The sequence below is a fragment of the Orcinus orca genome, chromosome 4 (assembly GCF_937001465.1).
Source record: "Orcinus orca chromosome 4, mOrcOrc1.1, whole genome shotgun sequence".
Classification (NCBI taxonomy): domain Eukaryota; kingdom Metazoa; phylum Chordata; class Mammalia; order Artiodactyla; family Delphinidae; genus Orcinus; species Orcinus orca.
The window spans coordinates 105,345,168-105,489,346 of record NC_064562.1 but is presented as its reverse complement, the minus strand read 5'-3'; the positions used below and the strand labels follow the sequence as shown (position 1 = coordinate 105,489,346).

Here is a 144,179-nt window from a genome sequence, read left to right as displayed (position 1 = left end):
GAGTGGGACACAGCTGGAATATATCAGACTCTATTTGTGAACTACTAGAGAGTCAAATCACTTAATTTCTTCTAGCCTCAGATTTCTCACCTGCAAAATTCCTAATGCTCACCTCTTTTTTTGAAATTTCATTGGATAAGTGTTGGAGAGCTTTTTCTTATGTTTTGTACTTCTTTGGATCTGAGGTGATTTCCTCAACTTTTTCTTCCAGATTATTAATTTGGATGTTAGCTTTGTTCATTCTATTATTCAGTCCCTCTATGGAATATTTAATTATGGCGATCATATTTTTAAGTTTTAGGAACACATTCTTATTCTTTGATTGCCTAATTTCCAGGAAGTCAATTTGATTTTTTGGATATAGTCACCCTCGAATCTTTTTAAGAATGCTAGTTAAAAAAATTAAGTCTTTTTTTTCTTTTTCTTTCTTTTTATATCAATTTGAAATCTTTGGATTATTTGTTTATTTGGATCCATATCTTTTATGCTATCTGTTTTTGTCAAATGGCTGGTGATCCTTGAATACCCGTTTATGTTTTTGAATGAAAGAATATGTTGATAGTAGTAACTGAGTTAGGCTTCCTTTGAAGTTAAGTAACTCTGTTGAACTGAAACAGTGCTGACCCTATAAGAAGTAGGGTTCTGTGTAAGTGGGTGGGGCCTGTTGACAGGCTTCTCATAACGGACTATGTGTATGAAGGAAGGGAGCCAAGATTTAGATCTCAATAATTGCCAGATAATGGGGTCTTTAAGAAGGAATGTTTTGTTTGCTTTTTATTTATTAATTTTTTAAACAACCTTTGAGAGACTACCACTTGTGTAGTTTAAAAAAAATTATTTATTTATTTATACTTATTTTTTCCAACATTTTACTTAGCATTTCTTTCTTTCTTATTTAAAAAAATTTGTTTTGTTTTGTTTTGTTTTTGTTTTTGTTTTTTTTTTTTGAGGTACATGGGCCTCTCACTGTTGTGGCCTCTCCTGTTGCGGAACACAGGCTCTGGACGCGCAGGCTCAACGGCCATGGCTCATGGGCCCAGCCGCTCCACGGCATATGGGATCTTCCCGGACCGGGGCACGAACCCGTGTCCCCTGCATCAGCAGGTGGACTCTCAACCACTGTGCCACCAGGGAAGCCCTTTTAAAATTTTTATTGGAGTTTAGTTGCTTTACAATATTGTGTTAGTTTCTACTGCACAGTAAAGTGAATCAGCAGTATGTATATACATATCCCCTCTCTTTTGGATTTCCTTCGCACTTAGGTCACCACAGAGCACTGAGTAGAGTTCCCTGTGCTATACAGTAGGTTCTCATTAGTTACCCATTTTATACCTAGTATCAATAGTGAGTGTATATATGTTAATCCCAATCTCCCAATTCGTGCCTGGTCTTAGTTGTGGCACGAGGGATCTTAGTTGTGGCATGTGGATTCTTAGTTGCAGCATGTGGGCTTCTCAGTTGTGGCATGCGGACTCTTTAGTTGTGGCATGTGAACTCTTAGTTGTGGCATGCATGTGGGATCTAGTTGCCCGACCAGGGATCGAACTCAGGCCCTCTGCATTGGGAACATGGAGTCTTATCCACTGGACCACCAGGGAAGTCCCTTGCTTTTTAAAAGTGTTTTTGTTAAGTCTATTTCTTTTTCTTCAGTTTAATTGAGATATAATTGACATATAGCACCTTATAAGTTTAAAGTGTATAGCATAATGACTTGACATATATATTGTCAGTTGATTACCACAATAAGCTTAGTTAACATCCATTATCTCCTTTAGATACAAAAAGAAAAAAAACAGTTTTTTACTTTTGATGCAAAATGTTAGGATCTACTCTGTCAGCAACTTTCAAATATAGCATGCAACAGCTTTCGCTGTAGTCATCATGTTTAATATTGCATCCTCAGTACTTATTTATCTTATAAACTAAAAGTTTAAACCTTCTGACCACCTTCATTCAATTCCCCCTCCCCCCACCTCCCATCTCTGGAAGGGACAAATCTGATGTCTTTTTCTACGAATTCGGTTTTTCTGTTTTCTTAGATTCCATATGTAAGTGAGATCATACAGTATTTGTCTTTCTCTGTCTGTTTGCTTTTGACTTTTGTTTCCCATCTACACTACCCTTCAAGTTCACGTTTAGTTCTAGAGCTTATTCTACTTTTCTTTACTGTCTCAGTGCCCTTGATAGCAAGGGCTATCTTGTCCCGTCACATCTCTCACTTTTATTAATCATTTCTTGGAACTTCCACCTGGGGTGAAGGCAGCACTAACTGCTCTGTTTATCGGGGAGAGGAACCAGTCAGGCCAATAGTACATTAGATAATCCTTTAATTAATTACTGTGATGACTGCTCTGAGCCTGCTGTGCTCTCTGCAGTGGCTGACCTGCAGATTCTCTAGGGCAACCCCTCTGAATCCTTACCAGCCGTCTTCAGTGTGTGAGTATATGTTGCAAATCCTTTGCTTTAGTTTCTCAGGCAATTCAGCCCTAGTTTCTTTCCATTTGCCAGAAATACTTTAGTCAATGTGATATTCTTTGGGGGCTTTTTTGTTTTCAGCTCTGTTGTGGAACTTATTTTTAAAAAAATTTTTACTGTCATTTCAATGGGGTTGTGAGAGGGAGAGGAATTAAGTATGTCCACTGTACTCTCCATCTTGAACTGGAAGTGCTTATTAATATGTGTTTATAAGTGCCTTATAAACCATGCAGTTTTATTCAAAGTTAACAAGTGAATTTCCCTGTCTTCTTCTTACCCTTATCCTCCTCTATCACTAACACATCCAACCTCTGGAAATTTTCTAGTCCTATGCTTTTTAGAAAGAGGATGAGATAACATGGAATTGATGGCATATTAGACAATGTAACGAGAGAAAGTGAAATATTGAGACAGGGTGAGGAAAGCCATAGCGGAGGAGGGGTACTATGACCAAGAAAGGCCATATGTCGAGGTGCCTGCCTCTGGGGTCAGCTGCTCTAAGCCATTTGCACTTTTCATCATTTCTTACCTCCCTTTATCCTGGACACACAGATTCTCCATGTACCAAGTTTCCGGGTACCTCCACTGGCTTCGTGGGCAGTGCTGAAATGTATCTGCTGCCATCACTGTTGGTACCTGTGGATTATTTATTGATAACAGTCTGCCTGCTTGTGTATTCTTTTCTATAGGCCAAGTTCTAGGTACAGAATGGATACTTATCACATATGTTTAGGAAAAATATTTTTATTTGTACTATGGATGTATTAAAAAATAAGTGTAGAATATTTAAAATATACAAACAAGAAAAAAAAAAAGCAAAATAAAAAATCAGCCAGAGAGGTATTTTCAGATTTTGAGTATGTACTTTTTCTATACATTCACAGACTTTCATGCACTTCTGTTCATCCTAATAGGTACGTTCTGTAAATGGTTTTGGTTCCTGTTATACCCTTACAAATATCCTGATAGGCTATAACACATCTGCCTCTTTTCTCCTCTTCTGGTGCCCTTTCTTCCTTCTCTATCTTTCTGTACACATGGATGTTACATAGAAAGCTAAATGTGAGTAAATATATGTATCTTTGAAAAATAAGAGATAATTTGCTGCATTTCAAACATTTGTTTGGAGTAGCGTTCTATATATTGTCCTACAAATCTGTACATAAATTATTTTGTCACCACTAAATTCATCAGTTAGGATGGAACATTTGTTTATTTGGATGAATGTGTGCCAACATTGTACTGAAAAAAAGGCATTATTTATGCTGTTCCTTCCTGGGCCTGCCCATCTGGTAGGGGTTGCTTTCCAGGTAAATTCACTGGTGCAAAGCTTAAGTGATTCTTCAATAATTATTAGGTCATCACACAGTGTCCCAGACAGTATGGGACTCATGCTAGACCCTTCTTCTTAATCTCTCCTTTATTTAATCAATTATTTTTTGTTCTGTCTCCTCTATACCTCTTGGTTACACCCCTCTTCCCCATTACTACTTCCTTTCTTTTAGTTCCAGAACTCACCGCCTCTTAAATTCTCCTTCCCTCCCCTCCCCTCTCCTCCAATCTCTTTGGCACACTGCTCCAGCATGGTCTTTTAAAATTCCGACCACACCATTCCATTTCTTGAGAGATAGCATGAGCTCTGAAATCAAACAGACTAGGTTTGAACCCCGACTCCACTGCTTACCAGTTGTGTGACCTTGGGAGATAGCTAAGCTTTGCATACCTTTTTTCATCATTTGTAAAATGGGAACAGTAAGGGTGTCTATCTCAGGGTTGTTGTAAATATTAAATGTGTTTATGAACATCGAATGCTTAGAACATTTGTACTGGGCACACTGTGTTCAATAAATTTTAACAATTATTTAAAATTTTTTATTATCCTCTTACCTTCTACAGAATTATTTCTGAACATCCTGCATGGCATAAAAAAAACCTTTTGTAATTTTACCTCTGACTACTTCCCCAGTTTTATCCCTTGTTTCTTCTTCATTTGTATCTTATTCTTTGACCAAAATGAAGCACAAGTAATTCTTTAAATGTGCCATGACCTTCATGTACTGTTGCACGCACTGTTCCCTCTGCTTGAGTGCATACCTGACTGCTGGCATGAGCAGAGACCAACAGAGGACACCGATCCAGGCTTCCTAACTTTCAGGCTGGATCTCTTCCTACTGCAGCATACTGCCTCTTTCATCATCATCCTTTATGCTACTCTTCTAAGTGTGTTATGTAAGCACGGTAGAGATAGTAAGGGGCTGGAAGTGGGGTGTGGCAAAGGAAACCCCCCAAAGAAGTTTTTAATACCTATGAACAATCTATTCTCTTATTAACTATTTGGAACAACATGGATAATACGTCTTTTACCTGGGGGCATTTGGTCATAGCTCCATGCTTTTAAGGATGACTAATATCATGAGAGGTATTGATATGGATTGATATGGTATTAAGATGGATATTATAGGGCTTCCCTGGTGGCGCAGTGTTTGAGAGTCCGCCTGCCGATGCAGGGGACACGGGTTCGTGCCCCGGTCCGGGAGGATCCCGCATGCCGCGGAGTGGCTGGGCCCGTGAGCCATGGCCGCTGAGCCTGTGCGTCTGGATGACTGTGCTCTGCAACTGGAGAGGCCACAGCAGTGAAAGGCCCGCATATCGCAAAAAAAAAAAAAAAAAAAGTTTTAAAAAAGATGGATATTATAGCTAAGTGTTTGTATTTCAGATGGCAAGGGAGCAGCTGGGCCCCTGTTATTTTCCTTCGATTCTGCTATGTGGGCCTCTGCCTTGAGGTGCCCTAAACCAGCTGAGCAGTTCTGTATTGGCTTTGGATCTTTCTCAAGGTGCCTGCTCTTCCTTTCATTAGTGTGGATAAGCAGAGTTTGATTGTAAGGTATGCCCGGGCCAAAAAAAGGGCTTTTAAAATTGTCTGCTGTTTTATATTATCCAGGCCACTGATCCCCCTTCCTTACCATGGATAATTGAGAATGGACCAAGCTGAAGAGTGCCAAGCAGAACCAACTGACAAAATAAATGAGATTTTAAAAATCCTTTATGTTTTGATAATAGAAAAAAAAAAAACCAAGCTAGATATTCTTCTTTTTTAATCTAAAAGAGCCTATTTTATATTTTGTAACAGTAAATATATTTGGTTTAAAATTGATTCAAAATAGGAGAGTATTTCCTAGGATGCACTAGTTTAAAATGTATACTGACCACAGCATGTACTTAATGGAGGTAGGGGAAAAATTGAAAATATAGGCAAGAGGTTGGACAGTTCTAGATTCAATGTCAAATTCTCTTATAACCATGTTTATGTTTCAACTAGGTAGCAAGGAGTGGGTGGGAGTTACTTCAAATTCTGAAAATCTCTCTCTTGAAAGTGGAGGCTATAATTCTTTGACCCTAGTGAGCAATAACCATGTGGAGAAGGGCATTTCTTGAATGTTTGTGTAAGATTAACAGGATTCTGATTTCTGGAAATATATAATCTCACCTCCTTCTCATTTTCATCCTTTCCTTTTTCCCAGTGCATCCCTGCATACAGGGAGAAATGCATCTACATGTTACTTGACTGGGAATTTAGAGGACATGTTCTCAAAGGAACAATGTTGTAAATAGGGATTGGTGTCACTGAATGACTTTCAGGTGTACAATGAGATAAATAGGTTTGGGGAGTTGGCCTGGGAATTTGGAACATAATGTAAGAGGCAATGGTGAGTTTCTGGGCAGGTGACTCATAAACAAGGTTTTTGAAACATTATCCATTTTTATGTTGGGAATTGCCTAGCTAAGGCTTAAAGTCTCCCACAGCTCCCGTGAATAATCATTTAAATACAGGCTTTGAGACTTGGGGAAAAGAGTGCATTATTTAAAGACAATAATCTTCCTTTGGAGTCATTGTAGTCCTTCATACAGACGCATACTTGGGGATCTTTGAAAGAGCAACATTTTCTCTTGATGGTCCATTCCTTCATATATCTTATAAATTATCATCCAGGTCTAGGTGGCAGGCGCAGGTTAAGGATGCATGACAGCCACTCTGCACCAGAGTGTACTAAGGCTAAGAGACTAAGGCTCTTTCGAAAGGTGAAATATTACAAAGTGGCTTTGGCCATTGCTTATTGTGCTTGTGTGAAGAACAAGACATGGGGATGGAGATGGTAAGGGCTCTAGTGTATCCTCTGGTTCTTTGTAGTGCCAAGAACTTGGCAAACGTAGGCACATAATACTTTCTTGTTGCCCAGTTGATTTGATGAAGGGAAAATGGAAGAGTTCTCAGCATAGAAACTATATAGCTGGGCCAAACATCCTCCAGGGTCATCTCAATACACTCTCTGTGGCTCAAAGAAAGACCAGGTACAACTATACTAAACCTATGATACAGTTGGCTTGTTGTTAGATGATGACTTTTCTCTTGTTAGAGATTTCTTTTCTCCAAGAAATAATTGGAGAGAAATTATGCAAGAACATTCAGAAAAGTTCTGTCTCCATGTTGTACCTGGAGACCTGGGTCCCCTGGCATGAATTAGTAATTAAAGTTAAATTGAATAGATATTTATTTGAATTATTACTATGTAGTTCTTCCCAATTAGATATTTGTTTACTGTGGGTACTAGAGTCTGGAGGTGTAAAAGGTAAATAGAATGATCATTTGAATCCAACATTCTAGTGAGATCGAGCATCATATAAATGACTATGATATCATGTGACAACTCTAGCAGTAGAAGAAACAAAATGATGTTGGAGCATAGGTGGGAAGAGTGGGGATTCAAGAATAAAACTGGGGAAGATGGTATGCCATCTAAATTGAGCTTTTAAGGGAAAGTTTGTTTTGTTTTTCAGGGAAAGACATAAGGAAGGGCATATTAGCAGAGAAAACATTTTGAGTCAAGGATCAGAAGTATGAATGCTTATGTTATATTTGGGGAATAATATAGTCACATTTAGCAAAGTAGGTAAGGGGTTTAGAATTCTAATACTTTAGAATGTATTAGAATCACCTGGAGTTCTTGTTACCGTGTAGCTTTGGGGGCCTAGTACCAGGTTATATAATAGTGGTATTTACAGATGGGGCCCAGGAATTTACAGTTTTTAGTGAGTTCTCTGTGTGATAATGTTGTTCATGGCTCATGCCTTGAGAAATTCTGCCACAGGCTCTGTTTTCTGATAACAGGGTGAATGGTAGGACCTGAAGCCAGAGAGGTAGATAGGTCCATGTCTTGATGCACATAAAGTACCAGGCTAAGGAGTTGATGTTAGGATCATGTGCTCTAGGTTCTTGGGACCTACAAAATATTCTTAGGCACAGGGAGTATTATGATCAAGTCTGTATATTAGAAGAGTTTTGACTGCAGTGTGGAGGATGAACTGAAGGAAGGAGGCGTGGAATCAAAGGAACAGTTGTTAGGCTATTGCAATAGATGAGGTAGATGATGATGAAGTCCTGAATTTGGATGGAGGGGACAGAATGGAGAAAAAGCAGAAAGAGACATCACTGAGGGACAACCAAAAGCATACGTTCATAAGTACAATGTAGGGCATGAAGGAAGTAGGAGGAAGACTAAAGTGACTCTTGTGATAACAGAGTAGGTAACTTTCTGGCTGATGATGCTGTGAATAGAAATAAAATACACTGGAGAAGGAGCAGGTTTGGAATTTGTCTGGAAGATATATAATAGGTTCAATTTGGATTTGAGAGTCCCTTAGTGTATTTAAAGGGAAATGCCTGGGAAGTCACTGGAGATTCATACTTCCATTTCAGATTCGATTTGCTCTTAGTTATCAGTGTGTAGCTGATAGTTCAAATCATAAAGGAAGAGAATTCTTGAAATAGGGTTATAGAGGGAAACAGAAAAGGAGCAGATTGCAAAGTCTGGATTATGTGCTGTAGAAGAATTTAAAAGACTCAGAAGAGCCCATAAGAATGTGACATTCTTCCAGAATATGAGGATGACTAGAGAGAACTTGAGGAAACTTCCAGTCCAGTGGTGTTAAAACATTTTTTTAATGCAGCAGAACTCGGTTTTCAAGGAAACTCTAGCTCAGGACTTTAATAAAGCAGATACAGATGGAGCATCTCTGGTCGAAGAGAAGAGTGGGAGAACATGTGCCTATCCACCCAGTGTTCCCTTCTTTACTGCTTCTTCCCCTCCTGTCAACTCCTGACTCCTCTCCAGGGAACATGGTTTTTAAAACATAGGTGTGCATCCTTTATTTTATAGAGGCTGGATGATGGATTACATGATCAATGTCATGAAACTCATTAGTGACTGAGGGGGAACACAATGTGATAAAACCCACAAGAAACACAGCAACAAAAGGGAACCAGCCCAGTGGTGAAGACAGTACATTGTTTCAAGGAATGGGGGGTTAACATTCTGAGTTATAATATTATGGGAAGGAGTTGCAGAGGTGGTAGATTTTAAGAGGCTAAGAAAACATTGAGGGGACTTCCCTGGTGGCACAGTGGTTAAGAATCCGCCTGTCAATGCAGGGGACACGGGTTCAAGCCCTGGTCCGGGAAGATCCCACATGCCTTGGAGCAACTAAGCCCATGTGCCACAACTACTGAGCCTGCGGTCTAGAGCCCACGAGCCACAACCACTGAGCCCGCGTGCCACAACTGCTGAAGCCTGCATGCCTAGAGCCCGTGCTCCACAAGAGAAACCCCTGCTAGCCTCAACTAGAGAAAGCCCGTGCGCGGCAACGAAGACCCAATGCAGCCACAAATAAATAAATAAGTAAATATATTTTTTAAAAAAAGAAAGCATTCAGGGATTCAGTTTCTTTAGCTCTGCCCATTTAAGAGTCAGAGCTAAAGGTTTGTGCTGGGTTGGAGAAAGTTAGAAAGTGGGTCTTTCCAACTTCTACAAAACTGAGGAAGTTATCATAGACATTGCATTGCACTTATAGCCCAGACCCCATCCAAATTCCAGTAGAAGTGAAACTTTAATGATGGGATGAGAAGTGAAGGGCAGTAGTAGCTTTCCTTTCATGGAGGAGGGTCTTTGGGAGGACAACCTAGTTGGGGGGCGAAATCTTGATAACTTGCCTTAAAGTTCCATTTGCAAGGCAAGTATGCTTTTCTTATTAGAATGCATGTTTATTTAAGAAGACTCTTTTGGAAGGTTGCTGATGGAACACCCCTTTATACTGCCAACTGGCATATAGTAGAAACTATTTGTAGCAACTACAATCATTCTTTCACATGAAAACTCTAGAATACTCTGTATTCAGGGAGTTGTTTTGCAGTATCAGCTGAAATCTGCCAAGACTGAAGACTGACCCAGTGTTTCCTGGGGGACCTTGAGGAAAGTCAATTTGTTTATGAGTCAAAGGAAGCTCAAATTATTCTAAATGACACTTGCTGCTATCGGAAATTTCTGTTCTGGAATTAGCAAGCTGCTGCAAGTTCCAAGCTGCAGTCTTTTCTTAGAAAGACGCTTATGGGATATAAATCCTTGTAAGTGCATTTTATTGTACCAATTGTTTTGTTTAGAAAAAGCCTATTAGTTTGTTATTTAAAGCGGTCTATTTAATACTGTTAATAAATTCTAAAATTGGAGACTGAGTATTGTTATTTTGGATGTTTTTATAGTTCTGATTGTCTAAGCTACTTGGCCTTGGCTCATTTGCTTGGCCTTTGTTTGTTTTAATGGCTTGGGAAAAATTCCCCACTACACAGAGTTGATATAGTGGCGCTACATATATGTGGTACAAATATGGAAAATATTTGAATATGTTAACTAACAGTATTTGAATGATTGGATCAGGTCTGTGTAACCAAAGTGAAGCAGACTAACTGAAAATTTTAGAGGAATCAGAAAGTTCAAGTAAAAATACAATTTCTTACAAAAAAAGTTTAACTTATTACATTTATTATTTTGAGTATAATTATAACTGTGTAATAACTATCCAGAAAAAGGACTAGAAGATTGTACTGCAAAATAGTAATACAGAGAAGTGATATAATGTGCTAGTTACTGGCACCAGTGCTTCTACACTTCACTGGCTTAGGAAAAACAAGCATTCAAATTAGACTTTCACAAGCAATGTAGTCTTGTTTTTGTTACTTAACCTTTTAAGACTTACTTCCCTCAGGTGAGTAATATCTACCTTTTGGAGGTTATCGGGAAGAGTACATGAAATAATTCAGGCAATCTCTTAACACAGGGCCTGACTTTTTTTTTTTCTTTTTTTTTTTTTTTTTGCGGTACGCGGGCCTCTAGCTGTTGTGGCCTCTCCTGTTGCGGAGCACAGGCTCCGGACACGCAGGCTCAGTGACCTTGGCTCACGGGCCCAGCCGCTCCGCGGCATGTGGGATCTTCCCGGACCGGGGCACGAACCCGTGTCCCCTGCATCGGCAGGCGGACTCTCAACCACTGCGCCACCAGGGAAGCCCAGGGCCTGACATTTTTTAAAGAACTCATTAAATGTTAGTCCTTATCATCATTGTTAGTCCTTATCATCATTCATCACCATCACCATCACCATCAGATGATGTGTTAGTCTGGGTCCTCCAAGAAGCAGATGCCAGGATGGTATCGAACATGCAAGAAATTTATTAGGGGAAACACCCATGAGAGAAACTGGAGTGGGAGCCAGGAGAGGCTGGGATGCAGGTCTGATGAGTGAAGGAGTAAGGGAAGGAAGAAAGAAGTTTGAGTGAAGCATTTAGACGTAAGTGAAGTTCAAAGAAATTTCACCAGGTCTTTGGGGAGTCCTTGATGCAAAGTCTCCTGTCAGAAGAGTCCCACATCTTCCAGGTCCAGGATTGTCATAACCTTGCCATGCTCATCATTGGCAGGGACCAACCCTGGGAAGTGGGCCTCAGTGCCAACTCCAGCACACGTGATGGATTTCAGGGCTCAGTAGCTGGGGCCCTCAGTCAATTACACTCCTTGGAGTTGCGGGTTTTCAAAACGTGCTATTATGGCAGTCACAGTTTTGAGTGATTTAAACAGTCTTCCCATTTTGGGGGTATTTTATTAATATTTTATATTTAACCTGCATTACTGTAACATTTGGTAGAAGAGGTAAAATAAAGAATTTAAAATATTTCCTTTTGCTTGGGTAACCTGAACTCTTTTAGACTTGCCCAAATCTCACAGTAATTCCAAGCTTTGACTTTGCTTGAATATTTTGGTACAGTTATGTTATTACTTCACCTGGATCTTTCCATGAAAAGTTTTATTTTTCTGCTTCAACTTTAATTTCTATTTAGAAAACTGATTTGATTAAAGAGTGAAAGTTGAAGTGTTTGTAACAGGATTCAATTAAAATAGGTCATTCTTGGGGCTCTGAAAATGGTAACTGGCCTTGAGCAAATTGGAAGAAAAGTTGTAAAATTCAATTGGATGCGTCACAACATTTAACATCTTTAAGGAGGACGTTTTGCCTAATAGATTCAATTTAGAAATATTTAGTGTAGGTCATCAGCTTAAGCACCTAAAAAAAATGTGTTTGTGTTTTTCTCCCTTTAGTTATAGCTAGACTCAGGACACCTGGACTCTATTAAATAAACAATTTGTGATGGGACCTTGAAGAAAGTCAATTAGTTTCTGTGACTTTACCGGTAGGTTAAAAAGGAGATTGTAATATTGGTGAATAATGTGCTTAGAGATGTTTGCCTAAAAGATGCTTTGTCATTGTAAAGTATTATTGAATATTTATGGTCTACCAGACTGAGCCAAATGGCCCAGAGGAAAAAGCAGTCAGATTTATGTAAACCTTGTTCAGTGTCCCAGATACTCCAGGATGAGTGCTCTATATATGAATGAATAAATAAATGGTATAAACATTATTTTAAATTTTGAAAGTACATCAGTAGTATCTGGGGTGTTAGTCAGTGTGCCTGACCTGTGACATTGAATGAAATGTCTTCCTCCAGGTAACTATTTCAATTTCATAACTATTTTTAAAGCCAGAGGAATTGATGCAAGTAACGTTTTCTCAGAATTTTGTGTCTGCAAATAAAGGTAAATTATATCTTTACCTAAAACCTACAAGCAACGATTGTCTCTCACCCACAGAGTTGCTCTGAGAATTCACAGACTGAAATTGCATATCTTATACTTCTTTTCTTTCCTTTCTTTTAAAAAGGGTTTGACTCACTGTCTGCACAGTATTGTCACTTTATTGTGATAAATCTGAGCCTTAAAGAAAAAAAAAAATTAGCCGTAAACACTGCCCAGGGACTTAATGGATCTTACTGAGCCACGCAATGCAGATGTATTGGGACATAAATAGGTAATAGGAGATAAGAGGCACAGAAGCAATTTATTTGGATTGGGTCACTGCTTAATCCAAATGGGTTCAGCACAGGAATTCATGAAACGTGGCAGTGGGCCAAGAGGAACTTGCTGTGACATTTCAGACTCCCCTACCTCTTTTAATTAACCATTTCCAGTATAACAAAACTTAGATTACGTAAAGATTCAGTAAGACCCGTCAGTACCAAGTGTTGACCTGTCTGTGGGGGATGGATGGTTCTGCTCGCCTAAGGCAACGGACTATGACTCAATTTTGCCTCAAGTTGGGCTTTTAATTTCTATGATACATTGATTCTGAACCGCAGTTTTCTAAAAGACAAAAACCACAGCAGAGTTCCCTTATGACACAGCCTGTCATTAAATGCACTTGGAAATATTGCATGGATCTAAATATACGTTTGCAAGTTTAATGAGATATTTGAAAACATAAAAATCACATAGAAAGAGCTTGCTATCATGGGAATGACGGGAATAACAGCAATAGCAATAATAATGTGCCTTTTTAAAACAAATACTGCTTGCCACCATGCCAGACATTTAACACGTTTCCTATATAATCTTTCCCTTTTAACAAATAAGGACAGAGTACAGCCCCAGCGGGCTTGGCCCCAGGCCGGGAGACCAGAGACCCGAGACCCGGCTTGAGCCAGGAACAAGCCATGCTGGTAGGAAAGAAGACCGCAACTCCTCAGGCAGCTGGACCCCATCTTGAGAGGATACACCTGTGACCTGAGGCTTCCTGCCAAAACTACTAGCCAAGACCGGGGTCTGGAGGAGGAAGTGGTTCTGGAGCTGCTGGGGCTGTGGACGTTCCTCAGCAAGGCTCGGCTTTGCCCCCTTAACTCCTTGACCTTGCTGAGGAAGAAGAGATGACCAGTTCCCAGGAACCTGTTACATTCAAGGATGTGGCCGTGGACTTCACCAAGGAGGAGTGGGGGCAGCTGGACCCCGCACAAAGGGCCCTGTACAAAGAGGTGATGCTGGAGATCTATGGCAACCTGGTCTTAGTGGGAAAGAAACTTTATGACTGTGCCGAGTGTGGCAAGAGCTTCCGTCAGAGCACAGACCTTCACATCCACCAGAGAGTCCACACGAGAAAGAAACCTTTTGTGTGCGATACATGCGGCAAAGGCTTCAGTTATAACACGAATCTTTGCGTGCATCAGAGGGTCCACACAGGAGAGAAACCTTTTAAGTGCGAGGAGTGTGGCAAGGGCTTCCATCAGAGCCCCAACCTTCGCATCCACTGGAGAGTCCACACTGGAGCAAAACCGTACAGATGTGAGGAGTGTTGTGAGAGCTCCAGACAGAACGTAGACCTCCAAGAGCATCAGAGGGTCCACACAAGAGAAACCATTTCAATGTGAAACCCTTAAAGTACAAGCTTCCGTGCTCATCAGAAAGTCCACACAGGAGAGAAACCTGTAGTTGTGAGGAGTGTGGGAAGGATTTCGATCACAGTGAATCTTCACATTCTCCAGAGAATGAAACTGCAAACGTGATGGGTGTGTGATAAGGGTTTCTTCAGTTAGAGCTTAGATCTTCGAGTTTATCTAAGAATTAATACAGGAGAAAACCCATTTATATGTGCTAAGTGTAGTAAGGGCTTTGGAAAGAGCACTAACCTTGAGTTCCATAAGTCCCCACAGGAGAGCAATGTTACAAATGTGCAAGTGTGGTAAAGGGTTTCTTTAGAACACAGAGCTTCTCTGCAGAGCGTCTATGCAGGGGAGAAACCATTGCTTTCAGTGTCTGTGGTTGGGGCTTCCGTTACAGCACAAACCTTCATGCACATCAGAGTCCATGCGCGGTAGAGACCCTGTGCGTGTGAGAAGCGAGTCAGGCCTTCACATCCATCTGACTCCACGTGGGAGAAAACCATGCAGGTGTAGGTGTGTGCATATCTCCCCCTTCCCCGGAGAGCCTGTTTCTACCACGATTCTGGCAGCTCCAAGAGAGGGCAGCTGCGTGTGCTTTGCTCGCCGTTGTGTCCCCAGCTCCTAGCACAGTGCCTGGCAGGAGTAGCCACCTAGTAAATACTTGTTGAATGAGAATCCATGTGGGAGAGAACCCCTGTTTGTGTGATAGTGGGGTAAGGACTTCAAGGTCAACATGTTGAAGCCTTTTTAGAAAGTGTGTTCACAGTCAGATCATGGGTTTTGTCATGAGTTAATCCCTGCAGGAGAGAAATCCTGTGAGCCTGATGATTATACTAATGGACTTAGAGATAAATGATCAAATTATTAAATCGGTGTAGTAAATTTAAAAATACATGTCTTCAGAATCCACATCCCCAAAACTGTATCAGCTGTGAAAATACTTTAGTCAAAACTCATACATTAAAATGTGTATCTAGTCGGGAAAAAAAAATCCTGTGTATACCCTAATGAAGTTATGTGTCAGGCTCTGGACTGACCACCTCTGCATAAGGTGGACTCCACCAGAATCTGGTAGCAGTAGCTCTTCTTTTGTTTTATATTTCATCTCAAAGAGGTTTATGTTAGACATAACCAAAGAGTTATCCAGGGCCAAGGATTAACAAGGTCTTCCTTTTGGGAGAGACGCCCCTTACCTGGCAAAGTGCCCTTCTAGGCTGGAAGCCTCCTGACTGAGTATCTCCCTGCCCATCATATCATCAGGCTGCTGGGAGCTTTGCACCATGGATTGTAGAAATTCCCAGGTGAGGCATCTTCAGGGTAAGTGTCTATAGAAGAGAGAGCTTAATAAAAAGGGGGCTGGGTCAGGGTTTACAGAGGGGAGTTAGAGGAGAGGAAAGCAAGTCTGAAGTGGTAGGGAATGGTTAGAAGAAAAAGGAAAAGAACAGTGCTTGGGAGGTAGTTGGGGGGGTTCATGGGGGTGGGAAGCCCCAAGGCTTCTCCTAAGTCTCCAGCAAGTGTCTCGACCTGCAATACAGGGCTCTCCTTGGAGATCTATGCTAACCAGAGTGTGGTCTGTAGTGGGTAGAGATGGACCCCAGTGGCATCAGGGCCAGTTGGGGCCAGAGGTGGAAGAGCTGCTGTGAGGGGCCTTGGAAGGCAACTCTATGCCCCATCATTTCCCCACGTGGCCCAAGTCAGGCGGGACCATTATCCCTCCAATAGAAGGAAGGATCATATATGCAGGCAATAATAAGCTTGACCCCCTTCAGGAGGCATAAATTAACTAGAGAACAGCCTGGGGGTCTGGCAATGAAAAGGGAAGACCTGGACCAGTGGAGGTTATGAAAAGGTCAGTGACCCAGTGTCATCTCTAAATCTGGGTAGGGAACAGAGAAAGTTGGTCAACATTTCCACTGAGTCCTTCACCTAAGAGCAATGTGTTTTTCTGCATCCCTGCTAAACAGCCAAATATTTGGGGGTTAGAAAGGCTTTGGGGCTCTTTAGGAGGACTGCCAGTTGAGCTGTCCAGGGACCACTGGCCTAAGTTGGGAAAGGGGATGGTATCCCTGAGGACTGTGATGGCACCCAAATACCACTGAATGCAGGTATTAATAAAATTCTCGCAACACTGAGGTTTTATATTAGTTTCTTTTCCTTCTTCCTCCTTCTTTTTCCTCTCTGTCTCTTCCCTTTTATTTTCTTTCTCTGTGTTTTTAGATTTAAAAAATATTTTAAGTACAAAATATTTCAGACATACAGAAAAGTTCAGAAAATGTAACAGCTATTTTCTCAACTGAGATTAAGTAGATGTTAAATTTTTTGCCATAAGAGCTTCAGGTTTTTGTTTTTTTTTTTTTGGTATGGAAAAAAAATGCAACAGATACAACTAAAGCCTCATGCTCTATTCTCTCAACTCTGCTCAGAGGTAACCATTATGCTTTAGTTACTATGTGTTGTTCCTCTGTATGTTTTTGGTTTTTTTATTACCTGTATGTCCATGGTATCTTAAATTTTTACATAGGTAACATCATCTTGTATGTTATCTTTCTGCAATTTGCTTGATTCACCAAACATTACAGTTTTGATATTTTTTTATGCTGATGTTTTAGAACAAAGTCATGGATTTTAACTTCTATCATGTTCTAAGCTATCAGACAGGTATTCTTTTCAATAGATTATTTGTATATCCCTGTGCCAGTAACACATTTTTGAGTAATCTAGCTTTATAGTAACTGTCCTAGCTATTTAAAACCCTTTATTCTTTCATATAAATTGTAGGATCAGCTTGCTAAAATTTTTGAAAAAATCTGTTGGATTGGGATTTTGGGAGTTTTGTTTCTTTTTCTCTCATTTCGTTCTTTCCATTGGATTATGTTCTCTTTATTCTCCCTTTATTTTCCTCTACAAGATTAGTATTTACATTTTATCTCCTTTTGTTTTATGTTAACTTGCATAACTGTTAAATTAAGCCCCTCCTTAACAAGATAGAACAGAACACTAACTCTACTCCTCCTCTCATGTTACATGTTATTGTTGTATCAATACATGGTTTTAATTTCATCATGTTTTTAACACACCCCAGATTTATCACTATTATTATATGTTGTAAATAGCCAACACAAGTTTGGATTAACTGAGACATTTACCAGTTTCCTACCACTGGTTCTTGCATTTCCTCCTTCCTTCTGAGTTCCATTTCCTCAGCCTCCCAGAGCAGTTGCAGCTTGTATCGTGGTTAAAAGCACCAACTCTGCAGTCAGCCTCCTGGGTTTGATATCTGGCTCTGTAGATCTCTAGCTCTGTGACCCTGGGCAGAGTACTTAATTTCTCTGTGCTTCAATTTCTCCATCTGTAAAAGAGAGATGATAGTATTATTTGCTTCATGGGGTTGTTATTAGGATCAAATGAATTAATATTTGTAGAATGATTAAAATAGTGCCAGGCACATACTAAGCCTTATAAAAGTATTTCTTATGTAAATAAAATAAATGAATCCTTCAGTAGTTTTTCAGCCAAAAAAAAAAAATAAGGACAGAGATTCAAAGAAGTTAAGTTGTCCAGGGTGAACTAGTATGTAGGAGTTCTAGAATTTTTTTTTTAATTAGAGACAAAAAAATAAACCCACATTCCTGCTTAGGCAGATTGTAAGGAATTCTTGCCCATTAACTTGTGGGTTTGACATTCTATAGGTACTAATATCTGGATATGACCCACCTCTCTTCAGGTCTAGCTCTCTAAGTCTACCTATCCCCAGCTCTTCTCTCTTCTCCTGGGAAATGGGAACTAAGAAAGAAAGCCCAGAGTTGTGCCTCATTATCTGAAGCATTGTATGATTCATAAATATTTGCTGATATGGTCAAAAAAAGATGCAGCTGACTCTGAAGTTTGTGATTTTTTTACTCGTTACAAAAGGATGCCAAGAGAGACCTTCAAGATGGTGGAGGAGTAAGACGTGGAGATCACCTTCCTCCCCACAAATACATCAGAAATACATCTACATGTGGAACAGGAATGCGAAGTTTCTTCAATATACGCAAATCAATCACTGTGATACACCATTTTAACATATTGAAGGAGAAAAACCATATGATCATCTCAATAGATGCAGAAAAAGCTTTTGACAAAATTCAACACCCATTTATGATAAAAACCCTCCAGAAAGTAGGCATAGAGGGAATTTACCTCAACATAATAAAGGCCATATATGACAAACCCACAGCCAACATTGTTCTCAATGGTGAAAAACAGAAACCATTTCCTCTAAGATCAGGAACAAGACAAGGTTGTCACTCTCACCACTATTATTCAACATAGTTTTGGAAGTTTTAGCCATAGCAATGAAAGAACAAGAAATAAAAGGAATCCAAATTGGAAAAGAAGAAGTCAAGCTGTCATTGTTTGTAGATGACGTGATACTATACAAGGGATATCCTAAAGATGCTACCAGAAAAGTACTCAAGCTAATCAATGAATTTGGTAAAGTACTGAGATACAGAATTAATGCACAGAAATCTCTTGCATTCCTATACACTAATGATGAAAAATCTGAAACAGAAATTAAGGAAACAATCCCATTTACCATTGCAACAAAAAGAATAAAATACCAAGGAATAAACCTACCTAAGGAGACAAAAGTCGTGTATGCAGAAAACTATAAGACACTGGTGAAAGAAATTAAAGATGATACAAACAGATGGAGAGATATACCATGTTCTTCAATTGGAAGAATCAACATTGTGAAAATGATTATACTACCTGAAGCAATCTACAGATTCATTGCAATCCTGATCAAACTACCAATGGCGTTTTTCACAGAACTAGAACAAAAAATTTCATAATTTGTATGGAAGCACAAAAGACCCCAAATAGCCAAAGCAATCTTGAGAAAGAAAAACGGAGCTGGAGGAATCAGGCTTCCTGACTTCAGACTATACTAGAAAGCTACAGTAATCAAGACAGTATGTTACTGGCACCAAAACAGAGGTATAGGTCAATGGAGCAGGATAGAAAACCCAGAGATAAACCCACACACATATGGTGACCTTATTTTTGATAAAGGAGGCAAGAATATACAATGGAGAAAAGGCAGCCTCTTCAATAAGTGGTGCTGGGAAAACTAGACAGCTACATGTAAAAGAATGAAATTAGATCACTCCCTAACACCATACACAAATATAAACTCAAAATGGATTAAGGACCTAAATGTAAGACCAGACACTATAAAACTCTTAGAGGTAAACATAGGCAGAACACTCTGTGACATAAATCACAGCAAGATCCTTTTTGACCCACCTCCTAGAGAAATGGAAATAAAAACAAAAGTAAACAAATGGGACCTAATGAATCTTAAAAGCTTTTGTGCAGCAAAGGAAACTATAAACAAAACGAAAAGACAACCATCAGATTGGGAGAAAATATTTGCAAATGAATCAACTGACAAAGGATTAATCTCCAAAATTTACAAGCAGCTCATGCAGCTCAATATCAAAAAAACAAACAGCCCAATCAAAAAATGGGCAGAAGACCTAAATAGACATTTCTCCATAGAAGATATATAGATTGCCAACAAACACAAGAAAGGATGCTCAACATCACTAATTATTAGATAAATGCAAATCAAAACTACAATGGGGTATCACCTCACACTGGTCAGAATGGCCATCATCAAAAAATCTACAAACAATAAATGCTGGAGAGGGTGTGGAGAAAAGGGAACCCTCTTGCACTGTTGGTGGGAATGTAAATTGATACAGTCACTATGGAGAACAGTATGGAGGTTCTTTAAAAACCTAAATATAGAACTACCATATGATCCAGCCATCCCTCTATTGGGCATATACCCTGAGGAAACCATAATTCAAAAAGAGTCATGTACCACAATGTTCACTGCAGCACTATTTACAATAGCCAGGACACTGAAGCAACCTAAGTGTCCATCGACAGATGAATGGATAAAGAAGATGTGGCACATATATAGAATGGAATATTACTCCACCATAAAAAGAAGCGAAACTGAGTTATTTGCAGTGAGGTGGGTGGACCTAGAGTCTGTCATACAGAGTGAAGTAAGTCAGAAAGAGAAAAACAAATACCGTATGCTAATATATATATATATGGAATCTAAAAAAAAAAAGCTTCTGAAGAAGCTAGGGCAGGACAGGAGTAAAGACGCAGACATAGAGAATGGACTTGAGGACATGTGGAGTGGGAAGGGTAAGCTGGGACGAAGTGAGAGAGTGGCATTGACATATATACACTACCAAATGTAAAATAGATAGCTAGTGGGAAGCAGCCGCATAGCACAGGGAGATCAGCTCTGTGCTTTGTGACCACCTAGAGGGGTGGGATAGGGAGGGTGGGAGGGAGGGAGACGCCAGAGGGAAGAGAGATGGGGATATGTGTGTATGTATAGCTGATTCACTTTGTTGTAAAGCAGAAACTAACACACCATTGTAAAGCAATTATACTCCAATAAAATTTAAAAAAGAAAAAGAATATATATATATTTATATATATGTATAACCAAATCATTTTGCTGTATACCTGAAACTTACACAACATCATAAATCAACTATATTTCAATAAAAATTAAAAAAAAAGATGCCATTAGCCCATTTTCATGAGTGCCAGGTTTAAATAGGTATTTAATAGCATATATCAAAATGGAATTAATTAAAATAAGACATTTGAATTTAACTGACATAATTGATTTACTAGGCCTAATTCTCGGAATATATTTAGGGAGCCCATTATTTTGCTTAGTTATGTTGGGCAATGAAAATCTGTAATTTGTGTTTGATAAGAAAATAATGAAAATCAAATGAGTGTTTATAAAATTCTTGGGTTGATTTGTTTCTAGAATTAGGCCAGAATTCCAGGAGTTGGGGTATTTTGCTTATCACATGATGCTGCTGGGAAATAACAGATAAAGGCATGGTGCTCTTTGTAATTTTCATGCATCAGAGGCAGGTAAGAGTTAAAGGGTTTATTTAAGTCTTGCAAAGGGTGTTTCTTCTGGGCAACAGCAGTTGGAATGTAGGGCACTTTTTGCATTTTAAGCACTGTTTGATCCCTTGTCCCATAGTTATGTAATAAGAGAACTTTATTATTATTATTTTTGAAAGGGAAACAGAAAAAAGCCCGGTGGAAAAAAATGCTTGACTCTAGGGGAAGAGCTTTCATAGTGCATTTTGTCCAGGAGCCATTGCCCCCTGCCCCAAAGTTCTGGAACAGGATGAATGTCCTTCTTACAGTACTGAGAGGCTAGATGATGCTGAAATACATCTCCGGAAAAGAGAACCAGCCCTGTAGTCATCAAGGAGGGCAGGGAGTCAAGGTGGGTTCCTAAAAGGACTATTTACTTTGAGATCTCTTCTTAGGAGAGAGTGTAGCCTGGAGTCATAGGTACAAATACTGTTTATCAACAACAACAATGAAACACTGCCCCCCAGCAAGTCAGTTTTAAATGCCTCAACTCCCATAAACATCCAAGAAATTTTCTCAACAATACTGCCAAAGAGGAAGACCCAGGTTTATTATCATCCTCATTTTGCAGATAAGGAAACTGAGGCACAGAAAGGTTGAGTGAATTCTCTAAGGTCACAAAGGTAGCGAGGTGTAGAGATAAATTAACATAAAGAAAATATGAATGGAGAGACCATTGAGCGTAGTCAGAGCACAGTCTTGGATCAGTTACACCAGCTTACAATTTTAGTTTCACTACTTACCAGCTCTGTGATCTTCTTAAACTCAAGGAAACCTCAGATTCTTCATGGCTAAAAGGGGTAGAATCAGAAGGCAGAAAGCATGTGATGGGGTTCAGGACAAGTTCTCGCTCTCCCAAAACATGGCACTTTGGAAACTGAAGGAGTTTGAGAAAGTGGCAGAAACAGGAAGGTCTCTCTGATCCTCAGCCCCTGAAACAGGTCATAAAACATTCATGTGAGAGGTGTTCTCCCTATACCTGGAGGAAAGGCGCATTCTTATCTCAGAAGACAGGGACATTGAGAAGAATCTGAATAAGCAGGCCTTGCTAAGTTTCCCCCAAGTTAGCACATACTCCTTGACCTATCATATTCCTCCACAACTGTCTACTCTTCATCAAACCCAGCATAAAAGTACTCAGGTTTAACTATTTTGTCTGGTCTTCATTTCCTTGCGAAGTCTCCCATGTCATGTAAAACTTATATCACATAAAGTTTGCATGCTTTTCTCTTGTTAATCTGTCTTTGTCAGTTTAATTTTCAGGCCCAGCCAGGGACCCTTAGAGGGTCAAGGAAAATTTTTTACCCTACACATGTAAAGTGCTTAGCAAAGTGCCTACCCCCTGCTGAGGGCTTAATACATAATAGCTATTATCATCATCATGATGCTTTTTCCAGTATACCATTCCGTCCTCCCAAATGGGGCTCAGATTAGCATAGTGACAATCAGAGGCTGAAGCCAGCCTAAATGAATGCAATGCTCTGATGGATGAAAAGAAGAGGAGAGGTTTTCTTTCAAAGGCGAGAAAAGTGTCTTTCAGTAGATGGAGGAATTCTGTGCATAAATGCCTGAATGCAAAGAGACTTAACTGAAAGATAAAAGAATAATTGCAGTAGAATAGTAGAGGCAAAAGTAGTTAAGACAAAAAGGACAAGTGTTAAACAGGACTACAGTAAATGAAGAGGGAGTCAGGAGTCTTTGTAGCTGAAGACATTATGATTATCAGAAAACAAAAAACACAAGTACAGGGTTGGAGTCCAGAAAGTCAAGTCCCAGAACCAGGATTAAATTTCCTCTCACTATTTATTCCTAGAAGAATTTATCACTTCCCTGAATTATTAAGTCAGTAATTAACTTATAATCATGTTCTGTTATACATTATATTTGTACAGTCCACGAGTACAACACTCAGGGCACGCTCATAAAAGTAACTTCCTAATTTTCCCCACTGTACCTTTACATTTACCTAGTGGGGGTAGTTCTTCCCTTCTCTTTAGAAGAAAACACAGGTAGGCTCTGTTTGTCTGGTGGCCTTAAGTCTTATTGTGTACTGGATATATTCTTTTTTAAATTGAAGTATAGTTAATTTACAGTGTTGTGTTAGTTTCTGGTGTACAGTGAAGTGATTCAGTTCTACATATATATACATACTTTCTTTTTCATATTCTTTTCCATTACAGTTTACTACAAGATATTGAATATAGTTCCCTGTGCTCTACAGCAGGACCTTGTTGCTTATCTATTGTACTGGATATTTTCTATGTGTCCATTGGGATCCACTCTCCACCTTTCCCTGCTCTTGGCCCTGGGAGAAGACCTATATGGATGGCATTGTCCTTTGGCTTCAGTTTGGACTTGATCATCAGGAAGCATTAGCAGGAGATGGTAGAGTCTGGGTAGGAGGAGGGAGAAGACAAAGTATTTATTCTTCCTGTCCCCCCATCTACTGGATTGCAGTGGGTTGGCTCTGCTAAAGAACTCCTCTCCTGCCAGGCAGCCCTCAGCAAGCCACTACTCTCTGCAGGCTTTGGAAGCCCCTTCTGCCCCAGCACCTTCTGTGGTGCTGTTGACTTCCTGCTGCTGCAGGCCTGGAGGTTCTGCGCCATCCTTGTTGCTTTCCTCAGACCCTGCTCACACCATAGTAAAATGTCGCTGTATAAAACTCTCCTCAATTACCCAGTTTGAGTGCCATCTGTTTCCTGCTGGGACCCCGGCTGATACATATGGCCACTTCAGTTGCAACACATAGTCTCATTTTGGTATTTAGAATAATTAATCTATGAAATAGTTAAAACTCCAAATCGGATTTAAGGTTAAGTTCCTTTCTTAGCTCTATTGGAGGAGGGGGTGTGTTCATCTTCATTTTTTCCCTGCTTCTCTGATTTCCGATTGTTCATCAAAGCTTCTGACCTAGTTAAACCTGGTTGACCTGGTTAAAGGCAAGGTAATGAAAAGGAAAGTTCTTAGGTTGGCTTCACAACATCCGATTTTGACAGATATTTCGATGATTCTTTTTCTCGTGGACACATCTGTGGCTTCCAGAGACCTCCCCAGTATCTGAGTACTGGGCAGTATCTGAGTACCACAAATGCATATCTCCCCCAGCCCATCACTTTCTCTATTCAGCCTCAGCTCCCATCTGTTGAGGAAAAGTCTGTTCTATAGAAGCATTTAGCTGCATTAAAGATGTTTGTTTTCAGGTTTTTTCCGTTTCTTAAGATAATTTTAATAACACATTTTTCCTCAAAAACCATTCTGCTTTATTTTCTGTTTACTCCAAGATTTAGTTAGAATTTTAAATAAAATCCAAGTGGATAGATTGGCTTATTCTTTGGTTGTTAAAAATCTTCCTCCCTTCCTCCCTTCCTTCCTTCTTTTCTTCTTTTTTGTTTAATTGTCAGAGAATGTAGCCTGCATGAGTTCTAATATTTGTGAATACTTCAAGCGTGTTTGAAAATAATTTTCTATTGCTGATTACCAATCTTTGTTTCTCTCATTCATGTGTGTGTTTCATATGTATATATACACACACATACATATTTACCTATATGTGTAAAGTCATACATAGACTTCTGTCCATAAGAGAATAAGCTTATAAACTATATTAACCAAATTCTTTCTTTCTTTATCAATTTCTGAGAGAATTTCTCACTGTCTTAATTAAGTTTTCAATATATCCCAGCATTTGTAGCAGATTTTTTCTTGTATATTTCAAAACTCTGTTGTTAGATGCACAAAAGTTCATGATTACTCTATAGTTTTGGTGGGCTATAAGCTTTATTAATATGAGCTTATTATTCTTTGTTTTATTTGATGCTTTTTCCTTGTATTCATTTTTATATCATATTAATATTACTAAATCTACTTTATTTTTATCAGTACTTACGTGTAAATATTTTTTTCATCTTAATCTTTACCTTTGGTGAAACAGGACTGTTTAATGGATTTATAATTTTTATGATTACCAATATGGTTCAACTTTTTTCTACCATTTTATTATTTTATATCTTCTAATGTGATAGTTTCCTTTTGCTTTGTGCTCCCTCTCTTCTGTCCGTTTCCCCTTCTCATTGTATGTTTCTTTACTCTTTTTCCCATCTCCTGCAGTGTTTTCCAGTGGAGGTGCCACTGGCAGTTGTTCTGGCCATTCCTTGGTGTGTGTGGCTGTTCTGTACTTAGCAGGACCTCTTATTGGCCCTGTCACTAAATAGCAGCAGCATCCCAGTCACTGGCACAGTCAAAAGCACACGTGCATGTTTCCACATGCCTCCTTCCATGGCATGCCCTCCTACCTGCAAACAGGTGCTGACTAGTTTGGGACCTAGGTCTACCATTTTCCTTCTCTTTATTATCTTTATTTTTCTAACTTAACTTTTAGTTTTATCTTAGTAACATACGTGCATCGTTTAAAAACTCAGTACTGTGAGAGTTATAATACCCAACAACAATATGTCACTCCTCTCTGCTTCTTATTTATTTTCCTCAAAGCCAATGCTTTTGAGTCTTTTCACTTTTACTAGGATTTACTTTATGTTTCTAAAGAGCATGCCTATACAGCTATTATTTGATGTTCTAGTTGAAAATATAACATTGACTTCCTATTATGTCAGATTAGATTTTTTTTTAGGCCTGCTTACAGTATCTGCTCACAAAGCAAACTTTCTCTTCTCCATTTTCTAATGTGAGTATTTGGGAATTAAACAAATTTTGTTTAAATTATCATTTAGTTTTTGCATCACAGTTTTATGTAAATATTGTGTGCAAGTGAGCCTAACATCCTATGACTTTCTTTTCTTGTATGGTTTTTATTTTGGCCTGAGAGTCAATACTTTGTTGTTGTTGGCTTCCTGTTCTGTGATTCTTTCACTAATTCACCCCCACACTGTCTGCCAGAAATGTAAATTACTTCTTGACATGTTCAAGCGTATCACATACTTCATCCGTTTCTTTTGTTTTTATTTTCTTGGAGACATCCTTCTGGAACCCTCCATCCTCCTGTGTTGTGATAGTGAAATGCGTTTCTACTTGGTATGGTGGTTTTTCTTATCACTTTTGGGGCCCTCATCCCTTCTGAATTAGCTTTAGGCACAGGGCACTGTTTCTAGATCAGGGAATCTTTGCTCTCCACAACCTCAAAGTTTCACATAGAATAGTTACGTCTAATATTCTTAATGAATGTTAGTTGTAAAAATATATAAATGTTTTCATTTGAAAATACATCAGGTCACAATTTTTGAATGGCAATTACTTGAATTTTTAACTGTCTCCTCTTTTTAAAAAAAATTATTTTCAGCTGCGTTGGGTCTTTGCTGCTGCGCACAGGCGTTCTGTAGTTGTGGCGAGCGGGGGCTACTCTTCGTTGCCGTGCGTGGGCTTCTCATTGTGGTGGCTTCTCTTGTTGTGGAGCACAGGCTCTATGAGCGCGGACTTCAGTAGTTGTGGCACGTGGGCTCAGTAGTTGTGGCTTGCAGGCTCTGGAGCACTGGCCCAGTAGTTGTGGCTCACGGGCTTAGTTGCTCTGCGGCATGTGGCATCTTCCCGGACCAGGGCTAGAACCCATGTCCCCTGCACTGACAGGTGGATTCTTAACCACTGTGCCACCAGGGAAGTCCTATATTTCCTCTTTCAAGTAAAGAATTTGCAATCACTTACAAACACGGAGACAGCTTTTCCACATTTCTGTGAAGCAATGACATAGCAAACATCAATATTCCTATTTTATGTTAAGCATGCCACACAAAAAGCATTTTCCTAAGCACACACTGTTCCCATATGCCATTCTTGCTACTGGAGAAACAAAAATAAGTGAGTGACACCTGGACCCTGCCTTGACAGAGCTCAAAGTGCAAAGGAGGCAAAAGATGTTTTTAATGTTGACTCGACACCATGTGTTATTTGTCCAGTGTGTACCCGGGGGAGGGTGTGATCGTGAAGAGTTAGAGAATGCTCTTGAGAAGAGGTTGTAAAGTAATGTCATTTTGGGGTTTTGAAGGAAAAGTATATACACACACACACACACGTCAGACACTTATTTAGTTTTTGCTTGACGTGATTTCCTTTGTGCAGAGGACTGAGGTCTGTATAGATCTATGTCCTCACAAACGGCATTGTCATGGAAAAAGTGAAAGTGACATGACACCATTTGTAATGACGGCTTCTAAACCAGGTAGCCGAGGACCCCGCAGACCCAATCATGCAGGTCCAGACACTGAATCTTCGTCACAGGCAAGTTTGCAAATATGAGTTACAGTGCTTCCTACATGTGTACTCTGGCCTCAAGAGCTGGCCACAGAAAGAAGAAAAAAGAGCAAATGGTCACTTTTTGTGTAAATTTTTAGTTAGTATTTATTGCATTTAGTCTAGAAGACTAGAAAACTAACACTTGCTGGACACATACTATCTGCCACACGCCCTGTAGACACTTTGGCTTTGGCTCAGTTGATCTTTATGAGAACCCTACAAAGTGGATATTATCCTCTCACTTCATATACAGAGAAGACAAGTAGAGATGGAGCTGAAACTCCTCTATGCCAGCTTTAGAGCCTGTGCTCTTTCCATAATCCTTTGCAGCCTTGGAAGTTTTTGATATTTTGATTTGTAGGTAATGTCAATAGTTTACATTTTTTTGTGGGAATCCTTTCTATGTCCTCATATGGTAAGAATTTCAGAGACAATTTTATTTTCTTCCAAATTACTAAAAAAGCAAAATACAGGAATTTGTCATTTTTGCCAAAAATATTGCAACAACCTGCTAACTGGTCTTTGGGCTTCTAGTGCCTTCTTTCTGCAATTCACCCCCACCATTGCCACCGAATTACACGTTTGCTTTTCCCTTATCAGAGCCACTGTTATAACTCCTACTCATCTTTCAGCACCTGCCTTAAAATGTTTTCTCGTGGGCAAGTCTACCTGCCTCCCAATGACGGAAGTAACTCGTGAGTGCTTGCTTCTTGGTTCTCCCGTAGTGCTTTTACATGATTTTAATATAGCTCTTATCTTAATATAGTCTAAGACTTTATTTGTCTGATATCAACTAGACTGTGAGATCCTCAAAGGAAGGTAGATATTGCAGTTATTATTTGGGAAATGTGTAGAGGTGGAACGAAACATTAATTCACAAAGAAAGATTTCATTTTGTCTAAGACTCACCTAAGTTGTAAGTAATGAAGGAGTTTAAACTGTTGATGTCAGTAAGGGTAGGACTGGGGTATCATGTTTTGATAGTCACAGTTATTAGCTATATGATATTGGAAAGTTACTCAATCTTTATACTTTTGTTCTTATTAGTAATAGTAGTACATCTTCTAAGGGTTGTCATGGGGGAAGAATGAGATGACCGAGATAAGTTTTTGATATAGGAGTGATAGAAAGCCAAGGCTCAGTAAATGGCCCTTATTATGAACAATGAAATGTATTATAAGATTTGTTTGTTCAAAAAACAATAGCAGGCTTTGTGCAGTGGTAGTATCGTAGCCAATGATGTTTATCCGAGGCACGATTATTGCTAATTGAAAACTTTTCCCAAAAAACAATAGCAAAAAACATTTATAATTTCTGTGTAGAGAATCAAAAATAAAACTGATATCCACATACTCACCATATTTCTAGGACCCCCTCTTCAGTACTTTCTCCTACCCCTTTTCCCAGAGGTACCCACTAAGATGAGTTTTGCATTTATTCATTCCTTGCTTTTCTTTATGATTTTATCATGGGAGACTATATAGCTGAACAATTTCTTGTTTAGCTTTACATGTTTTGGACATTGTATAAATGGAAATACATTGTGTGTATTTTTTGCTTCCCTCTCAATATTATATTTGGGAAATTTATGCATGGTGATACAGATGTGGTTCATTCATTCTTACCCCTGTATAGTCTTTCATTGTATGACTATTCCATAGTTTATTCATTCATTCATTGATTTGTTGTCCTGACAAAGGAAATTTGGGCTGTTTCCAGTGATGGTTTTTGTTGCTGCTTTGCAGTCATGGTTATATATGTCTCCTGGTCTACATTTGTAGAAACAGGATATATGGTGGTATGTGAATTATGGGGTTTTGATATATGTGCTTCTTCAACTCTACTAGGTATTTCTGTATTGTTCTCCTACCAGCATTGTATAAACATTCTTGCTTTGCAACAATCTCTCTAATGCTTGATATTGCCCAACTTTTAAATTTGTGCCAACTGTGTGGTTGTAGAATAGTATCTCATTGTGGTTTTCATTTGCATTTCCCTGTTTTTTAATGATCTCCTATGTGTTTTTAAATGTTTACTAGCCATGTGTTTCTCATTCTGTGAAGGAACTATTCACATCTTTTGTCCATTTTTTTATAATCTTATTGGTCTTTTTAATTGAACTATCCAAATACAAATGTGGATCTGTCTGTCTTTGCAGTTCAATCAGTATTTGCTTCATGTATTCTGAATCTCTGTTATTAGGTGAATAAACATTTAGGACTGTAAATCTCCTGAATATATTGACCCCTTTTAATATTATTAAATGGCTTTCCTTATACCTGGTAATATTCTTGCTCTGAAATCTACCCTGGTATTAATATAGCTACTCCAGTTTTCTTTGATTAGTGTTAGCATGGTATATCTTTTTAATCCTGTCACTTTTAACCTTCTTTTGTCTTTATATTTAAAGTGGGTTTCTTATAGGCAGTATATAGCTGAGTCTGGTGTTTTAACCGATCTCATAATCTCTGCCTTTCAATTGGGTTGTTTAGATTCATTCATCTTCAGTGATATTATTTATATGGTTAGGTTTAAATCTACCATCTTGCTATTTGTTATCTATTTGTTTCATCTGTCTTTATTCTCTTTCCCCTCTTTTTATCTTTTTCAGATTAATTTTTATAATTCCATTATATATTCTTTTGGCTTTTAGCTATGACTCTTTTAATAATTTTTTAGCTATAAGTCTTGTTTGTTTTCTAATGCATGCATTAACTAGATATCACAATGTTTTACTATTGTTTGTGATTTAGTTTTTGCTGTTGACCACTATTATGCCTTCTTTACTTTTTAATTAATTAATTTTTTATTATTTTAGCCCTAGCATTTTTTTACATTTTATTTATTTATTTATTTTAACATCTTTATTGGAGTATAATTGCTTTACAATGTTGTGTTAGCTTCTGCTGTATAACAAAGTGAATCACCTATACGTATACATATATCCCCATGTCCCCTCCCTCTTGCGTCTCCCTCCCACCCTCCCTATTCCACCCCTCTAGGTGGTCACAAAGCACTGAGCTGATCTCCCTGTGCTATGCAGCTGCTTCCCACTAGCTATCTATTTCACATTTGGTAGTGTATATATGTCAGTGCTACTCTCTCACTTCGTCCCAGCTTACCTTTCCCCCTCCCCGTGTCCTCAAGTCCATTCTCTATGTCTGTGTCTTTATTCCTGTCCTGCCCCTAGGTTCATCAGAACCATTTCTTTTTTTTTTTTTAGATTTCATATACGTGTGTTAGCATGCCCTAGCATTTAAGAAAAAAATTTTTTTGGCTTTGTCACACAGCACGCGGGATCTTAGTTCCTGGACCAGGGATTGAATACATGCCCCTTGCAGTGGAAGTGTGAAGTCTTAACCACTGGACCACCAGGGAAGTCCCTATTATGCCATCTTTGCTTTTAAGTAATTCTGATGTTCCTTTTCAGATTTTTGAACGAAAAAGCTAATGTTCTTTAGTTATTGAATTGTAACATTATTGGTCAGAGATTGCCGTCTGTATTTCTCCAGCTTTTTGAAATTTATGGCGACTTTATTTATGGACCAATTTGTGCTCAGCTTTCATGATGTTTTTGTTTGAATGAAAACAATGTATATTTTTCAATTGTAGCATTCATTATTGTGCAATGTCATATATATCAATTAGGTCAAGTTTGTTAATAAATGCTATACTTATTCTCTCTTGTTTCAGCTGCTGAGAGAGGTTTTAGTATCAAGGTTATTCTAACCATGTGAAATGAGTTGAGGAATTCTTTCTTTCTTATTTTTTGGAATAATTCATGAAAGAGTAGAGTTTATTGGTTTTGTTCTTTAAATGTTTGCTAGAACTTTGGTTGATTAAAACCCAAGGTGGAGTTTTGGGTTATGGAGGTGGATTTGTCAACTTTACATTTCAGTTGTGTCAATTTTGCTTCACATGTTTTGAAACCAGATTCTTAGATGCATACATATTTAAAACAGCATTGTTACTATGTGGTGACCCACCTTATCTCTAGTGCTTTTTTTTCCCTCCTTGAAGTCCTTTGCTTTTTTGGGGGGTGGATATCTTTCTCTATATTTTGACTTTCAATGTTTTTATATTCTTATGTCTTAGGTGTGTTGGTTAACAGTATATCACTGAATTTAAAAAATATATATAGTCTGACAATCTCTGTCTTCTATCTGGAAAGTATAGCCCATTGACATATTGTTATAAGTGATCATATATCTTGTCATACCATCTTATTTTATGCTTTTATTTTTCTTATTTCTTTGTTTACTTTTTATTGTTTTCCTGCCCTCTTTTAAATGTATTTAGTTTTCCTCATTTAGCATAATGGTTAAGAGCATGGGCTCTGGAATTCAACTGCCTGAGTTAGAATCTCAGCTTTAGTACAAACTGATCTAGGCAAATTAATTTAACCTCTTCATTTCTCAGTTTCCTTACCCAAAAATGGGGATAATAATTGCAGTTACTCATAATATTGTTGCAAAGCATCAATATAAAATGCTTAGAACAGAGCCTGGCACAGACTTGCTATATATGTGTTGGACTTGTCTTTAAAAAGAAATTACATTTTTTTCTTTAAGTGCTTACCCTAGAAATTTTAACCTGAGTATAAAATATAACAAAGTAAAATGTTAATCAATATCGTTAGTCCCCTTCTACACAGTATATGAATCTGAGAACACTTTAACTCTGATTTCTTACCTTGGTGCTTTTATATATATTTTTTTGGGGGGGGGGCCCAGCATTTTAGTTCTATCTAGTTATTCTTTTTAATTCTCACAAAACAGACATTTTATTATTGTTTTATACTTTAATAGCTTGTTTAGATTATCCACATATTTAATGTCTATTTTCTATGCCATCTTTTCTAATGTTTAATATAATTTCTTAAGTTCATCTTCATGCTAACTAAAGTTAATATAGCAAAATAATTTAAAGAGTCAAAACAAGACTTTCAGAAACCATCAATCCCTTGTTCTCTTCCATGTTCCTCTCTCTAGAGGAAATCCCTTTTAATTCTTTTGGTTAATCCTTTTGGCATTGACTTCTATATCTTAAATATCATGCTTATATTACTAGTTTTCGAGTTTTTTTTTTCCTGTTGTAGGCATAATCTATTGACTTCTCCCTGTGAAAGATGAAGATTTACCCATTTGTCCACTTCTTCTCCCTCTCCCTTCCCACTTTCACCACCCCCATGCACAATTAGAATGGGAATAATTGCTAAGTTGTTACAAAGTTTCAGTTTTGCACAATGAAAAGAGTTCTGGAGATAGATGGTGATGATCGCCCAACAATGTGAATGCTGTTAATGCCACATAACTGTACCCTTAAACATGGTTGAGGTGGTAAGCTTTGTGTGATGTGTATTTTACCCCAATTAGAAATATTCTTGTCAGCTAGAGGGTATACTGAAATGTGTGTAGATTAAATGAAGAAGCGTGGGTGGGATAAAGATGAAACAAGGTTGGCAAAAGTTGGAAACTGCTGAAGCTGAACCAGGGGTACATGGGGCTTCACTGTACTGTTGTGCATGTTGACAATTCTCTAGTAAATTTTTAAAATTTGAAAAAAATCAAACTAAATATTCTAGTAGCATAATATTCTTGAAGAAATATTTCCCATAGCTATGGGAAATAGGCTGGTGTCCCACGGACTGGTTACTCCTTGGGTTTGCTGCACAGCTACATCATTCCACAGACTTCTTCTGCTAGATTCCTCATTTCCTGGATCCTGGATCTTTCTCTTTCTTGTTTTACATCATTGTTTTGGAGAAATTTATCCTCCAGTAATATCCAATGAGAGGAAAAAGTTTTCCCAGTATCCTGTGAGAGCTCGTATGTCTGCTAAAATCTTTTTCCATTCTCACACTTAAGTAATGGTTTGAGAGCTGAGTTGTGGTTACAAATATCGAGGAGTAATTTCTCTCCCACAGGCTGGCTGCTTTGTTGTCTCTTTCTTAGGCAGAGCTTGTTGTTTATTCTGGCACTGTATGTGAAGTCCTTGCACCATCAGACTTATGTGAGCATCTTACCACAGGCTTCCCATTTTGGTGAGCTTTAGACTTTGTCTCTTTTCTCCCTTGTCCCACAGGCCATTAAAATGCAAGCTCACATCATCTGGGCTTCTCAGATGCTCTCAGGACAAAAGCCTATATCGCTACTCACTTATGCTTCTGAATTACCTCTCACTTTGATTTTGGGTTCCCTAACATCCTGCCAGATCGATGGCACATTTAACAATACATTTCCCATATTCCATCCGGCAATCGTAGTTGTTTGAAGGATAGCTCAGGGTATGTAGTCTGCCTGGAAACGGTAGTCTTGTTCCTCATAAAGAACAATGAACTTTTAATATGTGGACATAATTACATCTTGAGAAGATCCCTAATGAGCAAATGAGTTATTAATATCATTCATTCAGGAAAATTTACATTCAAGTACTAATGAGTACTGGCCACTACATACATTTTTTATTTTTTTAAAGGCCACTGTATATTTTTAAATCAAAATTTCACTTATAATGGTTACTTTGCAATTCATATTCTAGTTCTCATAGAAACAATGTTGTTTACATATGCTTCATCTAGTATACATCTAGAATGTATACTACTACAACTCTACATAAGTACGTTTTCCTGCTGAATGACATTTACCTCTTGAAATTGTCAAAACTTGTTTTAAGCACTTCAGATGGACTGTTTTCCAAAATGTGTAGGTCATGTTAATGCATTTCTTAGGCTTCATAAATTGAGTAGCACGGGCATCAGTTGACTCTTCCTTCATTAGTCAGTCATTATTACTAAAAGCAGTGTGGTCCAATGGAAGGATTTGGACTTCAACATCAGACAGATCCGGAGACACATCTTGGTTCTACGTCTTACTAAGAGTGTGATCTTAGGCAAGTCACAATCAGTGATGTGGCGAAGCCAGCTTGTACTAGCTCACCAGTGCCTACTGTTAAGTTTTCAGCAATTTTATGAGCTGATTCTTAAACACAGCCAGCATTAAAAATTCAATTACATAAACTTATAAGTAAATAATTTATATTAAAAAGGGGTAATAAATACTCAAAATCCTTACTTCCTCAATATTTTACTACGTTTATTATTAGCTATGACCTTGAAGCTGTTTAGATCTCTTGTATCTGTGTAGAGGAAATACTATATAATGATGTGCCACTGCTCATCTTTTTGCAACTCTGCCTTCAGTGCTGTCACATTGGTTGCTTGAAATTGGGCATGTGTAAGTATTTATACCACAGATATTGGCAAGTGCTACAAGTCAATATTTGATGTATTGTTTTGTTGGTTGTCTGGACCTAAGAAAGTTACAGAAAAAATATTAATAATACAGAGTAAATGATTGTGTGTCATGTCTGTAACTGTTACATTGTGAGTAGGACAAAAGATTTAAGGAAACAGTCTTCCGCTGTTTGAAAACTATTATCCAATTCAGCAAAGAAGCTGCTCATGTCACTAATGAACAAGGGAAATTCTGGTACATCTTTGTTATTTTCCTTTCATTGTGCTTGTTAATTTAAGCAAAGATATCAGTCAACAATCTGATACAGGACTACTCACACTTGTCAGATTGTACGTTGCAGTTTGGCTCCCGATATAAGAGTTTGGCAAAAATCTAAACAAGCATAATATGAGAATCAATTGGCTATAAGGAATTTCCAGTAAAGAGCATTGCATATTATTGCTTGGAAATGGTGTATTACACATCCTTTATATCAGTAAGATTTATAATAAACATATATACATATAGGTACATACATTTTTAACATATAGCCACTTGTTAATATTTACCAATACACTATGCGTAAACTCTCTGAGATTAAGCTTCTTCATTTATTGTAAATCTATTAACCCAAACTATAAGCACCATGCTTGGCCAAAATTGCATTTTAATATTCATACCTATTTCATTCTAAGATTGAACACCAGTATTCTTTTTCTTCCTCCCTCTAAACCTTATATACAGACATAACTTGAGAGCCATTGGGATGTATAAAACTTTTTGCCTCTATTTGACATGGCTCCAGAGTACAATTTATTTATTTATTTATTTATTTATTTGAGGTACACGGGCCTCTCACTGCTGTGGCCGCTCCCGTTGCAGAGCACAGGCTCCAGACGCGTAGGCTCCGCGGCCATGGCTCACGGGCCCAGGCGCTCCACGGCATGTGGGATCCTCCCTGACCAGGGCACGAACCCGCGTCCCCTGCATCGGCAGGCGGACTCTCAACCACTGCACCACCAGGGAAGCCCCCAGAGTACAATTTTTAATATTCATGATTTCTTTGTATAGATCTTTAGTACCCTACCTTGATATCAACTGTCGTTTTTGCTTTTGTCAGAGCTCCTTCTTTTAGCAGCCTCTCCTGTCTCCTCATGGTTCTCTCCCATAAATTATAGCCCAGGTTGTCTTTTTGTTGGTCTGGAGACTACATCTAATCCTATTAGAATCGTGCAAAAAATATGAGTAAGTAAATGCTAAATGAGGATCTAACAAACTTTTCTATAATTGCTTTAGTCTATTTCCTCTAGCTGTGACTTCCTTTCTTACATGAAAGTCATTATGAACTATTTTAGGTATATAAAAAGGATTGTGGATAATGTAATCAACAGCCTCTCATATACCTGTTAGCCAGCTTAAGGAGTGAAACATAAGAGATGCAAAGGGCCCTCAGGCTCCTCCTTGTTTCCGTTTCCCTCCATTTTCTACCCAAAGGCAGCCACCAGCCTGAATTGATCATCCCCAGGCATGCTGTTGTATGTTTACCTCATAGGTATATGTTCAGAAAATCCATGATTTGTTTTACATATTTTGCATAAAACATGATAAAAGTACTGCATATATCCTTTTTAAAATTAATAACCTTTATATTTTAGAGCAATTTTAGATTTATAGAAAAATTGAGCAGAAAGTACAGAGTTCTCATGTATCCCATTCCTCCAATTTCCCCTAGCGTTAACATCTAGCATTAGTGTGGGACGTTGGTTACAAATGATGGGCGAATATTGATACATTAGTATTAAATAAAGTTGATAGTTTATGGGTTTTGACAAATGTATAATGGCATGTATCCACTATTACAGTATCATACAGAATACAGTCCACCCATGAACAAGTCAGGGATAGGGGAGCAGACCCACAGCACAGTGGAAAATCCATATACAGTTTTAGTAGTTTCACTTCCTTAAAAATCTCCTGTGCTCCCCGTATTCATTCCTGTATACATTCTTTTGAATCTTGATTTGTTGTTGTTGTTGTTTAATATTATAGTTTTGAGGATGTCTTAGTCCATTTGGACTGATCTAACAAAATACCATAAACTAGGGGCTTTATAAGCAACAAACATTTATTCTTCACAGTTCTGGATGCTGGATGTTGGGGATTAGGGTGCCAGCATGGCCGGGTGAGGGCCCTCTTCCACATCACAGACTTCTTGTATCCTCACGGGGCAGAAGGAGCTAGGGAACATGGTGGGGTCTCCTTTTAGGAGCACTAATCTCATTCAGGAGGGCTCCACTCTCATGACTTAAGCACCTCCCAAAGGCCGCACTTCCTAATACCATCACATCGGGTGTTAGGATTTCAGCCTCTGGATTTGAGGGGACACAGACATTCAGACCAGAGAAGAGGGGTATCCATGCTCTGATTCATTCACTTTAATAGCTGATTAGTGTTTCCTCTCTATGCATATACCCCAAATTAATGATCTGTTCTACTGTTGATAGGAAATAGGTTGTTTCCAGGATTTTGTTATTACAGAAAACTCTGCCTCAATAATCTCATATAATCTCTTTGTGAAAATACATGAGCTTTCCTCTAACGTATGCCCTTAGAAGTAGAATTAGGGAGTCATGAGATTTTTAACATTACCCCTTTAAACCATAAAATGGATTCTAACTACCATTTTAAACAAAATTTCTATGTGAATAGGGATTTCAAATCTAATGTAATTTTTTACCTTCTGTCCCTTTAATATGTGACACTCTCTCTTACCTCTGGGCTTATTCTGACCCTGGCTCCACTTTTTTAAAATTTTCCCCCCACTCCCACCTCTGAGAAATTCACCTTGATGAGTCAACATTTCCTTTAGATTTCAGCCTAGAAGCCATTTCTCTAAGAGACTTCGGACTCCTGCCCACATCTGGATAAACGCCCCTCCCTGGCTTTCATGCAACGGTCCTTCCGTTAGCTGTTTTATAACTGCGTGTAAGTTCTCCAAGGACCCGAAGCACAGCAGAGTTCACCATGATAGCCACTGTGCTTAGCACAGAGCCTGACACATTGCATTTGCTGAATTAAGGGAGGTATGAAGGAATGAATGTAGGATACCAATATCATCCCAACAATGGCAAAAACTAACCTCCTCTCCACAATAGTTGCCTAGACCATCTCAGGCTCCATGGTCAGATGACAGGAGGATAGGGTTCAGGTGTCAGGGGTCAAAGATAAGGTCCCGAGACTGCTTTGTGCACAACAAGGACAAGGCATGTCAGTCATGGCCAGGAGAAATGTTCACAAGGAGGACATGTTTTCAATTCAGACACTCATAAGCTGAGCCCTGCCTCTGTCTACCAGCTGGGAGATCTTCAGATAATGAACCGTGAAAGCCTGCTATGCCACAGCATTATGCAACAATTTTTCATTTGCCACCAGTCAGCTTCAGGGATCAAGGACAGCTGAACACATAACCCACTCATGCATGTTATTTTAAAGGCATATTTTAAAGTTACCAATATGATACATTGAGTTAATGAGGGATGTTCTTTGGGTGACAAATATTTACATTCCACATATGCCTCTTGATGTCAAGAGTGTAACTGTTTCATTTTCTTCTTTTTCTCAGGAGGCTGGGATACAGATGGAAAAGGCCCTTGTGTCTGGGACACATTCACCCATCAGGGAAGAGACAGAGTTTTCAAGAACCAGACTGGCGATGTAGCTTGTGGCAGCTACACTCTGTGGGAGGAAGATTTGAAATGTATCAAACAGCTTGGATTGACTCATTACTGCTTCTCTCTTTCCTGGTCACGTCTGTTACCTGATGGGACGACAGGTTTCATCAACCAGAAAGGCAAGTGTTTCTTAAAAACAGAAGGTTGCAGCTTTAATTCAAGGTTATTGCTACAGCCTGGCATAATTAATCCGGGATGCTATTCTGCAGTGTTGCTTTGAAATTGCAAGTTTTTAGAGTGATTATAGGATAAATTTTTTGAAATGGGTTTGCATTAGCTTTCTCAGGACTATTATGGCTTCCCTCAACTGGAGATCTTTGTTGGGAGGGGTGGAAATAGATGGGCAGGAAGGGGGTTGGAATAAGTGTTTTATTTATGCAAGAGGTTATTTGACTGTTGACCTGAAGGTGAATTTCCAGAAGTTGTGTATAAACGATTTTCAGTTGTGTTATGCTGTGATGAGTCATGAAGAGCCCTGCGGAACTTGAGAAGATTCTGAGCATTTCAATTGAAGCTGAATTAGTGGAGCTAATTAACTAACACAGAGGTTAGCACCGGAGCCCCTGGAATCTGTTTACTTGGGATTAAGTGCCAGCGACGTCACACTATCTATATAAGCATCTCCTGGGCATGGCTTGGTGCCTCAGTTTCCCCATGAGTAGAAAGGGATACTGTAATAGCTCCTACTTCAGAGTGTTGTTGGAAGATTAAATGAAATAATCTTTTAAAGTGCTTTACACAGTAGTAGCTGGTATAGCGTAAAAGCATTCAGTGTTAGTTATTATTCATATTATGCCTTGTAATGAAAAAGACTACTGTCCTTATTTATAAGGCATTTTACATACATTTTCTCTAAACCCCACAAATCAATGAGGAAGATATAAGTATCACATTTTACAGAGGTGCATGTTCAAATCCAGTTATTTTGTAAATTTGTATTTTTTGGTGGATCTGGAATTTAAGCCTAAGGTCTGGCTAGCTCCTTCCACACAACAGGGTTGGCAGACTATGACCTGAGGCGAAACTTGGCCTGATTCCTATTTTGTTTAAATAAAGTTTTATTGCAATACAACCGTGCCCGTTCATTACGTATAGTTGGTTGCTTTCCCAATGTAATGGTAGAATTGAATAGTTGGGGCAAAGACCGTACAGCATGCAAAGCCTGAAATGTTTACTATGTGGTCCTTTATAGGAAAAGCTTTGTAACCCCTGCATCACAATTTAAAGACTTCTTAATAAAGAACCGTTATGGCTCCTTTGTTCTGGAAAAGATTTCACATTACTCCCAGGGTTGGGACTAGGTGAGGCAAGGAGGGACCTAACGTGGAAAATTTGAGAGGCATGTACTTTCAGCATCTCACAGCTGCAAGGTTGTGCATGAAGTCACCTGCTTGCCTTGCTACACCTCCAGCCCAAAGGGCCGGCATAGATATTGAGGGGTTCTTTTTGAGTAAGTTATATGATTTCCTACGTAGTAAGAACAACCTGTGATAACAGTTCCTAGGTGGACTTGTGCGCTTGCATTGTAAGGTGGGGAAATCTCTGCATTGTGAAATGGAACCACAATTTATGCACTCACCCATAGCACATGGCCTTAAAGTAGCCTCCCCCAGATAAGGACAATGCAAGATTAGCAGGTTCATGACTTGATTCTAAAGACATTAGCCTCTTTTTTTAACCACTCTTCGTTGAAGGTCTACTTTCTTGGCATCACCTGCCAGTTTTATTTTTTGACTTTGAACAGTAGGTAATTTGTTATTCAGTTTAAAAGTTAACTCATAATTTCCCACCATTCTAATCCATCATCTGTACCCTCTCTTTTCTCTGGCACCATCATAACCCTCAAGGATTAAAAACTAAGAGTAATCTCTGAACCTTCTCGTTTCTTTGCTTCTTACATCTAATTGGTTGCCAAATATGATCCATTCTTCTTATGCCTTCTCTGTCCCTGCCCTGGTTTAGATGTTTTTGATATACCCTTGATGGTTATACCTACTTTCACTCTCTTTCTTTGTCCTTTAATCCTTCATACAAAATGCCACCACAGCAATTTTCTGAAAGCTTGGCCCAAGTCATGGTGGCTTGCATCATCTCCTGCTAAAGCAAAGCAAGATAAAAAATTCTTTTTTGTCATTTAAACTCCTTCATATAACATTCCAGTTTTTGACTTAGTCTTAATTCACCTCTGAAGCATTCTAGGCTGAATCACCCATGCACCTGGTCCATGCAATTCCTCCACGCAAGGCCCTAAGCACATAACCTATTACTTACTAAACATGCTATGTGATTTTCCACCTTTGTAGAAATTTTCCTAAGCCCTTCCTCCTGCCTGGATTGGCCTTTTACAAAAACTCCCAACTATACCCGCTGAATGTTTATTCTACTGTTAAGGGCTAGCACAAATGTTTCCTCTTCTTTAGAGTCTTTCCCTATTCCAAGACAAAAGAAATCTTAAAAAAAAAATTCCCATAGCACATTGAAAAACTCTTAGGGTCTTTCTTCCACTCTTTGCTCTTGGCATTATTAATTCCCCTGCTAGACTGTGAGCACTTTGAGTTTAATTCAACCCAACAAACATATATTAAGTGTCTACTGTGTGTCAGGGACTCTGTCTACATACTCATAATGAAGATAAGAGAATCCCTGGAATTTTTTACAGGATAAAAAGAAGATGATTCTGCCTTGTTCACCCCTGTGGCCTAGAACAGTGTCTTGCAGGGATGAATTCAGTAAACACTTAACTGAATTTAATTGAATTAGGCCAATAATAACCATACAGATCACTCTAAGGGCAGTAATCGTTGCCTTTTATTGAGCATGTAGTATGTGCAACTCACTATGCCAAGCACTGCACCTGCTTTTGCAAATTTAATGCTCCGAACAGCCCTGTGAAAGAGGGCCCTCCCTAAACAGAGGGAATCATGGTAATCTGGGGTGTAAGGCTGGGCATAAATTTGCCAAGATGACAAGTTTAGTTAGAGCTGAGTTCAACCTAGGTCTGTCTGATGTCAAAAAGTAGGATCCAGAGACATTTACAACCTTACCAAACCACTAGTATTCTTTGTGCTACAATTTCTCTGTTGGTAACATGAGGTGGAAGCACTGAATTACTACAACTCTTTCCACTGTTCTAGCCTATGATTCTAGCAGTTTGGAGTTTTTAACTGAGCTTCCATTTGGATGGTAAACAACATAAAAATTAAAAAAGAAAACCCCACCAACTTGTAATATAGGTCCATAATCCCTTATGTGAAGTTCTAAAATCCAAAAGGTTCTGAATATTGAATCCATTTTAGTAAGTTTAGGTTTAGTAAGTTAGTAAGCTTTCTAAAACAGATTTAGCAGCAAAAGCTGACCTGAGTTGATGGGAAAGTTTTTTATTATCTCAGTTCATTTTGCTTGGTGAGATTATTTATCTGTTTTACTGCAGAAATATTAAGGGATACTGACCCACACCCACTGGGGATGTTAAACTTAATAAGTAATATGTACTCTGTTTCTTTTCTAAAAATCCTCAAATTCTGAACACATGGCTGCCAAGATTTTCATATAAAGGATTGTGGACCTGTACCAATACGCCAACATATCCAGTTATTTAACACCAACTTAAGATACACAGGAGTTCCTGGAGCTCACTGTAGATGAGGAATGCAAGAGCAGGGCAGCAGAAAAGCTAGAGGGTAGTGGTGGTGGTGGCTGGAGTCACTGGGGCCACCTGGACAACGTGAAGGATTCACTTGTGCAATTCTCACGTGGGGATCACGTGCTCCCAGCACTAAGCTTTTCATGTTTGGCACCAGCTTTTGTAAAGCCCATAGCTGATTAACATTACAGACTTTTCTATGAACAAAAGGGCAATGGAAGTGCTTCCAGTAGGCAGAATTTCAATAAGTGGTTGCTCATTCTTGTGCAGTGATCTGTTGAAGCAATTGGAACTGTTTTAGATCAGAAAGGCCATCATTTGTTTTCTCTGTTTAAACATTTTCTCAAAGAGCATGTAAAGAATTAGAGAACCCTTGTCACTATCTTTTCCAAGAAACTCCTGTTTTTGTATTTGACTCCCTATTTTAAAGCTTGATGAGAGGACATTTAGAAACTTGTAAGTAAAATCCTGTGTTCCCAAGCTGGAAGAATATTTTACAAAATGTCACTGTTACACAGTCTTTCTCTTTCAAATGTCAAGGTTTTGAGGTTTAACAAGAAGAGATTGAGCTGGCAACTGAAATCACATTTTTCTATATTTCTCAACTGTTCAAGTGCATTTTCATATCTGCTGCAAATGTAAGTTTCAGGTGATTAGCAAAAGACCCAAGTATTGGAAATAAAAAGGAAAAGGAATGGTTATGCAGAATTTCTTTTGCACTTTAAGATTTAAAATATGAGCACAGTTAGCAGGAATGGTAGTTAAGTAAATAACTAAAGAAACATTTATTAATCTCCTACTCTAAGTCGGGCAGTGAGGTAGGCTGAATAATGGCCCCTCAAAGTGTCCATGTCTTAATTCTTAGAAACTGTGAATATATTATCTTACATGGTAAAAGGGACTTTACAGATGTGATTAAGTTAAGGATCTTTAGATGGGAAGATTATCCTGGATTATCTGGATGGTACCACTGTAATCACACAGATGCTTAAAAAAGGGAGGAAAGAGGATCAGAGCCAGAGAGAGAAGATATAAGGACTGAAGCAGAGGTCAGACAGGAGACAAGGTGTTTCAGTGCTGGCTTTGATGATGGAAGAAGGGGCCACGAGCCTCTAGAAGCTGGAAAAGGCAAGGAAATGGATTCTTCTTGAGAGCCTTCAGGAGGAATACAGCTCTGCTGACATCTTGATTTTAGCTCAGTGAGAACCATTTTGGACATCTGATGCCCAGAACTGTAAGATAATAACTCGGTGTTGGTTTAGGCCATTACATTTGTGGTAATTTATTACCGCAGCAATAGGAAACTAACACAGTCAGTTTGTCAAGAGAAGATAGGTCAGTGAAAGAAATGGGTGGTGTGGGTCTAGCAAGGAGTGAACCTAGAGAGTTATGTGTTTGACACATGGTGGGCACTTGGTCAAAATTAATTCTATGTTAAGACATTTACAGTTTGACTAGGAGAGTTCCAGTGTAGTTATTTTATGGACTGAGACATCATCTTTGCAAGTTTCAGCCACATCCCCTTCTAAGCAAATTTCCCCATTTCTTTGTTCTACATAATCCTGCTCTGCTCTTGGCCGCAGCTGACTGGATGAGGGAAAGACTTACTTTCCTGTGACATATAATTTGTTTAACTTCATTAAAAAAGATAATCCTGCTCAACTGCCTTCCTCTCTCAGGGATGTTTGGAATTGAGGAGCTGAGAGGCTGAGTTGGTGGGTGGTAGGCACTAGGGTTATGAGGTGTCATTGGCAGATGGGATGGCCATTTTGAGACCATAGCAAATTGGATGCACAAAGGAAGCTGGTTCTTTGAGCAGGAAGTTGGGATGGGAGACATCAGTCTTTCCTGAGAGGCACGGTTTTCTCAGCTCCCAGCTTTAATTCCTTTAAGTTCCAGTGTGATTTTTTTCCTGTCATTGGGTATCTGACATCACTCATTTCAAATAATGCCCACTGCATCACATACTAACCAGCCTTCCACCTCTAATGTCACCTTTACATTTGAGTTAATGTGAGTGGGCTTCTTTTCCCTATTTCCAAAAGACCTTTAACTTAAATATGCTTCATATTTTCAAAGATCAAATAAGAAGTGGGTTTAATTGAAACAGAGACGATGATAGTAACTATGAAAGAAGGCTGTGGAGATTTTAATACTGAAAATAACCCGGCCCTAAATATCCAGATGCAGAACAGGGTCCACATGACCTCTCAGGGTTTCATGCTCCCTAGATTAGTAACAGATGATCATTTAAAAATACATGTTTATGCATAGAATTAGTTACCCTGAATTGTATGAGTCTGATAAAGCTAAAGCACTCTCTATTGTTCTCATTCAAAGCTTAAACACTCCTGAGGTGGCACTATTAATATTCCTCTGTTACAGATGAGGAAACGTGGGTGTAGGGAGGCCACATGATTTGTCCACAATCCCTGACTGAATTGTCTGACTCCAGAGCTCTGCTCTTAAAAGCCTCACTCCACTGCCTCATGGGAAAGTTTCATTACAACACCGAATAAACTGTACAAACCAGAAGTAAAGTGCTCGGTTCCGGGATGATAAATATTAAGTATGCAATGCTTTGTTGCTCTGCCATGTTGACGAGTAAAACAAAGTTTTACTTAAAAACTTTTAACTTCAATTCCATTGCAGATCATCATGTTGTTTGAATTACATTGATTGCCATCATTAATGATAGTGCCGTATCTAATGATGCTTATAAATCATTGATTATTCCAGAAATTAAAAAGAAAAAACCCTGATATTATGAATCAGCTCCAAAGTGGTGATTATTAAGGCTAGGGAAACAGTATCACCATGTTTCTGGATCTGAAACATTTGTGTGAGAAGGGGAATGTTGTAGTGGGAACAGCTCAGTCTTTGTAGTGAGATAGACTGGCTTCAAATGTTGGCTGTGCCACCTGACAACATTGTCGCTTTATGTCCGGTACTCACTCTCTGAATCTCCGTTTTTTCATATGTTTATTGAGACTAAAAATGCCCACCTCTTGTGCTTAGTGCGGGGATTAAACAAAATATGTGATGTTATGTACATATAGTATGAATGCAAAACATTAAAGCTGATATTATTTTTATATTCAAAGCCAATGGAAGGCGTTGGCTATAAAAACCTTAACACAGTCCAGTATCAAGATGATCCCATCATACAAATCTTTGGATATTCCATTTTACAAGTGAGGAAACGTGGGCTTGCAGAGGCCCAGAGATGGGATGGCAGAGTGCTCTTTTAGTGAGAGAGGAAAGAAAAGCTTTATAAACTTTGGTGGGGATACTAGTTTTCCTTGGCTGCTGCAACAAATTATTACAAGCTTACTTGCTTAAAACAATACAAACTTATCACCTTAGAGTTAAGTAGGTCAGAAGTCTGACACAGGTCTCTCCTGGATGAAACCACAGTGCTTAACAGGGCTGCAATTCTTTTTCAAAGATCTAAGGGAGAGTCTGCTTCTTGGCTCATTTAGTTTGTTGGTAGAATTCAGTTTCTTGTGGTTGATAGGACTGAAGTCTCCATTTCTTTGATGACTGTGAGCTGAGGATCATTTTCAGCTTCTAGAGGCTACCTGCATTCTTGGCTGGTAGCTCCCTTCTTCCATCTTCAAAGCCAGCAATAGTAGGTTGAGTCCCTCACATGCTGCCATCTCTTGTGCCTCTTCTTCTGTTGCTGCATCTCTTCGATCCACTCTTCTGCCATCCTCTTTCACTTCTAAGGACTCATGCAGCTAGATTGGGCCCACTTGAACAATCTAGAGAAATCTTCCCATCTCAAGATCCTTAACCTGAATTACATCTGCAAAGTCCCTTTGCAGTAACATAAAAAGTAAAGTAACATATTCACATATTCTATGGATTACTGCATGGACATCTTGTGGGGCTGGGGTGGGGGTGGTAGCTTATTATGTCCACCCAGAGAGTAATGGCATACAAAAGGGGCTTCCAAGTATGGAGTTGTTATGCACGATTCACATTATGTTCATGCTTGCAAAATAAGTGAGCTGTTGTTAAAAATTACCCGCTCTTACAGACAGATAGGCAGACAACACATGACCTTGCATAATTTGGCTTCTGCTTACCCTGCTTACCTCTCACTATTCTTATTGCTCTTCTGCTGAGCTATACACCCTCCTTATGGTGAACTTGCAGTTCCCAGAAGAGAATGAATACACAAACAAACAAAAGCCAGGCCATACATGACAATAGAACTCTGATCCACAAGAGAAGCTCAGGAAGCCAAACGACACCCACTGCAGCAGTTGGCCTAGAATAGTCAGAATGTGGTCAACAACTGCCAGCTTCTCTATTTTTTGCTCCTCTGTCCCCTACTTTGAACTTAGAACCAACCGGAAAAAGCCAACTATGCTTCCCAAACCAATTGCCTGGGATGCCCTTGTTCTAGTTAGCCTACCTCCAGCCTCCCTGTGCCAACAACCTTCAATCAAAAGTACCTGAATCCTCCCCCCATTTTTTTTTTTTTCATAATAAAGCTTTCCTGCTTCCCTGATAGCCTTTAATTATCTGCCAAATGCAGGTGATAATGGCTGACTCCTTGCTACAACAAGCTTGGAATAAGTAAGCTGCTCACATTTGGGTGGGCTTTGTTTATTTCCATTCCTCCTTTGGACTTTTGCACATTTGTTTCCCTTTCTTCTCTTCCTGGATCACTCCTCCTTGCCTTATGTGGGTCATTTATTTTCATCTTTTGAAAATCAGCTTAGATGTCACTCGTGACAATAATAATCATTATTAGGATGATAGCTAACTATGCCAAGAACTGTTCTAAGCATATTCGGTTTATCAACTCATTAAATTCTCACAACAATTATTGAAATACATTTCTATTATTGTCCACATTTTACAGACAAAGAAAGATAATTCAGAGAGATAAAGTAACTTGCCCGAGGTCACCAAACTAGTGGGTGAAGGCCTTGGGATAGAACTTAGGTAGCCTGTCACCATAGTTCACTTTTTAAACCATTATGCTACATTGCTTTCAGAATGTATTTCCAGATGCCCTCAGTTTGGGATAAGGACTCCTTATCATATGTTTAAATAGCATTCTGTACTTTATTTTTAATAATAACATTGTATGATAATTGCTTATGAATTTGTCTGTAGTCCCGACTAAAATTTAAGTTTTCTTTGGACAAGGACAATGTTTATCTTACGTTTGTAAGTCCAGCATATAGTAGTTTCTCTATAAATATGTATTTGAGGAATGAATAAATTAATGATTGAAACACATGCAAAAATCTAAATTATTATATTTAAAATTGGTAGATAATAAGTTAAAAAAAGAGAGATAAAGGGACCCTGCTTCTATGCAAACTTTGAATGCAATACAGTTCTACATATGAATTTAGTTTTATTCACAACCTCTCAAAACAGGACAGCTTCTCTTTTCTTTGCTTAGTTTCCCTCCATACTCTTAGACATACAATCACATGAAGAACTAATATCAGCCTTTCCTCAGAAAGTCTCTTCCAAGTTGACAGTCAGTGTTAGGTTAGACCCAACATCTTCTTGGCATTGGTTTCTAAGGCAGAACATGTCCAACTTAATAACATTCTTCTGAACTCTGCCACATCCAAAAACTCTCTCTCTCACACAGGCAGTGCTGGGAGAATCAGCTGAGAGCCAAGGGTAGCTGTGTATTCCCATGGACTATGTCAGAAATTTAGAGCAAACTCCCCAACTGAGCATTCCTTAATGTGCCACGTCCCTGGCTCACTGCCCTTGTAACCCACACTCTGGGACCGATGCTGAGCCCTTGTGCATGATCAGTGGGTCTCTCTTCCTAGACTTGTGAGACTGATGGGTCTGGAGAAGCACTAAGGCAGCCATTGGGTCCAATTTCTTTACTTATATTGAATACTTTTGAAATCTGTTCATTCATTCAACAACTATTTATTGAATCTCTACTAAATTTCTGGGATTGTCCCAGGATTTGGGGGATCCAGAGATAAATTAGATAGATAAGGCCCTTATTATCAGGGGGCTTGTATTCAAGTGGAGTTGATCTACATACAAACAAGCAAATAAAATAATTTCTTTTTTTTAATATGAACATATAAATTTATAATTTTTAATTGAAGTAGATTTACAGTGTTTTGTTAGGTACACAGCAAAGTGATTCAGTTATACGTATATATCTATTTTTTCAGATTAATTTCCCTTATAGGTTAGGATAAAATATTGAGTATAGTTCTCTGTGCTTCACAGTAGGTCTTTGTTGGTTATCTGTTTTATATATAGTAGTGTGTATATGTTAATCCCAAACTCCTAATTTATCCTTCCCCCTACAAATAAAATAATATTAATAAGCATGCCAATAACACAAAGTTAAGTGCTACTGACTTGCCCAAGTGAATCCCTTTCAAAACATACATCTTCCACAATCGTGTTGCCCCATCACATTTCCCTCTCTGATCAGCCAGTCTTCCTTGGACTTCTTCATGTTTCCTCCCAGCCTTTGATTGATTATAGGTAGAAAGTAATGAACCTTATTTTGGTTTAAAGTTATTTAGGAGATTATTATTCCTGATCCTCTCCCAATCCTTATTTACTGTCAATGTACTAAAAATAACTTTTCTTATGCTTTTATTTTTCTCCTAGGAATTGACTATTACAACAAGATCATTGATGATTTGTTAACAAATGGGGTCACGCCCATAGTGACCCTCTATCACTTTGATTTGCCTCAGGCCTTGGAAGACCAAGGAGGTTGGTTGTCAGAGGCAATCGTTGAACCCTTCCACAAATATGCCCGGTTTTGCTTCAGTACATTTGGGGATCGAGTCAAGCAGTGGATCACTATAAATGAGCCTAATATTTTTGCCCTGCTGGCATATGAGTTTGGTGCATTTCCTCTTGGTGTGCCTTACGTTGGAACTAAAGTTTTATCAGGCAGCTCATAATTTGATTAAAGCTCATGCCAGATCCTGGCACAGCTATGAATCCTTATTCTGATAAGAGCAGAAAGGTATGGTGTCTCTCTCAATTTTTGCTGGCTGGGTGGAACCAGCAGATCCCAACTCAGTGCCTGACCAGGAAGCAGCTAAAAGAGCCATGGCTTTCCAATTGGATTTCTTTGCTAAGCCCATATTTATTGACGGCGATTATCCTGAAGTTGTCACGTCACAGGTTGCCCTCACGAGTAAAAAGCAAGTTTATCCATTGTCCAGGCTTCCAGAATTTACAGAAGAGAATAAAGTGATCAAAGGCACTGCTGATTTCTTTGCTGTGCAGAATTATACGACTTGCTGAGTCAGGTACCAGGAGAATAAGAAAGGAGAACTGGGTTTACTCCAGGATGCGGAAGTTGAAGTTTTTCCAGACCCATCTTGTACAAGTTTGGATTGGGTCTATGTGGTGCCATGGGGAATACGTAAACTACTGAAATACATTAAGGTAAATGCACCTTTTGTTTGCGTCCATGTGTATTCAAACATGGGAAGATGGGCAGACGGGCATATTTCTGTGTGTATAAGAACCCGAACAAAGAATGATTTAGGCAATAGCATATACATTTGTTGGCCTGGGAAGAGACGATTAGGATTTAAGTCGATGGAGGTTAACTAGCTGATAAAGGGCTTCAAAGCTATTATTAAACTTAAGATTAAATTAAATCCTAAATTAAATTAAATTCAGTTGTGGCTACAGTAGCTTGGACATATTTTTCAGGCTGGGGTCACAACTGGAATTACTAAAAGGGATAATAAGGGTTGAAATAGCTGGATCCTTTTTGGGTCTCTGTTACACTGGATGGCATCCAGGTAGCTGAAATTAAAAATTTTAAGTTATCAGTTTTTAGGATCCCTGCTGTGTGGGGGGATAGAGGCTGTAGCTGCTGGGAGGGACCAAGGGGTTAAGGAGAAATGACAATCAGCAGATGCTGATGGAAGAAAGATACTTCTGTCTTCTCATTATAACAAAAGTCATTTGACTGTCTTCATGGATATTTGCACAGTTTTTCTTTTCCATTGTTAGTTATAAAAGGTCAGCACGCAGAACATTAAGTTAATAGGGTCAGTGCAATTTGATGAAAACTAGTTTTGGGGTTGTAGTTTAGAGAAGGTAGAGGGGAATGCACCTGATATAATGAGCTTTTTTTTTTTTAAACATCTGTTTGGAATAAAACTTCTGCTTTCTTGTTCCAGGATATGTATAATAACCCTGTAATTTACATCACAGAGAATGGGTTTCCCCAGGGTGACCCGACATCTTTTGATAATGCTCAACGCTAGGAGTATTTCAGACAGACGTTTCAGGAACTGTTCAAAGGTACCATTTGAAATGATGAAAGATCAATTGTGCAAGCTTAATATAATTTTCCCATGTGCCTATTTGCATTCAGGAAAGACCAATGATTTTGAAAGCTGAAATTCATGTAAATCAGTGTAAAGCCATGTAATTAAGAGAGAGGGGAGGAAAAAAAAAAGTATTTAGGAAGGAGGAAGGTGAGGATTTTGGTCTAGCTTCAACCTGCTGAAATTTAAGCAAGTAAAAAGCGACTGTCTTCAGCATTTTGTGACTCCTGGGTGAAGGTGACATGAATAGAAGGAGTGGTGGCTGTTGGGAGAGAACCTTAGTTATTACAAAAAGATCAGCTGTGACCAACTAGAGCATGTTTATTTGCATACTTTAATATCCTAACTACCAAGAAATGAATTGACAGAATTCTTAAAGGACCAAAATTAAGTATTTGTTCAATAAACTTTAAAGTGGTATGCATCTTCTATCAATGCATGTTTCATTTAAACTGTTACCAAGCAGCAGAAACAGTTTTTATTGTCATATAGAATCTGTGAATTTTGTTTCAAGACAATATTATTATTCTGGTATCTCCTTTTCCCTGATGGGATTCCTTTCATATTTGAAAACAAATGTGAAGGAATAATCTTTAACTGGTAGCACACATTTCTACCCCAGTTAATTTCTCCCTTTTAGCTACCACTTGGAACACTGTTGCTTCGTAAATTTAATTTCTCCTCCCTATAAAGGAATAATATCATAGCAACAAAATTCAATGCAAAATTAGATTTTCAATTTCCTTTTTTTAACCATGATAGGCACAGTTATTTCTCATCATTCTGTTTGAGAGGTCCTGGAATGATTCTTTCCAAAATAAATCAGTAACATACTGGCATCAGCCAGAAGGAATTCTGGAAAGTGACATAAAGTGGTTTCTTTCCCAAACCTAAAATATATTGACTCAGTTCCTCACCTGGGCCTGGAGTTTATTGACAGAGGGCAATTGGACTCCTACAGATTGATCCAAGCAAAATCATTCTTTTGTGTTACAGACAAAACGGATTCATCCACTGTGTGGGAATTCCCCATCTGATAAGAAAAGGAAATCTCTAGGTTTCTGAGATTCTCCCCACTTCTCCCTATAAATGACCCTATTCATAGTTAATACACTGATGTTCCCAGCTTCACCCCACCAGACAAGTAGGCTAGTTACCATCATCAGATTTATGCATGCCATAGGGAACACAAACGACTTGTCCAAGATTGTTCTGTGCATGTTAGGGAAAAGAGAGAAAAAATTGAAATTGGCTTTCTTCATTCCCAGCTCTGTTTAGTGCTAACATAAGGACATTTCATTGCTCTCTGAAATTGTTTCAAGTACTTTATACAGTCCCTTAGATCTTTAAGACCCTCAAACTAAGATAACTTAAAGATAGAAAAGTTACTGAAGGCAAGAGTAGAAAATGTGAGAAGATTTGGTTTGTGAGCAACAGGAGAGAATAATAGGGTTAGGAACAAAATCCTGTTTTTGAACTTGTTGAATTTCTATTGTACTTTTGAATTGATGTAAAAAGTATCACGTACTTAAACCATTAATTTTTCACAGCATCTACAATCTCTTCTGATTCTTAACATTAGATAATTTATATTCATTGTAATTAACACAAAATATTGTATTTATTTTGATTTTTAAAAAATATGTAGCCTTTCAAAATGTGCAGAAATGTACACATTGACCAAAAACCCTATATTAAGTGTATATTCTGGACTGGGTATAGTGATAGCTATTTTTCATATGTTGTTGTAGTGGACAACAATTTTTTCATCTGCAGTGAAACTCTCTTTTCTAGTAACGAATCTGTTTTTTTCTATGAAATACCCACCTCCCCCCATCCTTAGACTCACCATACCAAGGGCCATGTAAGTAGAATAAAATACTGCTGTTTGTCAATAGATAATTGATTGGTCTAGATATAGGCACATGACATGAGCTGGGCCAATCCCAGTTCTGCCCTAGGATTTAAAACTTGGACCAATCAGTTTGTCTGTCTCATAGCTTGGATTGACCTTGGCAGGCCATTGGTGGCTATGCCTTGCCATGTAAAGCTTAGGGGTAGTGAGAAGGTGAGCTGCAGGTGCCCCAAGGGAAATGGAGACAAGAAACGGGGAGAGATTCAGGAGGGCACTTGCACCTCTAATTCCACTTTTTCTTCAGAGCCAGTTGCATGCGTGTTCTTGAGAAACATTACTTTTACTTACAACTAAGTGCTCTTTCTGCTTCATCTGCTTCTGACTGGATTTCTGTCACTTGGAACAAAGAAAGTCTTAATTGATGCCATCATCTCATTTTATTTTCAAAACAGTGAGATGAGGTCATTGCTCCTAATTTACAGATGAGCAAACTGAGTTTCAAAGAAGCTAAGTCATTTGCTCAAGATCACAAAGTTACTAAGTAGTATTTACTAGAACAAGGCAGAATGTGTATATTATTATTACTACTACTGTTGGTGTTGGGCTTTCTGACTCAGAGTGCTTGCTTGTCCCACCACACTTCTCCAAACTTTTCCTCACCTTTGGTGCCCTGGGCTTGCACAGATTCTTTGAAAGTGCTTCATGCTGCTTCTGCAACAGCCGACAGGTCCTACGACCTTGGACAAAACTCAGACACCCTGTATCCTGCCTGTTGTCAGAGGCACAGAGCTGAAGTTACTGATCGATTTCCTGAGACTCTTCCAAGGTAGCGCTGATGATCTTGGTTAGTGAGAACCTTACTAGTAAGAAGCACCTTGTGTGCAATTAAAAATAATAACAGACCGAGGAAGACATTTGTGGGAAGCGCTGCAGGTGGGAGCCCTCCAGAACCCAGGGAGTCCATAGATGGACTATGGCTTTGTGATTCCCATGAAAAAAGCCCTCCCTCCAACATCACCCATCAAGACAGGCACATAATGACACCATAGTTGGATCAATGGCAGTCTTACTAATCTCTTCAGGTAAAATCCCACAACAATTAATTGAGCAGTAAAAAGAAAGCTAATGTTTCTGTTTCCTTTTGGGAAAGAAAAAAAAAAAAAAGAGGAAAAATGTCATTTCAAGAAAAAAAAATCAGCTAACACCTTTTTAATCATTGCATTATTTAAATGCCTTTAAATAGATTGTGTTTTAATTAATGCAGATATAGATGAGAGAAAAGCAACACAGTGGAGACAAAAACACTGTAAATAACATAGAACTAGGCTTGCATTCCAGTTCCAGTTATTCAAGGACGGGCAAAAGGTTCAAACTCCCAAACTCTCAGTTTGTTCAGCAATAAAAATGGGATAACACTTTCCCTGGCAGAGTTGTTGAAAAGATTTTGTTTAATAAGCTATTGTGTTAAAAACCCCAAGCAATTGTCTGGCACATGGTAGGCCCTCAACAGATGGTATAATTATTATTATTACAAAATGTGCATTTTTAAGAACATATTTATCACCCCAAGTTATTTTCCTTATTATTTAAAAAATAGAATACCAAGACATTAAAAAAAAATTCCATCCTCCCTCAAGTCTCTAAGTTATGGCAGAACATTCCCCCATGTCTGCAATTTTCTCCATCATTCTTTTTGGGAAACCTCTGAATGAGTGTTGTAACATTGGCCCTCTGGCTATTTATGATTGAACCCTGTGGAGGACAAAGCAGCCAGGACCTCCCTCTATTTGTTATTCCTTTGGAGAGGTTGCCAGATTAGGTGAAAAATCAAACCATTGTAGCAGAAACAACTGTCAATCAACTGGGTACCTGGAATTGTTCTGCCACAGGAAGTTTTGGAAAAGCTCAGGGAGCAGTGATCTTCAAAGAGTTAGGCTTTTCTCACATGATATGAATCTTTATTATATACATAAAATTTACACCAGTCCTTGCTGTTCTGGAGCCAGCAGGCAAGTTTAAGTTCATATGTAATCACACACAAAGGGATACCTCAATAATCTGAATGTTGATGAGCAGGTGAGAAAGTGTGAGAAATCAGGGGAAGTTATTCTCAATGGGCGATACTTGACCCATGACCTAAACTCTCCTAAAAGGGGATTCCAGTTGGGTTCAACCTGCTCCTCACACCTACCAAATATATGCCTGTTCTTGGCTTGGTTCCCAATCTTTCCTCAACTGGAATGTCATGGTCTTTGCCTTCTTCCTGGCCCAGTCCTGTTTGGGGTAGATCGACTAGCTTGAAGTCAGGCAAGACATGGGTTTGAAATTTAGTTCTTCCACTTACAAGTTCAGTAATTTGGGGAAAAGTCTTAAGCAAACAATACTTCAGCCATCTAATTTTTAAAATGGGGATAATAAGAACATCTATCTTCTAAAACATGGTGAAAAATGAACAAGATAATGCATATCAAGCCTACATACAGAGTCTGGTACATTAAGAAAGATTCCATAATGATGGTTAATTTTGGGGGGCATCTCTGAGCCCTCTGAGAGTTGGAGCTGTGTCTTTTTTATAGTTATATCTTCAGCCCAGAGTACCGTTTCTGTCATGTAGTAGCTTTCTACACGTGTTTGTTGAATTTGGTTGTGTCTATCAGAGAAGAGTTAGTCAATGGATAATGAGAAATAAATGATGAAATGATTGGGAACTGTATTTTCTTTCCCTAAAGAAATATACCCCACACAGGGAAAAAAATGCAGCCTTCTGGAAAGTTTCTGAGCCAGCCCAACTTTCCAGTGAGATCCATGCCTGAGTTAGCACAGTAGTAGATGATTGCAGAGAAGATTTGTTAATGACCAGCTTTAGGCTTTTAATGACAAAACCCCTCAGCAAGATGTCATCAAATTTATTGAAGACTTCACTGAAAATGTTGAAGCTGATGCATTGTAACAAGAAGGTTATAAATCTTGCAGCTTGGGTATACCACCAAGACAGGATGCTGAGCGCAGAATCACCCTGCTGTTGTCTGTCAGCATTCTCCCTCCCTCACTTCCCATGGAGAACCAGGAAAGGAGAAATACATCCATTTCCAAAAGTGGTGCAGACCTGGCAGCCACCTGCCTATGCCAGTTTCAGACCACAGAGGCCCATTTAACTGGATAAAATGTGTTAAGCACCTGTGTTTTTCTAAATGTGCATTAAAAAAGTCCTAAGAATTAGGGGAAGATCTCAAAGTTTGACTCATTGACCTTTTGGAAAAATGAACGTATTAAAAATCCATTGCAAGCTCAGAATAGAGACTCAGTTACTTGAATATAGAGTATCACTCCATGTCTATTGTTTTATTGCTTCTCAAAGTAAACCTTTGTCAACCTAGCCCTATGGAGCAGTTCATCTCATAGCTCACAGAGAATTCACAGCTTTGGGAATGTGTGGGGTGGAATGTTGGATGCACTTAATACTGTTGCTCCTGGCTGGACTGGATGGAGCTAGCGAAGAGGAGTCAAGATCGGAATAGAGAAGGAAGAATGAGATTCGAAGGCCGTGCACAAGAATTGTTTGTGTGTGCTAGTGTACGGACTTGTAGCATTTGAAAAGTCATAAAGAAAACAATTTCCAATATATCTGTATCCCACCAACCTACATACTCGGACCACACATAAACTCAGGCAGCCAAAGATTACAGAGTAAACCTTAAGCAGAGATATGCCAGATGACCTTCCCCTATTGCTTCTCCCCTACTTCTCCCCAAAGTTCAGTAGCATACTTACCTTTGTCTTCCATTCTCCCGTATGAAGGGTGGCAGAGTAGAAAGTCTGAAGGGTCTGAAGAGTGAAGACTAAGTCCTGGGTTCTGGTGGTGTGCACTTGGGGAAGTTCTCATTGGGACTCTGAATGTCAACCTCCTCACCTGTTAAATGGGACAGATGCTAATTGCCATCCTGCCTAACCCAAAGTCAGTTGTGAAAATAAAGTAATTTATGTGTATGTATGTCCTGAGCACCGTAAAATGTTAGATATTATTCTCATATTTGATATAGTTACTTTACACCTTTAAGGACATCATCACTCTGGCCAAAAATACATAATCTGGACCTTAGTGTTCTCCACTGCAAAGGGAAGTGTTCGGTGCCCATTATCCAGATCCTGTCAACATTTACAATTCTCATATTCTATGGTTTTTATTTTCCTGCACGTTTCTGAAGGGCTATGACAGTGGGATCAGATTAGGGGTTTGAGAGAACGTGTTCTATGACCAAGTGACTGGTGTGGTGCTTGGCAAAGCTCAGAATCAAACACACACACACACACACACACACACACACACACACACACTGCTGTTGTTGAACTACTTCGCCAGACTTATCCAGGTGAGGCCCATACTGATGTGATCAGGAACATACACCATTTATCAGGCACACCCTCTTAGAAACACAGAACCTGGTGCATCTGCTTCCTGGGAACAGGTTTCATGGAGTTGCCCATTTGACAAGCAGCTCAATCACACGTCTGCCCTTGTGCTTCCTGATTAGAAACCATTCTTTATCTTATATTTCCATAGCATTCTAATACATATGCTCTGCCCCCACAGATGGACATTCCCTTGGGCTTCTTTTTAATTCAGTTCCAACTGTTTTGAGGGGATAATTACTTAAGGTTCTCCACCACATCAGACCCAGTGAATTTTAATACTACTATACAGCCTTTAAAAAATTTATTTAGATGATTCCAAACTCATCCTCCATTTTTAGAACAATCTGTCCAGTAGTTTTTGTGTTGATGTAGCAGCAAACAGAAGTGCAGTTGTATTTTTATAACTGTAAAAGAGACCTGTAAAATAATCAAAGTATAATTTATCTGAAGAAAATCTATTTTTCCAGTATAAAGAGTAGACTCAATAGAATCTTGAAAAAGGGGCAAAAATAAGGATTTGATAATGCTTTTTAAAATGAAGTATAATTGAGATATAACATTGTATAAGTTTAAGGTGTACAACATGTTGATTTGATACATCTATATATTATGATATATATTATAATATCACCATCTTAGTGTTAGCTAAAACCTCTAATACGTTACAGAGTTATTATTTCCTTTTTTTTTTTGGCAGTAGGAACAATTAAGATCTAGTCTCTTACAACTTTGCAGTTTATAATACAGTATTGCTGACTATAATCACTATACTGTGCATTAGCTCTCCAGAACTTACCTATTTATCTATTAGTTCATAGTTTGTACCCTTAAACAACGTCTCCCTCCACCCTCAGCCTCTGGTAACCACCATTATACTCTCTGTTTTTACAAGTTTGGCTTTTTTAGATTCCACATATAAGTGATTTTATACAATATTTGTATTTTTCTGTCTGACTTTTCACTTTGCGTTATGCCCTCAAGTTCCATCCATGTTGTTGCAAATGGCAGGATTACTTTTCCTTCTTCTCATGGCAGAATAATAGTCCACTGTGTGTTTGTGTGTGTGTGTGTGTGTGTGTGTGTGTGTATGTATGTATATATCAAAACTTCATTATTATACATTCATCTGTAGATCTGTTGATCATTTGTTGATGGACACTTAGGTTGTTTCCATATCTTGGTTATTGTCAATAATGCTGCAATAAACATAGGAGTTCATATATCATCAAGAAGACTAGAGATAATTATTGGCAAGGATGTGGGGATAAAAGAACTCTTGTACACTGTTGGTAGGAATGTAAATTGATTCAGCCACCATGGAAAACAGTATGGAGGTTCCTGAAAAAATTAAAAATAGAACTACTATATGATACAGCAAAATCCACTTCTGGGTATATATCCAAAGGAAATGGAAACAGGAGTTTGAAGAGCTGATGACTTTTTTCACCTGTTTGGGGAGAGAGCAATACTGGAATATTCAGGTGTTGAGAGGGCTATTGGAATTGAGAGAAGGTGAACATCTCAGGTTTTCCCCAGGTGAAGTCCTCAATTGTCTGTCTACATAAGCTCTTATTTTCTGATCTCCAAAATAACCTGATTACCACCTGGCCTCTCAGTTATCTAAGAACCTGCTTTGGAACAAGGCTAGTAGAATTTCTCTTAGTGTGATTGGCAGGGATTGCCTGGATAACTGTGTTAAGATGGATTCTGTTGGACAGCTGTGGGCTCTTGGAAAGAAGAGGGAGAAGTGGATGGCCAGGTGTTAGTCATTCCTACTCAGGAAACTTTTGGAGTTTTCCAAATCTTGGAAAAGATATTCCCCACTATAAATTATTACATTGACATTATGTCTTATAAATCAAAGTCTTGTGAGTTCATCAGTGGAGATTAGCTCTGGGTGCACTAAGAAAATGAGTGTCTGGATTTGCAGTGTTGCTAATTAGACCTTAAGCAGTGTTAATCTCACCAGTTCTATGGCCTTCCCCTCTGTGGTCTTATCTTACCTATTTATAACTTTGATATTACTTATGCTGGACAATTGCTCTACAGTGACATAAATATTGTTTCTGCCAGCTTTCCCAAGCTTGTCATTGAGTAAATTCCTGGTTAACTACACCCTATATTGTTTTTTCAATATTGAGCCTGACACTGTATACAAGAAAATCAACAATATTATGAATAAAACATTAAACATTGGTGCCATAAACTGATTCATGAGACCCTCGTACAACTGCAGCCCTGTCACAATTGAATACTTGTTGAATAAGCCAACTGAATAGATGGAACTTGGGAAACACTTTGGTTTTTGAAGACAATGCCCATTATAATCCTTGAAAGGAAGGGAAAAAACCATTTTTAGGAGAAAATGGAAGTTATTAAAAGGTATAAGCATTCACAGACAAAAGCAGTGTGTAGTAAGATTTTATGCACCATTTTTTTACAGACAAAATTCTAACCAGGATACAGTTTTGGGGTTTTTAGTTCTATACTCAGCATTCAGTAAGTGCTAAGTAAATGTTTAATGAGTGACTAGGAGATTGAATCTACATTAGCAGGAAAACTGAATTACTCTCCAGAATTTCAATGAATATTAGATTTATACCATCATTTTGCTTTTTAAAAGAATTTAAATGGTAGATTGTTTTTACTATTATGAGAACAATTTACATGCATCAAGATTAGGCATGAGTGCTAATTGTACCCTTTTGACATTAAACTTGGGTGTGTTGTGACAATAATTGAAATCTATGCTAAAGTTTTTTAACCTTTCTATAAATGCACTTAACCTCTCTGTGCCTCAGTTTCTTCATTTGAAGAATAAAAGGCTTAAACTAGCTATTCTTTTGGGATCCTTCCAGTTTAAGAATTATGTGACCCTCTAGATATTCTTTCTCGGCAGGTATGTCAAGGATCATATTTTATTAGAACTCTTGGTAATTTCTTAGGCTATTTAAAAAAAATTAAGTCTAAGGAATTATAATTAATAGTCTTTTTAAAAGAACTTTCTTCATTCTTCTCATCCAGCTACTTAATTTGAAATGTGAACACTTTTTTTATCTGGGCATAAAATTAGACCTTGCTCTCCAATGAACTGATTCTATTGATATTGATTCAGTTTCCAGGTAACATTTTCTTGACCTTCAATCTGGGTGTTTCCTCCTTTATTCATTTGTATTGAAAATGAACCTCACTTTTCTTCCCCTGAGAAAGTTATCCCTTGAGTTCAGAAACAGAAGGGTCACCTCAGCTTCAAGTTTTACAAAGTTACTGTGGAGAGTGTAAAATCTCAGAGAGGAGATTGAATGCACAAATCAGTTCAAAGCATTAGAGGAAAATTCTCAATTGAACAACTCCACGGCAGTTACAATCATGAGCAGTGAAATCACCTTTCAGAACAGGATCATGGCAAGCACCACCTAATCTATCAAGTTTTAAGACAGTTAAGTATGATTTTCAAGCTTTGCCATAAATGCATAATTTAATTCAGTTAGTGCAGTAATTTTAACTTTCTTTAAATTTAACTTGAGCATGAAACTTTTGTCTCTGGGCAAGATCCTGAATTAGAAGGGAGGATCAGATTTCAGAATTACCTTCCCGCAATAATTCTGGGGAGAGACTTCATATATGGGAAGTCTGTTTTTTTATTCTGAATTTTTGAGCAGAGAGATAACTCTAATCAGGGCTCCTTTGACCCCAAGTTACTGTTTAGGTAGCATTTTCTTCAATACAATGAAAATATCAGCATGGTGCTAGAGATGAAAATAGTTCCTTTTAAGGCTTCTTAAGGCTTATCTGGAAATGCTACATGCAGCAAGAAGGCCAGTCTCTTTGATGAGGGTCATCTCAGAAGTGCAGCATCTTCTTGGTGTGAATGAGATTAGCTAATGAAACAGTATCATGGCCGGAGATGATTCCATGCCTTTCTAAAGTTTAGCCACTTTCCCTCCTTGTTTGTGATATTCCATTATAGGAATCACTGTCTGCTTTGAGATAAGTGAAACCATTATGTGTGGGGGAAGAAGAGGCATTGGAGCCTTGAAGAATGTTAATTGGTGCTTGTGAATACAGGTGAACAAGAAGCCATAAATGTCTCAGGTGAAATTGTGACTGAGCTTGGGACTAAAAAGTAGATGATGGGAGAAGGAATGTACCACACGTGTTTATGAAATAACTTTTTTTCTCCCCTAACAAGTTGAATTCATTTCTTTTATAGATGTAAATCCAGCCTAAAGTCTTAAATAATTTTAAATGACCATGTTCTTTTACGAGGCAATTCAAATATTGGGTTGGCCAAAAAGCTCGTTTGTGTTTTTTTGTAAGATGTTATGGAAAAACCTAACAAACTTTTTGGCCAACCCAATGTATTTTATAGTTAAAGATAAGTGTATTAACACAAAAATTAGATCACTGAATAAAATATGAGTAAATGAATGTATATTAAGTATATACATTTATTGGTAAATCATTTTGTTATGTGGCTGAGGCTGTGCTAATTTAGTCTCTTAAAATATTTTCTTCCGAAGATGTTCAGGCTATATTCTTCATCCTTTGAATGAGCAGTTGGCCTTTTATTAAAAAAAAAAAAAAAAAAAAAAACTTGCAAAAATATTTCATGCCCAGAGTTTGCTGCCCTCGTGAATACATGGTAGCAATCTCAAGAATGGCTGAGAAAAATTCTTCAGCGTGTCTGGAAAAACAGAGTATGGGGCTTCCCTGGTGGCGCAGTGGTTGAGAGTCTGCCTGCCGATGCAGGGGACACGGGTTCGTGCCCCGGTCCGGGAGGATACCACATGCTGTGGAGCGGCTGGGCCCGTGAGCCATGGCCGCTGAGCCTGCGCGTCTGGAGCCTGTGCTCCGCAACGGGAGAGGCCACAACAGTGAGAGACCCGTGTACCGCAAAAAAGAAAAGAAAAGAAAAAAAAACAAAGAGTATGACCCACTGATTGTGCTTAAGTTTCATACAGACAGGCAGAAAATTTTATGAATACTTTTATATAACAAGAATTTGCTTGTTTGACATAGTGAAAGAACATATTCCTTAAAGACACAGTTCTGCCCTCAAAATCTGGCTCTGACACCCTGTCTTGTTTTGTAACCTTGGACAAGTTATCCTAACTTTATGAGTCTCAGTTCATCATCTGTGAAATGTTATTTTTGGTGGGGATTAATGATATACTTCATATCCTAGAAAAATGCTTGGCACATAAGTCCCCCAAATGATAACAAATGCAGTGAATTCTTTGTTACCCAGCATCTGTTATCCAGGATTTTAGAAAAACTGTGACTTCCTGCACAGTCATCAAGCACTGATAATTTATATTTCTCTTGATGACCCTGAAATTCATTCTGAATAATTAGAGAAAGATTAAATTATAATCAGTTTAGTTTCAGTGTTAAGTGTATTTTAATATTCTCATTCTTTAAAAATTTGTAATCCTTCTGCATGTGGTAAAAATTAACAGAAAATATTTGATTAGCTGGAGCACTCCATTTCCTGACTATCTGACTAATAAAGAGTTTATTGTGTATTGCTGGAACCCAAACTCTGCCCTGTGGATCAACTGGGCATTTGCTGTGTGGGTTCACTTCACACAGCCTTATATCCATTCTCAGAGTCAATGTGTTGACTTTATTGCCTGGTGGAAATTCTAGAATTAACCATTAAATATTCTCAAACAATAGTCTGAGTCTACACAAGGCCCTTTGCGTATTTTTGATCACAAGGTCATAATACTGGTCATCCAGTCTGATGTTGTGCAGATGAGTAACTAAATCTTCTAGCCCCGATCCTTGTCCGTTCTTTTCCTATGGATTTCTAGAGATGGACATCTCAACCGACATTAGTACCCAATCTATCTTGGTGTTTCATCAACCTTTAGTTTTATCCAATCGTGTTTTAGACATTTTCACCAGGCTTTTTAGGCTACATAACCTTCTAGATGAAAACTTCACTGTGCACTTAATCATTTTTGTGGTTCTTCTTTGAATTATCCACGTTTCTCCTATTTGTCTGGTCCCCCACATAGTGTCACATTCTGCTTTAAAAGATGGCTTAACAACTGACTTGTGTTAGAAATAGTCTTTAAAAATGTATCGATGTATAGTTTCTTTGTGATCTCAGTAAGATGGATTTTCAGGCAAGCAGATTGATTTTGGAAGTTTAATTGATCACCGTAAGACATAGTATTCATCCGTCCTTCTCTGTCTGGCCTCATGCTGCCTTCCTTTAACTCTCTGCCTTGCCCTGAAATCCCCCTTCCAACCAACAGTCTTCTCTTCCGTAATATCCGTCACGTCCCAGCTGACATTCCCAGTACTTAGGGAATACAGTGGTGGCTGCAGAAGGAGGGTGATGGTTTCCTTTAAATGGGGAGCAAGGACAGGTAGCTGGTGAAGAGTTAATTTTGCTTTCCGAGATCAGGTGACTGTTGGTCCTGGTACGAAGCCAGGATTTGTGAGGATACTCCTGTCAAAATACGGGGTCTTCCTTGGCAATGTCTGGGTGCGTGCTAGGTGAAGACAGGAGCCTGGGTGACTAGCCAGAAAGCAATAGTTAGCACTCTAACCCTGTGCTGTCTCTGAGACTAAACACACTAGGTAACCATAGATCAGTTGATAAGGTAAGCTACCTATTACTACTACTGTGTGTAATTTCACCCCAAAGTGATTTTTTTTCCTCCTTATATAGACATATATTAAAACCAATAACTCAACGGTAATGTTATCACTGTTTCTCTAGGCACAACAAACCTATATTTGTTTGACTATTGCAAACATGTTTCATGTTTGACAAACCATACTTACATTATAGGCCTATGCTGAATCTTCTGAGAACCATAATTTTGAACTTTGGTATATTAGAATTGTCAATTGCAATCAATTGACCATTGACCAAAAAAATGGTCAATTTTTACTGAGGAGGCTTCTTTAAGAAAATGTGACATTTTCCTAGTTATGGAATCAGAGCTCCTTGGCAGAACAAATGAATTTATGTTAACATAAAATGTTAAAACTTAAGAATGTTCATAAAATTGAAGTTAAAATCTCTTCACTGGTTTTTTGTACCAATACATGCCAGAAATGTCATATTGAATATTTGTATTGGCCAGTCGTTGAGGAAGGTTTATATGAAGTTTCTTATTCTTTAACTTAAATTTTTTTGTTGAGATATAATTGACATATAACATTATATTAGTTTCAAGTGTACAATATAATAATTCAATATTTGTATATATGTTGTGAAATGATTCCCCAAATAAGTCTAAGTTGTGTTTTAACTCTTGATATTCCTAATGCTGGATTCTCTTATAAATTTGGGTAATTGCATTCAATCTAAGTCATTTATTGCTTTCCTTTTATTTAAGAGAGATCTGCTTCTTTGAAAAATCATCTTCTTTTTGTATTTCTAGTTTTAAAAATATTTTTTGAATAATACAAACACTGTTAAATCTCTCTTATTCAGAATAATGGTAGGGAGAACAGTTAAATGCCAGTTTAACTTGTTGAGAGGTATTAATTTTTGTCAGTTATCGAAGATGGGCCATTTGATTATATATTCAGGTTCCTGATGGAAAGAAATACAAGCTAGTAAGCCAGAACCAGGAGGGAAAGGGAGAATACAAATGTTCTGACAATAGATGTTGACAGAAAACTTGAAAACTGGCACGTAGCTTCCTGGCAAAGGGATTCATTATTCATTACAGCAGTAGTATTCAGACTGTGTGCTGTGGAGCCTTGGGTTCCATGGAGATATCTCTGGGGACTCTGTTAGATTGTATCGAGAGAAAGTGAGAAATTAGGGCTCTGGGGCACATCAGTTTTCATTGGTTGTATATATCAGAAATCCATAAAAATTTTCATTTGAAAAGAAGACTCTGTTGCTAAAAAAGGAAGAATTGGATACCCACTGACTAATAGGGAACTAATTATCAGAGGGGAAAAAACATAGTAGTAGATTGGTTAAAGAGGGTGGAGTAGAAGGTCATGTGCTCACTCCCTCCTGCGAGAGCACCGGAATCACAGCTACCTGCTTAGCAATCATCTATAGGAAGACACTGGAACTCACTAGAAAAGATACCCCACATCTAAAGACAAAGGAGAAGCTGCAATGAGATGGTAGGAGGGGCGCAATCACAATAAAATCAAATCCCGTAACCACTGGGTGGGTGACTCACAAACTGGAGGACAATTATACCACAGAAGTCCACCCACTGGAGTGAAGGTTCTGAGCCCCACATAAGGCTTCCCAACCTGGGGGTCTGGCAATGGGAGGAGGAATTCCAAGAGAATCAGACCTTGAAGGCTAGCAGGATTTGATTGCAGGACTTTGACAGGACTGGGGGAAACAGAGATGCCACTCTTGGAGGGCACACACAAAGTAGTGTGTGCATCGGGACCCAGGGGAAGGACCAGTGACCCCATGGGAAACTGAACCAGACCTACCTGCTAGTGTTGGAGGGTCTCCTGCAGAGGCAGGGGGTGGCTGTGGCCCACTGTGGGGACAAGGACACTGGCAGCAGGAGATCTGGGAAGTAGTCCTTGGCATGAGCCCTCCCAGAAGCTGCCATTACCCCACGAAAGACCCTGCAGCCTCCAGTGCTGGCTCACCTCAGGCCAGACAACCAACAGGGAGGGAACTCAGACCCATCCATTAGCAGACAAGTGGATTAAAGTTTTACTGAGCTCTGCCCACCAGAGCAACACCCAGCTCTACCCACCACCAGTCCCTCCCATCAAGACGCTTGCACAAACCTCTTAGATAGCCTCACCCACCAGAGGACAGACAGCAGAAGCAAGAAGAACTACAATCCTGCAGCTGGTGGAACGAAGACCATATTCACAGAAAGACAGACAAAATGAAAAGGCAGAGGACTATGTACATGATGAAGGAACAGCATAAAACCCCTGAAAAACAATTAAATGAAGTGGAGACAGGCAACCTTCCAGAAAAAGAATTCAGAATAATGATAGTGAAGATGATCCAGGACCTCGGAAAAGAATGGAGGCAAAGATCAAGAAGATGCAAGAAATGTTTAACAAAGACCTAGAAGAATTAAAGAACAAACACCAAGAAGAATTAAAGAATGAGCAAACAGAGATGAACAATACAATGACTGAAATGAAAAATACACTAGAAGGAATCAGTAGCAGAATAACTGAGGCAGAAGAATGGATAAGTGACCTGGAAGACAGAATGGTGGAATTCACTGCTGCAGAACAGAATAAAGAAAAAAGAATGAAAAGAAATGCAGACAGCCTAAGAGACCTCTGGGACAACATTGAATGCAACAACATTCGCATTATAGGGGTCCCAGAAGGAGACAAGAGAAAGGACCCAAGAAAATATTTGAAGAGATTATAGTTGAAAACTTCCCTAACATGGGAAAGGAAACAGCTACCCAAGTCCAGGAAGTGCAGAGAGTCCCAGGCAGGATAAACCCAAGGAGAAACACGCTGAGACAGATAGTAATCAAATTGACAAAAATTAAAGACAAAGAAAAATTATTAAAAGCAACAAGGGAAAAATGACAACATACAAGGGAACTCCCATAAGGTTCTCAGCAGAAACTCTACAAGCCAGAAGAGAGTGGCATGATATATTTAAAGTGATGAAAGAGAAGAACCTACAACCAAGATTACCCGACAAGAATCTCATTCAGATTCAATGGAGAAATCAAAAGCTTTACAGACAAGCAAAAGCTAAGAGAATTCACCACCACCAAACCAGCTCTACAACAAATGCTAAAGGAACTTCTCTAAATGGAAAACACAAGAGAAGAAAAGGAGCTACAAAAACAAACCCAAAACAATTAAGAAAATGGTAATAGGAACATACATATCAATAATTACCTTATATGTGAATGGACTAAATGCTCCAAGCAAAAGACACAGGCTTACTGAATGGATACAAAACAAGACCTATATATATGCTGTGTACAAGAGACCAACTTCAGACCAAGGGACACATACAGACTGAAAATGAGGGGATGGAAAAAGATATTCCATGCAAATGGAAATAAAAAGAAAGCTGGAGTAGCAATACTCATATCAAATAAAATAGACTTTAAAATAAAAACGTTACAAGAGACAAGGAAGGACACTACGTAATAACCAAGAAGAAGATATAACAATTATGAATACATATGTACCCAACATAGTTGCACTTCAATACATAAGGCAAATGCTAACAGCTATACAAAAGGAAATCAACAGTAACACAGTAATAGTGGGGGACTTTAACACCTCAGTTACACCAATGAACAGATCATCCAGACAGAAAATGAATAAGGAAATACAAGCCTTAAATGACACAATAGACCAGATAGATTTAATTGATATTTATAGGACATTCCATCTGAAAACAGCAGATTACACTTTCTTCTTAAATGTGCATGAAACATTCTCCAGGATAGCTCACATCTGGGGTCACAAGTCAAGCCTCAGTAAATTTAAGAAGACTGAAATCGTATCAAGCATCTTTTCCAACCACAAAGCTATGAGATTAGAAATCAATTACAGGGCAAAAATGTAAACAGCACAAACACATGGAGGCTTAACAATACGTTACTAAATAGCCAGGAGATCCCTGAAGAAATCAAAGAGGAAATCAGAAAATACCTAGAGACAAATGACAATGAAAACAGGATGATCCAAAACCTATGAGATGCAGCAAAAGCAGTTCTATAAAGGAAGTTTATAGCAGTACAATCCTACCTCAAGAAACAAGAAAAATCCCAAATAAACAATCTGACCTTACACCCTTAGGGAACTAGAGAAAGAAGAATAAACAAACCCCAAAATTAGTAGAAGGAAGGAAATCATAGAGATCAGAGCAGAAATAAATAGAAACACAGAAAACAATAGCAAAGATCAATAAAACTAAAAGCTGGTTCTTTGAGAAGATAAACAAAATTGATAAACCTGTAGCCAGACTCATCAAGAAAAAGAGGGAGAGGACTCAAATCAATAATTTTAGAAATGAAAAGGAAATTACAACGGACACCACAAAAAATACAAAGAATCCAAAGAGACTACTACAAGCAACTCTATGCCAATAAAATGGACAACCTGGAAGAAATGGACAAATTCTTAGAAAGGTATACCCTTCCAAGACTGAACCAGGAAGAAATAGAAAATATGAAATGACAAATCACAAGTCATGGAATTGAAACTGTGATGAAAAATCTTCCAACAAACAAAATTCCAGGACCAGATGGCTTCACAGGTGAATTCTATCAAACATTTAGAGAAGAGCTAACAACCATCCTTCTCTTCCAAAAACTGCAGAGGAAGGAACACTCCCAAACTCATTCTACAAGGCCACCATCACCCTGAGACCAAAACCAGACAGAGATATTACAAAAAAAGAAAACTACAGGCCAATATCACTGATGAATATAGATGCAAAAATCCTCAACAAAATGCTAGCAAACAGAATCCAACAACACATTAAAAGCATCATACACTATGATCAAGTGAGATTTATCCCAGGCATGCAAGGATTCTTCAATATATGCAAATCAATCAGTGTGATACACCATGTTTACAAACTGAAGAATACAAACCATATGATAATCTCAATAGATGCAGAAAAAGCTTTTGACAAAATTCAACACCGATTTATGACAACAACTCTCCAGAAAGTGGGCATAGGGGTAACCTATCTCAACGTAATAAAGGCCATATATGACAAACCCACAGCAAACATCATTCTCAATGGTGAAAAACGGAAAGCATTTTCTCTAAGATCAGGAACAAGACAAGGATGTCCACTCTTATCACTATTATTCAACATAGTTTTGGAAGTCCTAGCCACGGTAATCAGAGAAGAAAAAGAAATAAAATTAATACAAATTGGAAAGGAAGAAGTAAAACTGTCACTGTTTGCAGATGACATGATACTATACATAGGGAATCCTAAAGGTGCCACCAGAAAACCACTAGAGTTAATCAATGAATTTGGTAAAGTTACAGGGTACCAAATTAATGCACAGAAACCTCTTGCATTCCTATACACTAGCAATGAAAGATCAGAAAGAGAAATTAAGGAAACAATCCCATTCACCACTGCAACAAAAAGAATAAAATACCCAGGAATAAACCTACCTAAGGAGGTAAAAGACCTGTACTCAGAAAGCTATAAGACACTGATGAAAGAAATCAAAGATGACAAAAACAGATGGAGAGATATACCATGTTCTTGGATTGGAAGAATCAATACTCTGAAAATGACTGTACTACCCAAAGTAATCTACAGATTGAATGCAACCCCTATTAAATTACCAATGGCATTTTTTTACAGGCACAAAGGAGCCCAAATAGCCAAAGCAATCTTGAGGGGAAAAAATGGAGGTGGCGGAATCAGAGTCCCTGCTTTCAGATTATAGTACAAAGCTATAGTAATCAAAACAGTATGGTACTGGCACAAAAATAGAAACATAGATCAATGGAACAGGATAGAAAGCCCAGAGATAAATCCACGCACCTATGCTCAACTAATCTATGACATAGGAGGCAAGAATATACAGTGGAGAAAAGACAGCCTCTTCAATAAGTGGTGCTGGGAAAACTGGATAGCCACTTGTAAAAGAATGAAATTAGAACAGTCCCTAACACCATACACAAAAATAAACTCCAAATGAATTAAAGATTTAAATGTAAGACCAGACACTATAAAACTCTTAGAGGAAAACATAGGAAGAACACTCTTTGACATAAATCACAAAGAGATCTTTTTTGACCCACCTCCTAGAGTAATGGAATGAAACAAAAATAAACAAATGGGACCTAATGAAACTTAAAACCTTTTGCACAGCAAAGAGACCTATAACCAAGATGAAAAGACAACCCTCACAATATGAGAAAATACTTGCAAATGAATCAACAAAGGATTAATCTCCAAAATATATAAACAACTCATGCAGCTCAATATTAAAAAAAACAAACAACCCATTCCAAAAATGGGCAGAAGACCTAAATAGACATTTCTCCAAAGAGATACAGATGGCCAAGAGGCACATGAAAAGCTGCTCAACGTCACTACTTATTAGAGCAATGCAATCAAAACTACAATGAGGTATCACCTCACACCAGTTTGGATGGGCATCATCAGAAAATCTACAAACAACAAATGCTGGAGAGGGTGTGCATAAAAGGGAACCCTCTTGCACTGTTGGTGGGAATGTAAATTGGTACAGTCACTATGGAGAACAGTATAGAGGTTCCTTAAAAAACTAAAAATAGACTTGGAGCTTAAGAGAGCGGAAGACTAAGGCGCGGAGATCACCTTCCTCCCCACAAATACATCAGAAATACATCTACATGTGGAACAACTCCTACAGAACACCTACTGAACGCTGGCAGAAGACGACAGACCTCCCAAAAGGCAAGAAACTCCCCACGTACCTGAGTAGGGCAAAAGGAAAAAGAAAAAACAGAGACAAAAGAATAGGGACGGGACCTGCACCTCTGGGAGAGAGCTGAGAAGAAGAAAAGGTTTCCACACACTAGGAAGCTCCTTCACTGGTGGAGACAGGGGGTGGGCAGGGAGGAAGCTTCAGAGGCACAGAGGAGAGTGCAGCAACAGGGGTGGAGAGGGCAAAGCGGAGAGGCTCCCACATAGAGGATCAGTGCCAACCAGCACTCACCAGCTTGAGAGGGTTGTCTGCTCACCCGGCGGGACGGGCTGGGGCTGGGAGCTGAGGCTCGGGCTTCGGTCGGATCGCAGGGAGAGGACTGATGGCATGAACACAGCCTAAAGGGGTTAGTGCACCACGGCTAGCCGGGAGGGAGTCCGGGAAAAGTCTGGAGCTGCCGAAGAGGCAAGAGACTTTTTCTTGCCTCTTTGCTTCCTGGTGCGCGAGGAGAGGGGATTAAGAGCACTGCTTAAAGGAGCTCCACAGACTAGTGTGAGCCGCGGTTGTCAGCGCAGACCCCAGAGACGGCATGGGACGCCAAAGCTGCTGCTGCAGCCGCAAAGAAGCCTGTGTGCGAGCACAGGTCACTATCCACACCTGCCCACCAGAAGGCTGTGCGGTCTGCCACTGCCAGGGTCCCGTGATCCAGGGACAACTTCCCCAGGAGAACGCATGGCGCGCCTCAGGCTGGTGCAACGTCATGCGGGCCTCTGCCGCTGCAGGCTCGCCCCGCATCCATACCCCTCCCTCCCCCTGGTCTGAGTGAGCAAGAGCCCCCAAATCAGCTGCTCCTTTACCCCGTCCTGTCTGAGCAAAGAACAGATGCCCTCAGGCGACCTACATGCAGAGATGGTCCAAATCCAAAGCTGGACCCTGGGAGCTGTGCGAACAAAGAGAAGAGGAAATCTCTCCCAGCAGCCTCAGGAGTGGTGGTTTAAATCTCCACAGTCAACTTGATGTACCCTGCATCTGTGGAATAACTGAACAGACAACTAATCATCCCAAATTGAGGAGGTGGACTTTGGGAGCAGCGATATATATATATTTTTCCCTTTATCTCTTTTTGTGAGTGTGTATGCATATGCTTCTGTGTGTGATTTTTTCTGTATAGCTTTGCCTTTACCATTTGTCCTGGGGTTCTGTCTGTTTTTTGTTTTTTTTTACTTAAAAATATATTTTTCTTAATAATTATTATTTTTTTATTTTAATGACTTTGTTTTATTTTATTTTACTTTATTTTATCTTCTTCTTTCTTTCTTCCTTTTTTTTTTTTCCCTTTTATTCTGAGCTGTGTGGAAGACAGGCTCTTGGTGCTCCAGCCAGGCATCAGGGCTGTACCACTGAGGTGGGAGAGCAAAGTTCAGGACCCTGGTCCACAAGAGACCTCCTAGCTCCATGTAATATCAAACGGTGAAAATCTCCCAGAGATCTCCATCTCAACACCAAAACCCAGCTCCACTCAACGACCAGCAAGCTACAGTGCAGGACACCCTATGCCAAACAACTAGCAAGACAGGAACACAGCCCTACCCATTAGCAGAGAGACTGCCTAAAACCATAATAAGGCCACAGGCATCCCAAAACACACCACCAGACGTGGACCTGCCCACCAGAAAGACAAGATCCAGCCTCATCCACCAGAACACAGGCACTACTCCCCTCCACCAGGAATCCTATACAACCCACTAAACCAACCTTAGCCACTGGGGACGGACACCAAAACAACGGAAACTACAAACCTGCAGCCTGCAAAAAGGAGACCCCAAACACAGTAAGTTAAGCAAAATGAGAAGACAGAGAAAGACACAGCAGATGAAGGAGCAAGGCAAAAACCCACCAGACCTAACAAATGAAGAGGAAATACACAGTGTACCTGAAAAAGAATTCAGAATAATGATAGTAAAGATGATCCAAAATCTTGGAAAAAGAATGGAGAAAATACAAGAAATGTTTAACAAGGACCTAGAAGAACTAAAGAGCAAACAAACAGTGATGAACAACACAATAAATGAAATTAAAAATTCTCTAGAAGGGATCAATAGCAGAATAACTGAGGCAGAAGAACAGATAAGCGACCTGGAGTATAAAATAGAAGAAATAACTACTGCAGAGCAGAATAAAGAAAAAAAAATGAAAAGAATTGAGGACAGTCTCAGAGACCTCTGGGACAACATTAAATGCACCAACATTCGAATTATAGGGGTCCCAGAAGAAGAACAGAATAAGAAAGGGACTGAGAAAATATTTGATGAGATTATAGTTGAAAATTTCCCTAATATGGGAAACGAGATAGTCAATCAAGTCCTGGAAGGAGAGAGAGTCCCATACAGGATAAATCCAAGGGGAAACATGCCAAGACACATATTAATCAAACTATCAAAATTTAAATACAAAGAACAAATATTAAAAGCAACAAGGGAAAAACAACAAATAACACATAAGGGAATCCCCATAAGGTTAACAGCTGATCTTTTAGCAGAAACTCTGCAAGCCAGAAGGGAGTGGCAGGACATATTTAAAGTGATGAAGAGGAAAAACCTACAACCAGGATTACTGTACCCAGCAAGGATCTCATTCAGATTTGACGGAGAAATTAAAAGTTTACAGACAAGCAAAAGCTAAGAGAATTCGGCACCACCAAACCAGCTTTACAACAAATGCTAAAGGAACTTCTCTAGGCTGGAAACACAAGAGATGGAAAAGACCTACAATAATAAACCCAAAACAATTAAAATGGTAATAGGAATATACATATCGATAATTACCTTAAATGTAAATGCATTAAATGCTCCAACCAAAAGACATAGACTTGCTGAATGGATACAAAAATCAAGACACGTATATAGGCTGTCCACAAGACGCCCACTTCAGACCTAGGGACACATACAGACTGAAAGTGAGGGTATGGAAAAAGATATTCCACACAAAAGGAAATCAAAAGAAAGCTGGAGTAGGAATTCTCATATCAGACAAAATAGACTTTAAAACAAAGACTATTACAAGAGACAAAGCAGGACACTACATAATGATCAAGGGATCAATCCAAGAAGAATATATACCAATTGTAAATATTTATGCACCCAACATAGGAGCATCTCAATACATAAGGCAAATACTAACAGCCATAAAATGGAAATTGACAGTAACACAATCATAGTAGGTGACTTTAACAACCCACTTTGACCAATGGACAGATCATCCAAAATGAAAATAAATAAGGAAACACAAGCTTTAAATTATACATTAAAAAAGATGGACTTAATTGATATTTAAGGGCATTCCATCCAAAACCAACACATTCTTCTCAAGTGCTCATGGAACATCCTCCAGGGTAGATCATATCTTGGGTCACAAATCAAGCCTTGGTGAATTTAAGAAAATTGAAATCGTATCAAGTATCTTTCTGACCACAACGCTATGAGACTAGATATCAATTACAGGAAAAAATGTGTCAGAAATACAAACACATGGAGGCTAAACAGCACACGACTTAGTAACCAAGAGATCACTGAAGAAATCAAAGAGGAAATCAAAAATACCTAGTAACAAATGACAATGAACACACAACAACCCAAAACCTATGGGATGCAGCAAAAGCAGTTCTAAGAGGGAAGTTTATAGCTTTACAAGCCTACCTTAAGAAACAAGAAACATCTCAAATAATCTAAACTTACACCTAAAGCAATTAGAGAAAGAAGAACAAAAAACCTCCCAAATTTAGCAGAAGGAAAGAAATCATAAAGATCAGATCAGAAATAAATGAAAAAGAAATGAAGGAATTGATAGCAAAGATCAGTAAAACTAAAATCTGGTTCTTTGAGAAGATAAACAAAATTGATATACCATTAGCCAGACTTATCAAGAAAAAAAGGGAGAAGACTCAATAGAATTAGAAATGAAAAAGGAGGAGTAACAACTGAAACTGCAGAAATACAAAGGGTCATGAGAGATTACAAGAAACTATATGCCAATAAAACGGACAACCTGGAAGAAATGGACAAATTCTTAGAAATGCACAACCTTCCGAGACTGAACCAGGAAGAAATAGAAAATATGAGCAGACCAATCACCAGCACTGAAATTGAAACTGTGATTAAAAATCTTCCAACAAACAAAAGCCCAGGACCAGATGGCTTCACAGGCAAGTTCTATCAAACATTTGGAGAAGAGCTAACAGCTATCCGTCTCAAACTCTTCCAAAATGTAGCAGAGGGAGGAACACTCCCAAACTCATTCTACGAGGCCACCATCACTCTGATACCAAATCCGGACAAAGATGTCCCAAAGAAAGAAACCTACAGGCCACTATCACTGATGAACATAGATGCAAAAATCCTCAACAAAATACTAGCAAACAGAATCCAACAGCACATTAAAAGGATCATACATCATGATCAAGTGGGGTTTATCCTGGGAATGCAAGGATTCTTCAATATACTCAAATTAATCAACGTGATATACCATATTAACAAATTGAAGGAGAAAAACCATATGATCATCTCAATAGATGCAGAGAAAGCTTTCGACAAAATTCAACACCCATTTATGATAAACACCCTGCAGAAAGTAGACATAGAGGGAACTTTCTTCAACATAATAAAGGCCATATATGACAAACCCACAACAAACATCGTCCTCAATGGTGAAACACTGAAACCATTTCCAGGAATAAGACAAGGTTGCCCACTCTCACCACTATTATTCAACATAGTTTTGGAAGTTTTAGCCACAGCAATCAGAGAAGAAAAAGAATTAAAAGGAATAAAAATTGGAAAAGCAGTAAAACTGTCACCATTTGCAGATGACATGATACTATACATAGAGAACCCTAAAGATGCTACCAGAAAACTACTACAGCTAATTAAGGAATTTGGTAAAGTACCAGGAGACAAAATTAATGCACAGAAATCTCTTGCATTCCTATACACTAATGATGAAAAATCTGAAAGTGAAATTAAGAAAACACTCCCATTTACCACTGCAACAAAAAGAATAAAATATCTAGGAATAAACCTACCTAAGGAGACAAAAGACCTGTATTCAGAAAATTTTAAGACACTGATGAAAGAAATTAAAGATGATACAAATAGATGGAGAGATATACCAAGCTTTTTGATTGGAAGAATCAACAATGTGAAAATGACTCTACTGCCCAAAGCGATCTACAGATTCAATGCCGTCTCTAACAAACTACCACCGGCGTTTTTCACAGTACTAGAACAAAAAATTTCACAATTTGTATGGAAACACAAAAGACCCCGAATAGCCAAAGCAATCTTGAGAAAGAAAAATGGAACTGGTGGAATCAGGCTCCCGGTCTTCAGACTATACTACAAAGGTACAGTAATCAAGACAGTATAATACTGGCAGAAAAACAGAAATATAGATCAATGGAACAGAGATAAACCCATGCATATATGGTCACCTTATCTTTGATAATGGAGACAAGAATATACAGTGGAGAAAAGACAGCCTCTTTAATAAGTGGTGCTGGGAAAACTGGACAGGTACATGTAAAAGTATGAGATTAGATCACTCCCTAACACCATACACAAAAATAAACTCAAAATGGATTAAAGAACTAAATGTAAGGCCAGACACCATCAAACTCTTAGAGGAAAACCTAGGCAGAACACTCTAGGACATAAATCACAGCAATATCCTTTCTGACCCACCTCCTAGAGAAATGGAAATAAAAACAAAAATAAACAAATGGGACCTAATGAAACGTCAAAGCTTTTGCACAGCAAAGGAAACCATAAACAAGACGAAAAGACAACCATCCGAGTGGGAGAAAATATTTGCAAAGGAAGCAACTGACAAAGGTTTAATCTCCAAAACATACAAGCAGCTCATGCAGCTCAATATCAAAAAAACAACCCAATCCAAAAATGGGCAGAAGACCTAAATAGACATTTCTCCAAAGAATATATACAGATTGCCAACAAACACATGAAAGCATGCTCAACATCATTAATCATTAGAGAAATGCAAATCAAAACTACAATGAGATATCATCTCACACCAATCACAATGGCCATCATCAAAAAATCTACAAACAGTGAATGCTGGAGAGGGTGTGGAGAAAAGGGAACACTCTTGCACTATTGGTGGGAATGTAAATTGATAGAGCCACTATGGAGAATAGTATGGAGGTTCCTTAAAAAAGTAAATAACTACCATACGACCCAGCAATCCCACTACTGGGCATATACCCTGAGAAAACCTTAATTCAAAAGTGTCATGTAAGAAAATGTTCATTGCAGCTCTATTTACAATAGCCAGGATGTGGAAGCAACCTACTGTCCATCAACAGATGAATGGATAAAGAAGTTGTGGCACGTATATACAATGGAATATTACTCAGCCATAAAGAGGAACGCCTCTGAGTTATTTGTAGTGAGGTTGATGGACCTAGAGGCTGTCATACAGAGTGAAGTAAGTCTGAAAGAGAAAAACAAATACTGTATGGTAACACATATATATGTAATCCAAAAAAAGATAAAATAAATGGTCAGAAGAACCTAGGGGCAAGATGGGAATAAAGATGCAGACCTACTAGAGAATGGACTTGAGGATATGGGGAGGGGGAAGTGTAAGCTGGCACAAAGTGAGAGAGGGGCATGGACTTATGTACACTACCGTATGTAAAATAGATAGCTAGTGGGAAGCAGCCGCATAGCGCAGGGAGATCAGCTCAGTGCTTTGTGATTACCTAGAAGGGTGGGATAGGGAGGGTGGGAGGGAGGGAGATGCAAGAGGGAAGAGATATGGGGACATATATATATGTATAACTGATTCACTTTGTTATAAAGCAAAATGTAACACACCAATTAGAAACTAACACAGAAACTAACACACAGCAGTCATACTCTAATCAAGATGTTTTTTTAAAAAAAAACTAAAAATAGAATTACCATATGACCCAGCAGTTCACTATTGGGCATACCCAGAGAAAACCATAATTCAAAAAGACACATGCACCCAGTGTTCATTGCAGCACTGTTTACAATAGCCAGGTCATGGAGGCAACCTAAATGCCCATGGACAGACAAATGAATAAAGAAGTTGTGGTACATATATACAGTGCAGTATTACTCAGCCATAAAAGGGAACGAAATTGGGTCATTTGTAGAGATGTGGATGGAGCTAGAGACTGTCATACAGAGTGAAGTAATTCAGAAAGAGGAAAACAAATATTGTATATTAATGCATATATGTGGAATCTAGAAAAATGATACAGATGAACCGGTTTGCAAGGCAGAAATAGAGACACAGATATCGAGAACAAATGTATGGACACCAAGCATGGAAAGCAGTGCGGACGACGGTGGTGGTGGGGGAATGAATTGGGAGATTGGGATTGACATATATACACTAATATGCATAAAATAGATAACTAATAATAACTTTCTGTATAAAAATAAGATAAAATAAAAATTCGACACCCTCCCAGAAAAAACCCCAAAACAACAGGAAAAACAACAACAACAAAAAATAGTAGCTCCTTTGCGGAAATGAGGCTTCACTTCTTTTCTCTTTCACTTAAAAAAATATTTCAAATATACAGAAAAAACACAAATATACATATAACTATGACCCAGATTTAACAAATGTTAATATTTTTCCCCATATATTCTACTCTAAAAAAAGAAATAAAATGTGATTGACCCAGGTGAAACTGCTTTGTGCCCTTCCCAAATCTCCTGTCTTCCATCCCTTACCTGGGATAACCCTGCTTCTGAAGATGATGGGTATCAGCTTGTGCACTAGATGTACATTTTGCTACAAAATGCATGGACCTATTTGTACATTGTTTTGTGCATCTTAGTATTTATATAAATGGTGTCACAGTAGACATAGCTGTTTTCAACATTACATTGTTTAAAATTTATCCATGTCAATACTTTTAGCTTGAATTCATTTTTTAAAATGGCCCTATGATAGTCTGATGTGTAACCAGACAACATTTATGTATCCATTTGCTTGCTGACAGACCTTTGGGGTCCAAATGATGGATTTTTTTTTCACTTTTACAAACAGTGGTGCAGTGAATGTCCTTGAGTAGCTCATATGTTTAAAAGACATTTCCTACATGGGAGTTTAGGAAGCAGCCCCATGGTTAGCCCACATGGTACCTTTGTACCATTTAGAATAAGGCTCCCTTTCCTCAAAACGTTTTCTGGAAAATAGTCACAAAGACTAAACAAATCTACAATGGCTTTATGTCAAGGGTGTTCTCTAGAGTTGTGCAAAGTACAACGTGTGTAAACATAAGCAGCAGTCCTTTATGTAGGGGACGCTATAGGTGTGAACATCTGTAGGATGTGTAGAGTTTGGGTGAGTTAGTGTGCTTAAGAGTTTACAACTGGAATCTAAATAGAAGATTTGTGCTTTGTGTTTCCTCAAGGTCTTTCTAGCTAAAGGTGGGGACTGGGGAAAATTGCACCTTCTTTGGAGATACTGTGTTGCAAATGGAGAACACAAGGAAGATGTCCGAGCCTTTCGCTTTTTCCAGGTCACAGAGGACCGGTGGCCAGGACAAATGATAATGTGTGGCGGCGTTATGCGTATCTCCCCCTTTCTAGAATATTGCCCTCAAGCCTCTTCAGTGTAAACACATATACAGTGCAGGCTTTTACCAGGCTTCAGCTGCTAACTCAGCAGTGTGCTACTAAGGCAGGCAAGTTGTGCAGGAAAGGCATATCTGCCTTTGCTCTGGGAAAGGAAGTTTGAAGTGTATCAGGCTGAGGTACCAAGCTGTGAACCTCCCACTGCGGCTGGTGCTACAAGTATCAATACCCTGAAATGCGTTAATCTAAAGTTCCTTTGGTCCTCACTAGGTGGCTTTGCCTGGGGAGGGAAACAACCCCACAACAGGCAGTACGATGTTCTCTATTATTGATGGGAGTTTAAGTAGGGGAGGAATTCCGCCCAGCTTTGGATATCCTGAAAGCGTATTATTCGCTTTACAAAGTCCTTGTAGTTAGATGTTGCTACAAAACAGTCTAACAGGAAACTTCGAGGTGCCTAAAGCTTCTCTCTTCTTCTTTTTTTCTTTTAGCAATAAAGTATTTTTAAATTAAATGTATGTACATTGTTTTACAGACATAATACTATTGCATGCTTATTAGACTACACTATAGTATGAACATATTTTTTTCCCACAACTTTATTGGAGTATAACTGCTTTACAGTGTTGTGTTTCTGCTGTACAACAAAGTGAATCAGCTATCCGTATACATATATCCCCATAACCTCTCCCTCTTGAGCCTCCCTTCCACACTTCCTGTCCCATCCCTCTAGGTCGTCACAAAGCATCGAGCTGATCTCCTTGTGCTATGCAGCAGCTTCCCACTAGCCTTCCATTTTACATTTGGTAGTGTGTGTATGTCAATGCCACTTTCTCACTTCATCCCAGCTTCCCCTTCCCACCCTGTGCCCTCAAGTCCGTTCTCTACATCTGCATCTTTATTCCTGCCCTGCCACTGGGTTGATCAGTACCGCTTTTTAAAATTCCATATATATGTGTTAGCATACGGTATTTGTTTTTCTCTTTCTGACTTACTTCACTCTGTACGACAGATTCTAGGTCCACCCACCTCACTTCCTGACCCTGCCCCATGCAACATTTTAACCAATGATTTGGGTAAAGAGTTGAGGGAATGCATTTCAAATTTGCGGATGACAAAATTTGCAGATGACAAAAATCTCATTAGGAGTGAGCAAAAACATGCTTGCTGCTCCTTTTATGATGGTTTGCTCCTTTTCATCAGCTAGGTCTTGGCTTAAATTTCACCTTCTCACAGAGGTTTTCCCTGTGCATCTGGCCTCCATTTCCAATCAATTTTTACCTGTTTTCTTTACCTGAAATTGTACTTCTTAGTTGTTTACTAGTTTCCTAACACATCTTCATAGACCATAAGCTTGATGAGAGAAGGGACAGGGCTTCCCTGCTCATTTCTGGCAACCTAGGACATAGAATAGTTCCTGGCACATAATAGGAAGTTAATAAATTTCTGTTGATTGAAAGAAAGTTGGGGGAACCACCAAAGAATGTTAGGCAATAAAATGACATGATCACATTCCTGGTTTAGAAATGAAACTTGGTAGGAGTCAATCTGGAAGCTTGATAGAAATTGTTGAATATACTCCATGTATACTAAACATACATGTTTTAGTCATTTAAAATTTTCATTCACAGTGTCAACTCTCCTGATTATAAGATGTAATAGCCTCACTCTCAGTTTATATCTGGAATATTATCTTCTATCTGTGGCACCATTAAGCATTAATGTTAATATTGACAATCTAAATCATACCCAGAAGAGAATGCCCAGGATAATCTCATATAGGGAGAGGCCTGTTAATTTTTGTTAAAATTGTGTAACAGCTATCACATAAAAGACTAAAAAGACTCATTTTGTGCTGTTGGAGAGGGCAGAGGTCAGGCCAGCAGGGACCCATTACATGAAAGCAAGTTTCGATTCAACATAAGACAGGGCTTTCTAACAATTAGTGGGACTGAGTAAGGGAACGGATGTCCTCAGGAGTTCATTAGATGCCTGTCAATAGATGGCATGAAAACAGATGCCAGATGCCCATCTGTCAAAGATGTTCAGAGGATGTCTGCCCCATGTGGGATGGTCATTCCACAAGTGTGTGTAATCACCTAATATTTATTGAGTCCCCATGGTGTGCCTGTTTCTGTGGGGAATGCAGAAATATATAAGGCACAGCTGCTGTCTAGATGTGATCACCTTCCAATCCTGAATTCTGTGAATCTCAGGGAGTTTTAGCCCAGACCCTGATGTCATTCTTACAAATTCCACATTAGAGCAGTCCAAAGTTATGAGGTCTCAAAACACCACCAACCTACCAGTAATACTTAAACTTATGCCCAACAGGGAAGATCACGGTTCGGAGAACCACTTCATATAGCCAAGTCGTACTATTGTCCCTGAATTTAAGCTCTCACTTTGCTGGTTTTTCTTTTTAAAAAATTGACATCTATGTTGCATATAACATCATGTAAATTTAATGTGTACAACACATTGATTTGAAACATTTATATATTGTACTACAGTTGCCAGGGTAGCAATAATTAGCACCCTCTATCAACTCACATAACTATTTCTTCTTAGTTTTTGGAAAAATTAAGATCTAGTACTTTTTCTTTCATGACATGGACGATTATAGCATATGAAAAGTGAGTTTCTTTCCTTTGGTTCACATCTCTTCTGGTCTTTAAAGTTAATATGAATCCCGAGCTCAGGATGACGTGTGTTGGTTTTATTTAATCAGACTCTGTCAGGATAGATATTTTTGCATTAGAATTGGATCTCAGGAATTCTCATTGATGGTAAAAACATGAATTATAAAGCAGAGAGTTCATGGAATTATAAGTAAGCACACTTAATTCTTTAAAGTCAAGTCTGCCTCAATCAATCACAACGTGTTTGACTTGGAAACCTCCTTCAGGGCACTAGAGAACATTAATAAATAAATGTCTGGATGGAACAGTTTTGGGGGCTTATGTTTGGATATCACATTAACAACCTAACATTTTGGTCTGAATACTCTGTGCTGTGCCAAAGACCTGACCTTGGCTGTTGCATGGATCTGGCCTTTCTGTCTTTCACACACTTCAGAAAGGAGTGTTAGAATCTGATTAACATATTTCCTGCAGTGACTGGTCCACATGCTATCACAGTGACCTAAGAGATGAACATACTTCCTTAGGCTACTTATAACGTTGGGAGCCATTTTGACACTGAGTAGATTACAGCCTCAGATCTTTAATGTTTGCTTACCTTACTGTGTTAGTAAATATGCAAGATACCTGGGAAGGCTTTAAAAATATTCCTTTGCCATATAGTCTGGGGACCTAGTTATTTCCTCTACTGGAGAGTGTCCCTTTGTGTGTGTCTCTTTTCCATTTTTTGACCTTGAAATTAATCCAGTTTAAAATTATGTTTTCCCAGTGTAGTTTAGATTAATGTGCTGTGAGTAATGGATATAGTACAGAGGGAGTGTGTGATGGAGACAACTTTCCCAAGCCTTTGCTTTGGAGTGGCTAAGAATGATCAGCCAATGGGGCCTAAAGCTTCCATTTAGGATGATATGCAAGTATTTTTAAAGGATCTTAGCTGGAAAAGTAAATTTGGGAAATTAAAAATATTAAAATAGAAGTTTGCATATTCTGACATTACTTTCTATTACTCTATTTTTTGCTATATACAGAGCAAACATTTGGAGCACTGCTTCTGAATCTCAGCTGCACACTGGAATAGCCTGGGGAGATTTCAAAAATAGTGAGTTCTACCTGGTCCCCCCCCCCCACCCCAGTGATTATACTTTATTTTTTTCCCATTTTTTGAGATACAATTGACTTATAACATTGTGTAATTTTAAGGTGTACAAGGTGATGTTTAGATACACATGTATATCGTAAAATGATTACCACAATAGAGTTACTTAACAGTTCAATCACCTCATATAATTGCCTTTTTTTGTGTTTTGGTGAGAACATTTAAGATCTACTGTCCTAGCAACTTTCAAATATACAATACAGTGTTATTAACTATAGTCACCATGCTGTACATTAAATCCCCAGGACTTATTCATCTTATAACTGGAAGTTTGTGCCCTTTGACCAAACTTCCATCCCCTCCCTCCCTGCCCCTGGCAACTATCATTCTATTTCTGTTTCTGTGAGTTAGGCTTTTTTTAGATTCCACATATAAGTGAGATCTTGACAATATTTGTCTTTCTCCCTCTGACTTATTTCACTTAGCATAATGCCTTCAAGGTCCATCCATGCTGTTGCAAATGGCAGGATTTTCTTCTTTCTCATGGCTGAATAATATTATAATATATATTATATGTATATGTATAATATATATGTATATTTATATAACAGTGTGTGTATATATATATTCTTTCTATATATATAGTGTATTATATACACATATGCACATATATATGAGATCTATATCTATATCACATCTTCTTTATCCATTCATTTGTAGACAGACGCTTAGGTTGTTTCAATTTCTAGGCTATTGTGAATAGTGCTGCAATACACAGCAGAAACAGAGAGTCTAATTTAAATGCAGGGGGTGTGGCCTGGACATTAGGGATTTTACAGATTCCCCGGAGATTCTAATGTGCAGATAATGCTAAGAATCACTGATTTAGGGGCTTTGATCTCCTTATATTAAAGAGAAATCTAAAAATTTCCATGGTATTATTTGTGGAGCATCATTTGCATAGAACATAGACTCTCTGTGGATCTGAGAATTGAAAAAGACCTAGCTTCTAAGAGATACTTCAGACCAGTGTTCTCATTTATGCTGAGCTATTGTGAAGTGGTAGGATCTTTCTGAAAATTACTCAGGAATGAGTTTTATCCAGGTGTAATGTTTTCAGAGCATTTCTGACATCTGTTTGAGAGTGCATTTCCGTTGCACTTGCACACGAGTAGCAATGTGTATGCTTCTAAAACTCTCCTTCTGCTCTTTCTTTTTCAAATTAAAAGTTTGATCCATTTTCTTCTGGATGTTACTGTTGTGGAAGCGAAGTTTGTAAATTGATTTGTGTTTCGTTGTAGATGATTAAGCATCTGCATGGATGCTTATGAGAATAGCTGTTTTTTCTTGAGGTATGTAACCCATGATTCCTGTCTTTTCACTAATGTAGCCTGCCAATAAGCCATTTGCAATAAAAGTTTCAGGTTTTTCTTAAGCTCTCAAAAATTTTATGCTATTGTATCTTTGAGAGTTAGGTCTGTCTTATCTGTACCATAGCCTCTAATTGAGATTCTAATTTTTACAGATAGAGTGTCAGCATTTCTGAATCTGTTCTCCATGTCTTTTATTTTTTCCCTTATAGTTAAATCTTCTTGCCCTTCGGTGAAATTTGGGCAGATTTCCAGTTGTGTCTTCCACCATACTAATTCAATTTTTGACTATGCCTGGTTATCTGATTTCCACCACCCTGGTGATTTTTGATTCAGTAATTTATTTTCTCCATGTGTTCTTCAGTAATTTAGTTTTTCCATGTGTTCTTTCCAGATCTCATGACTACTTACTTTAGTTTCATAGATACAATAAACCCTCATATAATTTTGAGACAAAAGGACAGATGTGTTTTAAACATGTGTACTTTTCTTGCAATAAGTCTCTTTTAGAGTAAAGCATTTTCTATAGTTTTTAGGGGTAGTTCTTTTCTTATGAAAGGCAATGACTTTTCAAGGGCCTAATTGTTTTCCTCCTCATTTAGGTGCAATTCACGCTGTGATCGTCCTGCTGGGGTGTTATCTTCCACAAGGGTGTTCTGTATTTACTTCTTGTCCACATCCATCTACCCTCTGTTCTTCCTTCAGTCTGGTGCCATTTGCCCTCTCTCTCCAGCAGACAAGCCAGAAAACTTACATTTTTTTTTTTTTGGCAAATGGAGCAAATCCTGTATGGTTTCCAGAATTAATGCAGGTTTTACCTATTGTGTATTTTAGAATGTTTATAGGAATATGGAAATTGGGAGAATTAGGTGCTCATACTGACAGCTTATATAAAATCATGATAAATCATTGGAAAATATTTTTTTGATCCAGCTTCTGTTTATGTCCTTAAAATATAATTCTAGATGGAAAATTACTGTCAAAAAGTATGAACTTTTAAAAGTGTTTAAATATATATTTTCAAATTGATTTGCAGAAATTAAATTTTTTCTTAATACTTATTAGGATACCCATTTTGCCACATCTTCACCAATAGTAGATATTGTCTTTAAAATGCACACATACACACAACATACAATTTGATAATTTGAAATGATGTTTACATTTGCATGTATGTCTCTCTTGTTTTCATTTACATTTATTTAATTTTAGAGAAGATAATGTTTTATTTATTTATTAGTTATCTGAAATTCTTCTGTAAGGCTTCTGTTCAAGTCCTCTAAACATTCTATTGTGGTTTTCATGTTCAGCATATGTTTCAAGAAAATACCAGCCATTATAATAGCTGATTGTCATTTCCCCTAGCAGTCTCCAGAAAGTATGTAGAGAATGATGATTTAAAAATATGTGGTAAAGTCTTCAATTTTCTTTATATTTTTTTTAACATTGAATCCATTCTTTATCGTCTTAGATGCAGTTTTACACATATTTTAAAGCTCAAAATGAGATTTTAAGATGTAATTATATTAATGACATCATATGAAAGTGTCCAAAAGAGGATAAAGTGAGGGAGAGAGAGGAGGAGAGGGAGAGTTTCCCCTGTGGGATGTGACACTCTAGTTCCATGAAGTATAGTTTAAAAACCAAAGTTTAGAACTTTTCCTTTTCTGTTTATGCTAATCAGACACTTTGGTATCATTTTACTGTAACTTCATTTGCCTTCACTGTCAGCAAATCAAGTGACATATCCCCCTAGCTGCTTACTGCTACAGGGATACCTACATTATGGATGCCTGTCATAAATTTAGTGATGATGATGATGGAGAAAAACATGCTGCTTGTGACATCCTGATTAAACCCAAAGTTAATTTTGTGATTCCTTAAATCTAGGCCACACTTTAGTTTAATCTCACAGACATATCTCATACTGAAGGCAAACAGATATATTGCATTATCTTTTTCCGGCTGTTTATGATTTACGCCCTTTCTGGGTGAAAGTATGTTCATATGATTTTGCTATTGTGATACATTGAAGGTGTGATATTACAAACTAGGATTTGGAGCAAAAAAGACTATGAAAATTAAAGTTTCTGTTAACATGCAAGATGCTTTTTTAGTTGTTACTGAACTTTTTAGTCCACAGTCAAGATCTCTGTATAAAAGTTGTAAAAGTCCTTCAGTTTTCTGGAAATTGACAATTTTCCAAACCTCATTTTTATATCCCTTGCTTATTTTATGACAAGGCCTTTATTTTTTGATGTGCCTTGTTCTTTACCGTTCTGTGTTTACTGCTATTCTTTCACCATTAATAGTCTTTCTACTTCAAAATGGGCAAACTGTAAGGTTTGATGCTCAATTCAGCCCGGCTTGAAATAGCTTTGTGTAAATAAGAGAACTGTGTTATACGCTGTTCAATCTTAAGGAATAAAAATGACTTTCACTTGACTGAAAAGAAGCATCATGTTTTAAAAATACAGGCTTTGAGAGCTGAGAGGAACCATGGAAATCGTCGAGTCCATGCTTCTTGTTTCATGGATTAAAAGCGATTGTGCTAGGGCTTCCCTGGTGGCGCGGTGGTTGAGAGTACGCCTGCCGATGCAGGGGACGCGGGTTCGTGCCCCGGTCCGGGAAGATCCCCCGTGCCGCGGAGCGGCTGGGCCCGTGAGCCATGGCCGCTGAGCCTGCGCGTCCGGAGCCTGTGCTCCGCAACGGGAGAGGCCACAACAGTAAGAGGCCCGCGTACCGCAAAAAAAAAAAAAAAAAAAAAAAAAAAAATATCGTGCAATCATTCTGTCATGGGTAAACTGCTCTCTGTCCTCACGGGCCTGCCTCTCATTTCCTCAGATTAGGACAAGCCAGAGTTAGGCTCAAGCACAGTACCTAAGAGCATAAGTTTGAGGTTAAGCAGATATGGGTTCAAACCAATTCTCTATCTTTCAGCTCTCAGACCTTTGACAAGTCATTTTACTCTGCTGAGTTTCAGTTTTCTCATCTATATAATAGGGTGAATTGTATCAACCACATGAAGTCATTATGAGGACTGAATTATGTCGTATTTGTAGAATATTTAGTTCAGTGTCTGGTACAAAGTTAGTGTTTAAGAAATGGAATTACTTTTACTGACATGTGTTTTCTTGTCCATCTCCTCATCTAGACTGTGGGTTCTCAAAGCCACTGTGTCTTGTTCATCTCTGTGTGCCTGATGCCTTGACACGGCGTCTCATTTAACGGCAACTCCCAGCTTCCAATGACTTGAGCTCAAAATCATGGAGTCATTTTTGTCTCCTCTCTTTTTTTTGTGCCCTCTCAACCAGTAAGTCTGCAGACACCTAGGTTTAAGCTACCATCATCTTTGCCTGGACTAATGGACCAGGCTCTTACCTGGTTTCTCATTTCTCCATCTTACAGAAGCCAGAATTATCCTTTTAAACTGTAAGTCAGATCATATAAATACTCTGCTTAGAGCTCCTCAATGGCTTTCCACATCACACAGAGTAATAGTGAAAATGCTTAACTGATTGACAGGGTCCTACACAGTCCCCTTCTTATTCAGACTCTTGGACCTCATCTCCCATTACTCTCTCTGCTTCATTCCACTCCAGCCACACTTGCCTTCTTTCTATTTCTCAACACTCCAGACACGTGACTGCCCAGAGTTAGGATCAGAGTCATATTTTAAAAGAAAGATGGTTGCTAACCCATCCACATATAGTTTGTGCATTACCAGTTAGCGCCTGCAATCATCAGAGATTTTATTTTGTTTTTTTGTGTCTTTTTGCGGTACGCGGGCCTCTCACTGTTGTGGCCTCTCCCGTTGCGGAGCACAGGCTCCAGACGCGCAGGCTCAGCGGCCATGGCTCACAGTCCCAGCCGCTCCGCGGCCTGTGGGATCTTCCCGGACCGGGGCACAAACCCATGTCTCCTGCATCGGTGGGCGGACTCTCAACCACTGCGCCACCAGGGAAGCCCCATCAGAGATTTTAAAAATAGCTAATTTACTTTGGCTACTTGCTTTCATATAGGAATAGACAGGGCTTAAAACAAAATTAACATATACAATTAGATTAGTAACAAAAGTGAAAAGCTAAAGGAAGGTAACTCTTTAGGAATCTAAGCTGGGCTAGGAAACCAATCAATATAATCACAAGGAAGATGGCAGAGCACTTGTGCTGAATTCACAGGAGTTTTGCCCTGATCAGTTCCTTTCTTTTCTAGATTTCATGATCTCTAGGCACCATATGTTTTACTTCTATTTTATTGTCTGTAGTTTCTCTCTCCAGTCTGATACACTATTCTAATTCCCTGGCTTTTCATTTTGCTAAATTTTTAGTTAGTTAGCTCATCCTATAATATAGGTGACGCATCACTAAACTCTCCACTTTTCATGACCGCTATGTAGTTTCTTCTTGGGCAGCTCTGCCTGAATGTGGCTTGAGCCCAGCATGGCTGGCTTAGAGTGAAAGGCATGAATATACCAAAACATTGGTCTAGCAAAGCTCCTGTGATTGAGCATTATGTTTACTGCTGAGTCACCTATCAGCCAGGACGAAAAGAAAAATACCGTGGGCGGCATTGTTTTCTTCACCCAGTGGAAGGGTGCATGTGAGTTCTTCAAGAAGCTAAATAGTATTATCTCCTGATAACAAAATAAATAACACTTGACGGTCTGTGACTTTATCAGTAACTTACTGTGTGGTATGTAAGAATTAGAACTCACGTTTAATTGACAATGTATTGAGATTGAGATTTCACTTGATCTATGTTGAAATTTTATATGAAATCTTAGGATCATTGTAGTAAGGAAATGGAGGACATAAGAGCAGTTATAATTTGGTTACAAAGTAATCAGAGTATTTCACCTTTGAAATGCAATCAAATTTCTACACTGAGGACATAGACTGGGATTGGCTATATTTTCAAATTTAATTCACACAAGAATAACTATGAATTCAAATGATGTTGTAGAAACACGGTTTTTGGTGGATATGGTGATAACCTTGATGGTCTTTGGGGACCGTTGTGCTGCAATGGAAAAAACCCTAGACTTAAACCAAGAATCTTCAGTTTTGTTTTTGCCAAAAATGTGTGGCCATATACAAGTCATTTGATTTCTTTGAGATTCTTTGTGAAATGAGAACTCATTACAGCTCTTAAATTCTGTAGGGTGTTTTGCCTTTTGGCTGCTTTGTATAAGGTGGCCGCAAAAAACCAACCTACAAAACTGTCTCATATTTCTAATTAGAGCAGAGGCTAATCCTTTGCGATGAAGTCGACCTTGCTGATGACCCTGCATTGCTATTGTAGCTTGAAAGGCATGAACAAAAGGAAGGAGACCCACAGAATCCAGCCAGATAGTTGAACAAGGCCCTTTGGAGGACGGCCATAGCCATGCTCTTCAGCTTTGCTTGTTCAGAAACTAAAGTGTCAGCATTTCCAGAGTATAGCAGTTTCTCATGGAATAGACTTGTAGCTAACAACTTGCAAGATACCGATATATAAACCAAAGTGTCGATTTATTAATTTATGACTTGAAATACAACTGTTGAGGACATAAGGTATTTGTGTCAATTAGTTAACACATTCTCTTTCTGGAAAAAAGCTATAAGTGAAACATAGGAAGAGTTTAAAATGTAGCTAGATGGTCATGCCAGGGCAGGGACTAACAGCCTCATCATCTTTTAGCCTAATGCATTCACCTCTATTATAATAATATTCCTACATAGGGGCACAAAAATTGTACTTGTTGCCCAGGGCACCAATCCCTGGATGTGCTGGACACATATTGATAAATTCTGCCCAACTTCCTATGTTTTTATGGCTAAACTTCTCTTTTCTCTTGCTCCATTCTGTCTTTAGATGTAGCCACACCTTCATTATGGCTTTGATCAGCCCTGTTCTGTTCCAGCATGGGGGCAAGGGGGAACTGTGTTGCTCAAGAGAATTTCTGCAGCTGTCTTTGCTCATCCATGTTTACCCAGTGGTGCTCTTCTAACTCACTGAGCACTGGGTACGCTTTTTGTTCCCCCTGTGTTCTGCCAACATCATACTGTGTGCTTCTCCCTACTATATATTTTGGCAGTAACAAGAGGAATTCTCTCCAGGATCTGCATTCCCATGGCATGAGATATCTCCAGGCCTAAATGCTAGGGGAGGGGACAGGAAAATGAGATGGGAGGGGGTGATGGGAAGGATGAGGGGAGTGGCTACTGCCAAAGCCAGAAAATTTGGCTTTGCTTTGCCCTTGCTGGGCTCCAGCCCTGGAGGACGAACGCTTGGTACTTAGCAACATAGTCATATCGGACTCTCTTTTTGCAGTCCTTGAATATTTTCCCCCCTCAGGGAAAACTGGATTCTCAAGAGTAAAATGAATTATCTACTTGGCTAATTAGCTAGGATGTAACAGAATTCTCGGGAGGATCATCCCATCTGAGAATTTCTATAATGTATGCTTGTTTTTGCAGAGTCGATCTCTTCTTGTTTGGTAGCCTGCCTGTCCGATAGATAGCTCATGCCTCACAGAGAAGGCAAAATTGTCATGTAGGCAAAACCTCTTTCTCTTTCCTTCACCTTTCTGCCTTCCTGTTCTTGCTCTGCCTTGTAAATTCTGATGCTCACGGCTGACCTAAGGCACTGGGTCCTCTCGGTCTGACCTGGTTCTTGCATTTGCTTGCTCTACCGATTTCCTGTTGTAGGAGATGAAATGCACCCCCTTTATCCCACAACCCCCCAAACTCCCACACAGACTACCCCCCCCCGCACACTCTTCTTCTTCCCTTGTACCAGGCTTGTACTGACAACCAGTGAAAACACCAGTATCCTGCTTAAGTATTAAAAACTTGAAATGGTTTTACACCTTACCCTTTCCCAGTGGACATATGTTACTTCTTCTGACATTGTCCCACATTTCCCCTGAGCAAATGAAATGGTCCCCATTTCAACCCCCTAATTTTGGCAAGAATGGTTCCACCCTAGCTTCAGAGACGAGCCCTAGTTAGTTCAAGTCAGTAAGAGAATCCTTTTCCCGAGACACTCTTGACTGGAGCATGGAAAGGGATGTTACCCAAACAGAGCTAAAGGGATGCAGGAAGATATTGGTTGGCGTTTCTACAAAGGTGGTTCCTATCGCTTCCATTGGAGCAGTTAAAGGAGACGCTTGGTCTTTCTCATGTGGTGTGAGAAAGGGAAGTCTGAAATTCTGGCTGTTGTGTTACATTCACAAGAGGAGAGCCTGGAGCTTTGGGGGCACTGAGAGAATCCTGAAACCGAAGCAGATATCATGGATGTCAGAATAGACAGATGGAGAGAACCCGGATCCTTGGAGCATGCAGATAAATATTTTGGAGAGTAGATTGGAATTCTCTCATTTGCTGTTACCCAGTCTCTCCTAAAAAGCCACGCCCACATTTGTATGAAGGGAACCATGCTGACTTCCCAGAATTGTTTGGCAGTTAAATGAGACAATGTACTAAGGGTGTGCACTGGCGTGGGGCTGTGAGCTGTGCCTAATGCATGGCTCATTCAGAAAGCAGCATTTTCTGTGGTCATCATATCATAATATACACATATATAAAATCATTACACTGTACATCTTAAAATTACACAATGTTCTATGTCAATTATATCTTAGTAAAGCTGGGAAAAAATGGCAGTTCCTTCTCTCCTCACAAACAGCTAGAGACAGTCTAATTGAGTGATTAAGGGTTTGGAATTAGAGTAAGACAGCCTGGCTTCAAATTCTGGTCTCTTCTGGTCTCTTCAGACTTTGGGGATTCATGGGCAAAGGCATGGTAATGAAACCGTCTGTTCCTCAGTTTCTTCATCTGTAAAATGGGGGTAATAATAGCATGTACTTCATGGGGTTCCTGAGAGGACTGATGAGGTAAAGCAGGGGCAGGGGGACCAGAGATCCTGGGAGCAGAGGGGTAGGGGTGGAGGTCAAGGGCTGGTTGCAGCATACATCTCATTGAGTAGGGGTCTTGTGAGGGTTGGCTTGGAGATGAGAGTGGAAACAGTCCTTCCATTTGGGAAGAAGCTCCCATGCAGAGGGAAGATCCAGCATAGAATTTCTGAGCTGGGATCTGGCCTGGCATGGCCCAGGGACAGCAAGGGGGCCAACGTGGCTGGAATAACATGGCTGAGGGGAAAGAAGTCACTGAGGGAGAGAGGAAACCTCTGTGAACAGATCCTGTAGGACAGGGTAGACCTTTAATGGCATTGACTTCTTCTTTGATACTTTGATGGAAATAGGAGTACTTGTAAGGTTCTGGGCAAAGGATGGAGAGAATTTAATGTGTGTTCCCAGTGGGTCCCTGACTACTCTATCAGGGAGAGATTTGGGTAGAGTATTACTCTGCTAGGACTGCCATAGTAAAATACCACTGGGTGGCTGAAACAATAGAATTTTATTTTCTTACATTTCTGGAGGCTAGAAGTCCAAGATCAAGGCGCCAACAGGTTGGTTTCTGGTCAGGCCTCTCACCTTGGCTTACATAGCTGCCTTCTCGCTGTGTCCTCACATGGCCTTTCTTCTGTGTGGATGGGGAAGAAAGAGAGAGATCTCTGCTGTCTCTTCCTCTTTTTATAAGGACACTAGTTTGATTAGATCAGGGCCCCACCCTTATGACTTCATTTAAGCTTAATTACCTCCTTAAAGCCCATTCTCCAAATACAGTCACATTGGAAGTTAAAGCTTCAACATATGAATTTGGGGGGGTGGGGTGGGGATGTGGTTCAAAATCTAGTTCATAACTAATATGATGGTTAATTTTATGTGTCAACTTGGCTAGGCTGTAGTGGCCAGATGTTTGATAAAACACCAGTCTAGATGTTGAAGTGAAGGTATTTTTTCAGTAGTTATTAACATTTAAATCAGTAAACTTTGAGTGAAGCAGATTACCCTCTATAATATATGGATGGGCTTCATTCAATCAGTTGAGGAAATTAAAAGAAAAAGGCTGAGGTTCCCTGAAGAAGAAGGAATTCTGTGTCCAGACTGCCTTTGGACTCAAGCTGCAACATCAGCTCTAGCCTGCCCTGAAGACTTTGTACTTGTCAGTCCCCACAAGAAAGTGAGCCAGTTCCTCAAAATCTGCCTCTCTACAACCAACTCCCCCCCAACCCCCACCACTCCATCCTATAGGATCTGTTTCTCTGGAGTGCTCTAATACAGGTAGCAAGGCTGCGATTAGGGGCACACGTCAGACAGCTGTTGTAGTGGTTCATCTAGACCAGGGTCAAGTGAGATATCTTACAACACTATATTGAGTTAATATGTATGATTTCTTATGTATAATAATATTATATCTAGATTTGGATTAAATTATCATAATATGTAATATTATATAAATATAATATTGCGGTATGCATATCATATTATAGTCTGGGATATTTACATCTGCTATATAAGATATTTTATAATGTTCATACTATATTCTAGAAAAGAACTAGGATCCCAACATGAGAAAAACAATGGCGCATTTTAAGGAGGATGGCATGTACAGGCTTACAGATATTTTGTTTTGAACCTTCTGGGAGGTTTTAAAGTAGACTATGCTTATAGCTGAAACTTATGCACTGAGCTCATGGTAGATGCTCAATACGTATCACATAATACATAAATGATGGGTGCAGATGCTTGTTAGAAATGAACCTCTGGGGGCCTTCATGGTGCTGAGAGCTGCCGGTGATGTCTCTTTGGCCCATTGCCTGTGGCGTCTTAGGGGTGGGTGGGGGACCTGGTCTATTTTATAGTTATTAGTTCCCCATGGTGCACCATTCAACCACTCTCTAATCCCTGTATTCATGGCAAGTTTATTCTTCAAGTAAATGTGTTTCAAAAGCCTCATAGCTTAATCGTTTTAAGGCAGGGGACAGAATCTCAGCTCTACTATTCTTACCAGTGAGAATTTGGACAAGTAGGTTCTCCTCTTTAAGACTGAATTTCCTCATTTTTAAAGTGGGGATGACATAGAGACAGAGTGCCGATTGGTGATTTCCAGGGGCTGGGAGGAGGGATGGAGGGGGAGAAACTGCTTAATGGATATGGAGCTTCCCTTTAGGGTGATGAAAATATTTTGAGACTAGACAGAGGTGGTGGTTGTACAACATTGTAAATGTACTAAATGCTTTTTCACTTTAAAATGGTTAATTTTTGTGCCATTTGCAGAGACGTGGATGGACCTAGAGACTGTCATACAGAGTGAAGTAAGTCAGAAAGAGAAAAACAAATATTGTATAATATCGCTCATATGTGGAATCTAGAAAAAATGGTACAGATGAACTCATTTGCAAAGCAGAAATAGAGACACAGATATAGAGAACAAACTTATGGCTACCAAGTGGAGAAGGGGGGTGGAATGAATTGGGAGATTGGGATTGACATATATACACTACTATGTCTAGAATAGATAAATAATGAGAACCTACTGTATAGCACAGGGAACTCTACTCAATGCTCTGTGGTGACCTAAATGGGAAGGAAATCCAAAAAGGAGGGGATATATGTATACGTATGGCTGATTCACTTTTCTGTACAGCAGCAACTAACACAACATTGTAAAGCAACTATACTCCAATAAAAAGTAATAAAAAATTTTTAAACTGGTTAATTTTGTGTTATGTGAATCTCACTTCAATAGAAAAAAATGGACATGAAAGTAGTACACCCCTCATAGGGTTATAATGAAACTATGGACATTAAATACTTAGCGCAACAGCTAATACTCAGCACGTGGTAACCAATCGAAGAATGTCAGTCTCCTTCCTCCTCCTTTTCTTCTCCATCATCATTGTTGTCTTCATTGTCATAGCCATTCTAGAACCAGTTCCTTCTCAGATAAAAATGCTAATTTGTGTCAGGTCACCCGAAGGGGAATGCTGGGAGATAAGGCTAAAAGTTTAGGCTATCTAATCTTGTGCCAACCTGAGATATCCAGAATGTATTTAATAGGCAGTGGGTAGCCACAGAAGATGCTTGAGCTGGACAGTGAAATGAGTCAGACTGTGCTTTGAATCAATCAGCCTGGGAGCCACATGTATAGTGGTTTAGAAGGATGAGGCTGAAAGAGGGGACACAGTTAGCAGGTTACTCTCAACAGGGTCCTTAGATTTCACACCCTTATTTCCTCCTCAGCCACCTTGGATTTGGCTGGCTACATAGCAAACACTTAATAAATACTTGTAGATTAGTTATTTTATACTTGTTTAATGCCTTCCTTTGAAGTGCTTCCACTGGAGATTACTTCTACAAATCACATAATGCAAGATAAAATACCCCATATATCTGTCAGTTTTCTCTAAGACTGTTTTCTAAGTATTATGTGTGCACGGTTCATGGACTGGGTGTTCAGTTGCTGGAAAAATAGAAATCACCCCATTAGTCATGCCTCTGCAAATTTCACATTTTATATTCCAGGTTTTGTGGTGGGTGATATTTAAAGCCTTATTTTTTGCTGGCTGTTGTATCACTACAACTGTATATAGCTTGTGGACACTTTGTGATCTCAGATCTAAGGAAAATGATGATGTTCCATATGTTGTCACTTTGAGGGAAGCACAAAAAGACCTTAAAGTGAGAAACACAGCTTAATTAGCATGTTGGTGATTTATATTACCCAGAGTGAAATCTCCACCGGCACAAAAAGAAAGATCAAAACAAAAGGCATCTTCTGGATTTAAAATTTTTTTTGGTCTTACTCAGAATCCACAACCTTATTTCCATGACCCTAATCAGCAAAACCCACAACGTAACATCATTGTCTCAAAGTTTTCACATTTCACAATACCAGGCAAATGTACACAGCTGCTTATTGATTAAACTCGGAGGACTAATGTCCCTATGTCATTTATGAGCAAGTTTATACTTGATGCATGTAACGCAAAGACTTTTAAACATCATAGAGTTTTAGAACCTAAGGGATGGCCAAAATTTTATTTCCTTTTCTTTTTTAAATTAATTTTTATTGGAGTATAGTTGCTTTACAATGTTGTGTTAGTTGCTGCTGTACAGAAAAGTGAATCAGCCATACGTATACATATATCCCCTCCTTTTTGGATTTCCTTCCCATTTAGGTCACCACAGAGCATTGAGTAGAGTTCCCTGTGCTATACAGTAGGTTCTCATTATTTATCTATTCTAGACATAGTAGTGTATATATGTCAATCCCAATCTCCCAATTCATTCCACCCCCCTTCTCCACTTGGTAGCCATAAGTTTGTTCTCTATATCTGTGTCTCTATTTCTGCTTTGCAAATGAGTTCATCTGTACCATTTTTTCTAGATTCCACATATGAGCGATATTATACAATATTTGTTTTTCTCTTTCTGACTTACTTCACTCTGTATGATTCTCTAGGTCCATCTACGACTCTGCAAAATTTTCTAATGGTACCTTTACTATCTATTGGTTGAGAAAATCCTACTAAAAATGTAGAAAATTATTTTTATGCCGATTTATATTTTATTTGGCTCATTATCTACGTATATTATAAAAATATTTGTATGTCACTGAATTAGACTGGATAAATAATTCAACGTATAGACTATGTCCATCAGATACATCTCTTTCAGTTACAAATAACTTAACAGAAACTGGTTTCAGTTACAAAAAACTTAATAGAAATAAGGGAGTTTATTTGCTCAAGTGGCTGAAATGTCCAAGGATAGGTTTTAAAATTAATTGGACTTAGAGGCTTAACCTTCTCCATCTCTTGGTTCTACTTTTTTCTGGTGAATTTTCTTCAACTACCAGTCTCTCTCCTTGTGGTGGGTGCTAGGAGATACAGGCTTGCGTCAGTGGATACATGTGTATGTATGGTTGAGTCCCTTTGCTGTGCACCTGAAATTATTGCAACATTGTTAATTGGCTATACACCGATACAAAATAAAAAGTAAAGAAAAAATAAAGATCAAAGGGAAGATTCCTGCTTTGATTCTTTCCTTGGACTTGGGTGTTTTCTTTACATGCATGTTATGACCAAGGCAAAACTGAAGCCTGAAGGTTCAAGGAAAACCAGCCCTCTTTGTATCACCAGAAAAACCACTGCCATTGAGAAGTTACACAGGACAGAAGCCGTGTGGCTGACAGGGTCTTGGTGCTCTGGCCAGTGTCAGGCCTGAGCCTCTGAGGTGGGAGAGCCGAGTTCAGGACATTGGACCACCAGAGACCTCCTGGTCCCATATAATATCAATCAGTGAGAGCTCTCCCAGAGATCTCCATCTCAATGCTAAGACCCAGCTCCACTCAACGAACAGCAGGCTCCAGTGCTAGACACCCCATGCCAAACAACTAGCAAGACAGGAACACAAACCCACCCATTAGCAGAGAGACTTCCTAAAATCATAATAAGTTCACAGACACCCCAAAACACACCACCGGATGCTCTCCTGTCCACCAGAAAGACAAGATCCAGCCTTATCCACCAGAACATAGGCACCAGTCCCAGGAAGCCTACACAAGCTACTGAACCAACCTTACCCACTGGGGGCAGACACCAAAAACAATGGGAACTATGAAACTGCATCCTGCAAAAGGAGACCCCCAAAACAGTAAGTTAAGCAAAATGAGAAGACAGAGAAATATGCAGCAGATGAAGGAGCAAAGTAAAAACCCACAAGACCAAATAAATGAAGAGGAAATAGGTAGTCTACCTGAAAAAGAATTCAGAGTAATGATAGTAAAGATGATTCAAAATCTGGGAAATAGAGTGGAGAAAATACAAGAAATGTTTAACAAGAACCTACAAGAACTAAAGAGCAAACAAACAGTGATGAACAACACAATAACTGAAATAAAAAATTCTCTAGAAGGAATCAATAGCAGAATAACTGAAGCAGAAGAACGGATTAGTGACCTGGAAGATAAAATAGTGGAAATAACTACCACAGAGGAGAATAAAGAAAAAAGAATGAAAAGAATTGAGGACAGTCCCAGAGACCTCTGGGACAACATTAAATGCACAAACATTCGAAGTATAGGGGTCCCAGAAGAAGAGAAAAAGAAAGGGACTGAGAAAATATTTGAAGAGATTATAGTTGAAAACTTCCATAATATGGGAAAGGAAATAGTCAATCAAGTCCAGGAAGTGCAGAGAGCCCCATACAGGATAAATACAAGCAGAAACACACCAAGACACATAAAAATCAAACTATCAAATATTAAATACAAAGAAAAAATATTAAAAGCAGCAAGAGAAAAGCAACAAATAACATATTAGGGAATCCCCATAAGGTTAACAGCTGATCTTCCAGCAGAAACTCTGCAAGCCAGAAGGGACTGGCAGGACATTAATTTAAAGTGATGAAAAGGGAAAAACTACAAACAAGATTACTCTACCCAACAAGGATCTCATTCAGATTTGATGGAGAAATTAAAACCTTTACAGACAAACAAAAGCTAAGAGAATTTAGCACCACCAAACCAGCTTTACAACAAATGCTAAAGAAACTTCTCCAGGCGGAAACACAAGAGAAGGAAAAGACCTATAATAACAAACACAAAACAATTAAGAAAATGGTAATAGGAACATACATATCGCTAGCTACCTTAAATGTAAATGCATTAAATACTCCAACCAAAAGACATAGACTGGCTGAATGGATACAAAAATAAGACCTGTATATATATTCTGTATACAAGAGTCCCACTTCAGACCTAGGGACACATACAGACTGAAAGTGAGGGGATGAGAAAAGATATTCCATGCAAATGGAAATGAAAAGAAAGCTGGAGTAGCAATTCTCATATCAGACAAAATAGACTTTAAAATAAAGACTATTGAAAGAGACATAGAAGGACACTACATAATGATCAAAGGATCAATCCAAGAAGAAGATATAATAATTATAAATATTTATGCACCCAACATAGGAGCACCTCAATACATAGGGCAAATGCTAACAGCCATAAAAGGGGAAATTGACAGTAACCCAATCATAGTAGGTGACTTTAACCCCCCACTTTCAGCAACGGACAGATCATCCAAAATGAAAATAAATAAGGAAACACAAGTATTAAATGATACATTAAATAGGATGGACTTAATTGATATTTATAGGACATTCCATCCCAAAACAACAGAATTCACTTTCTTCTGAAGTGCTCATGGTACATTCTCAAGGATAGATTATATCTTGGGTCATAAATCAAGCCTTGGTTAATTTAAGAAATTGAAATCATATCAAGTATCCTTTCCTACCACAACACTATGAGACTAGATATCAGTTACAGGAAAAAGACTGTAAAAAATACAAGCACATGGAGGCTAAAGAGTACACTAATAAATAACCAAGAGATCACTGAAGAAATCAAAGAGGATATCAAAAGATACCTAGAAACAAATGACTGAAAACACAATGACCCAAAACCTATGGGATGCAGCAAAGGCAGTTCCAAGAGGGAAAGTTATAGCAGTACAATCCTATCTCAAGAAACAAAAAAAATCTCAAAGAAATAATCTAACCTTACACCTAAAGCAATCAGAGAAAGAAGAACAAGAAACCCCCCAAAGTTAGCAGAAGTAAAGATATCATAAAAATTAGATCAGAAATAAATGAAAAAGAAATGAAGGAAACAATAGCAAAGATCAATAAAACTACAAGGTGATTCTTTGAGAAGATAAACAAAATTCATAAACCTTTAGCCAGACTCATCAAGAAAGAAAGGGAAAAGACTCAAATCAACAGAATTGGAAATGAAAAAGGAGAAGTAACAACTGACACTGCAGAAATACACGGATCATGAGATATTACTACAAGCAACTATATGGCAATAAAATGGACAACCTGGAAGAAATGGACAAATTCTTAGAAAAGCACAACCTTTCAAGAATGAACCAGGAAGAAATAGAAAATATGAACAGACCTTTCACAAGCACTGAAATTGAAACTGTGATTAAAAATCTTCCAACAAACAAAAGCCCGGGAACAGATGGATTCACAGGTGACTTCTATCAAACATTCAGAGAAGAGCTATCACCTATCCTTCTCAACTCTTCCAAAATATAGCAGAGGGAGGAATACTCCCAAATTCATTCTACAAGGCCACCATCACCCTGATACAAAAACCAGACAAAGATGTCACACAAAAAGAAAACTATAAGCCAATATCACTAATGAACATAGATGCAAAAATCCTCCACAAAATACCAGCAAACAGAATCTGACAGCACATTAAAAGGATCATACACCATGATCAAGTGGGGTTTAACCCAGGAATGCAAGGATTCTTCAATATATGCAGATCAATCAATGTGATACACCATATTAATAAATTGAAGGAGAAAACCATATGATAATCTCAATAGATGCAGAAAAAGCTTTTGACAAAATTCAGCACCCATTTATGATAAAAACTCTCCAGAAAGTAGGCATAGAGGGAACCTACCTCAACATAATGAAGGCCATATCTGACAAACCCACAGCCAACATCATTCTCCGTGGTGAAAAAATGAAACCATTTCCACTAAGATCCAGAACAAGGCAAGGTTGCCCACTCTCACCACTCTTATTCAACATAGTTTTGGAAGTTTTAGCCACAGCAATCAGAGAAGAAGAAGAAATAAAAGGAATCCAAATTGGAAAAGAAGAAGTAAAACTGTCACTGTTTGCAGATGACATGGTCCTATACACAGAGAATCTTAAAGATGCTACCAGAAAACTACTAGAGCTAATCAGTAAAGTAGCAGGATACAAAGTTAATGTACAGAAATCTCTTGCATTCCTATACACTATTGATGAAAAATCTGAAAGAGAAATTAAGGAAACAATCCCATTTACCATTGCAGCACAAAGAATAAAATACGTAGGAATACACCTACCTAAGGAGAGAAAAGACCTGTATGTAGGAAACTCTAAGACACCAGTGAAATAAATTAAAAATAATACAAACAGATGGAGAGATATACCATGTTCTTGGATTGGAAAAATCAACATTGTGAAAATGACTATACTACCCAAAGCAATCTACAGATTCAGTGCAATCCCTATCAAACTACCAATGGCAGGTTTCACAAAACTAGAACAAAAAATTTCACAATTTGTATGGAAACACAAAGATCCCGAATAACTGAAGCAAACTTGTGAAAGAAAAAACGGAGCTGGAGGAATCATGTGCCCTGACTTCAAACTATACTAGAAAGCTACAGTAATCAAGACAGTATGGTACTGGCAGAAAAACAAAAATATAGATCAATGGAATAGTATAGAAAGCCCAGAGATAAACCCACACACATATAGTCACCTTATGTTTGATAAAGGAGGCTAGAATACACAATGGGGAAAAGACAGCCTCTTCAATAAGTGGTGCTGGGAAAACTGGACAGCTACATGTAAAAGAATGAAATTAGAACACTCCCTAACACCATACACAAAAATAAACTCAAAATGGATTAAAGACGTAAATGTAAGGCCAGACACTATCAAACTCTTAGAGGAAAACATAGGCAGAACACTCTATGACATAAATCACAGCAAGATCCTTTTTGAGCCAACTCCTAGAGAAATGGAAATAATAACAAAAATAAACAAATGGGACCTAATGAAACTTAAAATCTTTTGCGCAGCAAAGGAAACCATAAACAAGTCAAAAAGACAACCGTCAGAATGGGAGAAAATATTTGCAAAAGGAGCAACTGACAAAGGATTTATCTCCAAAACATACAAGCAGCTCATGTAGCACAATATCAAAAAACAAAAAACCCAGTCCAAGAATGGTCAGAAGACCCAAATAGACATTTCTCCAGAGAAGGTATACAGATTGCCAACAAACACGTGAAAGGATGCTCAACATCAGTAATCATTAGAGAAATGCAAATCAAAACTAAATGAGGTATCACCTCACACTGGTCAGATTGCCTGTCATCAAAAAACCTGCAAACAATAAGTTCTGGAGAGGGTGTGGAGGAAAAGGAACACTCCTGCACTGTTGGTGGGAATGTAAATTGATACCGCTACTATGGAGAACGGTATGGAGGTTCCTTAAAAAACTAAGAATAGAACTGCCATGTGACCCAGCAATCCCAGTCTTGGGCATATACCTGGCAAAAACCATAATTCAAAAAGAGTCATGTACCACAGTGTTCACTGCAGCACTATTTACAATAGCCAGGATATGGAAGCAACCTAAGTGTCCATCAACAGATGAATGGAGAAAGAAGGTGTGGCACAAATATACAATGGAATGTTACTCAGTGATAAAAAGAAATGAAATTGAGTTATTTGTTGTGATGGATGGACCTAGAGTGTGTCATACAGAGTGAAGTAAGTCAGAAAGAGGACAACAAATACTGTATGCTGACAGATATATATGGATTCTAAAAAAATATGCAGACCTAGAGAATGGACTTGAGGACACGGGGAGGGCGAAGGGTAAGCTGGATGAAGTGAGAGAGTGGCATGTACATATATACACTACCAAATGTAAAACAGATAGCTAGTGGGAAGCAGCCACATAGCACAGGGAGATCAGCTCGGTAAGCTTTGTGACCACCTAGAGGGGTGGGATAGGGAGGGCGGCAGGGAGATGCAAGAGGGAGGAGATATGGGGATATATGTATATGTATAGCTGATTCACTCTGTTATAAAGCAGAAACTTACACACCATTGTAAAGCAATTATACTCCAATAAAGATATTAAAAAAAATATGTAGGCTAGAAGAACTAACCTAGCTTAGTCTAGGATACTCATCTGCAGGTAGAAATGTTGTATATAGTAGAAATATTTATAAAATTTTAATACCTGCTACAACAGTGTCAGCATTCTAAATGTAAGTAATTTTTGGATTTTGCCTTATTTTCATAGCTATCATTAAAAAGGAAAATACTATATAAATCATATTTTAATTATAAATTTCATATTCTATTATATCCTGTAATAGACACATCAACTTATTCTAATTAAAACCTTTTGGAGGAAAAAAGAGATCAAATAGAAGAGAATGACATCCTCCCATTTCTCTAACCAATGCTTGGCTTAGCTCTGATTATTCAACTTGAATCAGGAGTTCATCTTTGGGCCAACATCATTATGACTTCAGTTTGGATAAAGGTTGATTGACCAGAAATAAATCTTGTGTCCAGACCTGGATCTAGGGGATGGAGCCAGTCCCATCCAAACATGTGCACTGAGTATGGAGAGTATGATTTTTCCAGAAAAACTGAGGTGTTCTTGCTAGTGGTTGGTGGGAGGTAGATGCAAGGTAGGCAAAACTAACCAATGCCTGTGAGACATTCACAGTGGATTCCAGGCTACCTTGCAGTAAAAACAGGATGGGAGGTAAGAAGTATTAGGAGGAACTCTCCCCAAAGGACTGTAAATGCACAGATTAGGAACTGTGTATTTCTATACGCAAACTCTTGAATAGAGGATATCATCTCTGCAAAAGGAAGTGACTTGTCCATAGAATCACAGTTCAAAAGGTAGAGGCAGGGTCACATCATTCTAATGCTCTACTTACAGACCAGACTATTTCTTGTTAATCATACACATGATTAAAAAAATAGTCAATTTTTGAAAGTGATATTTTTGCCTAATTTCAAAACTTTGGAAAATCCAAGAGCAAGTGAATATGACTTCATGAGAAAACTATTAAACTTTTCTGTGTTGAATTTAATTCTGTAAAAGGACAATATATGTATAAGCTCTATTTAATCAGTCTCTTGTTATGGAATTTTTAAAGTAGAAAATTTTCACTGGGTGTTTTCACAATTTAAACCATATGTGTTTGCAAATTCCTCAATGAGTTATCACCAGAATTACATTATTATCACATAAATGGCAACAGTTTTAGGTAAGGGGCTTTTTAGGCTTTCTTAGAGCCCTTTAGTCTACTTTCCTTTATCAACTAGTTTTCACTCTTCTTTGTGGCAGTTTCCCCAAGATACCTCTTATGGGTGCTCACGGGAGAGCTGTTGTCATACTTGCCCTACACAGTCACCTGGCCCAGGAGACCTGGTCCAGTCTTGATGTCTTCCTGCCAGCTTCAGTAGAGACCATGGGCAGGCCACTCACCCCATGAACTCTTGCTGCAGGGTCCCCTCATTTAACGAATAGCCCTTTTGGAAGTGCTTAAATTCCTCTATCTTCTGGCATCTGGTCGACCCATAAGAACTTTGTATATCTTTGCCTTGGTAAACTGTGGCAGATGCAGGATGCTCTCCAACCATTGCCCATCTTACCTCTGCCATCCTACTCTTGCCTTTAGTCCTGAGCAAAGGAATGCTCACCAGTCCCTGACTTAGAAGGGGTGGGGGAGGACATCTGGATCCCATCAGTATTACAGAAGGGGATGATGGAGAGGTCCCAGAAGAAAGGATGTTTGCTGCTCTATGACCTGTAATAAGATGACCTCTTTCCTTTCCTGGTTCTACTGGGTTGGGTGGAGTGTTGGTAATGATTGTGGTGGTGGGTGATGAACTGAGGTCTTGAATGAAGCAAGTTCTGTGGGGAAGGGGCTGCCACTGCTTACAGGCGTTCTTTAAACTGCTCTGCCCTTGCTTCCTAGTGGTCACTTCTTTGCTCAAAACAATCTGATGACTTTCCGTCTCACTTGGAATTAGATCCAAATTCCTTGCTGTGGCCTCCAAGACCCTACCTGATGGTCCTCATTTCCTCTTTCCCTCTTGCTCTACCACTCTTCCTCTGATCATTCAAATCTAGTCTGGCCTTCTTGTTCCTTGTACATGTCAAAAATGTTTTCACCTGAGAGCCCTGAACTTGCTGTTTCCTTAGCCTGGAATGCTCATATTGTATACTCTCAGATTTGCTCCCTTTCTTTTGTAAATCTTGTCTCAAATATCATTTTATCAGTGAGGATTTCCTTGACCATTCTATATAAAATAGCATCTTCTGACAGTCTCAGCTCTTACCTGATTTCTTTTTCTTTGTATCACCTATCACCAGCTCATGTATACATGCCTGTACTTGTTTATTGACAGCCCTTTCCCAGGGACTTTTTCTGCTAGGTCCATTTTTCTACCCCTTCAGTCAGGGCAGTACCTGATACTTGGTAGCTCTCAGTAAATATTTGTTGACTTAATAAGTGAATGCCTGATGAATTAATTAAAATATATAAAGTAAAACTGAGACAAAACAAAGAAACTTACTTTGATGTTTCAGCTTACTGGTTTTAACTAAATGCAAATTTCAAATCCCCAGCTAAAAAGCCAACTCTCTGTCTTAATTTTGACACAATAGTTTTGACTGTTTCCATTTTCGTGAAGAATAACTAGGTACCTGCACAAATGCTGAGAAGTCCTGTGGGCATTTGGCACTGTAGGTTCATTTCTTCTTCGCCAGTGGGGAAAGTTTTTGCATTCCATATTTTCACTCCCACACTCTGATGTAATGGAAGCTACAAGACCAGACTAGGTAATCAGTAAGGTCTCTTTCTGCTCTAAAATGTACACCTTATGCCTTTCTTTCCTTTCTGTATGCACTTTTGAGCAGCCATTGTTACTTCGCTCATGACTTACAGGTGAGGTTATTGTCGTCCATGATTTGGATGACTGGTCCTGACTCTGTCTTTCAAATGTGAGCTAATGGTGGCTGCAGAGGATGCTAATTTAGGAAGATGATTCAGGTAGTGTGGATGATGCAGTTATTGTTCAGAGTAGGGCTCTGCTTGGGGCTATCAGTTTCTATCTGTAGAGCTATGTGGAGTGTAGGGTTTTGAAGGCCATTAAAAATGGCTTCTTTCCCTTTAGCCAAATAGATTTGCTGAAGTGATTCTACAGTTTCTGAAGCTGTTGACAAGAAACAAGGGGAAAGCTTTTTCTATAAACATTTCTCACCAGAATATTCAACTCTCATTCTTGGTATAGGATTTTAGTCCCACTTTTACCTAAAATCAATACAGTTAAATTTTTCTGGGTCTAGTAGGATATTGTGTGTGTGTTTGTGTGTGTGTGTGTGTGTGTGTGTGTGTGTGTTGTTTTATTTTTTTTCTCCTTTTAATTCATGTAGCTGGGAGAAAAAGGATTTTGTGGCTAGACTGACAGAATGTTTGTATTGTGCACATTCCCAGCAAAGAAAAGAAAAGAATGTAAAACAAAGGCCCCAACTTGGAAAGAGAAAGTTTGTTTAGAATGGGAATTAACCTGTCTTGAACATGATGAATGCCATACTTTTCAAAGGTTTGTTACAGAATTGATTTCTTTCTCTATGTTTCTGGTGGTTTAATTTGATTGGTATAGCAAAATACTGCTATTTGATGTGAGAGAAGTTATTTTTAATGCACAGGACTGTAGGTGTAAATTTTATTTGTGTTAATAATGTTAAATAAACTGCATTTATGTGTTGGGTTTATTTCTGGCTGCTGAGCTACTACATAATTTGATTGTCCAGTGTTCAGACATGGATTTAAATCTTTACACAGCTGGGAATTAGCAGGTCACATTGTATTTGCTTCTGCTTGTGGAATCAGGAAAATGACCACACTGAAGAAAGGAAGCTATTTCAGGGTTTTCTTCTCTTTTTTAAAGCACAAAATTATTTCCATAGAAACTTGATAATTTAACTCTTTACCTAAGTCTGTTTGAATGACAGGTCTGCAGGTATCCAGTTCTGACTTTTCCATTCAGCAGCTACCTATGTTTATCAAAAGATGTGACATGTTTTTTCTTATTTTTCCTTTAAACAAATCAATATATTATTTTTATGCTTTTAAGGAGATTAAATTAAAAACATAAAAGAGATTGAATAGCAATAATTGGCTTTTACAACATTATGAGGTTATTATGTTCAATACTTACCGTGACAATTATAATTTTCAATAAGTAATCATCAAGTACTCAAACCCATAAAATGTTTACCGGGTTAATGTTGTTTCAATAATACGATACATACTGTTTTCATCTATACTAAAATAGACTTCAGATTTTTCAGACAATAAACTTATTTGATCAGGTTTGCACAGCTTCAATGACAATTACAGTTAATTCATGCAAAACTTCAATTTGCTTTTTATTTTATTTTAATTTTCGGTCGCGCGGAGCAGCTTGCAGGATCTTAGTCTTCCAACCAGGGATCAAACCCGTGCCCACAGCAGTGAGAGAGTGGAGTCCTAACCACTGGACCACCAGGGAATTTCCTCAATTTGCTTTTTAGAGACTCTTCTACTTCTTAGGCTAAACTGTTGACCAACTCCAGTGGCATTAAGATCACGAAGCCTTGTGCATTCATCTACTTTAACTTTCGTATGAGATCCTCAGAAAATAAACTACCTGTGGCTCAGGAGAAGTATAAGTTCTTGCCTTGGCTTACTTTATTACCATTTCATTCTATGGGTCTGATTATATGTGTATCTAACTTGACAGCACAACATGAATAGAGGTTAAATTGATTGGAATCTTTCAATCTGAAAGAATTAAATATTCTTGGTAATAAAGCAAACAAACCAATATTCACTCTAGCTGCTTTTCATCAGGAATGACAGAAATTTACTCAAGAACATCAATCAGCAAACAGATATCTGTTGAGTGTTTAGAAGGTATGGGTGGACATGAAGGTACATGGAACCTGTCTTCAAGGAGCATAAAATCAGATTGATAAGATAATTAATGCTTAGGTATAAGGAAAGTCACTTAGCAACACAGTGATACAAACTAATAATAAACTATATCTTAATTGCCGAATGAGGGGTGTAGCAGACATCACAGATGCCCTTAGTAAGTTTACTTACTCAAACCTGAGTAATCAGGGAATTCCCTGGAGGTCCAGTGGTTAGGACTTTGTGCTTCTACTGCAGGGGGCCCAGGTTTGATCCTTGGTCAGGGAGCTAAGATCCTGCAAGCCACACGGTGTGCTCCCACTTCCCAAAGACTTAAAAAAAACAACAACTGAGTAATCAAACTGGAGTAAGTTTATTCTCCCTCCTCTCACTTTTAATACTGTATTCTTTGGAATAAGGTGGGTTTTTCCACACAAATAATCAAGGGCAGTAAATAAAACCAGCTAACATTTACTGAATTGTTCTTATGTGCTGAGCACAGGGACATTACCACATTTGAGAGCTCCAAATCACTGAAATAGGTCCTATGATCCTCATTTTACAGATGGGGAAACTGAGGCCAGAATAACTTGCTGAAGTCTGCACAGCTGGGCCAGAGCTGAGACTTAAATCCAGGCAGCCCAGGCTGAGAGCTTGTGGCTGCACCACTACACCATCTGCCTCTCCAGGACACCTGATTCCGGGTGCACCCAGGGAGGAATCTGGCTACAGAGAACTAGCTTCTCACTGCAAGTTTCCTTTCACAGCACTCCAATTAATCCACAGAAAGTTCACTTACTAAATGGGCTCTGAGTAATTAGCTAACGGGCTTTTGGTGAGCAGTGTTCTCCAGAGGGCTGTTTCCATAGCCTGTCGCATCGGGCAATCAAGCCTGTGGTTGTTAATCCCACTCCAGGATAGCCCAGGCCTGCACACCAAAGTTGCTGGAAAATGGTTCCGTATTGAAAACACAAACTGGATCCACAGTGCCTGGCTCTAGCTTTCAGAAGGCAACAGCCCAGCAAGGAGGGCCTGGATATCTGTGCTGGTAAACTCAAGAAACTGAGGATAGAGTGGGGGAAATGGCTGTCAACTTTCATATATGGGTTAAAACAATGAGGGCTTGTGTTTGGATTTTTCCCTAGTTCACAGGCTTTGAAAGAACCATGGCTTCTGTTGAGGAACACAAAGATGTGTCAAGGCACTGATTTACGGCAGTGTGGTTCTGTTTGCTGTGGCACTAGACCCTCCCCATAGGGGAGATGGCAACAGGTAGATTCTTTGCCCCAACGGATACCACTTATTGCTGGCACCTCTTTGTGCCTCATTTGCTTCAGCTATAAAATGGACCAACAATAATACCTGTTGGGTAGAATTGTCATGGGGATTAAATGAATTGAAAAATACGAAGTTCTCAGAAGAGGGACTGGGTATTCAACACACACTTGCTATTGTCGTTATTATTTTACTACTATTATTACATGTATTTTGTAGTGGAAAGAAAATGAGATTTAGAAAGGGTTCAAGTTCTGATTCTTCCCTCTGCTATTTTGTGGGAGCTTGGACAAGTCACTTGATCTCTCTATTCAGGGCTCTTGTCTGAGGATAAGAGGATAACACCAGCCTCATAGGGTTGTTTAAAGAAATAATAAAACATTATCTATCAATTTCATTTGTATACTGTAAAGCCTCATGTGCATTATCATTTTAAATTCTCCAAACCTGATTATTCTCTTGAATTCTCTTTCTTATTAACCCAGTTGACACAGCTATAAAACTGGGAGTCATATTAAACCCTTCCTTTCAATGAGTTGGCTGTAAGATTTGATTCTTCTCTTAATATCTTTAGTATCTGGCCCCTCCCTCCTATCCACTGCAATTTCCTCAAATACAGGGTTTTAGCATCCTCCTAACTGGCCTCCCAGACTCCATTCTTCTGTCTGTTACCAGAATGATTGTCCTAAAGTGCAAATTCATTCTTCCCATTTTCCTACTTAAAACTCCCTAGTGGTTTCTCATTGCCTTCAGCATAAAATTCCAATTTATTAGCATGGTGAGCAAGCTCTCTCATGACATGGCTTTTTACACACTTTTTACACATTCCCCCAAGATCACTCTTGCCCTTTTGCCTTTATCGATGCCTTGTGTCACATCAAATTAGGTATAGTTCCCCAGAACATGTCTTTTTCTTGTGCTTTCTGGCCTTTTCCTTCCCATTATCTTCTTACCTGCCCTTCAAGATTATTCATTCTAGCATCAGCTACTTTAAAGAGCCTTTTCTGACATCCCTTTTCCCCGATGCCCTGAGTTAACAGTTCCTCTTCTGTGCCCCCATGATGCCCAGTGTTTGCGCTGATTGCTTGTATCCCAACTACTCCTTTATGTATCTCTCTTCCTTATAAGAAAGATGAACGCTTGAGGATTAGGATCTCATCCAAGTTGTTTTTGTATTCCCAGTGGCTTGGGAAAAAAAACAATAAATGTTGATTAAATGGAAGAATAAATATTTTGCTCAATGAGAATAAGATGATGAGGTTACCCTTCAAGAATCATCTCCAAGTTGCAAATCCACTCCACTCTACAAGAGATTTACAAAGGAGATCATCTTTGACATGTATTGTCAGATGCATGATCTTGGGCAAATGACACAGCATCCCTAAGTCATTTTTCTCATCTTGTAAAGGGGGAATAATGAGTATCTACCTTACAGTACTGTTGGAAAGGGCAAATTAAATATGCATATAAAACTCTTAAAAGGTGCTTGGTATCTGGTAAACACACAGTAAACATGAATTGCTACTATCTTATTAGTTCCAAATGGAAGTGAATTCACCCCATCCTTCATTCAAGAAAGTTGCTCTTGGAGGTGGTCAATGAAAGTTTGGGTGGGAAAGGTGGTCTGTAGGTTTTCTTGACCTCAGTGAAGTAGCTCATAAAAGAGTGGATTTATTATCATCCAAATAAAGAAAAAAATCATCAAGAAAAACAATGGAGTTCAAAGACTTGTAGAGTTCTGGCATAAGCAAGAGAAAAACAAAACTCTGTTGACCCCGTTCTCTCCTGGTTTGATAATTTTCTTTGCCATACAGTTCACAGTAAAATAAAAGGGTTTCTATTCCCATGCATATTCTCTACACTTTCTGTGATTCTGCTGATGCCGCTTAGGAATATTTTTGTTTTTTTTAATACTCAAAACCAGAAAAGCTTAACTGATATATGAGAGACAGAGAGGTCAAATGAAGAGACATTGGTTGGACTGGCCCAAGCCAGTCGCATGCTCAGTGTCAGGCACCTGTCCAGAATTCCTTTGATACTTCGTCTGCTATGGTCACCTACATGGCTGTGATCAGCAGTCTTTCAAAGCGTGAAGTAAAATAGAGAAAAAAATGGCTATTTTCTACTTCCTAAGCAGGGGCGTGAATGTTCATGAAGATGAATCAGGAAGAGGACAAGAGAGAATCTTGGGAAGAACATGGATTTTGGAGGCAGAGAACTGGGTTTTAATCTTTTCTCTGTTACCTGTTCTCTTATCACCTTGCACATGTCTACTTTCTCTGCAATTCATTTTCTGGGTTCATATAATGGACAGAATAGCATCAGTCTTTCAGAATTGTTGTGAACAGCATGGTTTTTAGCAATAAATCATAGCTGTTCCTTTTCCTTTGTGCCTGGACAGTATCAAGTGTCATCTTTGATAATCCTCTGTTCTTCTCCTTGAGTCTGAAAAGGCTTGAAACCTAATGCCCTGGCTATATATTTGTGAATCATTGCTGAGAGCCTGGAGATAACAACAGTTTAGGGACACTGTTAATTGTTGGTCCTTCCTCCTTCCCTCTTTCCCTCCTTTCCTCTTGCATCTTCTCTTCCTCTTTGCCTCCTCTCTCCTTTATTCCCCTCCTCTCTCCCTTCTTCCCTCCATCTTTCTCTCTTTTTTGCCCTCTATCCACTTGTCAAACAACAACCACTGGTTAAAGAAGCTCATCTTCTTGCAGTTACTGATGGCATCATCATACCTCTAGGAAGCTAGTTACTTTTTTCATATGACTCCAGGTCTACCATGTAATCCCAGAGTCAAAATGTTTATATCATCTACCATCGTTAGCTTTACATTCTTTATTTTAAAGTCTATATGATATAATCCTTCTAGGATACAAATCCTTAGGCCCCATGTGTTCAAATGGAATAAGATATGATCTTAGCAGTCAAGACTCAATCACTCTAACACTGCATAATGATTAGGCTAAGCGCCTTACATAAAATCCATTCCTAAAATCCTAAAATGTCTCACTGTGTACTATTTTGGGGTAGACTATTAGTTTCATGTAGACTTTTAGTTTGGAAAGAACCCTAGAGAGATTCTAATGCCATATAGACCTATAAAGATCACCCATTCCAAACCCATCATTAGACCATATGAGCAATCTCAGACACACACGTCTTATTCATGCATAGGTTAATTAGAGGCAGAGATAGAAACAGGACTCTGGGCCTCAAACTGTTATCACCTTGCTGGTGGCCTTGGGAGAGGCCATTAAGATTGACACATGGACAAAGTTCCAATCTTCACTTACTTGGTAGCTAGTGAACTCATAGTTATCTTTCAAGTTTTGATTCAAATGCCTGTTCCTCTGGAAAGCTGTTTGTGAACTTCCCAGGAGAGCTAAGTCACCTCCTCTTTCTGCCACCAGTGTCTCTTCGTATTCTCCAACCAGTTCTCTTTGGACCTGTCTTCCCAATGAGACCATCACCTCCTGAGGGTAGAAACTATATGCTATCCATCTCTGAATCACCGCACCCTGCCTGGAGTCTGGCACATAATAGCTGCTCCGTGGATATTTGTTGAGTGAATAATGAACAAATTTGACTTTTCAAATATTTGGATCAGTTGTGGAGTCACAGGGCTCACTTGTGAAGGGAAACTGTTCCTGCCTCCTCTGCTCTGGCCATTGCTGATGAATGAAGCCCTACCTCAATTCATGTCAAATGCTCTCCTGTCTTTGAGGGGCTGCATGATTAAACTGCTGCTTTTATTTTCTGGCAGACTGGAGGGTTCGATAGGCAATAATGTTGGGAGTCCCTAGAATTTAGGAAGAGATATATGTCATGGCCCTCACTCTGAGGTCTATAAGAAGTTTTATTTTCTGAATAAGTATTGATTGCAGCTTAAAAATACTGCAAACCTATTTAATTAAAAGAATGAGAGAAGTCATTGGTGGGCAGTGCATGGGTGGCTGTAAGAGAAGACAAACTCTTCAGGTGCCTGGATTTTATAATTGTACTTGCTTAGGAAGCTTATTAAAGCCTTGCAGGTGCAGTGTTTCATCACAGAGTAGTGAACCTTTGAAAGATATGCATAATAAACAGAGTTTGAAATATGCTTTTATTCCAGGCCATATGGTCCTGTCTGGAGCTTTCCTGGATCTTTGGGTCAGTTCATTGTTGAAAGATGGGCTTGCAAGCACCTACCTCTCGGAGCAGCTGTCAGAGGCCTATCAGAACGAATGTGCTTTTGCATGATTATTTATTTTATGTGGCTCTCTGAAACAAGCCCAGCCTTGCTCAGGAGCTGAAATGTGCTGAGCAAAGTCTCCTCCCCGAACAGCTTGTGGCCACATCACCAAGCAGTGTCCTTCTTTGTCCTTAAAAAACAGACGAGTGAGACTTATACGATAGGCCAGGACAGGCAGTCTGGGTGAGGTGTACCCACCTGGGCTTGAACTTGGTGCCAGCAATATGAAACCGTACACGGTAGCATTTTAAAGACGTGCCACTGCTCTTTCTTCCCAACTCTCTGTTGCTCACTTTCCTGTATCCCTCGACTCTGGGCAATTACAGTGGCCGCCGAACGCAAGCACTTGTGTTTTTGTGGTATTATTGTGGTGTGGAGAATGCTAACACTTGCTTTCTCTCCCTTTGTCATTAACAAAAGGAGGCTTTAACTCCTCTGAGAATGGCTTTTTAAGGGGTATTTAATGTAATTTATTCAACATTTATCGTATAGGTATGGAAATACTAGTAACTGACAAGAGACATGGTCCTGAAGACAAGTGACCACAGAAAAATATCCCAGCAACCAAAATGTGCAGTGAGTTGATCATATTGGAAGGAGATATTTCTTTCTCTTTATTTGGACAAGGTGAATTTGGAGTTGAATTTTGTCATCTTGGCCAAGTAAATAATCTTGCCTTCTTGAGAATGACCTTTTCTCTACTCTCATCTTGCTAACATTATGTTTGGTATTCTGTATCTATTTGTAGTTATTCACTCATTTAAGCACTATTTATTGACAATTATCCTTCACCAGCCACTGTGCTAAGTTTTGGGAATATAAGATCCATGTGCTTCCTGCCCTCATGGAGCTTAGAGTCTGGAGAAGAGGACAGACACTGAACAAATAGTTAATTCCATGTCTTATTCATGTTACAAAAGGGAAGATAACAGTGTTGAGTGAATGCACATAACAGAGAAACTGTATGGGGTCTTTGCTCTTCTGTTTCATCTTGAGGGCAAAGTCTGCATTAGGTTCCATACCACCTCACCCCCCCAAATGAGAATCACTATGCCTAAAACAATAACTTGTATATAGTAGATGCTATGTAGTATAAAGTATTTTGTGGATATAAGGGAGGAATTAAAGAAAGAAACTAAGAATGAAGTACTAACACTAGTCCATTTATTCAGAATACAGTTGGACAAATTACAATTCTAGAGCCCTAAATTAGTTTTAGAGCAAAACTACACATTTTTCTTTTGCTCTCACGTGCAGCTATACCATTTTTTATTTACCCATGGTGCCTATTTTTCCACCTCTAGAGCCCTAGAATATAGAACTTAGCCTTTTACCTGTGTATAGAAATACAGAACTCTGATATTTCTATCTGGGGAACCAGCTACTTTTTTTGAGGGCTGTTCTTAGGTCACTGTAGTTATTAGAGATAGGCTAGTTCTATATACAAGTAGATCAACATTCTTATGATCTAAAAAATAATAGCTATTCCGAAGTGTGTACCTCAGGCCTAGGGATAAGATCGTTTGATGAGAGATGTTTTCTTCTGAAGCTCTACTATGATACCCTAGGGGCTTCTGGGACCAAGGAGCCACCACTCAAGCTTAGTCTGTGTCCAGGAGAGTGTAGTGACATTGCCCAAGAGCACTGAGCACTTACAGTGATAATTCTCAAGAAGGGGAAAACACTCAAGAAGACCACCCCAGAAATACAGCCAATGGCCAAATAAAGGGTTCCTTGAGAGATATTGGTAATCAGAGGTGAAGTGTGGTAGCAGCAGCTGAGACAGCAGAGAAGCTTTTGGGAAATGTCAGAGAAGAGAGGCCAGTGGAAAGTGATGGGGAGTCTTAGGTCTGAATGGGTAGAGAGTTGGAATAGTCAGGTTGGGAATGGAAGCAGAGGCTGGTTTCCCGTGGGACAGGAACATCCAGCAGTGCAGTAGCAGGGATTCAGGTGCTGGATGGGGACTTGGAATCAATGGCATTGACATCTTGGCTGTTCAGCCTGAAGATAATATGATTCTGATACCCAGATGGGAATAGTGAGACCAGAGTCCTATTAAGATTATATTAAGATGACTCCCTTCCTCCCTTTTTCCCTTCCTCCCTCCATTCCTTCCTTACTTCCTTCTTTCCTTCCTCCCTCCCTCCCTCCCTCCCTCCCTCCCTTCCTTCCTTCCTTCCTTCCTTCCTTCCTTCCTTTCTTCCTTTCTTTCTTCCTTTCTTCCTCTCTCTTCCTCCTATATCTTTTTCCCTTCCTCATTTCCCTTTCTCCTTCATTCCTTCAACAAGTACTTATTTAGCATCTTCTATGTGTTAAGTACTATTCTCAGGGTTAGGAATATTGAAAAGAATAGACAGACAAGGTCCCTTTTTTTTTCATGGGATTTTCAGTCTTCCAGGTAGGATCAATAATAAAAAATAAGTACATGAACAAGGCAATTTCACTTAATAATAGGGCCACAAAGAAAAGAGTACAGGATGAGACAGAATGAGGTAGTTGGGAATATAAATAGAGGCATCAAAAAAGACCTCTTATGGAGGTAAACTTGAATCAAGACCTGAATGGAAATAAGCAGCCATGAGGTAAAGACATAGAGGAGTGATTCAAGCAGAAGGGAAGTCTGTGTAAAGGCTGTAAAATGGAAAACAGCTCAGTACATTTTAGGAAGCGAAAGAAGCCCAGCGTGCCTAGAGAATGGCCAGTGGAGAGCAGGAAGGGAGAGGACGGGGGAGAGCTGTGCAGAAGCCTGATCATGTAGGACCTTAATGGTCAGATAAGGATTTAAAATGTTGCACTAAGTGAAATAGGAAACCATTAAGTGGGGGAGTTAGAAAAGGACATAAGGTAAATTGGTTTTTCGAAGATTTATACTTTCTGGCTACATTGTTTGCAAGAGTTGTGGCAGGAAGACTAGTCGGGAAGCTATTGCGGTGGTGTAGAGGGATCAAGAGATGGGTGGGGGGAGAGCTTGTTACAGATGGGCAGGAGAAGAGGATATGGAAAAGGGAGAAGCAGGCATGACGTCTAGGCATTTGGTATGAAGAACTGAGTGATGCCATTTTTTGAGATTCGAAAATAGAGTGGGGGCAGGTTTGAGGAATGGGTTATACATCAAGAGTTCTATTTTATATACATTAAATTTTATTTATTTATTTTAAAATTTTAAAATTAAATTTACAGTTCACCTTGTTGTGCAACCGTGATCTCCATCTATCTCCAGAACTTTTTCATATTCCCGTTGTACCTATTAAACTCCCCATCACTCCTCCCCACCATCCCTTGTAACTATTATTCTACTTTTTGCCTTTGTGAATTTGACATTCTAAGTGCTTTATATAAGTGAAATCATACAGTAGGTGTCTTCTAAGTTTGGCTTGTTTTACTTAGCCTGTCTTCAGCATTCATCCATGTTGTAGAATGTATCAAAATTTTAGTTTTTAAAAATATTGAATAATATTCCATTGTAGGTATATACCACATCTTGTTTATCCATTCATCCAGTGATGGACATTTGCGTTGTTTCCATCATTTGACTATTGTGAACAATGCTGCTTTGAACATCAGTGTACAAATACACCCGTTAAATTTTAAATGTCATTTAGATCACAAGAGCAGAAGTAAAGTCATAAATTATATATAGATTTTGCAGGTAAGAGAGATGCTAGAGCTAGAGATATAAATTTTGGTGTCATCATATAGTCTTTGACCAGAGGATCCATGAACCAAATTAGGTTGTGGCCCCAATTCTTTTTAGACGTCTAATGAGCTAAGCTGAGCCACATGACATAGTTTTTGCCTAAGTAGAGGTGGGTTAGAGTTAGTCTAAAACCCAGTGTTAAAATAGGCTGGAAAGGCCATAATTTCCCCTAAATTCGTCTGAGCATCTCTGAACTTATCCTTCTAATAGGATAAAAATAAGAACACACCGCTGTTCCATGCCCTTGGAAATGGAAGCAGTGCAACAGACAGCAGGAGAGAGTGCGTCCCCAGTGCTCCCTGCCCCCTCTCCCCACCCAACAAGCCTGCCTCTGTCCTGGGCCTAAGCAAGTCCAGAAGCTCTGTTTTCCAGTAGCAAAAAGAGAAACTTTGAAGAAAATCTGAACATTGGCCAAGTGTGCTCCAGGGGGAAAGAAGCTGTGCCATCTGACCACTCTGACTTTAAGGTGCATGAAGGAGAGACCCCTACTCGTGCAGGCTATAACTCCATAAGGTGATCCCCTTTAAAACTCTCACCCCAGGGCTTCCCTGGTGGTGCAGTGGTTGAGAATCTGCCTGCTAATGCAGGGGACACGGGTTCGAGCCCTGATCTGGGAAGATCCCACATGCCGCGGAGCAACTAGGCCTGTGAGCCACAACTACTGAGCCTGCGCGTCTAGAGCCTGTGCTCCACAACAAGAGAGGCCGCGACAGTGAGAGGCGTGCACACTGCAATGAAGAGCGGCCCCCGCTTGCCACAACTAGAGAAAGCCCTCGCACAGAAACGAAGACCCAACACAGCCAAAAATAAAAATAAATAAATTAAGAGAAGGCTCAACATTAAAAAAAACCCAAAAAACTCTCACCCCAGAAAAACTTGGACCAATTACTGAATAATCCTCTTCCTCAATGGTGCTAGTTTTTTGGTTTTGATCTTGAATTTTCCCTGGAGAGATATAAGAGGATTATAAAAGGGGTGGAGGAGACTTGAGAATTTTCCTTACACTACAAGCACTAGACTTTTGCTCTTAAGGAGTCAGTGCTACAGGTGTCACCCCCAGCGTTATGCTCTCCACATGTTTTTTATGCTCTGGCCATGTGATTCCCATAGTGGCTTTGACCCTTGCATGTCACCCACAGTCCTAGATGTGCAATCTTTCTTGATTTGCAATGTTTCCATGGTATTCTTATAGAAGGATCATGGACTTTGGAGTCAGACAGTTTTAGTATTCATTTCCAAATTCTCCCCTTTTAGTTGTGTGACTTTGGTCAGATTACATCCACAGAGAGTGTCACCTATGGTTGTATCAGGTCAAGGACATGGGGCATTTCTGGCCCTCCTCATCAATCTCTCTTTCCAGCTTATCTTTAAATGTTGGCATAGCATGAGGCTTGTACCAAGTCTTGGTTTCTTATTCTCTAAATTCTATTCAACAGCCATTATTTCTATTACCAGCTTTACATGATGACTCCAAAATTTACATTTCCATGTCAGAACCTACTTTGAGCTCTTTAATTTGTCTGTCCAGCTACCTGTTGAACTTTTCATTTAGAGGTCAAAAAAGCACCTTAATGTCATCATAACCGAAGCTTGATTCATTATCTTCCCTGCCTTTTCTCCAAAACTTGTCTATGCCCAATATTTCCTAACTTAGAGACTGACAATACTATCCATTAAATTGTGCTAACTATATCACCTTAGCTCCTTCACCACGAATCTCCAATAAATTGTTCAGTCCTGTTGATTTTATCTGAGTATCTGTTGAATCCATCTGATTCTTTGTCTTCACTTATGCCAACCCAGACCAAGCTCCTATCATCTCCCTCATGGTTTACTGCAATCACTCCTAAATGCTCTCTTGGATTCCACTCAAGTCTATTCTCCACAGAGGTCACAGTTCTCTTCTAAAAATGCAAATTAGCTAAACTCACTCCCTTGCTTAACTCCTTCCATGACTTTTCATTGCTGTTGAGATAAAGATTAAAATCTTTATAAGGCCCTGCATGTCTCAGTCCCTGCCTCCTGGAGTGCATGTTCTCTCTCTCTCTAATTATTTTTTCCCTACAGCTTTTTTGAGGTACAGTGACATACAACATTGTGTAACTTTAAGGTATACAACATGTTGATTTGACACACTTATGTATTGTGATATAATTCCCACCGTAGCATCAGCTAAACCCTCCATCACCTTACATAATTATTATTTCTTTTTTGTGACAAGAACATTTAAGATCTACTCTCTTAGCAGCTTTCAATCTCATAAGACAGTATTGTTAACTGACATTACCATACTGTACGTTGGATCCTGCAAACTTATTCATTTTATAACTGAAACTTTGTACCCTTTGAGCAATGTCTCCCTATTTCCCCCACTCCCCAGCCCTTGGTAACCACCATTCCAGTCTCCGTTTCAGTGAGTTCCTGATAATTCTTTATGATCCATTGATCATATTCTTTAAATTCCTTAAATGTGCTGTGAACTTTCCCATGCCTGATCTTTGACATATGTTGTTTATTTTTCTTCGATTTTCTTATTCTTTTTCATTTAGTGAAGTGGACATCTGTCAGGTTTTCTGACTGCTTAGCACTTGTTGAATACACTTGCTACATTTGAGGAATAGCCAGTCTTAAGAGCTGTGTCTAGTCAAGGTAGAGAATGACATTCCCCAGGTTTCTTTGGAGCAGGGGTATGCACATGTGATCTAGTCTCCACCAATCAGACTGACTCATGTGAGAATTTAATCTGAAAGTAAACAGCTTGAAGAAGGCAGAACCTATCACGTGCTGGTGAGGATAGCAACAGAGGCATCCAGCTCTTGAGAATGACAGTGGTTATAAAGTCTAGTTTCTGGTGCAGAAGTAGTTGAGATGCTTGTGGCTGCGTGGCTGCAAGAAAGTTGGGTTTTGACAGCAACACGAACTATGGGACTTAATGCCCATTAGGTCATTAGCAGTTAAGGAAGTTTCTTCCACCCACTAGTTCCATGGTATGCTTTTGGGCACTATTTCTGAAAGCTTTGTTTGAGCCAAGTTTTCCACCTTGACACCTTTTTTGCTTCATCTGTCAAGGTCAGCTTCTGTTACTTACAAGTAAGAAAGAACCCTGGCTGGTGGCATTCAATAACTCCAACTAATCCTTGAGCTCTGAGCTCTAGTTCACTCTAGGAGACTGTTCCATCTTCCCTGTTCTCCAACCCTTGCTGACTTAGATAGATCTTCCACTACAACATGTTGTCAAGACTCAATATAGTAGTTGTATTTTTAGTTTTCTGAGAAATCTCCGTATTGTTTTCTGCAGTGGCTGCACTAATTTACATTCCCGCCAACAGTGTAAAAGGGTTCCCTTTTCTCCACAGTCTTGCTACCATATGACCCAGCAATTCTACTCCTGGGTATATATCTGAAAAAGACAAAAATACTAATTTGAAAAGATACATGCACCCCAATGTTCATAGAAGCATTATTTACAATTTCCAAAGAACTGCCAAAGTATGGAAGCAACCTAAGTGTCCATCAACAGATGAATGGATAAAGAAGATGTGGGGTGTGTGTGTGTGTGTATATATATATACATATATACACATATACAAGGGAATACTACTAAGTCAATAAAAAAGAACAAAATTTTGCCATTTGCAGCAACATGGATAGACTTGGAGGGCGTATGCTAAGTGAAATAAGACAAAGACAAATTTTGTATGATGTCACTTACATGTGGAATCTAAAAATTACAACAAACTAGTGAGTATAACAAAAAAAGCAGCAGACTCATAGATATAGAGAACAAACTTGTGGTTACCAATGGGGGGGAGGGGCAATATAGGGGTGGAAGAGTGGGAGGTACAAATTATTGGGTATAAGACAGGCTACAAGGATGTATTGTACAACATGGGGAATATAGCCAATATTTTGTAATAACTGTAAATGGAAAGTAACCTTTAAAAAGTGTATAAAATTTTTTAAAAATTGAAAAAGAATTGGAGTTGAAAGTAACCTTTAAAAAGTAAAAATAAAAGTAAAAATTTTTAAAAATTAAAAAAAAACTTGGAGTTGTAAACAAAACAAACAAACAAACAAACAAATGACTCAGTATAGTGTCCTGGCTTGGCATGCAGGCTCTGCTGGTATCCTGCCTGAGTTCCAGTCTCAACCTTCCTACTGACCTGATATTTGCTCTCTGTGATCCCTTCCCTTCTCTGTAAAATGGAGACAATGGTAATATCCATCTAACTCACAGGTTTACTGTAAAGATTAAATGAATTAATGCATACATGAAACCCTTAAAGTGGTACCTGAGTACTCAGTAAATGTTAGCTAATATGCTGTTCTTACCCACAGTTCCCATGTCTTTCTTTTCATAATGTTTTTCACGGATTGTAATTAAAGGCTCACAGGGTGGTAATTTGATTAAGATATGTCTTCCATATAAGCTGTTAAGCTCTTCAAAAGGAGAGGCCACTTATTTTGCTCACCCTTATAGTCCCAATTCCTAGCACAATATATATTTATTGAATAAGTGTAGGATGGATGTAGGATCCCAGAAACCTTAAGTTATGCCATTCCCAGCTCCGAGTGCCCCAGGGCAGGAAGGCTTCAGCAACACTTGGTGTTCCTGGCAGCCTCATCCTAAGATCCTTGTCTTTAGTAATTTATTTTTCATGACCCACAACTGACCCTTTCTGACTGAGCACAAACCCTGCCCCAGATGCTGCACTTTCCCTTGATGCCCTGATTTCTCTGGTTCTCAGCACTGAGCACTTTGTGCTGACTCTACACCCTCTGAAAGCTGTTTGGAGCCAGATGGGAGGAAGAGAAAAAACAGATTTCATTCATTGCCCTTCCAGACTCTGAGAGAAATAACAAGAACAACAGTACCAACAAGCAGTGTATACTGAGTGTTTACTATAAACTAGGCATTATTCATAGAGCTTTATATGTATTAATTTATATAATATCCCCAACAATCCTAGGAAGAAGATGCTATTGCCCCCATTTTATAGAAGGAAAAAGTAAATCTCGGAAGGAAAGAAAGGAAGGAAGGAGAGAGAAAAGGAGGGAATGGGGCAAGGAAGGAAGATTTTCTGGTAGAAGACAGATTTATTTGCTGAGAACTTTGGTTCTAATAAGAACTTCCCACTGTAGCAGAAGTAACCATAAAAATAATATTGATGTAGAAATTATAGAAGATGACAATGAATGTGTACCTATCCTCCAATCAGCTTTATAATTAAATAAAAATACGATTTTATATGATATCTTTCATCTGCTATTTACAGCTTCCACCCCCCTTTCCCCCAATCTAATGTAAGTAATAGGAATGATGCAGATAATTAAGAAAACTTTACAGCTCATTTCTGGTTAATTGTCATTTTCCTATAAAATATTTATACATTAGCCTTTGCTTTTCAAAGACTCTTTTCAGAGAGTCATAGTTTTTGCTTCTGGGTGTTCCCATGTGCCAGCGGGGCCTCCTGCTTTGGGATTATTTGGGCATTTTCGCAGATGCTGTCCAGCCACTGATATTCACCTGGAGTTGTTAGGGGGGTAGGCTTATTATGCATTTTCTATGTTTAGATCTTCCTGATGTTGTTTTATTTTATTTTTTTGAAAGAAAGGGGAAACAGCAGGCGTGCCAGTTCTCTTTTAGGAACCCTTATACAGCTGAAGCTGTCCTCCAGTTGTAGTGCCCTTGTGCACTTGCATCAGACTCAGAGAGACACAATTTCTCAGTTCGTATGTGGGGCAATGGCCAGAAAATCGACTTCAAACTGTGTCCCGGGAAGGCTTTCTCTCTCCAGCTTTGCAGGCCTTGAGAGAGATTTGTATAAGCACTCAGCCTATTCTGGTGGGTGGTTTGGGACTTGGAGCCCGGTTGGCATCCACACCAAAGGATCTGGTGGGTCTCTTTCCTGTGGCTACTGTAACAAATTACCACAAACTTGGTGGCTTAAACAGCAGAAATTGACTCTCTCAGAGTTCTGGAGACCAGAAGTCTGAAATGAAGGCTTATCAGTAGGATTGGTTCCCTTTGGAGGCTCCGAGGGAGAATCTGTTCCATGCCCCCCTACCAGCTTCTGGTGGCTGCCTTGGCATTCCTTGGCTTGTAGGCAGATCACTCCAGTCTCTACCTTTGTCCTCACATTGCCTTCTTCCTTGTATATCTTCTCCCCTTCTCTTATCTTCTAAGGACACTTGTCATTGGATTTAGGACTCAGCATTATGCAGGATGATCTCATCTTGAGCTCCTTCACTTACATTTGCAAAGGCCCTTTTTCCAAATAAGGACACATTCACCGGTTTTGGATGGACAAATCTTTTAGAGGAGCCTCCAATCAAGCCATTACACATGGTGAACTGAGAGGATTTCTCATGATCCACTGGGATAAGGGTGGGCTTCGACTAAGCAGTGGGATGAAAAGGCATTTTGACACTCCTGAGCATGCAGCATCTTTCCCTTAGTGTCTTGTGGTCCTCATGCCTGAAAGGTGCTGTGACTTGGCCTGCACATAGCTGTGTCTCTGCACAGAGCTCCTCTAGCTATGACTATTGAGGAAAGGGGCTGATGGTGATTCTCTAACACTTATAAGCCTCCAGAGGGATGCCTCTGGGGTTGCAAGCTGTGTTCAAAAAATCGTAGTTGACCATCAGAATTTATCCTAGGCTTATCAGCCTCAAACTTGATTAAGTATAAAAATCACTCAGGGATTTTATTGAAAATAGAAATTCTCAGTTCTCAACCTGTATTAGTTTGCTAAGCACTGCCGTAACACAGTGCCGTAGACTGGGTGGCTTGAACAACAGAAAGGCATTTTCTCACAGTTCTGGAAGCTGGAAGTCCAAGATTGAGTTATCAGCAGGTTTGACTTCTCCTGAGGTCTCTGGCTTTCAGACAAGCACTTTCTCACCGTGTCCTCACTGGTTTTTCCTCTGTGCCCATGCACCCCTAGTGACTCTCTTCTTATGAAGACACCAGTCATATTGGATTAGGGCCCACCCTAATGACCTCATTTTAACTTAATCACCTCTTTAAAGACTTTATGTCCAAATAAGGTCATGTGCTGAGGTACTAGGGGTTGGGACTTCAACATGTGGATTTATGGGGGACATAATTTAGCCCATAACCCACAACCCAAGAGACTCTGATTTTAGTGGGTTTGGGATGAGGCTAACAAACTTTTTTAAAGCCATGCCCCAAGATCTAACTGGTTTAGGTGGTCAGAGTCAACATTTTGAGAAAATTCCTTGGTGGACTGGTAATCATTTTGACATTTGTTTTGGCTCCATGTCTTTACATTGTCTTGCTTTTTTCCATATGCAGCAACAAATTAATGCAAATAGAAGATACTCCATGAGCCTCTGTGAACACTCCCCAAGACCTCTCCCCAACTCTGCTGTCTGTCTGAGACCTGTTCCCATTCTAGTTCAATAACCTTGAATCGGAGGTGGTTTTGCATCCTGTCTTTTGGACTTGTTATGACATTGACTTAGCCACATAGTATTTAAGGTTTCGACTCAGACCCACTCTCCTAGTTTTTTCCACATCTCGGAAAGGATTTGCTGCTCGAGAAGTAAATCTCAGGATGCACCTGCTCAACTAACATCACACGAGTTTGAGAGCTTGGACATCAGAAACTCAATGCTTTACGGGGGTCTTAGAACTGCTTCTCAGGGCTCAGGGAAGAAGGAAGCCAGGCAATGACTTGGAGATGTCACCCTGGAGCAAAGAAAGGAGTCTGTCAACTGATGTAAAGAGCCCTGCCTTCAGATTTATACAGTCTGTAGCTGTCCCTTTGTCTTTACAGTCACCTTTCTCAGACTGAATATTGTCCCTGTGACTCCCTTTTCCCTTTTACACTGTTGCAGATGTTCATTAAACCCAATTTCTACTTTATCAAAATGTTTGGGATGGGGGAGAGGGCACATCAAAGTGTATTTTTACTTTGGCTTCTATATTCTTCTAAGGGGTGGCCAGAGGAAAGGAACAGAAACTCACCATGGGCTAGGTATTGTGCTGGGGTCCACACTATCCTGTTTCGTCTTTACAACAGTCCTAGGAGTAAGAATTAGTGTCTCCACTGTACTCAGGAGAAATGAGAGGCCCCTTCAGCTAGTGACTGCTGGACCTGGGGTGCAAACCCAATCTTGCAGAGGTTTCTTTTTCAAAAGATATTCCAAGTTGGTCTCTATGATGTAAACATAATGAACATGGTTATCTTATAGTCTGTCTGACAATTCTAATAACTGAGATCATTCTGGGTTTGTTTCTTTTTGTCTGTTGATTCTGGTGATTTTTTTTATGTCATTATTTTCCAGCAGTCTGTATGGTCATACATGTGCTGATGATTATACTTTAAAATGTTTGTAATAATAATTTGAGGTTTAGAATATAGGTATCTCCCTTTAGAAAGAATTTGAATGTGTATCTTCCCAGTATCTGGGTACTGTTAGTCTGGGGTCACCTCAATCCAAGATCCAGACTTAACATTTTCTGAACCACCATGTGACTTAAGACTTTACAGTGACTGGTTTGCTTCTGGCTCACACTTACACTCAGGGTTTAGTCTTTTGGGATCTTAGTTTTCTGAGTGTGGGGTCTCATAGTAGATTTCTTTGACACATTCTCACCCCAGAAAATAGAAAAAGTTTCTGATTTCCTAAGACTGGAAAATTCCATCAGGCAAAAGTAGCTGCCATGCCCACGAATCTCAGTTCCCACTTCCTGCTTTGGCCTGTTAATTCCCTATGAAATTAACAGCTTTCCATTGTTTTGAAAATATGTTTAAAAAATTTTAGTCAGCATGTTTACTTATTTTCATTACTTGATTGAATAGTGTAATCTGCCATTACCTGAACACAGAAATCTAGGGGCTTATAATTTCCTTTTTTTAACATCTTTATTGGAGTATAATTGCTTGGCAAGGTTGTGTTAGTTTCTGCTGTATAACAAAGTGAATCAGCTATATGTATATATATATATATCCCCATATCCCCTCCCTCTTGTGTCTCCCTCCCACCCTCCCTATCCCACCCCTCTAGGTGATCACAAAGCACCGAGCTGATCTCCCTGTGCTATGCAGCTGCTTCCCACTAGCTATCTATTTTACATTTGGTAGTGTATATATGTACATGCCACTCTCTCACCTCGTCCAGCTTACCCTTCCCCCTCCCCATGTCCTCAAGTCCATTCTCTACGTCTGCCTCTTTATTTCTGTCCTACCCCTAGGTTCTTCAGAACCATTTTTTTTCTTTTAGATTCCATATATATATGTTGGCGTATGGTATTTGTTTTTCTCTTTCAGACTTACTTCACTCTGTATGACAGATTCTAGGTCCATCCACCTCACCACAAAAAACTCAATTTCGTTTCTTTTTATGGCTGAGTAATATTCCATTGTATATATGTGCCACATCTTCTTTATCCATTCATCTGTCGATGGACACTTAGGTTGCTTCAGTGTCCTGGCTATTGTAAATAGTGCTGCAATGAACATTGTGGTACATGACTCTTTTTGAATTATGGTTTTCTTTGGGTATATGTCCAGTAGTGGGATTGCTGGATCCTATGGTAGTTCTACTTTTAGTTTTTTAAGGAACCTACATACTGTTCTCCATAGTGGCTGTATCAATTTACATTCCCACCAACAGTGCAGGAGGTTACCCTATTCTCCACACCCTCTCCAGCATTTATTCTTTGTAGACTTTTTGATGATGGCCATTTTGACCAGTGTGAGGTGATACCTCTTGTAGTTTTGATTTGCATTTCTCTAATGATTAGTGATGCTGAGCATCCTTTCATGTGTCTGTTGGCAATCTGTGTATCTTCTTTGGAGAAATGTCTACTTAGGTCCTCTGCCCACTATTGGATTGGTTGTTTGTTTTATTGATATTGAGCTGCATGAGCTGCTTGTATATTTTGGAGATTAATCGTTTGTCAGTTGCTTCATTTGCAAATATTTTCTCCCATTACGAGGGTTGTCTTTTCATCTTGTTTATGGTTTCCTTTGCTGGGCAAAAGCTTTTAAGTTTCATTAGGTCCCATTTGTTTATTTTTATTTCCATTTCTCTAGGAGGTGGGTCAAAAAGGATCTTGCTGTGATTTATGTCACAGAGTCTTCTGCCTATGTTTTCCTCTAAGAGTTTTATACTGTCTGGTGTTACATTTAGGTCTTTAATCCATTTTGAGTTTATTTTTGTATATGGTGTTAGGGAGTGTTTTAATTTCATTCTTTTACATGTAGCTGTCCAGTTTTCCCAGCACCACTTATTGAAGAGTCTGTCTTTTCTTCATTGTATATTCTTGCCTCCTTTAACAAAGATAAGGTGACCATATGTGTGTGGGTTTATCTCTGGGCTTTCTATCCTGTTCCATTGATCTATATTTCTGTTTTTGTGCCAGCACCATACTGTCTTGATTACTGTAGCTTTGTAGTAAAGTCTGAAGTCAGGGTGCCTGATTCCTCCAGCTCTGTTTTTCTTTCTCAAGATTGCTTTAGCTATTTGGGGTCTTTTGTGTTTCCACAAATTGTGAAATGTTTTGTTCTAGTTTTGTGAAAACTGCCATTGGTAGTTTGATAGGGATTGCATTGAATCTGTAGATTTCTTTGCGTAGTATAGTCATTTTCACAATGTTGATTCTTCCAATCCAAGAACGTTGTATACCTCTTCATCTGTTTGTATCATCTTTAATTTCTTTCATCAGTGTCTTATAGTTTTCTGCAAACAGGTCTTTTTTCTCCTTAGGTAGGTTTATTCCTAGATATTTTATTCTTTTTTGTTTCAATGGTAAATGGGATTGTTTCCTTAATTTCTCTTTCAGATTTTTCATCATTAGTGTATAGGAATGCAAGAGATTTCTGTGCATTAGTTTTGTGTCCTGCTACTCTGCTAATTTCATTGATTAGCTCTAGTAGTTTTCTGGTAGCATCTTTAGGATTCTCTATGTATAGTATCACGTCATCTGCAAACAGTGACAGCTTTACTTCTTCTTTTCCAATTTGGATTCCTTTTATTTCTTTTTCTTCTCTGATTGCTGTGGCTAAAACTTCCAAAACAATGTTGAATAATAGTGGTGAGAGTGTAAAACCTTGTCTTGTTCCTGATCTTAGTAGAAATGCTTTCAATTTTTCACCTTTGAGAATGATGTTGGCTGTGGGTTTGTCATATATGGCCTTTATTATGGTGAGGTAGTTTCCCTCTCTGCCCACTTTCTGGAGAGTTTTTAGCATAAATGGGTGTTGAATTTTGTCAAAAGGTTTTACTGCATCTATTGAGATGATCATATGGTTTTTCTCCTTCAATTTGTTAATGTGCTGTATTATATTGATTTGCATGTATTGAAGAATCCTTGCATTCCTGGGGTAAACCACTAGATCATGGTGTGTGATCGTTTTAATGTGCTGTTGGATTCTTTTTGCTCATATTTTGTTCAGGATTTTTGCATGTATGTTCATCAGTGATATTGGACTGTAACTTTTCTTTTGCGGTATCTTTGTCTGGTTTTGGTGTCAGGGTGATGGTAGCCTTGTAGAATGAGTTTGGGAGTGTTCCTCTGTCTACTATATTTTGGAAGAGTTTGAGAAGGATAGGTGTTAGCTCTTCTCTAAATGTTTGACAGAATTCACCTGTGAAGCCATCTGGTCCTGGGCTTTTGTTTGTTGGAAGATTTTTTTTTTTTCGTTATGCGGGCCTCTCACTGTTGTGGCCTCTCCTGTTGCCGAGCACAGGCTCCGGACGCGCAGGCTTAGCAGCCATGGCTCATGGGCCCAGCCACTCCACAGCATGTGGGATCCTCCCGGACCGGGGCATGAATCCGTGTCCCCTGCATCGGCAGGCGGACTCTCCACCACTGCGCCACCAGGAAAGCCCCGTTGAAAGATTTTTAATCACAGTTTCATTTTCAGTGATTGGTCTGTTAATATTTTCTATTTCTTCCTGGTTCAGTTTCAGAAGGTTGTGCTTTTCTACGAATTTGTCCATTTCTTCCTGGTTGTCCATTTTATTGGCATATAATTGCTTGTAGTAGTCTCTCATGATCCTTTGTGTTTCTGCAGTGTCAGTTGTTACTTCTCCTTTTTCATTTCTAATTCTGTTGATTTGAGTCTTCTCCCTTTTTTTCTTGATGAGTCTGGCTAATGGTTTATCAAGTTTGTTTATCTTCTTAAAGAACCAGCTTGTAGTTTTATTGATCTTTGTTTTTGTTTCCTTCATTTGTTTTTCATTTATTTCTGATCTGATTTTTATGACTTCTTTCCTTCTGCTAACTTTGGGATTTTTTTGTTCTTCTTTCTCTAATTGCTTAAGATGTAAGGTTAGGTTGTTTATTTGAGATTTGCTTGTTTTTTGAGGTAGGATTGTATTGCTATAAACTTCCCTCTTAGAACTGCCTTTGCTGCATCCCATAGGTTTTGGGTCATTGTGTTTTCATTCTCATTTGTTTCTAGGTATTTTTTGATTTCCTCTTTGATTTCTTCAGTGATCTCTTAGTTATTTAGTAGTGTATTGTTTAGTCCCCATATGTTTGTATTTTTTACAGTTGTTTTCCTGTATTTGATATCTCGTCTCATATTGTTGTGGTCAGAAAAAATACTTGATACAATTTCAATTTTCTTAAATTTACCAAGGTTTGATTTGTGACCCAGGATATGATCTATCCTGGAGAATATTCCATGAGCACTTGAGAAGAATGTGTATTCTGTTGTTTTTAGATGGAATGTCCTATAAATATCAATTAAGTCCATCTTGTTTAATGTGTCATTTAAATCTTATTATAATTTTATTAAAATAATAAAATTATTTTAATTTTGGATGATCTGTCCATTAGTGAAAATGGGGTGTTAAAATCCCCTACTATTATTGTGTTACTGTCGATTTCCCCTTTCATGGCTGTTAGCATTTGCCTTATGTATTGAGGTGCTCCTATGTTGGGTGCAAAAATATTTATAATTGTTATATCTTCTTCTTGGATTGATCACTTGATCATTATGTAGTGTCCTCTTTGTCTCTTGTAATAGTCTTTATTTTGAAATTTATCTTGTCTGATATGAGAATTGCTAATCCAGCTTTCTTTTAATTTCCATTTACATGGAATATCTTTTTCCATCCCCTCACTTTCAGTCTGTATGTGTCCCTAGGTCTGAATTGGGTCTCCTGTAGACAGCATATGTACAGGTCTTTTTTTTGTAACCATTTGGCCAGTCTGTGTCTTTTGGTTGGAGCGTTTAATGCATTTACATTTAAGGTAGCTATCTATATGTATTTTCCTATTACCATTTCTTAATTGTTTTGGGTTTGTTATTGTAGGTCTTTTCCTTCTCTTGTGTTTCCTGCCTAGAGAAATTTCTTTAGCATTTATTGTAAAGCTGGTTTGGTGGTGCTTAATTCTCTTAAGTTTTGCTTGTCTGTAAAGATTTTAGTTTCTCTGCCAAATCTGAATGAGATCCTTTGTGGGTAGAGTAATCTTGGTAGTAGGTTTTTCCCTTTTATCACTTTAAATATGTCCTGCCACTCCTTTCTGGCTTGCAGAGTTTCTGCTGAAAGATTAGCTGTTAACCTTATGCTGATTCCGTTGTATGTTATTTGTTGCTTTTCCCTTGCTGCTTTTAATATTTATTCTTTGTATTCAATTTTTGAAAGTTTGATTAATATATATTTTGGCATGTTTCTCCTTGGATTTATCCTTTATGGGACTCTCTGCACTTCCTGGACTTGATTGACTATTTCCTTTCCCATGTTAGGGAAGCTTTTGACTATAACCTCTTCAAATATTTTCTCAGACACTTTCTTTTTCTCTTCCTCTTCTGGGACCCTTATAATTTGAATGTTGGTGTGTTTAATGTTGTCCCAGAGGTCTCTGAGACTGTCCTCAATTCTTTTCATTCTTTTTTCTTTATTCTGCTCTGTGGTAGTTATTTCCACTATTTTATCTTCCAGGTCACTTATCCATTCTGCTACCTCAGATATTCTACTATTGAGTCCTTCTAGAGAATTTTTAATTTCAATAATTGTGTTCTTCATCATTGTTTGTTTGCTCTTTAGTTCTTCTAGGTCCTTGTTAACCGTTTCTTTATTTTCTTCATTGTGTTTCTGAGATTTTGGATCATCTTTACTATCATTACTCTGAATTCTTTTTCAGGTAGACTGCGTATTTCCTCTTCATTTGTTTGATGTGGTGGGTTTTTACCTTGTTCCTTCATCTGCTACATATTTCTTTATCTTCTCATTTTGTTGAACTTATTGTGTTTGGGGTCTCCTTTTTCCAGGCTGCACATTCGTAGTTCCCATTTTTTTTTTTGTCTGCCCCCTGTGGGTGAAGTTGATTCGCTGGCTTGTGTAGCCTTCCTGGTGGAGAGGACTGGTGCCTGTGTTCTGGTGGTTGGGGCCTGGATCTTGTCTTACTGGTGGGCAGGGCCATGTCCAGTGGTGTGTTTTGGGGGTGTCTTTGAACTTAGTATGATTTTAGGCAGTCTCTCTGCTAATGGGTGGGATTGTGTTCCTGTCTTGCTAGTTGTTCGGCATGGGGCGTCCAGCACTGGAGCTTCTTGTTGGTTGGGTGGATCTGGGTCTTACCATTGAGACGAAGATCTCTGGCAGAGCTCTTGCTGATTGATATTACTTGGGGCCCGGAGGTCTCTGGTGGTACAAAGTCTGGAACTTGGCTCTCCCACCTCAGAGGCTCAGGCCTGATACCGGGCCAGAGCACCAAGACCTTGTCAGCCACACAGCTCTTATGCTGTAACCTCAGAGCCAGAACAGTACCCAGCACATAGGAGACAGTTAATGAACATTTGTTCAATGAATAAGTGAACTGTCTTGGTAACTATCTGCAGTGACCTGAACTTGAAGGCCTGACTGTTGCCTTTCTCTGGATGAGAAGTTTAGATTTATTCTCTTGGGCACAAAACAGTTGAACCTAAAATGGTCTGATGAAAACATGTTTCTACTCAACCAAGAAATGCCTTTAAAAGGAGCAGCACAGAGATGTCTCAGGAGGAAAGTAGTCTCGCAGTCAGGTCACTCCCAGGCCCTGCCTGGTGTCCAACTCACCCCCAGGGTCATAACTTAAGGGCCTATAATTTTTCTTCTTATCCATTCTTGGTGCTTTATCTCTCTCTCTCTCTCTCTCTCTTTTTTTTTTTTGTGAGGTGCTACCTTTTACACTGTCCTGGACCTTTCCACTGTTTTGTGTCCTGGCAGCTTGGGTCTGTGGATTAGTGGTATGTTTTATAGCTTCATAGTTATGTCACATTCATGGATGTCTTATATACGTTCTAGGCAATCTTGAAAACACAGATTATCTATGTTTATAAACTGTGTGGAAATAAATCCCACTGATGCTGAGTGCCCGATTTCTAGCCCTTTCTAACATGATAGACAGAGGCATAATCACGATACCTCGTTAAGTCAGTAAATTGAGAGGAATTTGCACAATACCATGAAATAAGGTGTTTCTGAAATGTGTGTGTTCATATGTGTGTGTGTAGTAAAGAGTTTGGTTTTGCCCAAAGCATGGATTGGCCTTTGCCCTTAGCTTCTGGGAGAAAAAAATCTATTACAACCTGATGAATGTCCTTGTTTAGGGTGAGTGCCAGTCACATTAGGAAGACCAATCATGTGACTGAGTGAGGGACTCTGGGTCACACGGTGTCACTTGACCTGGGGATTGAGACATCCACATGGGCAATCAATCAGTCATGCCAATGTAACAAAGTCCCTATAAAAACTGGACACCGAAGCTCAGGTGACCTTCTCTGGTTGGCGATACTCTGTGTGTGTTGTCACATGTCAACACCAGGAGGACAACTTGTCCTGACTCCTAGGGAAAAAGACAATGTAAACTTTATGTTTGAAGATATCAATTTCTGACCTATGTGTCTTTTCCTTTGGCTTATATTATTATGTATCCTTTGCTGTAATACACCATAACTGTGACTATAAGAGGTTTCTGTGAGTTCTGAGAGTTCTTCTAGCAAATTATTGAAACTGAGCATGGTTTTGGGAACCCCTTGAACTTGAAGTTGGTGTCAGCAGTGAGAACAGTCTGGTGAAGGACTGTTTCCTCAACCTTTTCAGTTTGGCCAACACAGGGCAGTAAGTGTATGTGTACATGCATAAGTATGTGTGTGTGTATGTGTGTGTGTATAGTACAACACTGGCATAGATTTCTTATAATGAGAACAGCTGAAGGCTATAATATATTAACAAATCTTAGATATTTTTCTCCTTGCATCTTTAAATTCAACCTGCTGACTGTGAGATCTTTCCTACTGGCCTTTTATTCCAAAACCAAACTCTGACCCCGGTATGGGTATCGTATTCATCCCCGTGTACTTTGTACCCATCTGCAGTTCCTGTCAGTCTGGGTTTACTTTGCCTGCAACTCTGCTTAAAGAAAGAGAGTGAATTCACAGAAATGTTTTTTCCCTACTAAGATTTGGGACCCCATAAATCATGGTGACAAGAAATATGATGATCGTCTCTTTCTGTTCTTGAGGAGGTAGGAACAGGAGAAGCATGCAGGTTCCGATACTGTTTTGTAATTTTTACCAGTGGTAGCACCATCAGAAGGATTCCAGCAGGCTAGCTCTTCAGCCCTAACCAGGTAATTCTCTACTTGAGTGTTCCTGCAATGAAAATGCAGAGACATCCACCAGTGTCACTCAGGCCGTTTAGTACCTGCTGCGGAACTCCTGGCAGTTAACAGTGAAATTGTCAGGATTTCCTTTTTGCTCCCTTCCAAGCAGGCAGGGCATTGTTTTTATCTCCTGGTTTAGCACATGAATCAATCTTTTTGTACATGATTGGTGGCACTGTGCATGTTTTCAGAAACTGTCTGGCTTTATACCTGGCAGACTGCCTTGTTGAGAAGTAGTTCTGCAAATGAGAAAGAAGATATGCAGATTTTCACATGTCCCCACATTGAATTATAAGGCAGTCAAAAAAGATTGCCATTTTATGGCCTGGTATTTGGTTTTAGTCATTTTCATTCTTAGATATATTCCTTCCAGAAATTAAATTTAAAAAGATTATTTAAAAATATTTGTATTTTGCAGATTGTGGTTGACAAGAGAGGGGAGGAGACATGTGACAAGGTGGTCAAGTGGGAGGAGAAGGCATACCTAGTAAGTGGTTTAACTCTTGTAAAGCTTGATGTGCTTGAATGGTATATATTTCATTTTCCAATAATACTTTATTTAAAAAGAGTCAATCCAGTTTGGTTTAATTCCTGCCTTGAGGCCATTCACAGGGCATTCTCTAAGTAAAGCACTTTGTATGCCTCCATGCACAAAGGTAGAGGGGTTATGCATCAATTAACCTGTCAGAAAACCTTTGTCAATGGACTATCCATAGTAAAAAATAATAATAATAATTCCATTTTTCTATAGAATATCCACACTAATAAAAAACATTCCATTTGTCTACAGAATATCCATAGTAAAAAAAAACTTCCATTTGTCTATGGACTATCCATAGTTAAAAAAAATTCTAAGATTTGGCAATCAACACATGTGTAATAGTATATGGGTATAGTAATTTTGAGAGACCTGAAAAATACAGATTTATAACAGAAAAAATTAAAAAGTGGATCTTGGTTTGCTGAAGCTAGAAGAGTCATTTACGTTGAAAGAAAGCCCCAGTAAAATTAAAATTTGATTTATTATATAAATGTTCATTTTCACCTAACTTATTTAGGATTATGTCTACCTTATAAAGAAAACTTGCCTTTGAATTTAATTTCTGCACCATGAAACAGATTTAAGTACATCCCATAGATAAGGTTTACTTGCTATGGTTTTAAAAAAAGAAAATGCTCAATGCAAAGATTCACACAACCTAAAGGTTTTGCCAAACTTAAAATGCTAATTAAAAAATGAGCTCAATTCCCTGACTAAAAGAAAGAAATCAGTGTAAAACTACTTAAAGAATTCTCCACACTTTGGCGTCTTAATATGGAGTCCACGGATGGTGTCTGGGGCATCCACAGATGAAATTATATAGAATATTGTGTTTGTACATATGTGCATTTGGAGGGGAGGTGGTCTAGTGCTTTGTCTCTTAGGGCTTAAGCACTACTCTGAGTTTAGATGTGGGGCAGAGAAGATGCTGTGGCATTTCTGTGCCTACTCAGTCTAGGATAAAGGCACAGCCAGAACCCTGTGCTGCTCCTTTTCATTTTGGAGATTCTATTTCCAGAATTATAAGATATACCTCAGTTTGGTCACAAGGTAAGTACTGGGTCTTCCTCAGCTGTGCTGCTATCACTTTTTTCTAATTTACCAATGGGCTTTCTAGATTATCTTGAAGTTGTATTTAGAATCTGGGTAGTATTTTTACTGAATACATTTCTAAGGTATTAGGGAGAAACTCTGTGTGTGTGTGTTTCTTCGTGTCTGAAGAATAGTAGGTGTTGAAAAGATGTGTACTGAGTAAAAGACAATGAATAAAATGAATGTCAAAATGAATGAATAACCAAATATTTAGAATTATGTAATTTAACTTCTTTTTTTAGTGTCATAATTTATTTATTCATTTATTTACAATTTTAATAAAAATTAATTGGGGCCTATTATATTCTTGGACCTTGGATGAAATTCAGAGATTAAAGAGCTCCTCAATCTAAAGAGGGGGGGGGACAACAAATAAAAAGGCATTTAAATTAACTTCTTGAATGAAGCCCTTGCTTGGTTAAAACAGGAAATTTAAAAAGGGGATTGAGGGGCTTCCCTGGTGGCGCAGTGGTTGAGAGTCCGCCTGCCGATGCAGGCGACACAGGTTCGTGCCCCGGTCCGGGAAGATCCCACATGCCGCGGAGCGGCTAGGCCAGTGAGCCATGGCCGCTGAGCCTGTGCATCCGGAGCCTGTGCTCCGCAACGGGAGAGGCCACAACAGTGAGAGGCCCGCATACTGCAAAATAAAATAAAATAATAAAATAAAAAGGGGATTGAGACAAGGCTTTTTCTGTTCCCACTGTGATCCTCTGCAGGAGAAAGACACCCATCCACACTGGTCATCAATGATTTTGTGTTCTCATAAAACCTTTGGGGAAATGGTAATTTTTTGTTTTTGTAATTTTAGCTATCCAACTTGATAAAGTCAGTCTTCAAATATATTGTGCTTGGTCTTTTCTGGATAACTTGAGTGGACGCATGGGTACAGCAGCCAGTTTGGTCTCTTCCACGTTGATTTTGAAGATCCAGCCAGACCCCGAGTGCCTCACATGTCAGCCAAGGAGTATGCTAAGATTATCTGAAACAATGGCCTGGAGGGACCTCTGTAGGAAGGGTGGCTGGGCAATTTCACCTGGAGAAGGGGCCTCTGCTCTCGGAAAGGAAATCTGCTTTGCTAGATCCTTCAGACATCCTCAAGTTGCCTTTGTAATAAATAGATCCTACCAGCTGATCTGTGATCATGAAGTCTGAATATATAATGTCTGGGGATGTATTTAATGATGACTTTTACTCTATTTGTATTTGATCAATGAAGCTTTTTAAAAAAATAGAATAGAAAACCACTGCAATTGATTTTTATATTAAGAAATCAGATGGACTTGGAAACTTTGATTTAAGTCCTTAGAATTTTTCTAGAAAAAATAATGCAAAATTTATAAACACAGTGTGCTTATGATTTGCAACTCTAACAGCAGAACACTTATTATAAAAATACTTGTTTATGAGCCTATTTTTTCTATTTACATAAGCTATTTTTGCTTTTGTAGGTCCATTGGCATGTGTTCCATAACTTTCTACTACTTAATCTAGTATAAAAATCAAAATTAAAAGTTAGTCCCACTGTATCGTTATGAATTCTGTTCACCAAAGGGATTAACTGATAACCTAGTTAATAAAATGGATTGGTTGATATATTCGGCACATAGTTTACCTATGCATGAACAAGTACGTCTTTCTCTTGCCTGATAAACTTTTGGAAAATAAGAAAGTAATAAAACAAACCAGAATGTGAATGGCAAAAAAGAGTATTTGAGCACTGATGTTTAACAGAAATTGGATTCCTACTCTATAACCACACCAGATTAAAAGCAAAAGAATGAGCAGGGCATGGTGTCTACTTTTGGATATTTTTTAAAATTAAGGATCTGGGGCTTCCCTGGTGGTGCAGTGGTTAAGAATCTGCCTGCCAATGCAGGGGACATGGGTTCAAGCCCTGGTCCAGGAAGATCCCACATGCCGCGGAGCAACTAAGCCCATGCCCCACAACTACTGAGACTGCGTTCTAGAGCCCACAAGCCACAACTACTGAAGCCCGTGTGCCACAACTACTGAAGCCCACGTGCCTAGAGCCTGTGCTCCACAGTAAGAGAAGCCACCGCAATGAGAAGCCCGCGCACTGCAGCAAAGAGTAGCCCCTGCTCTCAGCAACTAGAGAAAGCCCGTGTGCAGCAGCGAAGACCCAATGCAGCCAAAAATTAAATAAAATAATAAATAAATAAACTTATATAAAAAAAATTAAGGATCCGTCAGAACATTGATGACAGCCAATAAATAAATACATGAGTTAATTGACTTACATGAGTGTAAGCAAAGGAGGGGAGGATTTCTTACCTCGGTGGTTGAAATGCCTGAGGTGTATGTGAGGTTGCTTGGCCTTGGACATTTTACTCAGTTTCCTCAGTGGGGGTCAGTAAGATATAGGGCTCTCTCTGGACTTCCTGTCTTCACTCCATCACATCTTCCACATATGTGGACTTTGTGCCCTCACATCCATATTTAAGTAATATTTACTAAACTTTCATGTGTGTATCTGGCTTGAAGAGAAGAGGTAAGTATTATCACCCCATTTTTCAGACTGAGAAACTGAGGCTGCACTGATGTGCATCTTCCTCAAGTCATATCAATGCTTGTTTACTGGACCTGGCACCTCCTTGGCATCAGCTCTGTTATGGCCAGCACAGTGTAGATTGTGGTGTCATCGAAGTCTTCTCTGCATTTTTTAAAAAGTAAAAAAGAAACAAGTGTGTGGAGTTACTTTATGCAGGAAGACATAGGGAAGGTGGTTTTCTATATTCTCCTTCTGCTTGCCTGAGGAAATGGAACATACTTTGCCGTTCTCTTAAGGCTTTGGCCCCGAGCGGATGCTCTGCCATTTTTAAAAAACACTGTGGTCAGTTTCTGGATTGTTTTCATGTTCATAATCAGGGAATTATTTACAGCAAAGTACATTCTCTCAGTAACTTTGGACAGGGTGAGAAAGAAACTGTCATAGTAGTTCAATAAACGTGGATGCACTGGGGAAAATTATATTAAAATTAAAATGGTATACATAGGAATTTCTATTACATCTTTGCCACTCGTCTGTTATTTTCGTTGTTTAATGAAACATTATCTCACAATTTGTGTTCATTTTAAAAGCACATTTCCAAATCTTTTTTCATTCTTCTCCTATCCAGCCTGTCTTTTTCATTTTTACCATGCATCTTATTTACAGTTTATGTGCTCTCCTTATATTATCTTGCAAAACAACTGAGTTTTCCTTTTAATTAGGATGTTGCTTTGAATACTACTTATCCTGCAGCACATATTTACAAGTTTTACAACAATACAAATGAGCATCGTATTTTTGTTACCAAAACTAGAAAATTAATATTCTTGCTGTAAATAAAACGATCTGTCACATCTGGTCTACCAAGTGAAACAAACAATCTAGCATCAGTGGCTTGGCTGCCTCACAGTGCTGTGGCCTCCGCAGATCTCTGCTGCATTTGAAAGGCCAGCTCTTTGTCCCAAGAGATGGATCAAACCAAAGGTGCTTCTCTAATTAGCCCTGTAAATTAAAATTGCCGTAGGTGGGGGACCTTCAAGATGGCAGAGGAGTAAGATGTGGAGATCACCTTCCTCCCCACAAATACATCAGAAATACATCTACATGTGGAACAACTCCTACAGAACACCTACTGAATGCTGGCAGAAGACCTCAGACTTCCCAAAAGGCAAGAAAATACCCACATACCTGGGTAGCGGAAAAGAAAAAAGGAAAAACAGAGACAAAAGAATAGGGACAGAATCTGCACCTCTGGGAGGGAGCTGTGAAGAAGGAAAAGTTTCCACACACTAGGAAGACCTTTCACTGGCAGAGACGGGGGGAGAGGGGGGGAAGCTTCGGAGCCATGGAAGAGAGCACAACAATAGGGGTGCAGAGGGCAAAGCGGAGAGATTCCTGCACAGAGCATTGGTGCCAACTAGCACTCACCAGCCTGAGAGGCTTGTCTGCTCACCCACCGGGACAGGTGGGGGCTGAGAGCTGAGACTCAGGCTTCGGAGTACGAATCCCAGGGAGAGGACAGGGGTTGGCTGCATGAACACAGCCTGAAGGGAGCTAGTGCACCACAGCTAGCCTGGAGGGAGTCCAGGAAAATGTCTGGACCTGCCTGAGAGGCAAGAGACTGTTGTTTCAAGGCACACAAGGAGAGGAGATTCCTTCCCTGTCTGCCCACAGAAGGCAGAGCACCGCCTAAATGAGCTCCAGAGACGGGCGTGAGCCACAGCTATCAGCTTGGACACCAGAGACAGTCATGAAACGTTAACGCAGCTACTGCAGCCACCAAGAATCCTGTGTAAAGCATAGGTCACTATCCACACCCCACCACCACCCGCCACCAAATGGAGCCGGTGTAGCCCGCCACTGCCAGGGTCCTGTGATCCAGGGACTGCTTCCCTCGGAGAACACACGGCGTGCCTCAGGCTGTTGCAATGTTATGTTGGTCTCTGCTGCCGCAGGCTCGCCCCGCATTCCAGTTAGGACTACCGTACCCCTCCCTCCCCTGGGCATGAGTGAGCAAGAGCCCCCTAATCAGCTGCTGCTTTAACCCCCTATTTTCTGGGCGGGGAACAGATGCCTAAGGGTGACCTACATGCAGAGGTGGGGCCAAAACCAAAGCCAAACCCCAGGAGCTCTAAGAACAAAGAAGAGAAAGGGAAATTTCTCCCAGCAGCCTCAGGAGCAGTGGATTAAATTCCCACAATCAACTTGATGTACCCTGCATCTGTGGAATACCTGAACAGACAATGAATCATCCCAAAATTGAGGTGGTGGACTTTAGGAGCAACTGTAGAATAGAGTTTGCTGTCTGTGAATGATTTGTTTCTGATTTTTATGTTTATCTTAGTATAGCTTTTAGCGCTTCTTATCACTGGTGGATTTGTTTATTGGTTTGGTTGCTCTCTTTTATTATTATTAATTAAATATTGTTTTATTTAAATAAATTTTTATTTATTATTTTTCAGTCTTTTTTTCTCGCTCTTCTTCTGAGCCATGTGGCTGACAGGGTTTTGGTGCTCTGGCCTGGTGTCAGGCCTGAGCTTCTGAGGTGGGAGAGCTGAGTTCAGGACATTGGACCACCAGAGACCTCACAGCACAAAGTAATATCAATTGGCGGAGCTCTGCCAGAGATCTCCATCTCAATGTTAAGACCCAGATCCACCCAACCAACAGCAAGCTCCAGTGCTGGATGCCCCATGCCAAACAACTAGCAAGACAGGGACATGACCCCACCCATTAGCAGAGAGGCTGCCTAAAATCATACTAAGTTCACAGACACCCCCAAAACACAAAACTGGACACAGTCCTGCCCACCCCAAAGACAAGATCCAGCACCTACCCACCAGAACACAGCCACTAGTCCCCTCCACCAGCAAGGCTACACAAGTCACTGACTGAATCAACCTTATCCACTGGGGGCAGACACCAAAAACAATGGGAACTATGAACTGCTAGCATGTAAAAAGGAGATCCCAAACACAGTAAGTTTAACAAAATGAGAAGACAGAGAAATATGCAGCAGATGAAGGAGCAAGGTAAAAACCCACCAGAACAAACAAATGAAGAGGAAATAGGCAGTCTATCTGAAAAAGAATTCAGAGTAATGATAGTAAAGATGATCCAAAATCTCAGAAATACAGTGGAGAAAATACAAGAAATGTTTAACAAGGACCTAGAAGAACTAAAGAGCAAACAAACAATGATGAAGAACACAATAAATGAAATTTAAAATTCTCTAGAAGGACTCAATAGCAGAATAACTGTGGCAGAAGACTGGAAAAGTGACCTGGAAGATAAAATAGTGGAAATAACTACCACAGAGCAGAATAAAGAAAAAAGAATGAAAAGAATTGAGGACAGTCTCAGAAACCTCTGGAACAACATTAAACACACCAACATTCAAATTATAGGGGTCCCAGAAGAAGAAGAGAAAAAGAAAGGGTCTGAGAAAATATTTGAAGAGATTATAGTCAAAAGCTTCCCTAACATGGGAAAGGAAATAATCAAGTCCAGGAAGTTCAGAGAGTCCCATAAAGGATAAATCCAAGGAGAAACACACCAAGACACATATTAATCAAACTATCAAAAATTGAATACAAAGAATAAATATTAAAAGCAGCAAGGGAAAAGCAACAAATAACATAGAAGGGAATCCCCATAAGGTTAACAGCTGATCTTTCAGCAGAAACTCTGCAAGCCAGAAAGGAGTGGCAGGACATATTTAAAGTGATGAAAGGGAAAAAACTACAACCAAGATTACTCTACCCAGCAAGGAGCTAATTCAGATTTGATGGAGAAATTAAAATATTTACAGACAAGTAAAAGTTAAGAGAATTAAGCACCAGCAAACCAGCTTTACAACAAATGCTAAAGAAACTTCTCTAGACAGGAAACACAAGAGAAGGAAATGACCTACAATAACAAACTCAAAACAATTAAGAAAATGGGAATAGGAACATACATATCGATAATTACCTTAAGTAACTACCTTAAGTAAGTGGATTAAATGCTCCAACCAAAAGACATAGACTGCCTGAATGGATACAAAAACAAGACCCGTACATATGGTGTCTACAAGAGACCCACATCAGACCTAGGGAAACATACAGACTGAAAGTGAGGGGATGGAAAAAGATATTCCATGCAAATGGAAATCAAAAGAAAGCTGGAGTAGCAATTCTCATATGAGACAAAATAGACTTTAAAATAAAGACTATTACAAAAGACAAAGAAGGACAGTACGTAATGATCAAGGGATCAATCCAGGAAGAAGATATAACAATTATAAATATTTTTGCACCCAACATAGGAGCACCTCAATACATAAGGCAAATGCTAACAGCCATAAACAGGGAAAGCAACAGTAACAAAATCATATAGGGGACTTTAACAATCCACTTTCACCCGTGGACAGATCATCCAAAATGAAAATAAATAAGGAAACACAAGCTTTAAATAACACATTAAATAAGATGGACTTATTTGATATTTATAGGACATTCCATCCAAAAACAACAGAATACATTTTCTTCTCAAGTGCTCATGGACCATTGTCCCGGAGAGATTATATCTTGGGTCACAAAGCAAGCCTTTGTAAATTTAAGAAGTTGAAATCATATCAAGTATCTTTTCCAACCACAACACTATGAGACTAGATATCAATTAAGGGAAAAAAACTATAAAAAATACAAACACATGGAGGCTAAACAGTACACTACTAAATAACCAAGAGATCACTGGAGAAATCAGAGAGGAAATCAAAAAATACCTAGAAACAAATGACAATGAAAACACGATGACCCCAAACCTATGGGATACAGCAAAAGCAGTTCTAAGAGGGAAGTTTATAGAAATACAATCCAACCGTAAGAAACAAGAAAAGTCTCAAATAAACAAACTAATTTTACACCTAAAGCAACTGGAGAAAGAGGAACAACCCCCCCCCCCCAATTAGCAAAAGGAAAGAAATCACAAAGATCAGATCAGAAATAAGTGAAAAAGAAATGAACAAAATGATAGCAAAGATCAATAAAACTAAAAGCTGGTTCTTTGAGAAGATAAACAAAATTGATAAACCATTAGCCAAACTCATCAAGAAAAAGAGGGAGAGAACTCTAATCAATAAAATTAGAAATGATAAAGAACAAGTTACAACAGACACCACAGAAATAGAAAGCATCCTAAGAGACTACTACAAGCAACTCTATGCCAATAAAATGGACAACCTGGAAGAAATGGACGAATTTTTAGAAAAGCACAACCTTCCAAGACTGAACCAGGAAGAAATAGAAAATATAAACAGACCAATCACAAGCACTGAAATTGAAACTGTGATTAAAAATCTTCCAACAAACAAAAGCCCAGGACCAGATGGCTTCACAGGCGAATTCCATCAAACATTTAGAGAAGAGCTAACACCTATCCTTCTTAAACTCTTCCAAAACATATCAGATGGAGGAACACTCCCAAACTCATTCTACAAGGCCACCATCACCCTGATACCAACACCAGACAAAGATGCCACAAAGAAAGAAAACTACAGGCCAATATCACTGGTGAATAGAGATGCAAAAGTCCTGAACAAGATACTAGCAAACAGAATCCAACAGCACATTAAAAGGATCACACACCATGATCAAGTGGAGTTTATCCCAGGAATGCAAGGATTCTTCAGTATATGCAAATCAATCAATGTGATAAACCATATTAACAAATTGAAGGAGAAAAACCATATGATCATCTCAATAGATGCAGAAAAAGCGTTCGACAAAATTCAACACCTACTTATGATAAACACACTCCAAAACTAGGCATAGAGGGAACCTACATCAACATTATAAAGGCCAAATATGACAAAACCCACAGCCAACATCATTCTCAATGGTAAAAAATTGAAAACATTTCCTCTAAGATCAGGAAAAAGACAAGGTTGCCCGCCCTCACCACTATTATTCAACATAGTTTTGGAAGTTTTAGCCACAGCAATCAGAGAAGAAAAAGAATTGAAAGGAATCAAAATTGGAAAAGCAGTAAAACTGTCACCATTTGCAGATGACATGATACTATACATACAGAATCCTAAAGATGCTACCAGAAAACTACTAGAGCTAATTAGTGAATTTGGTAGAGTAGCAGGATACAAAATTAATGCCCAGAAATCTCTTGCATTCCTATACACTAATGATGAAAAATCTGAAAGAGAAATGAAGGGAACAATCCTATTTACCATTGCAACAAAAAGAAAATACATAGGAATAAACCTACCTGAGGAGACAAAAAACATGTATGCAGGAAACTATAAGACATCAATGAAAGAAATTAAAGATGGTACAAACAGATGGAGAGATATACCATGTTCTTGGATTGGAAAAATCAACATTGTGAAAATGACTCTATTGCCCAAAGCAATCTACAGATTCAGTGTAATCCATGTCAAACTACCAATGGCATTTTTCACAGAACTAGAGCAAAAAGTTTCACAATTTGTATGGATACACCAAAGACCCCGAATGGCGAAAACAAACTTGAGAAAGAAAAACAAAGCTGGAAGAATCAGGTGCCCTGATTTCAGACTATACTACAAACCTACAGTAATCAAGACAGTATGGTACTGACACAAAAACAGAAATATAGATCAATGGAACAGGATAGAAATCCCAGAGATAAACCCACACACATATGGTCACCTTATCTTTGATAAAGGGGGCAAGAATATACAGTGGAGAAAAGACAGCCTCTTCAATAATTGGTGCTGGGAAAACTGGACAGCTACATGTAAAAGAATGAAATTAGAACACTCCCTAACACCATATACAAAAATAAACTCAAAATGGATTAAAGACCTAAATGTAAGACCAGACACTATCAAACTCTTAGAGGAAAACATAGGCAGAACACTCTATGACATAAATCACAGCAAGATCCTTTTTGACCCACCTGCTAGAGAAATGGAAATAAAAACAAAAATAAATAAATGGGACTTAATGAAACTTAAAAGCTTTTGCCCAGCAAAGGAAACCATAAACAAGATTAAAAGGCAACCCTCATAATGGGAGAAAATAGCTGCAAACGAAGTAACAT

At 39.0% G+C, this 144,179-nt stretch overlaps 1 protein-coding gene and 1 pseudogene across 1 annotated transcript; both read left to right on the top strand.

Annotated features, from left to right (window-relative positions):
• The first annotated feature begins 28,550 nt into the window (after positions 1–28,550).
• On the top strand, positions 28,551–28,667 carry LOC117200087 (uncharacterized; annotated as a pseudogene).
• A 6,489-nt stretch (positions 28,668–35,156) lies between these two features.
• LOC101287452 (cytosolic beta-glucosidase) lies at positions 35,157–135,603 on the top strand. Its single transcript, XM_049708912.1, is given in 7 exon segments — positions 35,157–35,160; positions 38,201–38,428; positions 48,583–48,860; positions 48,862–49,377; positions 50,127–50,250; positions 135,402–135,458; positions 135,461–135,603. Coding segments are annotated over 7 exon segments (1,350 nt in total).
• The last annotated feature ends 8,576 nt before the right edge of the window (positions 135,604–144,179 follow it).